General features: G+C 36.7%; 6 protein-coding genes and 1 long non-coding RNA gene across 7 annotated transcripts; 6 read left to right on the top strand and 1 right to left on the bottom strand.

The window, feature by feature from the left end:
- The first annotated feature begins 5676 nt into the window (after window positions 1-5676).
- LOC140156296 (cytochrome P450 2U1-like) lies at window positions 5677-15367 on the top strand. Its single transcript, XM_072179275.1, has 3 exons — window positions 5677-6169; window positions 10761-11705; window positions 14757-15367. The coding sequence occupies exons 1-3, from the start codon at window positions 5806-5808 to the stop codon at window positions 14936-14938; spliced, it is 1491 nt and encodes a 496-aa protein (XP_072035376.1). The 5' UTR covers window positions 5677-5805; the 3' UTR covers window positions 14939-15367.
- A 13467-nt stretch (window positions 15368-28834) lies between these two features.
- LOC140156852 (uncharacterized) lies at window positions 28835-32110 on the bottom strand. The gene is made up of 2 exons (XR_011859601.1): window positions 31910-32110; window positions 28835-30867 (listed from the first exon to the last, which is right to left on the bottom strand). It is a non-coding gene; the product is annotated as an uncharacterized lncRNA (long non-coding RNA).
- Window positions 32111-48320: 16210 nt separating this feature from the next.
- LOC140157701 (cytochrome P450 2J4-like) lies at window positions 48321-74251 on the top strand. Its single transcript, XM_072180941.1, has 3 exons — window positions 48321-48684; window positions 49999-50943; window positions 73815-74251. Exons 1-3 carry the CDS (start codon window positions 48321-48323, stop codon window positions 74249-74251), a joined length of 1746 nt encoding a protein of 581 aa, XP_072037042.1.
- A 151-nt stretch (window positions 74252-74402) lies between these two features.
- On the top strand, window positions 74403-76297 carry LOC140157700 (cytochrome P450 2U1-like). The gene is made up of 2 exons (XM_072180940.1): window positions 74403-74754; window positions 76116-76297. The coding sequence occupies exons 1-2, from the start codon at window positions 74403-74405 to the stop codon at window positions 76295-76297; spliced, it is 534 nt and encodes a 177-aa protein (XP_072037041.1).
- Window positions 76298-82204: 5907 nt separating this feature from the next.
- Window positions 82205-110988, top strand: LOC140156851 (cytochrome P450 2J4-like). The gene is made up of 4 exons (XM_072179845.1): window positions 82205-82621; window positions 86912-87856; window positions 106446-107387; window positions 108742-110988. The coding sequence occupies exons 1-4, from the start codon at window positions 82258-82260 to the stop codon at window positions 108921-108923; spliced, it is 2433 nt and encodes an 810-aa protein (XP_072035946.1). The 5' UTR covers window positions 82205-82257; the 3' UTR covers window positions 108924-110988.
- Window positions 110989-116816: 5828 nt separating this feature from the next.
- Window positions 116817-123257, top strand: LOC140156850 (cytochrome P450 2J4-like). The gene is made up of 3 exons (XM_072179844.1): window positions 116817-117250; window positions 120692-121633; window positions 122334-123257. Exons 1-3 carry the CDS (start codon window positions 116842-116844, stop codon window positions 122513-122515), a joined length of 1533 nt encoding a protein of 510 aa, XP_072035945.1. The 5' UTR covers window positions 116817-116841; the 3' UTR covers window positions 122516-123257.
- An 8901-nt stretch (window positions 123258-132158) lies between these two features.
- Window positions 132159-137318, top strand: LOC140156848 (cytochrome P450 2U1-like). Its single transcript, XM_072179843.1, has 3 exons — window positions 132159-132745; window positions 134351-135295; window positions 136239-137318. Exons 2-3 carry the CDS (start codon window positions 134809-134811, stop codon window positions 136418-136420), a joined length of 669 nt encoding a protein of 222 aa, XP_072035944.1. The 5' UTR covers window positions 132159-132745; window positions 134351-134808; the 3' UTR covers window positions 136421-137318.
- The last annotated feature ends 6861 nt before the right edge of the window (window positions 137319-144179 follow it).

Raw genomic sequence — 144179 nt, 5'->3', positions numbered from 1 at the left:
CATTTAACACCATAGAATATATATTTATCTTTAATATACTTATCACAAATGTCCTGAACCAAATCAACGCATATTCCTGGGTACCCTCCTCGACCTATTTTGTTTGGGGTTAGGCCGCGGATTGTTGTAGTTACTAGTTTTTCTACAGCTAGTCTTGTGGCCTGTAATGTACTGCATTTTAGGTGCAAAATATCCTTGGTTGAACTTAATTTGTAAGACCTCATGGCTCTGTTTTGTTATCTACTTTGTCGGAATCTGCGTTAGTTGGGAGGGGGGGGCAAAGGTAGATTGACATCCCCGTCCTAATTATACAGGCTTTAAGAGACATAATACAAACTAATTTGCATTATTCAATAGAGGTGTTCTTTGTGTCATTCAATACACACAAGTATTGTTTACCATCTTCATTTAAATCTAATATGCATAAACTTGCATAATAATTTATGCTGATCGTGTAAAATATGTAAAAGTCAAAATTGGAGCCCTCTCTAGTTTGATCACTTCATAATGTACTTTGATGCATTTTAAGTTTGTTGAAATGTCCAACAAATCAAATAATGTGGCCAGTGTTTCTAAATATGAACATGTACTTCTCTTGTTCAAAATTTATTGACCTGACCAAGATTATCTTGACCTGTCCAGATTATCTTGACCTGTCCAGATTATCTTGACCTGTCCACATTACTTGATATAATCGACAGCTAGTTGACCAGACTTTGAACAAAAGAAATACAATAGATAATGGAACAAAAGAAGAGGGCTAGACGTATATACCAAGCTAATGGCGTGATAGGGACGCACCATTAGATATCAAGGGGGCTAGGTAGTTGTTTTTTTGGTTTTTTTTTAATTTGTCGCGCCATCTGATCAAAAAAAAAAAGAATTGCTACACCTTAGATCCAAAAAAATTGCTCCACCTCGAACTCGGACAGTTAGTGTCACAGTTAGCATGGTTAGTGAAGAATAATTAACCTCATATAGCTTTTAAATTGCAAATTTGTTCGCGCATCGCGCAAATTTACCCCATTTTTCATCAAGAATATTTATTTTAGCTTCGAACTGGTTCATATTTTGTGCGCATTTGTTTATGAAAAATTATTCGATAAGCGAAAACACTTGATTCACTATACTTCACAGATTTTCACCAATTCCACCCCAATGTCAATAGATATCTATGCCACATGGCTGATTGGGAGCCATGCATGGCAGTGGGGATGAATCTGGGTATGTTTTCTTTGGTGAAAAATCTGTGTTTTGAAGAAAATAATCCTAAGACATGGATCTCCTTTGAAAAATGTAAAGTTCCGCGCTATGTGCAAAAAGTAAAACCTCACCAGGTGAACCAGTAGCGTAGCCAGCGGAGGGGTGGGGGTGGTCAAAGGGAAGACTGCCCCCTGACAATGAAAGAGAAAAGTGCCCACCTAACAAAAATTAAAGAGAAAATCGGGAAGACAAAGGAATAGAAAAGGGGCAAGGAGCCTGCTTTCCACCAAAATGTACCCCATCATGGACCATAATGAGTGTAAAATACCAATTTTTTGCGCGCTACTCGCGCATATGGTCCCAGTAAAGCCCTTTTGGAAGCTCAAAGATGTATGTACAGTCTCTCTAATAAACGGTTTATGTATATATCCCACGGATAATACCGGGTCAAATTGATGATCAGATTTTGTTGTCTTTTCCTCCACTGACATATTTATTTCCCCCGACCAAGAAAGCTGGCTATGCCCCTGATGTTAACTCATTTTAACATATAAATAATGTTTTTTGTGGCAAACGTAATAATATGGTCATAATTTCACAAATCGAAAAAACAATTGTCTCACCGAGGAGTAAAAAAAAAATTGTCTCGCCGAGGTATTAATTTATTTTTTTGCTTCATCGAGGGGCTAATTTTTTTTTTGCTTCACCAAGGTGCTAAATAAAAAATTGTCACGACCCTAACTACCCAACCCCCTTGATATCGAGTGGTGCGTCCCTTAGTAGTTTTTTAAGGTTTTCAAAACAGTTATTTAGGTTAAGGGGGTACACCCCTGTCCAATTTTGTGCCTATTTTTGCATTTTTCTCAAAAATTATAGCACATTGGTGACAAGTAAGATATGTATAATATAGGGGCAAGGACTACAACTACTGTACTGAAAATTCAGCAACTCAAAGCAAGTAGTTATTGATTTATTGATCAAATATTGGTTTTCCTCATTTTTGACTGTAACTCCACAAATGTTGTCTGTGCTGAAATAAAAATTTCCAGTGCAGTAGTTGTAGTCCTTGCCCCTATAATATACATATCTTACTTGTCCCGAATGCGCTATAATTTTTGAGAAAAATGCACAAATGGGCACAAAATTGGGCAGGGGTGTAGTACCCCCTTAAGGAATGTTGCCTATTATTAGTCCTTGGTGAATGATATGCCATGGTTGAATAATTATTCTGACAAGTTGGTTTTGCGTGGGAATACGTGATCATTCTATTCATAATACTCATGTTAGGGACGCACCATTTGATATCAAGGGGGGCTTGGTAGTTTTTTGAGAAAAACACTTGCCTCGCCATCTGAGCAAAAAAAGAAATTTGCTCCACCTCAGACTAAAAAAACCCAATTTGCTCCACCTCACACCAGAAAAAAAACTCAGCCTCATATTTCAACTTTCAAATTGCAAATTTTCTCGCGCTTCGCGTGAATTTGTTCCAGTTTTCGTCATAATTATTATTTCAGCTTCGAATGGTAAGTATTTTGTTCACATTTGTTTTTATATGAATAGTTATTCCGTGACCCAAAACACTTGATTCAATCTTCTTCACAAATTTTCACCAAAGTCCACCCAATGTCAAAAAGAAATTTATGCCGGATTTATCATTGGGCCCGATGGGCCCGCGCATGTTACTTTTTAGCCGAAAACACCATGTTTTGGACCAAAATATGGTAAAATTCAACTTGGGCTCTTCGCGTGTACTGGTCCTTTACATTCATTTTGGACTACCGTATATTAATTGTCCAAAATATAATTGTTTTCATTAAATCAGAACAAAATGTGCTCATCTCCGCCACTGTCGATCTTATAGTAGGTACCCTATCTGTAAATCAAAACTTGGCTACTTGAGTGCACATAATAATAAATACTGAACTTATAACGCGCACAAATTTCCAAGGGATGCGAGGCGCGAGAAGAAGACAGAAGGAAGGGAAACATCATATTTGGGGGAAGAGATGAGTTTTAAGGAGACTTTTAAAAGTCCCAGTGCTATGGGCCATTCTGATGACTATTGGCAGCTTATTCCAAAGACTGGGGCCAGCCACAGAAAAGGCAGTATCCCCAGCCAGTTTGAAGGTTCTGGGGATAACAAGCGAGTTACCAGCCGATCGGAGATAGTATGAGGACTGGCGGATATGGAGCAATGAAGAGAGGTATTCAGGAGAATCCAGATTGACACATTTGTAAGTGTGGACAAGCGTACGAAATTTAATTCGTTCAGCCACAGGAAGCCAGTGAAGCTGAGCAAGTAATGGGGATGTGGAAGTGAATCTGGGCTTCTGGAAGATGAGGCGGGCAGATTTGTTCTGGATACCCTGCAGACGTTGAATGTTTTTTTGAGGGATGCCATTAAGGAGGGAGGAACAGTAATCTATCCTAGACAATATAAGGGCACGCACAATGTTATTACACGTGTTGAAGTCAATGAAACGTCTTATCCTGCCAAGATTCCGTAGTTGCCAATTAAGGGATCTACAAAGCTGAGTGACATGGTCGGACATCTTCAAGTCACCATCAAATACAACGCCAAGATTTTTTATTGAGGCGGAGGGTTTGATAACATGCTCATCGAGGTGAAGAGTGTAAAACTTCACCAATTCATAATGAGTAGCAGAGGCGGCAATGAAATATTCAGTTTTTGCCATATTGAGCTTGAGCTTGTTACTCTGAAGCCACACCCTCAACTCATTGATGCAATTAATGAGTTTAAAGAGGGCACAAGCAGCATCACCAGGTATAGCAGGATCAAAGACGCCGAACAACTGAACATCATCCGCATAAAAATGGAATTGAACATCATGGTGACGAATGATCTGACCCATAGGAATAGTGTAATAACAGAAAGCCTGTGGCCCGAGAACAGACCCTTGGGGTACACCATGTTTGAGAAGAGCAGTCTCGGAAAACGTGCCCTTAACAAAAACCTGACTAGTTCTGTTGGTCAGGTAGGTCTTGAAAAAATTCAAGGCAGTGTCAGTGAGACCAAATTCTTGACTCAACCGCCGCAATAGAATACCATGATCAACTGTATCAAATGCGGCGGTCAAGTCAAGTAACACAACAAAGACAGCTTTCCGGCCATCAACAGCTCTCATTATTTGATCGTGAACATGTAGGAGGGCTGTCTCAGTGCTATGACCTGTCCGGTAGGCCGATTGGAGTGGCTCGGACAGGTCATGGCTGTTGACATGGTACGATACCTGAGCAGAGACAGCTTTCTCTGAGTTTCCCCAAAAGGGCAAGTTAGAGACGGGACGGTAATTAGATAACTGTTGATTGTCAAGGGATGGTTTCTTTAACACAGGCGTGATAACAGCTTTTCTTAGGTGAGAAGGAAAAATACCAGTGGTTAAGGATGAATTAACGATCTTCACGAGCACAGGTAGGAGCAAAGTAAGATGTTGTTTTAATAGCCAAGTAGGCATAGGATCAGAGACACTAGTTTTGGATGGACATTTCATTATTAATTGATGAAGATCATCATCAGACAGTGCACGGAAAGTAGAGAGAGAAGGAACAGAGACACTTTGATCAGATCTAACAACAAGATCTTGGCAGCTGCTACAACTGTCAAGATCAACCTTACAAGAACATGAACTCTTACTGTCAACATCTTTACGTATTTTGTCAACTTTGTTCACAAAGAAATTTCCAAAACTATTTGCCAACCTAAAAAAAAAAAAAAAAAGAAAAGCGCAGTGATTTATAGTGCGCTACGCACAGGCACAACGCCTAGACGTTGATCCACAAGCCTCAGCACACTTTACAGGTTGTCGCTGACCACTATGGCCCCAAATCATTCCATAAACCATTAAACAACAAATCAGGGACTTGCTGCTTCAAGAGCGCACACCCTAGACAGGATCACTACAATCAGGTAGAGAGCACTGGCTCTTATTAAGTAAAGTATTGACATGCCTTCCTTACGGTGAATTTTCATATCTGCAAGAAGAAAACATGCGTGCTCAATTGTGTAGAACTCCCAAATGAATGATAGATACTAATTAACGTGTCAACAACCTGTCATAAATGCCCTGTCTATCGGGGGCTGATCATTTTAACCTAAAAATAATGCTTTTTGCAGCACGCAAAAGTTAGGTGCTAAAAACGTAAAAATGGTAAAAATATGGTCTTATATTAAACATTATTCGTTACACAAATTCTTCAACTTTTATTAAAGAAAAAAAAAATCACCGAGGAGTAATAAAATTTGCCTCGCCGAGGTGTTGAAAAAAAATTGCTTCACCAAGGTGCTAAAAATATATTTTCCTTCACCGAGGTGCTAACAAAATTGTCCTGACCCCAACTAACCCCCCCTTGATTATAATGGTGCTTCCCTTAAAGTCATACAATGGTGTGAAAGTTCAATTCCATGGTGCGTATTATTATTAACTACATGTATCTATACTGTAGTTCTAGTGATTGCCACAATATATCGATATCCCTTCCAATTACAAATGCTGCATCTGCTACATTTCTGAAAACTAGCAGCTTATATCAAGGATATAATTAATAATTTTCAAACCAAATTGTCCCCGCTTCTTCAACAAAATGGTCGTTGACTACCATGATGATTTGGTGAATGTGAAGTCATTTTTGGTGCTGGTGTTGGTATTTCTGTTGGTTGTCTGGTGGATGCAGCAGCCACGTAATTTGCCACCAGGACCATGGCGTTTCCCAATCATTGGTTTCGGTCCTCAGCTGATGTGGTCCATGGTTTACAAAAAGGAAGAAATGCACCTGCTTGCAACACGACTGGGACAGAAATACGGGAAGATTTGCAGTTTTGACATATTTGGACTTGTGTTTGTGGTGATCAACGATTTTGGAATCATAAAGGAATCAAACAATAATCCACTACATACCAACAAGGGACACAATAATGAGCTTGAACACAAAATGGTTGGCAGTATGTGTAAGTTATCTATTATGTTCATGACGTTGTGGTGTTATGCATAAAAATTCTTAAAATAAAATTAATTACATTATCTTAAAATTAAAACCCATTTTCATGTATTCCATGACGTTATTCATACCTAGTGCCCATGGAAATTAAATATATGACTTCTTAAGGGGGAATAATACCCTGATTTTCATCAGTACCCCTCTTCTTTTTTTTTTTTCTTGCAAATTTATGAAGTACATAAATATGTTCATCACCTCATGTCCTGAACTTATAAAATATATCTACATACACAGTGTTTTTAAACCATTTTAGTAAGTCATTTTAGCCCTATATATTTTTTGTTTACTGTATCCTAGTAACTCAGATGCGTGTTTCATAACAAACCATATTCAACATGTTCAAGTAGGGTACATGAATAGAATACATTAAATCCTTTGTTATACTCTCTATAGAAAATCTAGTGGTGCATGCAAAATATATAACACTGATTAAATTAAATAAACACTTACACAATGGATGCATAGTCATTAAGAAAAGGCTATCAGGTCACCATATGTCAGGTTATAGGTCAATTGGTTCAGGTCAAATTTAAGCATCAATTTTGAATACACATGTGAGAGTCTGTGATATCATAATGAGGCATAATTTTGATATTCTGTCTTTAACTGGATATATATCGAGAAGTGCAAGGTGGATATACTAATATACCTTGGGATGTAAATGGTGAGTACAATTTAGAATGCCTAGTTGAGATGGATTTCACAAATAAATATAAAATAGTTACCAAAATCACAAAAGTTAAGCTTACGGAAAACTACCCAATATGGTGGTATAGGTGACAAGAAATTAATACAATTTTTTTCAACATTGCTGTAGTATGGTTGTGGTAACCTGTTACCTGTGGCTTAATTAAGTTTCAGTGAAATAATGTCGCAAGTTAAAAATACAAACTATAGCTCAACATTGAAAATAGAAGCATTTTAACCAGTTCCTTTTTTGATAGTTGTGGAGCACCAAGTTCATGAAGTCATAAAAGAAATCAGGAACCACTTATTCCCATTTTACATATCAACTTTATTTCCCTAATGTGTTAGCAACACATATCCAAAATTTTAACGAAATCCGTTGATAGTAAGCTTTCCAAAATGAAGTGAATTTAAATCATCAGTGATGTACCACCTTTTGGCTTCTACTTTTAAAAGCATGTAAGCTACGTTGATACCGATGCCACCAATAAAACGAGAAGATTGGCCCCTTCATTTTGCATACCACTTTGTCCAATTTTTTTTTGTAATTTCTTCACAAAATGCAAAAAAATGCCAAAAAAAATCAATGGGTGTAGTACCCCCTTAAGTTTAATGAACGACGGAATCTCGAATTTGTACTTTTCTATGTGGGAAGTCTAAGGCACTGCCGGTTGCTGTTCCGAAAAGTAATATTTTATAATTTAACAAGCATGCACAGAGAAGGATAAAATAGAAGGCACGATATGAATATCGTTCGCGATAACTCATCTGATAATCACCAGGGTATGACTTTGCTGGACCATGGTGTTCAGCCTAAAATAGTGAACGTAACTGTGCAATAATTATGATCCCCGGAGAGGGTAAATTGGTGGTGGTGGGGGGGGGGGGCTTGGCAATCTGAAGGGGGTAAGCCACTTTTTGGAAGGACTAAACATGGTAAAGGGGAGATCAAGCGACTTAAAATAAAAGCTCTATAAAGCCTCATGAAAACAGTACGGCAACGTTCAAATATGCAAAATTTCCTGCTCGCACTATATATATGGTCGAATCCAACCAAAAGTGTCCACGGGCCAAAAATAAAAGTCCGAAATAAAAATGTCTCCACAATTTTTTCCTTTTGCCCATTGATTGATGACATATTGGCCTTATAGGAACCAAAAGTGCCATTACTAATCTTGAAAAATAAATCCAGGACGTGTGATAGTAAATGTGATATCAAAACCCAATGTTACCTACGAATACCACTAGGATGCTTTCACTATCGCAATACTAATCAACCTAAAGCAAATGGAATATTCCCATTAACGCTTTTTTCGTGTAATGTAGACCACAGGGTGTCAGGAAAATGCTAGCTCAACCAGAAAATATTTGTTTTTATTTTTATAACGCGATCAATATGATCTTAGTCAATTTATGCTAGTTTATTTTTGAAAATGAAGTTTAGGTCAGTTTCTGTATTTTATTTATCAAATGCGTATGAATCAATTTACACATTGTATAAGAACGAGTAGGATATATGTTTTCAAGAATATTAGAAATTATACGCATACACCTAACGCTTTATACAATGAAAAGGTGAAGAAACCCGGGTATTCGTAGGTAACATGAGCGATTTAACAATATCTATATTGAGTTTAGAGGTTTAAATTTGGCTATTATGGTAATGAATTAATAAAATGGTAGTTTTAGATCTCTTTCAGATGGTACGTCCAAATGAATAAATGCTATTACCTTAGATCAAAAATTTTTTGATGCTTTTAGCAAGATTTTGACCACTTCATTTTGATATACAAGTAGTTAATCAGCAATTTTACATAATAAATAATTGTTGAATGAATCCGTATATGGGTAATAATAGTGTCCTGGGGTACCGCTTAAAGTTTTGACAATTAATTTCCATTGGTAGGGACACTTCATTACACATGTCATGTATTATGTTGTATTCGTAAGTAACATTTCAGTATTTGTAGGTAAGAATTAGACTTTTGGTGGATATCGCAATCAAAACTTCATCAGCGGTTGAAAGAGGATTGAAGTAAGACATTAATTTGCTTAATTGCACACAAATCGCTTAAAACCGTTATTGCAGACTTGTGAAGTCCATCTTGGAGTCAGTTACGTCTTGTGGCCTTTCGTTTGAGGGCAACTACAATTAGCTTTATACCAGGGTACATCACTGTGTTGTCTAGATCATGAGACAATGAGAACAGTCGTTTTTTCCATGGTATTCGTAGGTAACCTTAGCGAAAACGTCAAAAGTTACCTTCGAATAAACCAATTTGGACACAAATTACTCAGAAACCAGAAGGTCGGTAAACATTTAAAATGAAGCACACGTGACAGTTGACAAATCCAAGTACAGTATTTATCCCCTTCTAATCTCCTTTGAATCTGATTTTTCTTTCAAATGAGCAGACCGTCGTCTATTTCAGTACATAATTTTCAACAATTAATCCGTATTCACTTTTGCATGGTGGGCATGTATGTGAATTCGCAACTTTCATTGACATATGATTTGATAGCAAACATACAGGCCTTCGTTATGTACCAATATGGGCATTGGCATGAATGGCGGTGTTTCACAATACTGTCATGATGTCTAATTGTATTCGTAGGTAACATTCGGTTACCGGAATTTACCTACGAATACTTGCTTTTATTGTTGACATCTCAGAAATATTTAAACGCAGGCTATTGAAACTTGGTAGAAATAAAGAGTGTGTTACCCTGCACCTATTGCTTAACTATTGTTTACTATTCTCTCACTTTGTGGAAATGGCACAGCTTTTAACATGTATTCGGAGGTAATGCATATTTTTTACCAAACCTACCTTTGTGCCATTTAGAATTTCTGGCAGCTAAACACAATAATAAAGATGTCCGAATGCAATGCATTTCAGTATTGGACATATCAAAGCTTGTATCAATTGCGCATTTATTAGTGATTTCCATTTTTAAAGATATATCTAGTGCTATGAAAAATTGTATTCGTAGGTAATGTAAAAAAATACCACTCAAAAATTATCACAAAAATTCATAATTATGTACAAATATGTAAAAATTGAACAGGCAATCTTTGAATACACACCTTTCAGGAAATCAATTTAGATTCAATCCAATGACTTCTTTTCATAACTGATTTAGATGTTTTTAAAATACTTTAAGAAATATTTTGAAAAATGGGTAAAAATAGCATGTTTTGGGGTCTCTGTGTCTAAGTTTTTCACAGAAGGGGTCTTATTATATATGGCGCGAAGCGTATGATCAAGGCGAATAAACACAATACAAAAACGAATGCCAATTGATTAATACTTTTAAGTTATGGCCCTGAACATGCCGTGTACACTTTTCGTTGGATTCGACCATATATCCACACAATTGCAATGGGGGGGGGGGGGCACATATAACTGGACGCTAGCCACAACTGCACGTTGGTAGCGATTGTGAAAACGCCACCAGAGTTTGCTAGCGATTGATAGAATGGGTCGTAAGGGGGTGTGAAAGGGTATTCGTTAATTTGGTTTTAAGGGGTCTCCGTGGTGCAATTGGATAATTTTTCTTCATATAAATTCAACGGGCGTTCAAAGTTTTGTCAAGGGATATTCTAAGTTTTGGTAAAGGAGCACTTCGTCACGTTTTGGTCTTAAAGGGCTATTCGGGTTTTTATTTTTGTCTTGTTTTTCAATTTCCCCAACTTATTTTACTCTTATTTTACCAAACGAGAAAGCCGTTTCTTGGCCCATGGTCCAGTTTTGTAATTCGATCGATTGTTATTTTAAAGATATTGCAAATCTTAAAGCAAGTGATATGAAACCTAAAATGTCACCATTATTATTACTTTTAATTACTTGCAGTTCATTCGTATAAACACATGGCCGAATACAGGAAATTTGCTTTGCATACCTTTCGAGGATTTGGCATCGGGAAGCGAAGCTTTGAGGCTAACATCGCAGCGGAATCCGAAATCCTCTTGCAGGAGTTGGATGCTCTCGCGGGCAAACCTTTTGACCCACATCACTTCCTCGTCAACTGTTCAACAAATGTACTATTTGCTGTCGTGTTTGGAAAGCGTCATGATTATGATGATGAAAACTTCCGCTTTCTTAGTGAATCCAATTCCCGTTTAGTGCACCTAGTTGGCTCGGGAGGGTGGTCTGTCATGCTTCCAAAATACTATCCAAATAATGACACTAAAGAAATGCTACATCTTATGAAAGATGTTCTTGATTTCCTTGACAAACGTATCGAGGAACACCGAGAAAATTTTGATGTCGAAAACCCCAAGGATTTCATAGATGAGTATCTGAAAGCAATGAGTGCTGCACCGAAATCAGATGACCCCTGTTCATATCTCCAAGATGAAAACATGCGAGCTCAATTGTATCTGCTGTTTATGGCCGGAACTGACACCACGTCCACGACTTTGGATTGGTGTTGTTTGTACATGATGGCATATCCAGATATCCAGAAGAAAATTCAGGAGGAATTGGATTCAGTTATTGGCCGCAATCGACTACCACAAGTTTCTGATCAAGAGCAACTGCCATACACCAGAGCAACCCTTCTTGAGATACAACGTCATGTTTCTTTGCTACCACTAAGCGTTTTTCATACGGCCAGTGATGAGACCTCACTTCATGGATACCGTATTCCGAAGGGCGCGACTATTGTTTCAAATCTATATGCTGTGATGAGAGATCCCAATATGTTCCCAGAGCCTGACCAATTTAAACCGGAAAGGTTCATCAATGATGAGGGAAAATATTTTGAGAGAGAAGAAGTTTGTCCTTTTGGAGTCGGTAAGTAAACAGTTCGTATAATTATGCTTAAATGTTCTTCTGTGGGGTCATGAATACGTCGGTGCACCTACTTCAATTTTGTGTAACTCCTGATTTCTTTATAACGCCTCCTATCTCGCGCCCCCCCCCCCATTCACTCAGAACGCTACTGACAGCCCTCTATTGTCGCGCTGGAAGTCATCGATTGTTTAAATTAACACAATTCAGAGATACGCCTTTTTACTTTGAAATTAATTTTCTGGGCCAAATAAAACACAAAGATTTTTTTTCTCAGATAAAACCATGTAGTGCTTTGATATACCTTTTAAATAAAATCCTGGTTAAAATTAGGCATGAATTTTTGTCTTTTAGTGTAAGATTTTCTAGTTTTACAGCCTGAACTTCGACCGTGAGCTTTTTTTGCTGTTATGTGAAAATCACATAATGTGTAAAAAAAGCTTCTTCAAAATATATCATAATAAGTCTGGTTCTAATGTGTTTATTTTTAAGCATCAAGCGGCAAGTTCATGTAAAAGCTGTCAACTAACTTATTTTCGTTAATTCGGGTATGCTGTATTTTGACTGCTAAGCTGTATGTGAACCACGTGATCCTAAAAGAACCCCCCAAATAAATCCCTACATGATTATACGGGGGGTAATTAAACATGCCCGAAATTCATTTTACAAAAATATGTCAAATTATACGTCTGGGTCTACTCTAAGGATCACAAACATGTAACATATTTGCATGTAGGACATAGTTATCAAGTTATGATGCTCAACAGGTCCAAGGTCAATTTGCATGTTGTATAGGGGGTGAAAAATTAAAGCTGTTCCTCAAGTTCAAGGGATTCATGAAATGAATAGTTTTTACTATCTGCGATGTGAAGTTCCGAAGATTACTGTTAATATAAATGCCATTAAATCCTATTGAATCCCACATATCTTTTAACTCTTTGCTGTGTAACTTGGTCGCAGATAGTACAAAACAAGAAAAACTAGTGGCAAATGGTGGTCATAGACCACAAACCTAGCTGGGCGTGTTGGTGTTGTGGAGGTATCTGACCCCTACAAAATGTTCCAAAAATGTTCCCCTGGTCATGAGGTCTGTTGTCACTGTGTTTGAGTCCCGTATTCCTTACAGATGTCCAGAAAATGCAATTTTACGATTTGATCCCAGATGACCTTTGACCTGACCCCTGCAAAATGTTCCAAATATGTTCCCCTGTCATCAACTTTGTTGTCACAGAGTTTGAGCCCTAGATGTCCAGAAAATATGTTTCTGAGATTTGACCTCTGCATGACCTTTGCCATGACCCCTGCAAAATGTTCCTCTGGTCATGAGATTTATTGTCACTGAGTTTGAGCCTCATACCCCTTACAGATATTCAGAAAATGAAATTATAAGATTTGACCCCAGATAACCTTTGACCTGACCCTGCAAAGTGTTCCAAAAATGTTGCCCTGGTTATCAAGTTTGTTGTCACCAAGTTTGAGCCCCGTACCCCTTACAGGTGTCTGGAAAATGCACTTCTAAAATTTGACCTCTGTATGACCTTTGACCTGACCCCTGCAAAATGTTCCCCTGGTCATGAGATCTGTTTTCACCGAGTTTGAGCGCCATACCCATTACATATGTCCAGATATTGCAATTGTAAGATTTCACCCCCTTAATGACCTTTGACCCCAATTCCGTATACACGTTATAGGCGTGTGGTATAGCCGATGCATATATGCAAATGACATCATTGTACTATATAATATGTGACAGAAGAAGCATTTTGAAGATATTTGGTTAAATACCAGAAATGCCCTTTAATGACCTTTGACCCCAATTCTGTTTAGACACTATGGGCATTGGATATAGCCGATACATATATGCAAGTTACGTAATTTTAGGGTGGAACATGTAGGAGGAGAAGCATTTTAAAGTTTGTTGCCAGAAGAAGAAAGAAAGAAGAATCGGATAGCAAAACAGTACCTAGCTCGGGGGGTTGAAAACCCCCCAGCTAGGTAACAAGACCTTTTGTGCCCCATAACCTCTATAGGACATGCAAGCACAAACTTTACATTTTTGGGATCCGTGGGCCAGACGTATAATTTGACATTTTTAAAAGTCTTATTGGAATAAAATGAATTTGTCATTCGGGGGTCTCTTTGATTCGAGTTCAGCATACCCAAATTAAAACATAATTGATAAATAAGCTGGTTGCCAACTTTTACGCAGAACCAGTCTATATAATCCTCTTGCAATAACCAGAATTCTTAGTTCTGGTTGTTTATAACATTAAATCTAAAAATCAGGTGGACCTTAAAATATATTTTAATTATACAGTCTTGTCCAAAAGCACTGGAAACTGTTGGCTATTATTTTGACACCGTCTGTATTCCGGCAATATGTCTGCACTCGCTCAAACAATGACACACAAGCAGTGTTAAGGGGTGGTGCAATAATTATGTGTATCCCCGGGGTGGTGAATTGTAGGGGGGGGGGGCAAGATTTTTTGGCAGACCAAGAACGGGGGGGGCAAGCATTTTTAGCAGGTCGAAAGGGGGTCAAGCAATTTTTGGCAGGTACGTCGAAAGGGGGGCAAGTGATTTTTGGCACAGATATTTTGAGCACCGTTTCTATATAACACCCTAAAAAGGTGTAGGAAAACATTAGGAACACGTTCAAATATGCAAAATTTCCTACTGCGCTCGCATTATATGATAAGACAATTTAAGGTCTTAAATTCGGGTTCCCCAAAATCTTAGTGTGTAAAGGGGGGGGGGTGGCAAAGATTTGTTGGCACGTCAAAAGGGGGGGCAAAGATTTTTGGCACGTCAAAAGGGGAGGGGCAAAGGTTTTTTTGGCCACGTCGAAAGGGGGGGGGGGCAAGCTATTTTTGGCAGACCACTTTGAGAATTCACCACCCTGGGGGTACACATAATTATTGCACAACCCCTAAGGCTCGATCACCCACTTTTACACAGTATTTTTGAGTTTGCAAATGTGGGTGACCGAGCTCTTAAAATCAAACATATAAAATATGTACTAGTATTTAAAATACGTATATCGTTTTCTTACAGGGCGTCGTATCTGTCTTGGTCAGACCTTGGCTAAAATGCAGCTGTTTGTCTTTTTCTCTCATCTTCTCCACCGCTATTCACTAGTCAAACCAGAAGATACGCCACCAATAACCTTCAAAGGAACGTACGGAACAACATTTGTACCAAAACCATATACTATCAAATTTGATATCAGAATGTAAAATGCAATCTGATATCAAGAAAAAAAGTTTCCTTGGTTACTACGTGAACAGAAGTAAACTTCATGAACCTTGGGGTCATTTCTGGTATGAAGCAAAATAATTATATGCAAAATACCTCCTCTCTCACAAATACATGTAACACATAGCTTAGTTGTGCCACTCTGCCACTTGTGCATTGTAATCATAGCCCAGTGAATTCATGAAATCACTCACCACTAATTGCAACTGAATATATTTCACATATGCGCCCATCTCCCAACAGCACACACAGAAACATAGCCGATAAAGCAGGTGGTGAAATATCAAAGTTAGTCACATCTTGTTAATAATTATACCAATGCATTCCTCTCGTTCAAGGCTTCAAAATGACATATCTTGAGTAATAGGGGAAACGGTCAAATGTCAATATTTAGATTCCACAAGGCCCAAAAAATTGGGAATTTCCATAACCTGACCACTTTTTCTGACTACCTTTTCTGACCACCTTTTCTGACCATCTTTTTTGACAATCTTATTTGACATTATTTTGATGTTTGCTTCATTGTTATTATCTTTACACTTTGCACAATAATGTTGTACCATTCTGGACATAAAATTGAAATTATCACGTGAAATTTGTTTTGTTTTTCCATACTTCCATGGTTTTTCACAGGGCAGTTAACTTCTCAGTTTAGAGAGGAGACAGTTATCATTTCAGGTGCTGGGTCAATAGAGTAAACACAATTACCACTTCACAAGGTCACATTCATGATATTTGTCAAACATGCCGGGATATAAAGGGTGCAGCATGAATGTGAATATGGGTTTAAGGGTATACGAGGTATTGTTGGTCGAAGCAGATTTTCATTTATCTGAATCAATATATTATTGAAAAATAACACTTTGGTGTTTTGCAGAAGTTCATTATACAAATCATATACTTTGGAAAACTTGCTTAATTTATTGTTTATGAGTTATGTACGTTTTACAAAAGTGTTATTGTTTCAGCCCTCTCTACAACATAACTCAAGAACCACAGGACCTACAAAAGTATATCTGTGATATTTGAATTATTCTACACGCTCGCTATGAATAAGCCTAATCGCCATAACTTTCAGGTTTTTTGGGACACTTTGACCTCTGACATATCTGGAAAATTGCTGTAGGCCTATTCATTAATTTATTATTGTAATAATGTTATCATTATAAATAATAAAATAATTAATTTATACAATAATCAAATGTTTGGGTTTGTTTTTATTCTAGTAACACGTTTTAAATTATATTTTGTACGCTCAAAACCCCAATTTTTCTGAATTTTCCCGATAGGTCAAAGGACAAAGTGTCCCAAAACTGCAAAATGTGTCCCACAAGCATTGCAAACTTCCAATGCCGATTGGGCTTATTGAGCAATGCAATTTTTGCTAAAGCTCACTACCATTTGCAAGGTGCTGTGAACTACTTTGTTTTCTGCTGCTTCGACCAACAATGCATCGTATAACCTTAATTGTCCATCAGACAAAGTCTGAACAGGGAAGTGCTGAGGGTAACACTAGGGAGCACTCGTTCGAATGAAGTCAGGAAAATTGGATGTGTGCAAAATTTTATTTTATTTGTTTTAAACCGGGGTTTTAAATAATTTCATTTACCACCATGAAAGTGTTGTAGTTTTTAAGTTTCAAGTTTTTATTTGGAAATTGCTTTTACATCAGTGGCACTCGATCTGATGGTGCATCCAAGACATTAAATATCAAACAAAACTGTATTAAACAAAACAAAATCAAAGGATACTCGACAATCAAAAGGTACAAATAAATAATCTAAAATGAGAAAGAAATAACAACCATGTATCCTTAAAAATGTTGTTTATCTATTAACAAGTCCCAGAGAAAAGCTTGCTAATTATCACCCAGCATGACTGTCTATGATTATGGTGTAAAACACTAGGATCCAAAACATTCTCATCTATTAGTGCACAGTTCTTTAACTCCAATACATTTGTACATTCATTGAATGACCTTTGAAAATTGGGGTACAAAACCTCATACTCTGCAACTTGAGGTCAAATTTTGCACTATGATTGTTTAGTTAATGTTATTGGACTATGGCATTGGGATAGTATGAATCAAATATCACAGGGCTCACTGTAAAAGCTGGTCAGAAAAGGTAGTCAGAAAAGGTAGTCAGAAAAGGTGGTCAGGTTATGGAAACACCCCAAAAAATTATCTGATTTTGATAAAAAATGGTTTCAGCGGGGTTTCAGATTGCTCCGCTTGCAAAAACGTTAAAAAATAATAATTTGTCATATCGCAGGTGGTTTGCTACCTTGGTAATGTGGCAAAAAGACAAAATCTACTACTGAGCCCGGTTGGCCTTGACCTATTTATTGATGTTACCTATGTAACAAAACATCCAAACAATGCAACTCTTTGATTCCATTTTTACAGAGGAACAATTTGAGACCAGTTGGATTAAAATTGGATCATTTTTTTCCATTGTAGACACATGACAAACTATACTTTTTCTGAATCCTTATGTTGAGAGCAAAATATTGGTATGGTTTTTAACATCCTCAAAATTTCACTCTTGCATAAGCGGCCATTTTGGATATATACAAATTAGGCACAATTAGTGGTGGTGGTTAACCCGTTTATTTTTCTTAATTTTATTGGGCTAATATTTGGTGTTTATTTCTCATATTCACATGGGTCAAAGACATACAGGACAGGGGTCGTATGGGGTCAAAATTGTGACTTTCAGCTGAAAATGTATCCGGCCATATATGCATCGACATTCACCCAAAGCATACTAGTATATATGGGGTGTTCGCAGATTTGAGGTTAAAGTTCATTTCGAGTCAGAGATCAAATACCTTCGAAATACCTCTTTTCTCACAAATAACATAACACGATGATACCCCTTGCACACGTGTGATGACAGTAGCTAGTGTCTATGGTGATCATTTCATTGTCATATGGGTCAAAAGATCGCACAACCAGCTGTGTTCGTGATCTTGGGTGACATAATGTCTAGTTTCAAATGTAAGCCTACAATAACAAACTAGTGGCAAATGGTGGTCATAGACCACAAACCTAGCTGGGGCATGTTAGTGTTTAAAAGGCATCTGACCCCTGCAAAATGTCCCCCTGGTCATGAGGTTTGTTCTTACCGAGTTTGAGCCACATACGAGTTACAGATGTCCAGATAATACAATTCTAAGATTTGACCTCAGATGACCTTTGACCTAACCAATGCATGATGTTCCTTAATGTTCTCCTGGTCTTGAGGTTTGTTGTCACCAAGTTCGAGCCCCGTACCTCTTACAGATGTCCAGAAAAAGAAATTCTAAGATTTGACCTAAGATGACCTTTGACCTGCCCCCTGTAAATGTTTCAAAAATTTCCCCCTGGTCATGAAGTTTGTTGTCACTGAGGTTGAGCCCCATACCCCTTACAGATGTCCTGAAAATGCATTTCTAAGACTTGACCTCTGTGTGACCTATGACCCGACCCTTGCAAAATGATCCCCTGGTCATGAGATTTGTTGTCAATGAGTTTGAGCTCCATACCCCTTACAGATTTCTAGATAATGCAATTACAAGATTTTACCCCCTTAATGACCTTTGACCCCAATTCTGTGAACAAGTTACAGGCACTGGGTATAGCCAATGCATATGTGCAAGTGACATCATGGTGCTATGTAATTTGTGGTAGAATAAGCATTTTGAAGGAATTTAGTTATTTACTGGTAATGCCCCTTAATGATGTTTGACCCCAATTCTGTTTACACCCTATGGATACTGGATATAGCCGATACATATGTGCAAGTTACGTAATTGTATAGGGTGTAACATGTAGGAGGAGAAGCATTTTGAAATTTGTTGCCAGAAAGAAGCAGAATCGGATAGCATTACAGTACCTAGCTGGGGGGTGTAAACCCCCCAGCTAGGTAATTAAACTCCGCCCACAGTTTTAATATCCTGCAGAGTACCAACTATAGACTGGAGATAGAAATATTTTTTAAATATTGATTCGTAGTTGCATTTTAACACGGAAGAAATAAACCGCCTTTAACATCCAATTTGGGGTGTAATACTAACACCTTATATTTTTACATTTTTAACTACGAACGTGGTGTACCGTGTGATGGTCTTTCACAGTAATTGGTCCTGAGGTAACACCCAAATGTGTAATATTCTTTCAACCTTTAGGTTGCCATCTGAGGACCCATTTTTGACTTTTATTGTTTTCAGAATGACACCAATTTTTGTTTCGGTTTAGCAAAGTTAACTTCTTGTATAATTGCTGAGATCAATGAATAACGGCGCCAAATAAGGGGTCATATCTCTACTGAGCTTGCAAAACAACCCTCATAAAATCACATTTGTTTTAGGCCAAACTGGATTCTTTAATATTTTGCTTCAGTATATTATTTTTTTGCGCCTTGATCAGGTGTGTATAAATTGCGCCTTTTGTACAATTGCTCTTGCTTTATCAGAATATAACAGGTTGCGTCGTCTTAATTTGTCAACTGTTTGGCTTACTCCTGCTATTAAATAGATTAGGTAATATGTATATTTATCTAATAATTATCATATTTATCCAACCTTCTATTCATGACCTTTAGATTTTAGCTTGAGCACACTAAATTGTGATATATAAATAGGCCTTTGGTTTTGTGCAAGATATACATTTGTGATGCTATTTTATATCCATATGTTAACAGTTAATATTAATTTTATACATGAAAATCTTGTAGGTTAAAGCCTTAATGTACGATCTTTTTAAATTTTTAGATTTTTCTTTTTTTCTTCTAAAATGATAATATGCAATCATTATGAAAGTTCCCAATATATTTGGACGCGAAAAACATTGGGAATTTGCAAAGAAACAACATCATAAACTTCACCTCTATCACTCGAAACATCTCGCACTATTTTGGATTAGGACAGCGAGTGCGGCCTCAGAGTTAGTCTCCTACGCGGCCAGTTTGGTTACGCTCCCTCCACATGCACAGGGAAAATATGCCACCTAGTGCCAGGTTGGCACTTGCCAACTGATGCCAATGTGGCATTTGCCAGGTTTGGCCAAGAAGAATGTGCAAGGGGTACGCACAACCAGGCATTTGCAGTCACGGGCCAAATTGGCATTTGCCATCAATATCCAGAGTGTCAGAAATCATTGGCATCTGCCAATTGTACCAGGTTGGCAAGTGTCAATCTGGCAGGGGTTTGCATTATCATTTTTTGGTGATTTATAGATTTGTATTATTTTTGAACAAAAATGAGATTTTTAGATGGTTTCCAGCGGTGGTTCCCAGTGTTTTAGGCTCCATATTGTTTTGAACATACAAAGCATTGCATGATCTTTGTTTTCAATGGTTTTTGTAATATGAATAAATCAAAACAATGATTTTGTATAAAATGAGCTATTTCTGATGATTGAATTTCTTTTTCATGTGTTTTTATTGTTCTAAAATATTTTGGAACAAAAATGCAATTTTTGGATGGTTTCCTGCGGTGGTTCCCGGGGTTCGGCTCCAGGTCGTTTTGATAATAATTATGCAGCTGCAGGTTTGTACTTTGATGTGTTTTTGTTATTTTTCAAGATTTAAATAATTATAATGGAACAAAAAAATGCATTTTTGGATGGTTTCCCGATGTTTTTGGTTCCGTCTTGTTTTGATAGAATTGTGCATTGGTTGATTTGTGCTTTCATATGTTTTTGTTACTTTGCAAGATTTAAATTATTTTGGAACATTGAATGCATTTTTTGGATGGTTGCCTGTGGTGATTCCCGGTGTTTCGGTTCCGTGTTGTTTTGATAGTAGGCCCTAGGCCTACTGGTGCATTGGTAGTTTGGGCTCTCTCATTTGCAAGAATTAGGCCTAAATTATTTTGGAACAACAATGTAATTGTTAGATGATTTGCTGTCCTGGTTCACGGTGTTTTCGGCTCCATTTATGCATTTTTAGATGTTCAGTCGTGAGCTCCCTCAAACTGCTGTTGCATGCGAAAGAGCTGTAATGACAAATTATCATACCAAACCAGTAAATGTGCACGTCGCAAAAAAAAAGTAGATTTAAGATTATTCAGATGAAAAATTAGTGTGTGTTTCAGTCAAAAGTAAGAAGAAACACCAATATTGAACTTCATTTTTTGTTTGCAATTTAAATAACACAATCTTAAAAATCACAATGAAAGATAAAACGGTTTTGTACACAATACCACGGAAATGGTGTACATATTGGCGTAAATCAACCGGTAGGTTGACAAGTATTGGCGAAGATTTAAATGAGTTTTGAAATTTCAATCTTTTTTTAAATTTTGTTTACTTTTTTATGGCTTGAAGAACTGAATCGCGTATTACGCTGCCCACCACTCGCATGGCGCAGAGCGCCACGCAAAGTTCATTGCGCGTACCGGCGCGTCATTTGATCGCAAGCGCGGATAAGCCAAGTTGATTGATCGGTGACGCAAAATCACCCACGCACGAGAAAAGCATTATTTACGATCTGCATCATTTTCTAGATCGGAAGGCGGGCGCGCCAACGGCTATCTTCTGAAGATAGCATTGCGGGCCTAATAAAGCAACAGAAAACATTTCACACATTTGAAAAACATCTGTTGTTAGGAAAGTTTGTTTTTGATGTGTTTAGTTTGTTTGTTTGTTTTTCCGCTATCTACTCAAGATAGCAGGTTTTTTTTAATAAAATAGGCCTAAAAGGTTGACAATATTTTGTTTATCTAATGATGATACCATATAATTTTGAAACCGTATGAACTAATTTTTAAAAAAATCAAAGAAGTCGGAAATTTCATTTGGTATATTTTTTGTACTACATGTTTGTTGTTTGTATGCTTGTTTATTTGTTATCTACTCAAGGTAGAATTTACGGTGTGATTTGCAAATCATTAGGGGAAAGTGGGGTAATGCCGGACTGTGGGGAATCCCGGACACGTCGATTGCAGCTAAACGGAGAAGGGTGGCACTATTATACTACCTTAGGGTATTAGCTACATAAACATCAAGGTGTACCTCACGTGTACTACTACCAGCGCTTTGGGTCTCGTCTTTCTTTGTGAAAACTACGAAAAAACAGAAATTGTCATTTTTGACTTTTTATCTGAACAGTGATTTATTAGCTGGGTGACAGTTAAAGCGACAAGGGACACAGATTAAGTCATGATGCACTTATGGTCCATTGCAAGCCCGATTCGACCTTTGTGGCATTAAACCCAGTTAACAGGAAATTAATCCAGTAAATCGATTCAATAAAGCAAATAAGCTCATGCATTCGATCACTAACGGCAACCAGCTTCGGTCGATTACCCCAGCTGCAGCGTGTGTAAACTCTAATTTGCATAGAGGCTGTACGTGAAATTATTGATTGGCTCCAAACAAAGGATTTGAACCGGTGCACGTAATCATGGCGCAGTGCAGTCCATTCAATCAAATGTTGTCATCAACCTATTTGATCGCAGTGCATTGTTATGTGTGTGAGACGAACTGTCGCGGTTGATTGCAATCAAACAAACGATGTCTTATGTATTACTTTGTTCCGTGATGAAAATCGTGATGTTTTATTTAATCACTCTCGAAAAATGTATTTCTTTTGTAGGCCTATTACTTTGTTTTGTGATGAAAATCGTGATGTTTTATTTCATCACGCTTTAAAACAAACGATTTCTTATGTATTACTTTGTTTCGTGATGAAAACCGTGATGTTTTATTTCATCATCACGCTCTAAAACAAACGATTTCTTATGCATTATATTTGTTTTGTGATGAAAATCGTGATGTTTTATTTCATCACGCTCTAAACAATAATTATAGTTACATGCATTTCAAGAAAAAAATCTTATTAAAACGGTAGGCCCTATGTTGTTTAGAAAAAATGTAGAAAGTGATGATGATGATGATGTCGATGATGATGATGATGATGATGATGATGATGATGATGATGATGATGATGATGATGATGTCTCCAAAAGTGTCCCGGTTTTTTTTTCTTGCCCTAAATCGTGCGTATCTATTAATAAGGCACTTCAATAATCAATAATCAGTCCCGTGACGGCCTCCACTAACTAGCTACTAACTTGGGTTATGGGCCCTGATTTTCATGTTCACTGTCACTTACTCATCAGCGAAGTACGACCCTTTGTCAATTACCTACAGTACCAAATTTCGGCAAAAAAAAAAAAAACTCATCATGATGATCGAACAGAGAGTACTTTAAATGTAGCTTGTACCGTTTTCGTGTGGCATTCTTCAGAAGTGAGCGGTCCGTTTACCAAAATTTTCGGTCAAATCTCCATTCAATTAACACGGGATTTGGCTAGCTATGCCTTGCCCTCACTCACTGTTTTACCAAAGTACGAATATTTCTGAACATCTAACCTAGCTGTAATTTTAGGTCATGTTAGAGAAATATATTTGCTAGAAGTTTTTGAGAGTACTTTTAATATTGGCCGGTTATTTTTCACACATTGACGTTAACTAGGCAAATGCCTATCCTTTTAACGTGGCACGATTTGTAGAGGTCACAGCTCAATGGTGAGAGCACTGTGTATTGTGTATAGGAAAACGGACAGTAACTGCAGTATGTATGGCTGATAATTATGTTTGATACTTGGTTGTTAGCTGGATGTATGAATTCTGGTATCTTAAAAATGGATTAGTAGAACAAGCACTGAAAAAATAAATCGAGACCGTGAGGGGTAATCCCGGACACACATGCGTCTCTATACAGATGGGGTAATGCCGGACACTTGTTATTTCGAAAATATAGACAGCAACAACAGCCCCCATAGTTGCATGCTTGAGGTAACAGAAGTACCTAATACATTCAGGGGATTATCATCCTACTCCACGTTCCCTCTTAGCAACAATCATGTGTCCGGATTACCCCGTTTCCGGCATTGCATTACCCCATCATTTTTTTTCCATTTTTTTTTTTAATTATAACTTATTAACTATAGATGTTGAGTTATTAAAAACTGGTTACTAGTTAGAACATTACTCCTACTTTGCATTGACATGATTTTCACTGATGAACTTTATTTAATCTTGTACCTGTGTAGCCTTAACGAAAGGTGCCCGGGATTACCCCACTTTCCCCTATAGGCCCTTTGCGACATCACGAATCATGCATATGCTGTCAAAAAAACCGCACTCAAAGCCTACTTACGACCTGCATCATTTTGTAGGCACTCGCAAACGGCTTTACGGGCTTAATAAAACAACGCAGTAAATATTTCACAAATTTAGAAAATGTCTGTTAGGAAAGTTTGTTTCGATGTTTTTTGTTTGTTTATTATTATTTGTCGGCTTGTTAGTTTTTCCGCTATCTACTCAAGTAAAATACAAAGAAATTGAGAAAGGTTGAACATATTTTGTCAGGTCTATCTACTGATGATAGCATTATAAAACCTAATGAAATAATACAAAAAAGAAGTAAATTATAAGACTTAGCATGAGACGAGTCAGAAGGATAATTTGATATGTTTTTGTATATTTCATGTTTGTTTGTCTGTTTTTTGTTTGTTTGTTTTTTATCTACTCAATTAAGATACCATTTACAGTGGGATTTGCAAATCACCCGTTGCGACATGCATAGACATACCAGTGCGATACCACCTAGACCTGTAACTGCCCATCCCTAACCATGGCAGTAGGTGAAGCCATAGACATACCACCTAGACCTGTAACTGCCCATCCCTAACCATGGCAGTAGGTGAAGCCACGTATCCAAGGTGATTTTGGTCGGGTGGTCGGACGCGGAGAAATAAGCGTTCATGTCTGGAACGAAAAACGCGATCGTTTGCGTGATTGCTGCGCCGTTATCGCCCGCGTCAAACGCAACATGTTCTGTAGACGCGAACATGTCTGCTTGTTTGCGTCCGGGTTGCGTCCTTGTCAAAATCGTTGCTAAGCAGTGTTGACTTCACTACGCAAACCAAAGTTATAGGTCTAGGTTCTTGTTTGCAGTACGACGGCAACTTCATCTACTTCCGGTTTATTTTACCGTACGTGACCTTTGAATGACGTCATATTTTTTAAATTTAAAGGGCCCGTATTTTCGTGCCGAAGCGCGCACCAAAACATTGGCTATTTTACCATGAAAGAATTTTATTTATTCAAATTCACATATTTTTTTAAAGAGATAAACATATGATTAGAAGTTCCATTAAACTGAAACAAATCAAATGTTTTCACTTGATGGAGAAAAAAGGTTTAATCTCCGTAAAATTTGAAAATTCTGACTACGCATTCACCGACGCGTTTTACAAAATCCTTCAAAACACCTTTTTTCTGAGCTCGCCGCCGTTGATATTTTCCCATGTGTTAGACGCTTCCTAAATGAAATTTGTATCCCTAACCTTATACAAATTGGTTGTTTTATACGGCAAATTCACACCCCAAGTTTGTTGTTTTTTCTGAGCTGTGCGTAATGCGTACACGCACAATCAGCCATGATCAATAATATTACCTTCAATTATTAAAAACAATTAAATATATTGCCTTTCTTTTATGAATTTGAATTCGTTAACATAAAATGCTTGTAATTATATATTTTTCAAATCAATGACGATAATCGGCGTATTTTCTATTTCGAAATCAAAGTTGGAATTAATAATCTTTATGATTGACGGGAAATTCCCGGCCTAGCTGGTTGGTCATTGAGCTCGCCAGGCCCAGACCAGAGCTGCCCAGGACACGGCCACGGCCAACGCCGGTGTTGTCTTACTGTGCTGGCGGCGGTCGCTGCTGGTCTGGTTCTTTACCTGGCCCGTATAACATGTATAATAAGATTAGGCCTATTTGATATTAAGAATGAGATCCAAAGCTAAGCTCGGACACGATCTGGGCTGATGCCTCTCTGCACAGTCTGTGGCATGTGAATGATCATCACTCGATAAGCTTACTGAAAATTCATGAACTGAAACTGGATGTGATAATTTAAATTTTCTTTTAAAGTGTATTGAGCACTTGGGCAGATCTATTATGATTTATGGGCTGGCAAACTAGGAGTTTGTCAAAAATCTAGCGGGAAATCTAGGCCTAAGCCCTATAAGGCCACACTGAACAATTTATGCATCCAACATGTCCAACTCCACGGACGCACAATGATTGTTTAGTGCGGCCTTGGCCTAGACATGCTAGATTTACAAACTCCCCATTGATGATCGAGAGCGTATATGACTTCTGCGGTGTAGCCGGTGTTAACAAAGTGCACGCTTTGTATGTTCACAGCAATTTACTATACATTGATTCACTTCCAAGTTCGGTAGTGGCGTCAATAATTTTAAGCGATTGCGTGACCGTAAGTGTGCCGACAAACCGCCCTTGTACGTGTGTATGCTGTGCGCGATTAACTGTATGTACACAATTAACTTTTATAGTGCATGATTCAATATTGCGATCAGTAAAATATGCACATGCTCACTGAAAATGACAAGGGGGCCTAAGCGCTAAGCGGACCCCACGACATTAGACGCTGCGCTCAAATTGGATTGTATATTGCGAGCACCGCACCAGTATTAAATTCCATGCATCAGGCCCGTAAATTGACACAATTCATTCATAATAAATTGACACAATGCTTGACAGAAGCAGTCAAGTTAATCGATAAGGCGTTAGACTAGTGCAAGAGGTTGCGGTTTCAAACCCTGGCGGTGGTTAGTATACTTTAGGTTAGCTTGAAATTCCAATGGACAAGGAACTCACTGCTTATTGCCTCATTGTATTAAACCCATACGAAACTTGGGGAGCTGATCCTGGCTGTGAAGGATAATTGTGGAATGTCTAGTGTGTGCTTCTTAGCCTCAACCGGGAGCTGTAAAGCCCTGTGTTAAATGGTTTATGAAATGATATGGGCCGAAGTGGTCAGCGACAACCTATAAAGGTTGAGACTTGTGGATCAACGTCTAAGCGCTGGGCCTGTGCCTATTAATCACTGTGCTTTTGTGTCCAATTAATGTGTCAAGTCGCAAATAAGCGAATCAAGTCAAGTATGCCAGACTCCAATTCTACAACTCACAGCCATAGGCATAGGAACAGGCCAGTAAGGGACAAAAAAAAAAAGAAAACCCTGTTCTGCGGGCCCGACCGACCCAGATTTTAAACAAATTGGAAAATAAATTTGTCCTCTGCCAACCCAAATTTCAGGAACAAATCTTTTTTTGTATTTTCTCAAATTGCAAATTATTTACAGATTTTGGTAAAAAAAGGCCGACCGACCAACCCTACTTCGTCCACCCGTAGAACAGGGTTTCTTTTATTCGTTGCCTATTAACCATGATTTATTTGGGGGGGGGGCTGATTTTGAAAATGTGGACCTTTTTTCAAAATTTTGACTGGAGGGCAGCAGATTTTGAAAAAGTGGCTTTTTTCCCCAAAATTTGGACCTTTTTTGACCTTCCCATTTTTTCGCTCGCAACACGAGCAAATGGGACATTTTGGGCATGGGGGCGGCTGCCCCTCCTGGTTACGGGTCTGCATAGGAAACAGTACTGTATTTACAGTATTACTGTAAGATTATTTGCATCTCAACAGAAAAGAAGTATTATTAGCAGGGGAACAAGCCATTTTTGAGTAAACAACTATACACATACTTTGGGGTAGGCCTATACCGTATTTGTTCCATTAATTGCCCATGCCATAAGCACCCCACCTACAAGCCTGGAAATAAGCAGGTCTGGACCAGGAGCCACACAGTTGGAAAAAGTGGCTCCTGGACCTGTGATTATCCCAGGGTGATTACCTAGTGAACCAGGGTCCTATTTCATAAAACTGCTGCCACTGCTGCACCTTTGTAAAGTGGAACCTCTTCAACACGGAATCTATGGGGCACAGGTTTTGGGGTTTGTATTATCAGGATTTTTGTTATCATCAAGTACTTTTAACGTACATACAAAACCAATGCCAGTGACTACAAAATGTGTTAAGGCTCTCACCAATTCCAGGTACTCTCAGGCCCGTCCGTCCTTGGCCTACCCGAGTCAAAATTCCAGTAACAGGTGAACCCCCTCCAAAAACAAGTTCCAAGTTATAGACCCTAAATTACTTGTTATAGGTTGGAAACTGGAGAAATACTGCTACATTGTACTAAAAAAATGCTAGCAATGCATACTAATTCAATGTGTCCCTGGGTGTTCAATAGAAGCAAAAGTAATTTTAATTACTTTTAAAAAATGTACAGACTTTATCCAGCTTTCATGCATGAGTGGCTTTGCTTGAAAAAAGATGAGAACCAAAGATAGTCAAAAAAGCTGATCAGCTGAAAAATCTCCTGCCTGCAGCTTTTAGCAGCATTTCTCCACTTTCCAACCTTAACAAGTAAGTTTGGGGTCTATAACTTCCTTTTTTCAATTTTTGTTTTTTGTGTTAAGTGTGCCGAAACTAGAGGAGGGTCATGATGAGAAACAGATATTTTGATGAGAAATGGCCAAAATGAAAAGAATTTAAATTTTCAATTTTTTTTTTTTAAGAAAAAACTGCTATTTGTGGTGAGATAAATTTTCTCATCGTAGTGTCTATTATTATTGTCTCATTGAAACTGGGGACACTACAGTTGATAATCCCCAGTAAATTTAGCTCACCACAAACATTATTTGTTTCTCATCCAAAAAAAATATTTTCATTTTCGCTGTTTATCATCAAAATGTCTGTTTTCTCATCCAAAACTTCATAGTGCCTGGCCAGTACTCCACATAACATAGGAACTGACATGCTTCACTTTGATGTGACAGAACAGAATTGACATGGACAAAACTCTCAACCTTGACCTATTCCCTAAGGAACTTCAACATGCTGAACCAAAAATGGGATGGCTTCTTTAACCCTAACTAAGTAGTTTTTACACCATTATGTTATCAAAAACAAAAACACACAAAAAATAACTTCAAATCATAAGCACATTTTGGGAATCATTTTTTATTGCCTAAAGGTTCACATACAAGAACCTGCTTCACAAACTAGCTACATTATCACTTTTGGATGTTATGATAAGGCGACGAAAAAAGAAAACCCTGTTCTATGGGCCTGATCGACCCAAATTTTCCACAGTTTGGGAAACAAATTTTCCTGTACAAAGGAATGCCGACCCAAATTTTGAAAATATCAGGAACAATTTTTGTTTGTATTTCCCCGAATTGCAGAATATTACAGATTTTGGTGATTTATGGGGTCATTTTGCAAAAAAAAGAGACCTGACTGACCGACCCTACTTGAAAGTTCAGCCCGCCCGTATAACAAGGTGTTGTTTTTTGTCGCCTAACCTGAATCCCTTGAACTAATTTTTCTTTTCAAATCACAGTATTCAAAATCTTGTCATTATAAATATGGTAAACAAAGTAGTAGATCTATAGCATTCATTGGGGACATTCATGTGTACCATGCACAAATTTTGATTGTAACCGCCAAATTTTGACAAATTTTTAATATCACTTTAGTTGCAAGCTCCAGTTGAAAATTTATGACTCCCCTTCCAAACTGACAGCCCCTAATTATATTGACATCAGTAATGTTGATTTAACAATGCAACCAAACTGTCTTTGTTGCAAAAACTAATGTAGCCCCTTTATGACGATCTGATTAGAAGTTACATCATTCCACAGACCAGGATCTGTGATCATTCCAATTTTATTCAAAATACTCACACAAAACATTGAAAAGGAAAACAGATAAAGCCAGACAGGATGGTTAAGGAGGTGACCAGGCTCAAACATGATTCATTGGTTTTTTAAAACAATTTTAAGACAAAGGGGTCAAATTACATGTACATTTGTGTTTGTTTTTTACATGCAAGTTCCATGCATGTTTCAGAATCTTTTATTCCGATTAATAATTTTACTTTCTAATGGCTCTATATCCAGGAACACTCCAAAAATTTTTAATTTTTTTTTTAATCCACCCGCCCGCACCTCCTCTTTCAAAGCTGTGAAGGAAAAACAAACAATTATCTTTTTGGCCTTAAAATTAGTGGCGAGTGAAAAATGGGCGAGCTAGAGCGAGAGAAAATGGTGAGTTAGATAAGTTACCCCCTGGCCCTTGCAGAGATTAAAGAGTGCCCCTGGTTAGAATACGGCAAGTCTCACCGGTGAGTTAAGATTTTTACTGCAAGTCGTGCCTGCGAGTTAAGATTTTCATGCCAAGTCCAGCAGACAAGTTACTGCAAGTCCAATCGGCGAATTAAAATTTACGGCAAGTCCCATCAGCAAGTTATTAGTTATGGCAAGTCTTATCAGCGGGTTAAGATTTTTACAGCAAGTCCCATTGGCGAGTTAAGATTACAATCTGATAAAGAGTAAAGTGGATTTTTCTTTCAATCATGAACCTCAACTGGTGAACAGGACTTGAATCACTTGATAGTGTTGTCATAAACTCGCCGGTGGGACTTGATGGTGTTGTCGTAACTCACCGATGGGACTTGATAGCTTTGTCGTCCGCCTTTAGCTTACTTTGTGTAGGGTAATTGACAAAAAAACCTAATCTCTGTGGGGGTGGTAACTCGCCTTTTCTTTAACTCACCTTTCTTAAAACTCGCCCTTTGTTTAACTTGCATAGTTACCACTGTGTCCAGTATTAATTTTTTGACTTAATTGCAGTCCACAAACACATTATCATAATTTTAAATTACGAGTTTCACTGTTGTAAAATATCAAATTAACAGTAGGTGATGGCTAGGCTACCAGCTAGTCCACTAAGCCTATAGATAGGTAGGCCTACATGTAGGCCCTACCAGCCATTTTGACAAGATGTCTTTTTCTGTCAATAATTTTCCCCTCAAAGTTTAATTCGCTTGAACTTAGTTGAATTGCTGACATGATATATGGCACAGGTGATTGCTATGGAGCATCATCATCACTGTATCATCATCTCAATCTGTCTCTTGCTTTATTAGCTTGTTGCTGCAGGTGGTTCCGCCAGTAGAAGTTCAAAATTCATCTGTAAAGAAATAAACCAAAATATCAATTAAAAATGACAGGGAAAAAAAAAAAAAAAATCTTGGGGCCTGACTTAATTAATAGCTTGGGCCCCGACAATAAATTAGGGCCTGCGCTTCAAAATCAGAGCACTAAAAAACTAAAATACTACCTCGGGGCTTCAAGTGAAGTTACTATCATGTGGGCCCCAAGTTACTAAGTCTGTGCCCCAAGTTACCAAGATGGGCCCCGAGTTACCAAGTTAAGGATAGTACGTCGGGCCCCAAGATTATTCGGCGGCTCTGTAATAATCTGGGATTGCAGTTGTGAAAAGGAATGATGGCAATAAATTTGAATTCTTTTACGATTCTCAATTGATTTATCCAGTACTGTATTCATTCCAATAAGCACCCAGGGCGCTTAACGAAGTCATTTTGGGTGGGTGCTTATTTTTACCTGGTTTACCTAATTTTTTGTGAGGGGCGATTATTAGAGATGAATTTACGTATGTTATAAAAGGGTCCCGAGACGTTCTTGTAGCTTTTCTGATGTAGAAAATGTATTGCAAGTTTACACCGGATGTGTAATCCTCCAGCTATTTCACTATCAACATCTATCTGTCACTTCAACATTAATGGTACCCTTTAGCAAATTGAATATACCCTGGGTGCAGGGTTCGATTTAGAAAATAAAATTTACATGCACAACTCTGATATTTTCCTCAAAATGGGCTGAATAACACAAAATTTTGCATGCACAGGCAAAATTCTACATGCACAGAGCCAAAGTTACATGCATTTGTGCATGTAAAACCCCTCTAAATCGAACACTGCCTGGGTGGGCGCTTATTGGAATATGGTACATTAGTTAAAATTCACATAGTACATGTAGTTGATTTGCAGAGCTACAATCCAGCTGTAAGTAGGTAGCTGCAAAAACTATGACTAATTCTGGACCATTGTTTGAGGTATCAATCATTCTGGACAATTTTATTGAGGTATACATTTATTCGCATTTTAAGCCATCCTTGATCACCCAATAAAGCAGTTACTCATTGTACATACCAGCGTTTTGTACTGTTGAGTTCATCAATATACATTCTGATTTGGAAGCCACACAACTAACGTCTCCTGAAAGCAGTTGCTGAGCCTACAACTGTACAATTCACCTTAAGTTGACATCACTGCTATCACCTAGTTGAGGAAATTCAAGAAATAATATCTTAAAATGGAGAAACATTTTACAAGAACAAACATGTTTTTCTCGTAAAGCTTTATGAGGCCTAAAATCTATATAAAATTTATAATTTCAATTATATCAAGAGTTTAGGCGTAGCAAATAAAATTCTCCATTTCAATGTTCCGTAAAAGTTACGGAACATTAAAATCAAGGATTTTATCATGATTTTAGGCTTCATAAAGCTTTGCATAAAAGCTACGGAACATTAAAATCAATTTAAAATTCTCAATTTCAATTTTGACGAGATTTTAGGCCTGGTAAAGCTTTACAAGGCCTAAAATCATGATAAAATACTTGATTTCAATGTTCTGTAAAAGCTACGGCACATTGAAATCAAGGGTTTTATCGGGATTTTAGGCATCGTAAAGCTTTGCATAAAAGCTACGGAACATTAAAATCAAGTAAAATTCTCAATTTCAATTTTATTGAATTTTAGGCCTAGTAAAGCTTTACGAGGCCTAAAATCTTGATAAAATTCTCAATTTAAATGTTCCGTAAAAGCTACGACACATTGAAATGAAGGATTTTATTGAGATTTTAGGCCTCGTAAAGATTTGCATACAAGCTACGGAACATTGAAATCAATTCAAATTCTCAATATTAATTTTACTGAGATTTTAGGCCTTGTCAAGCTTTACGATGCCTAAAATCCTGATTAAAATTCTTGATTTCAATGTTCCGTAAAAGCTACGGCACATTAAAATCAATGATTTTTCAAGATTTTAGGCATCATAAAGCTTTGCGTAAAAGCTACGGGTAATTGAAATCAATTATAATTCTCAATTTCAATTTTATCGAGATTTTAGGCCTAGTAAAGCTTTACAAGGCCTAAAATCTCAATAAAATTCTCAATTTCAATGTTCCGTAAAAGATATGGCACATTGAAATGAAGGATTTTATCAAGATTTCAGGCATCGTAAAGCTTTGCATAAAAGCTATGGAACATTAAAATCAATTAAAATTCTCAATTTCAATTTTATGGAGACTTTACGATGCCTAAAATCCTGATTAAAATTCTTGATTTCAATGTTCCGTAAAAGCTACAGCACATTGAAATCAATGATTTTTTCAAGATTTTGGGCATCGTAAAGCTTAGCATAAAAGCTACGGGTAATTGCAATATTTCTCAATTTTATCAAGATTTTAGGCCTAGTAAAGCTTTACAAGGCCTAAAATCTCAATAAATCTCAATTTCAATGATCCGTAAAAGCTACGGCACATTGAAATGAAGGATTTTGTCGAGATTCCAGGCATCGTAAAGCTTTGCATAAAAGCTAACATTAAAATCAATTTAATTCTCAATTTCAATTTTATCAAGATTTTGGGCCTTAAAAGCTTTAGTTTACGAGGCCTAAAATCTTGATAAAATTCTTGATTTCAATGTTCTGTAACCAAAAGCTACGGCACATTGAAATCAAGGGTTTTATCAAGATTTTAGGCATCGTAAAGCTTAAAAGCGTAAATTAAAATTGATTGGGCAGCTGATTGGGACAATATATTACTTTGATCATTGTTTGATGTGTGAGGTATACTATTTTGCAGCAAACCTTTGACGAGCGCGACTGCCGTGATGTTGCAAATTCGGAGCTAACAACGCGTACGGCGCACAGTTCATTCATAAATTTCCACTCGGCAACAGCAGATCGCCTCAGCAGCCAATCAGAGACAAGTGCGTCCAACGCAGTAAATACGCGATGTATGCTTAAAATACGCGCTCGTCAAAGGTTTACTGGAATTGATTATAATACTCATTTTCCAGCTTTTGTGTGAGATTTATTACCTAGGAGTGAGATTATACTACCTGCGTGAGACCGCGAGAAAGTGACCCCATGCGTGAGACTCACGCGGCACGCCAATGCGTGAGAGTTGACAGCCCTGATGACCATTATTAATACTGCAGAGATCATTCCAGAAAGGAAAGCAGTAAATATGTCATGCATGTTTCGTTTTGTTTGTTGTCAATTTATCATGACAAATTGACATGCACTAGAAATGCATGACTGACAAAACTTTATAAAAAAATTTAATTTCAATTAACAAGAATTTGATAACATAAAACACCGACGCTATTTAACACATGGAAATGAACATGTGTTTAATTTGCACAAAATCAGCACTGTTCTACCGATTTTTCTCGATTTTTTTTATAGTACGCCGGGAGTATTTCAGTCGGGGAGTTCAGTTAGACTGCGGAACTCAGTCCTCAATGATAGTCAGTCATTTATCTTTTGGTCGTTATATGACTATCATTTGAGGGACTGAGTTGTTATAATATATCTTCAGAGGTGCAATTTCAGACAATAGCTGGGGATTAGTGGGGCAGAGGTTATCTATTGAATCCTTTCATGACCACTGAAGCATAGTAATAGTCAAGTCTGCCAAGGACACTCGGCACAAATTGAAAGACCATCACAAAAGAATGCATGCATGTCAGGTCATCGACACCAATTTGGTGTTTGTTATGACACAAATTTTGTGTCTGTTATGCACCTCGAAATATGTACCTTAAAGTCTGTATCTGGAGTTCAGTGTACGCTGTGCATACACGGCGCAGAATTCGGCAACCTTTACGTTGACCGATGTCGACGAAGGTCCGCATGGAGCCTCGATTATAATTCCAATTTATTGCAAATAAGAGAGTCCGCCGCTCACAAATTTCACCTCAACATAAAATTAACATATTATAGTTTTATATTTTATTATTCTCTAACTGTTATTTTGTTTTATACGGCAAATTCACACCTCTTGAATAATGTAAACATGACGAGAACATTACTTACCGTGACCCAAGCAGTGAACACATCAAAATGACTTCCGGCGATGATGGCATTTCAGATTTGTAAATTTGGTATCAAAAGTTAAACAAAGTCAACATCCATGTAATTTTGTACGTATTATCCGTCGAATGATGATTTTTATTTTCTGTAATGAACTGTCAAAAGTTGTTTAAAAATCAGCGGGAAAAATATCATTCCTCATACCCACGGGGGCAAATGTCGTCCACCAAAGTCCTTAGCGGTAAAATTTGACCTTTTAACGGTCGTATGCGAAAGTTGCCGTCGTACTGTTTGTCTGGGGGTGAAGCCACGTATCCAAGGTGATTTTGGTCGGGTGGTCGGACGCGGAGAAATAAGCGTTCACGTCTGGAACGAAAAACGCGATCGTTTGCGTGATTGCTGCGCCGTTATCGCCCGCGTCAAACGCAACATGTTCTGTAGACGCGAACATGTCTGCTTGTTTGCGTCCGGGTTGCGTCCTTGTCAAAATCGTTGCTAAGCAGTGTTGACTTCACTACGCAAACCAAAGTTATAGGTCTAGGTTCTTGTTTGTCTGGGGCGACATGCATCTGTGAACACGCGCGAGCCCACTTACGGCCTGCATCATTTACGATCTGCATCAATTCTCGGAAGGCGCTCGCGCAAACGGCTATCTTCTGAAGATAACATTGCGGGCCTAATAAAGCAACAGAAAATATTTCACACATCTAGAAAACATCTGTTAGGAAAGGTTGTTTTGTTTTTGTTTGTTTGTTTATTCCGCTATCTACCAAAGATTTTTTTGATAAATTATAAAGAAAGTAAATTAGAAAGGTCGACAATATTTTGTTATCTACTAATGATACCATTTAGAACCGTATGAACAAATTTCTTGTTTGTTTGTTATCTACTCAAGGTAAAATTTACGGTGTGATTTGCAAATCATTATAGGCCCTTTGCGACACCAAGCATCATCTGCTGTCAAAAAAACACGCTCAAAGCCTATTTACGGCCAGAAAATATTTCACACATTTTGAAAAACATCTGTTGTTAGGACAGTTTGTTTCTGATGTGTTTTGTTTTGTTTGTTTTTCCGCTATCTACTCAAGATAGTAGGTTTTTTTTAAATAAAATAGGCCTAAGAAAGTAAGAAAGGTTGACAATATTTTGCTATCTACTGATGATACCATTTGAAACCGTATGAACTAATTTTTAAAAAAATCATAGAAGAAAATATTTCACAAATTTAGAAAGCGTATATAGCCCCAGACAAGCAACGTGTATAAGTAGGCGTAAAACTAATTTTGGTGGGTTTAATTAAAATGATCTTCGGTTTATATATCAGGTAAAAATGTACCAGTGTATATTTGAAGAATTATTACTATCCAGCAAAATCATGAAACGTTTCATAATATTTTAAAAAGGCCTACAAACGGTGCCTTAAATTAAATATTGTTGTATACGTTTTTCTAACAATTTCACAAATCATATCGGCCTACTGTCAATACGGCGTATTTTTATTCATAAACAAAACATTGATTATAATAAAAGTATTTTGTCAAAATCGGTAACGAATTAATTTAGGTTTTCTATTAAATATGTAAAACAAATGTTAAAAAAATGTTTTTTAATAATTTGTGTTTGCTGGGTTCGTGCAAGATCTCGACAGAAAAAAATACGTTGAATTTTATCAAGTCGCATTATTTATTATAAGGGCGTGTATAGGCTAATCTTAAAATACAGGATGATTTAAAATGAACTGTACCCGACTTCAAAAATTAAAATTAAATACTTACCGACATTTAAATAATTTGTGTTTGTAGGCTGTAACAGGATAGTATGTTTTCTATTATTGGTGAAAAATCATGTCTTTATGATGGTTTGGAAGAAAAATACATTCTTAGAAAACACACCAAAAACGATGTTGCACACGGATGAGTATATTTTAATCAAATATTCGGTTCTACAACGGTTTGATCACTCAACTGCCCTCAAACGCTTTAAATAAATTGCGCATGTTTATTTAAAAATGAAAATAAGATGAATTGATAAATGAATAAAATTAAAATTAAATACTTACCGACATTTAAATAATTTTATGTAGCAAGCTGTAATAGGGTAGTAGGTTATATTTCCTATTATTGGTGAAAAATTCTGTTCTCAATTACGAGTGATATTGCACCAGCACCATTTCTATTTGCATTTAAATTTCCCTCTATAGTAATTTCAAGTCAACGAGTCCTTTTTTCTACATGTATTATTTACATGTAATCTTTGGAAATCTGACATTGTCATAACCGTCATAATATATTCAATTTTACAAATACAAGTTTAAAAATTGTAACATGTATACGACATCGTTTTGTGTCAATTTTTATTTATTTCGTTTGTACATAAATTAACACGGAATAAAGCTACATTAACTTTGAAATCTGATTTTCTCAAAATCAACTGATTTTACAAAAATTATGTACGACAAACGAAAAAATGATTATGTCGAATAACACCAATGATGAAACTGCTGTTGAAATATTAACCATCAAACGGTAGGTCTACTCATCTTACTCATGGTTGTAAAAGAAATATGTAGGCCTCCCCCCCTCAACACAAAGGTTGACAACCACGAGAGTAACCAAATCTTTCAAAGGTCCCCTTTGCAATGATTTTTCATCAAATTTACCCCCCTTTTTCATGCAAATTCGAGGTCAAAATTTGGCCAAAAACAACCCCTATTTGGTGGTTTTCAATGACCAGAAATTTCAAACATCCCTTTTCAATGATTATTTATAAACACCCCTGGCCTTATCAATGACACTAAATATTGACATAAAATTTCTGGATTTTCTCAAGTACCCCTTTTATCCAAATTTCGCGGACAGTGCAAATTAAATACCCCTATTTTGCTCATTTCACTGTCAAATTTCACAGACAGTAGGCCTACAAATTAAATACCCCCTACACCCTATTTTGCCAATTTCACGATCCTTGGTTAGACTGGATCCTTCAGTCTTTCAACAACTACGCATGATCATCAGGTTGTGCTGCTCGAATAAGGCAACGTGAAGGATTGTGGGTAAATAAAAGGCGCCGTCATTAGAGGCCAGAAGGATTCAGGCTAGTCCTTGCTGCTGGTAAAAAATAACCCCTTTTCCGCGCAATTTGGTAACTTTCATGGTTGTCAACTTTTGTGTTGACTTGGGTGCCGGGTAGGCCTAAGGCCTATGTATAATCAAATAAACACAATCTACAGCTGCTAGTATAAGTTCTGAAGAAAGTTATATATTTTTTGGTGACATTTACCCGAACATTTATTTTAACGTACATCATGTATATTCCTGAAAACAGTCACCAGCATGTACTTTTCAAATAATTTAGCTATTCTATTTTGATAATTTCATAATAGTTGAAATTGTAACAAACTGACATAAGAACACCCCAATTATGTTTTACCTTTTCATTCCTATCGTGTTTTTAAACCTCTAGATCATTGAGCTGCTGAAATATGCTTATCATACGAGTACGAGTTTAGCGAAAATAGTGAATCATAAAGTATTATTAACGTGGCTGTGTACTCTACTCCCCATTCCAGAAAAATACAGAACTAATTTTTTGAATAAAAAAATATTATCCTAGTAATAAAAGTCAAATTTTAATATCTAGCCACTTTTTGAAAATAAGGGCCAAAAACATGCGTTTTTAGGGTGTTTTCCGTATGTTGTGATAATCAAGCCCAAGGACTTGAACTAAGAATAATAACATTTTATGCCTTCCAATTTTTGGAAAAGACATGTTTCATTTTTATAACCAACCATTTATTAAAGTAACACAAAAAAAGTGAAAATTAGATCAAAATTTCGGCATTATAGGGGGCCTACATAGCCGCTTTCGCCAAACGTTTGACAAACATTTAGCGATCACAAACGTTTGCCAAACGTTTACGGGCGTTTACGAAAATGTTTGACAAACGTTTGGCGAAAACGGCTGTGATATATACTCAAAATTTTAAATGCTTAGATTTGTTCCAAGTCTGTGATTTTCGTGACTCGATTGTCAGAAAACATGCCGAAAATGCATGTTTTTGGCTCTTTTTCAAGATATTAGTAAAATAGTGAACTTTTTCTTTTATCTCCTGTTAGGACCAACTAAAGGATTAGGATTTAACTTTTGCCAAAACAGGATAATTAGGGATTCAATCATGTTTCACCGTTGTTCATCACCGTTTAACAACGATGCGGCCGCGTCGTCTGCGTGGTTTACTTCGCGAGGGCAGCTTTACCTTTCAACAACGAAAAGAAGCTAAATATCGTATAATTCACGATTATTTTACGAGGAATGTCAGTTAATCATTGCCACTCAGCCTTACAAAAACTTCGATGATTTCTCTTTTGATATCAGCAATAAAACTACAGTATATTAGTACTCGAGAATCCTTGATTCAACTTGTAAGCTGCACCGTTAGAACACTGTTTAAAATTTTGCTGTTTAAAAGAATGTTGTTCAGAAAAGTAAACAGAGTTGAAAAAAAAAAAAAAATTGGAGCTTGATTGTTTTAAACAACAACAAATGAAAAGGCAAAATAATCAATTTAAACAGAGTTGTTTAAAAATGCTAATTTACCGCCAAATCGGCATTTTAAACATCGAGTTGTTTAATATTATTTGCATAATCCAAGATGGCCGTTTTGACAAGCATGCATGTGTGGAGAGAAGCGAAGGAATTTTATTGAACTTTATACAGCAAGTGTACAAGTTTTAGGCCTGTATCGCTCTCTATTTATGTAAATGTTTGCTGTGCACAAACTGGAAGCAATTTTGTGATCCACATGTGGTTAAAAAAATTGATACTATGCCTGTAAGCTTACTGTGTTGTAAGATACAGTATGCTTGTACAGGTAAGCTTATAGTTAACATCAGCAATATTATGCTCAGTTTTTTTACTACACAGATCACAAAATCACATTCAGTTTTAGCAGCAGCATGTATACATAGAATAGCGAACGATTTCAATGTAAAACGTGTACACATACAAGTAAAATGTTTGATAAAACGTAAACAACATTCAGTGAATAAAAACATATTTTTAAACAACCTTCTTTAAACAACCGTTTACAATTTAAACACTGTTGTTTAATCTAAACTTACACAACTAAGTTGTTTAATTATACCACTAAACAACAGTTGTTTAAATCTTGGTCAACATTTTAAACAACAAACTGTTTAATAATTAAACAATTTTGAGTTGTTTAATTTTTAAACAACTATTGAGCGATTCACCTGGTAACTTGTGGTTGTTTAAAATTTTAAACAACTTGTTTAATTTTATTTTAACAGTGTGGCATACGCACAAAGGTTCCAGGCATCCCAGACAAAAAAGTGTGGATTCAGTTAAGGAGAATACACGAAGAACTGTTGATTCTTGAATAATAATCCACGAGGCGTTAGCCGAGTGGTTTTTTTTAAAGAATCAACAGTTTTGAGTGTATTCTCTGACTTAAACCATTGCTTTATACTAACAACTTAATATTTTCTATAACTGTGGATTCGTAAGTTACTAGTAATAATAAATGGAAAAAGCAAACATTACATTGCTCCATTGTCCCTATAACCATGCTAACATTATAATATTTAATTATCGGATTGGCCTACTGATCGATATAAGTAAATATTCAAGCGTGCGAAAATACCACCAGATGAAACAAAATGCAGTTTGTACACGAAAGAGAAATAAAAATTAAACAGAAAATAGATCTACGGTGGCTTTTATCATTACTAAACATGTGCAAAACAAACAAATAAATAAACAAATAAATAAACAAATAAATACATAGGCCTAAATGCATTGATACAGAATGTGTATTATGTAGCAAAGTTTCCTAAATAAAAAACATGTAAGCGACTGAAATGAAAAGGAAGAAAAAGAAAAAGAACATAAAAGAAAAAAAACCGACAAAAGATAAATTTTTAATTAAAATAAGTAGAAAAACAGAACATATAGGCAGCGACTGCCTTTTGAGGAGAAACAAGAGCAATTACTCTCCTAATGCTCTCCTTAAATCTGATATTGGAGAGTGTTTTTACTCTCCTTAGTGAACCATTCTGTCCCTACATTCTATTATAAATGCTCCGAACAGCTCTCCTTGATGGCCCAGAAAAGCTATTTAATGCTCTCCTGAAAATTTCAATTGCCAGTCCCTGCATAGCAAATCTTGGTGGAATAATAGATTTATAACACAAATGAAAGTGTAATGGCCAAGTTACACTAAAAATGCCAAATTTGCGTTGTTATTTTACAATACAATTTTGTCATGTTTGTAGGCCTATACAAAAGCTCGGTATAGGCTATTATAATTTTGGAAAACGTAAGATCAGCGCATGTACAAATAAAATTATTCATTGTAGTTTTTAGTGTAAAATGGTTTCATAATTTTTTTGAATGTTGTTCATTTTATTTTATTTGTTCATGATAATGTTCCTTTTCCTATCACTTAATTTAGAAACAGCCGTAATTCTATTTAATAAACTGTAGATTACATGTTTAGTACGAATCCACACTTCTCTGTACGAATCCACACTTAACTGTAGATTCGTGCAGAAAAGTGTTGATTCGTAGAAAATATTCTACAGTTTATTGAATAGACTGACGTCACAGCAATGGTTTAATCACGGTTTAACAACGGTTGGCTCCTGTACAAAGGTATCGGAAGAGCAACGATTATCTGCATGCGCGACGCATCTTATGGAAGCACCACGGAAGCACTGATTTAAAAAAAAACATGCGGTCAAAGGGCTCCGTTTTAGCTAATAAAATAGTGATTTTTTTTCAAGTTCTTTCCCCCGATTTCAACATCAAGATATGAAACGATTTCACCCAAACTTCTCAAGGGGCTGTGGATTTACTCGATGCTCACGTAATGTAAGGAAGAAAGACGAGAAATGCCGCATTCTCCTGTGATCTTCGATCAAAGTGCAAAATGTGACCACTTTAAACTTCAACTGCCTTTATTTCAATGTTAATTTTCTTGGTAAAATGACGATTTGGGTACACGATAACTCAATGAATACAGCATTTATTAAGCAATTGTGCTCATCATAAAAAGCATGATCGACTTAAGAAACGGGTTTCTCATTTTCTTTTATTTTAGTCTATTTCCGATTTTAGGCATCATTTTGTGCAAATAGGCGTTTGTGAATTTTAAAAAGTCCATTTTGATGCTTTATATGGTCAATATCTCAAAAAATAAGGCCAATATCAAAAAACTAAAAAAAATTTTTTGGAAAGAGTGTTTTTTTGTTGTTATGATGTACCGAACAAAAAATGCCAAAAATTCATTTTTGTAGGTAAAAATCAAACAAATAAAAACAGACAAACAAACATGGAAAATACAAAAATATACCAAATTATCTTTCCGACTCGTCTCATGCTAATTTCCTCTTTTTTTGTATTATTTCATTAGGTTTAAAAATACTATTACCAGTAGATAGGCCTAACGAACAACCTTTCTCAATTTCTTTGTATTTTAGGCCTACTTGCGGAAAAACTAACAAGCAAACAAACAAATAAACAAACAAACAAAAAACATCAAAACAAACTTTCCTAATAGACGTTTTCTAAAGGGCCTATAATGATTTGCAAATCACACCGTAAATTCTTCCTTGAGTAGATAACAAACAAACAAGAAATTTGTTCATACGGTTCCAAATGGTATCATCAGTAGATAACAAAATATTGTCAACCTTTTTTAGTAGATAGCGGAAAAACAAACAAACAAACTAAACACATCAAAAACAAACTTTCCTAACAACAGATGTTTTTCAAATGTGTGAAATGTTTTCTGTTGCTTTATTAGGCCCGCAATGCTATATTCAGAAGATAGCCGTTTGCGTGCGCGCCTTCCGAGCTAGAAAATGATGCAGATCGTAAATAATGCATTTCTCGTGCGTGGGTGATTTTGCGTCACCGATCAATCAACTTGGCTTATCCGCGCTTGCGGTCAAATTACGCGCCGGTACGCGCAATGAACTTTGCGTGGCGCTCTGAGCTATGCGAGTGGTGGGCAGCGTAATACGCGTGGTGGGCAGCGTAATACGCGATTCAGTTCTTCAAGCCATAAAAAAGTAAACAAAATTTAAAAAAGACTGAAAATTTCAAAACTCATTTAATCTTCGCCAATACTTGTCAACCTGCCGGTTGATTTACGCCAATATGTATGTCCGTCGTATTGTGTACAAACCCGTTTTATCTTTCATTGTGATTTTTAAGATTGTGTTATCTAAATTGCAAACAAAAAATGAAGTTTAATAATGGTGTTTCTTCTTACTTTTGACTGAAACACATACTAATTTTTCATCTGAATAATCTTAAATCTACTTTTTTTGCGACGTGCACATTTACTGGTTTGGTATGATAATTTGAAAGTGTCATTAAAGCTCTTTCACACACAACATCATTTGAGGGAGCTCACATGACGACTGAACACAAATCTATAAATTCATAAATGAAGCCGAAAACACCGTGAACCAGGACAGGAAATCATCTAACAATTAAATTGTTGTTCCAAAATAATTTAGGCCTAATCTTGCAAATGAGAGAGCCCAAACTACCAATGCACCAGTAGGCCTACTATCAAAACAACACGGAGCCGAAACACCGGGAACCACCACAGGAAACCAACCAAAATGCATTCAATGTTCCAAAATTAACAAAAACATACCGTATGAAAGCACAAATCAACCAATGCACAAATACTATCAAAACAACAAGGAACCGAAAACATCAGGAACCACCATAGGAAACCACAAACCAAAAATACATTTTTTTTTGTTCCATTATAATTTAAATCATGAAAAATAACAAAAACACATCTAAGTACAAACCTGCAAATTCAAAACGACCTGGAGCCGAACCCCGGGAACCACCGCAGGAAACCATCCAAAAATTGCATTTTTTTTCCATAATAAATTAGAACAATAAAAACACATGGAAAAGAAATTCAATCATCAGAAATAGCTCTTTTTTATACAAATCATTGTTTTGATTTATTCAAATTACAAAAACCAATGAAAACAAAGATCAGACAATGTTTTGTATGTTCAAAACAATATGGAGCCTAAAACACTGGGAACCACCGCTGGAAACCATCTAAAAATCTCATTTTTGTTCAAAAATAATACAAATCTATAAATCACCAAAAAATGATAATGCCAACCCCTGCCAGATTGACACTTGCCAACCTGGTACAATTGGCAGATGCCAATGATTTCTGACACTCTGGATATTGATGGCAAATGCCAATTTGGCCCGTGACTGCAAATGCCTGGTTGTGCGTACCCCTTGCACATTCTTCTTGGCCGAACCTGGCAAATGCCACATTGGCATCAGTTGGCAAGTGCCAACCTGGCACTAGGTGGCATATTTTCCCTGTGTGTGGAGGGAGCGTAACCAAGCTAGTTTTGTACGAGACTACGGTTTGCGATCGTGGCCGACATAAAGTCATAAATCTAAAAAATTATGACTTTATGTCGGACCAACAAAAAATCGTCCCGTTTTACTACAAATAGGACGAATTTGACAGTTTGCTCATAGATTTAAGTTAGAACATGTGTAATAGACCAGGCTGTAGATGAGCTAGGTGTCACTTGGAGCGTAAACTTATCCCATATGGTTTTTCTAGATCAGAATTTCATGAGGAATAAGAATATCTTGGGTAACAAGCCCCTATCCTGAACAGGCTCCCACAAAGGGGGTTCTTTCCGGGGGTCCATTTTTAAGGATAAAATATCATAAGTTACGTTTAAACACAATAGTGTAGAGCAAACTCTTATAAATCTCATAGTGTACACCCAATTAGTAAATTAAGCCCAACATATTTGATGTGGTAACAATCTGGAGGTGGAAGAGTAGTAGGGCGTCTCTAAAAGACCCCTATTTCCGGGGGTCCCATTTTAAAGGAAAACATGCCCTAAGTTACGCTTAAACACAAAATAGTATAAAGTACACTCTTTTTTAATGCCAAGATTGAACCCACTTATTTAAATAAGCCTTTTATATTTGATGTGGTAACAATATGGGGGGTGGGGTGTAGAAGGGGGGGTCTCTAAATGGCCCCCTATTTAAAAACAACACCAGTTAAATTTGCCTAAAGTTTATTATTTGTTTGGTATGACCAGATTTTTATGAAGATTAAGTATATCTTGACCAAGAAAGTCAAACTCCTTCATACAAACATCCAGCCACCAACTCCCCACCCCACCCCACCCCCAAACAGGGGGTGCCATTCAGGCGTTATGAGCATTTTGAGAATATAATGTGTAATAATGTATGATACTGTAATTTCAAATAATTATGATGCAACACATCTTACAACCTAAAATCAAAATTAATGTTGATATGTTATTCCAAAACTCGATGGCAACAATACTGTGTGTGTGTGTGTGTGTGGGGGGGGGGCGTTGGCTGGAAGAGGAAGTCTCTGAAGACCCCATATTTAATAGACAGGATGGGGTCTTTAGTCTTTAGGGAATCTTATATTATACGGTTCCAAGCATTTGGGTCCGTAATTTGTAGGAAAATACTTCATACCATTATGTTACCCTTTGGTTCAAATAGGGCACAAATATTTGTTTGTACTATAAAGTTTGCTTTAAAGTTCTACCTATTATGCTTACTATAATACTTAATCCTCTGTATCGCTTTCATCGCTGTTGCCTACAAAGTCTTCACAATCATGATCTATAAACAGTTCTAGTATATCATCAGGCATAACCTTCTCGAGCCATCTCAGTTCTAGTGATTCTGTCCATCCATTGTCAGCAATGTTTCCAGCCTCATAACTACAAAGGACTGCTGAGCGCCATTCTCCAATCTTGGGGTGTCTTCTGCTGAAACCCTGGAGGCAGACCTTGAAGAATATGTTGCCTTGCTGTATGGCATAAAGTGTAAAAGCGTCAACGAGGCCCGGTATATACTCTTTGATCTGAAATTTACCAAACAGAACAAGATCACTGATGTGTCATTGCTACCACCATGCCAGCATACACTGAGACTTCATATTTTGAGATCAAACTTTATCGCTAGAGAATGGCGCTCAGCAGTCCTTTGTAGTTATGAGGCTGGAAACATTGCTGACAATGGATGGACAGAATCACTAGAACTGAGATGGCTCGAGAAGGTTATGCCTGATGATATGCAAGAACTGTTTATAGATCATGATTGTGAAGACTTTGTAGGCAACAGCGATGAAAGCGATACAGAGGATTAAGTTAGCATAATTGGTAGAACTTTAAAGCAAACTTTATAGTACAAACAAGTATTTGTGCCCTATTTGAACCAAAGGGTAACATAATGGTATGAAGTATTTTCCTACAAATTACGGACCCAAATGCTTGGAACCGTATAATATAAGATTCCCCTAAAGACTAAAGACCCCATCCCGTCTATTAAATTTGGGGTCTTCAGAGACTTCTCTTCCAGCCCCCGCCCCCACACGCATACAGTATTGTTGCCATCGAGTTTTGGAATAACATATCAACATTAATTTTGGATTTAGGTTGTAAGATGTGTTGCATCATAATTATTTGAAATTACAGTATCATACATTATTACACATTATATTCTCAAAATGCTCATAACGCCTGAATGGCACCCCCCTGTTTGGGGGTGGGGTGGGGAGTTGGTGGCTGGATGTTTGTATGAAGGAGTTTGACTTTCTTGGTCAAGATATACTTAATCTTCATAAAAATCTGGTCATACCAAACAAAGAATAAACTTTAGGCAAATTTCACTGGTGTTGTTTTTAAATAGGGGCCATTTAGAGACCCCCTTCTACACCCCACCCCCCATATTGTTACCACATCAAATATAAAAGGCTTATTTAAATAAGTGGGTTCAATCTTGGCATTAAAAAGAGTGTACTTTATAATATTTTGTGTTTAAGCGTAACTTAGGGCATGTTTTCCTTTAAAATGGACCCCCCCGGAAATAGGGGTCCTTTAGAGACCCCCTACTACTCTTTCACCCTCCAGATTGTTACCACATCAAATATGTTGGGCTTAATTTACTAATTGGGTGTACACTATGAGATTTATAAGAGTTTGCTCTACACTATTGTGTTTAAACGTAACTTATGATATTTTATCCTTAAAAAATGGACCCCCCGGAAAGAACCCCCCTTTTGTGGGAGCCTGTTCAGGATAGGGGCTTGTTACCCAAGATATTCTTATTCCTCATGAAATTCTGATCTAGAAAAACCATATGGGATAAGTTTACGCTCCAAGTGACACCTAGCTCATCTACAGCCTGGTCTATAAGTATTACAAATATGCCAAAAAATCGGTTTTGAAAAAAATAAAGGTAAATTCTAAAAAAAGATCGTACATTATGACTTTAAATACCACTAATCCCGTAGAAATGAGAAACATGCATTTGTATGTAATTGTTTTAATATTGTTTCGTTATTTGACATTTCATACGTCGTACTCCAATGAATGATGTACATACCGAACAAATTGTAAAGATTCGCCAAATGGTGTATATAGGTTTCCTTGACATAACTGGAATTGTAGGCACAAACTAAAAGTGCCCTCCCGTGAACACCACCGGCAAATAATGGCACTGACCCTTAATTCTTGTTTAGATTGTCAGAGGAGGGGCCTCTCTATTTTTTCAGTGAAATGCAAATCTTTACGGTATAGTTTTAAGACGCTTCTTTACGATTGACGCGAAAATGTAAATATTTTGAAAACCTGTAGCGTTTCCTAAATTTGTATTTTACCTTGTAAGTTAATCTTTTCATTTATTGGAAGGTTCAATAGTCACCGTGTGTGAATCAATAAATTGAATCACATCTATTTTATGTTTACAGGTCATTATACTGCGATTTCCATTTTATATTTTGTCCTCGAGGCAATACAATGTATTTTAGATGAGAGCACGTAATACGCAATAAAGACACCAGATCTGAAACTGACTTTTTGTTTTGCATTACGAATATTCACGAGGTATTCGTCCTTTTTGTGTATTTGCAGACAAGTGTCGTCCTTTTTGCCCGTCTGCTAGTCAGTCTGTGTCAGGAAGAATTCAGATGCAAAATGCGATAAACGGTATTTTCTAACTTTTCAAGATAAAGCCACCAATATGTGCCCCATAATGCAGGCTTTATAATGACACCATATTTGAAAAATTCCATGGTTAATTAGTGAAAATATGATCAAATAAAGCACATATTTTCTAATTATTTTCTTTAAGTTTGACCAATTATATTTGCCTATATCTCAAATTGATATAAAATTGATATATCGGTTTTGTATCATTAAAATCTGAACTTTGAACATTAACGTTTCACTCTACTGATTTTTATCAATAATATATTTAGCCACAATCCGCATTTTTAACACAATCTCTTTAACATTTAGATTTGAAAACTACCAGCTTCTATTACAGACATATTAGTTTCAAACAAAATTGTAGACACTTCTTTAACAAAATGGTCTTTAACTATCATGATGATTTGGTGAATGTGAAGTCAGTTTTGGTGCTCGTGTTGGTAATTCTGTTGGTTGTCTGTTGGATTCAGCAACCTCGCAATTTGCCACCAGGACCATGGCGTTTCCCAATTATTGGTTTTGTTCCTCAGCTGATGTGGTCTATGTTTTACAAAAGAGAAGAATTGCATATGCTTGCAACACGACTTGGACAGAAATACGGGAAGATTTTCAGTTTTGACTTATTTGGACTAGTATTTGTGGTGATCAACGATTTTGATATGATAAAGGAAGCAAGCAATAATCCACTAAATAGCAACAAGGGATTCAACAATGAGTTTGAATACAAGGTATTTGGCAGTACAGGTAAGTAAAATATGTTTTGAACATGACGTTATTGGTGTTTTGCACAAAGATTCTTAAAGTAATTGTATTGTTTCAAAATTAACACCCATATATTCCATGGCAGGCATTAATTGTACCTAGTGCTCAAGGAAATTAAATACACGACTGTCGGTTGCGGTTCCACAAAATTTCGAAAGTAAGCCGTTTGGAAATTGTACCCGTAAGCCGTTTGGGAATTGAATACCTGAGTGGAAGAAGGGCCCAACTCCATTAAAACTGTTTTTGAGATATTAAGAAAAAACTTAATATTTGGAAAAATTTGATAGTCAGAATGTATTCATCTTCAGGGGACCTTTAGTACATGAATATATAATATTACATACATTCGAAATTATATATGATGTTTCCATGGCAACGGTACAGGTTTTTATACGAGCTGGAGTTGGGCCCTTCTTCCACTAATATACTGCAAGTACCAGTTATAAATAGCTACAGATTTGAGGTAATCACCATTAATTATACAAGTAGAACTAATAATATGTTAGCAAGAAAGTTTACTGTATAGTGAAAAGCAGATTTCATGGATGAACAAAATTCCTCTTTAACCCAATATTTGAAGGGCCCAACTCCATGGAGTTGGGCCCTTCTTCCATGAAAACCATGATTAAGTGTACGTGGAAGACTATTTAGAGAGTGGATTTTGGCTCATCTTTCACTCACAAGGAAGAACAGTCTGCTGGCAATAAAATGCTGGGTCTAACTCATTGTTGTAAAAAAATGGAGTTGGGCCCTTCTTCCACTCAGGTATTCAATTATTTAACTGCTCCAAAAGCGCATATCATACTAGGGTCTCGCTAAAAATGTAGCGTTTTTTTTGTGACGTAACTTCACTTACTTATTGAAAAGCATTTAACGATATCTGATCAATAAGTCGCCAGTATGCCGAAGGTTAAATCTCAAGCAGTATAGCGATTGTGAAGACGCAGCCAGAGGTTGATTACTAGCGATGTTTTTTTGTTAAATCTAACGTTGCGACTGCTAGAATAGGTCGTAAGAGGTGTGAAAGGGACATATGTTATTGGTTTTAAGGGGTCTAAGTGGTGCATTTGTAATTTTTCTCTTTTATATAAATTCAAGGGGCATTGTAAGTTTTTCTCAGGGCCATTCTAATTTTGATTTTGTCTTGTTTTCCAATTTCCAATATTATTTACTCCATTCTTATACTGCACGCGGAAGCCGGTTCATTCGAGAACCGCCCTTGTTATTTTAAACATATTGAAAAGGGGATATAAAAACTAAAATCTCACCATTATTATAACTTTTAATTACTTGCAGTTCATTCGTATAAACACATGACTGAATACAGGAAATTTGCTTTGCAAACATTTCGAGGATTTGGCATCGGGAAGCGCAGCTTTGAGGCTAACATCGCAGCGGAATCCGAGATCCTCTTCGAGGAGTTGGATGCTATTGCGGGCAAACCTTTTCATCCACATCAGTTCTTCGTCAACTGTACAACAAATGTACTATTTGCTGTCGTGTTTGGAAAGCGTCATGATTATGATGATGAAAACTTCCGCTACCTTAGTAAATCCAATGCCCGTGTAGTGCACCTTCTTGGCGCAGGCTTGTGGTCTATCATGCTTCCAAAATACTACCCAACTAATGATACTAAAGAATTGCTACATGTTATCAAAGATCTTCTTGAGTTCGTTGACAAACGTATCGAGGAACACCGGGAAATTTTCGATGTCGAGAAAACCAAGGACTTCATAGACGAGTATCTGAAAGCAATGGAAGAGGCGCCGAAACCAGATGACCCCTTTTCATATCTCCGAGAGGATAACATGCGTGCTTTATTGTATCTGATGTTTTTTGCCGGAGCTGACACCACGTCCACGACTTTGGATTGGTGTTGTTTGTACATGATGGCATATCCAGATATCCAGAAGAAAATACAGGAGGAAATGGATGCAGTTGTTGGCTGCAATCGACTACCACAAGTTTCTGATCAAGAGCAACTGCCATACACCAGAGCAGCCATTCTTGAGATACAACGTCATGTTACCTTGGTACCACTGAGTGCTTTTCATACGGCCACTGATGAGACCTCACTTCATGGATACCGTATTCCGAAGGGCGCTACTATAGTTTCAAATATATATGGTGTGATGAGAGATCCCAATATATTCCCGGAGCCTGACCAATTTAATCCTGAAAGGTTCATCGATGATCATGGAAAATATTTTGAGAGAGAGGAAGTTTGTCCTTTTGGAGTCGGTAAGTAAATAGTTCGTATATCCCAGCAAAAACAAAAAAAGTTGTTAAAACGTTTTATACAAGTTAAAGTTTGGGCTTTGGTTTAGATAAAAACGTTTTAATAACATGAAATGTCGGGTTATATAAGGGTCATGGAAACGTTTTAAAACGTTTTGCATGAAAACACACTACAACAATATTATAAATATATTTTTAAAATGTTATTTTGAAATATTTTTGCAAACATTTTTTGCCAAATATTTTGTCAACACTTTAATAACAATATGGTTGCAGTAGGTTGTAAACAAATGTTTTTGAATGTTATGAGAACATTTTATACCCTTTATATGTCCTTTATATAACCCGACATTTAAACGTTTTCTAGTGTTTGTTGAGATGCTTAAAATTCACATAAATTCCTTATTCGGAAGGGGGTCATGAATATGTCGGAGACCGAAATTAATTTTTTGTTATAACCCCCCTATCGTGGGCTGATTTTTTATGACCTACTATCAGCGCGCGAACATTTTAATTGAAACTCCTAAAGATTGTGAAAAAAGCTAGTTACAGCCCTTAATAATTTTACAATCCCCTATTTTTGGTGTAAAAATATTATGACCCCAAAATGTTGGTATATTCATGACATCCCCAATCCAAAAATAGATAAGCAGGTAACCATAGTGTCGTATATATACAGGTATATGTGCACTAAAAATGCTCAAAGAAGTTAGCAGATGTTTTGGGCTAATCTCAAACCAAAATATTTTGACTCCACCCTACTCGGAGGTGGGTAGACAACCAAACTTCGTGGGTATGCATAGTATGGGTTAATGAAGCCTACTAATATTTAGTTTTACTCTTACAAAAGTGTTTTGAATTCAAATTTTTTTCAGCGATTTTGGTATGTCGATGGGTGGGTTTATTGCGCATTTGGCCAAAAGTATTCTTAAAAGCACCACATTTTGGGAAATTTTAGGCGCTTTTTGGGTGCTTTCTGTGAAAAATTGATACATTGATGGGTTGCAAAAGCATCAAAAAGTAGGTATATAGAAAGGCAGCATTCAAAACTCTGCATCGCACATCTCCGTACAAATTTGTTCGAAGAACCCCACCCCGGGTTGCAGGGCTTTTCCAAACTTTTTTCCCGTGACCCAAATTTCATAAGAAAAATTATGGCGCGAGCACAGCATAATACAAAATGCTGTTACATTCCGAAACTTATCAGCGGCGTACCGGGAGAAAGGGAGAAAAATGTCAAATTCGTCCCACTGATAGGCTGCCAGAATGACTTTACCGGCACAAATTCACGCGAGCGCACGAAAGATTGCAATTTTAAATGGGTAAAAATGAGGTTGCAGGACCAATAAGTTGGTAACCTGTACTTGAATGCACGCTGCGTGTTTTATGTATTTTTTTCAACAAGTCCCGTTACCTCTTTTGGAAGAATAACCAAAATTCTCAGTTTTGATCTTTTATAACATTAAATCTAAACGTCAGGTGGGTCTTAAAATATATTTTAATGAGACAGTCTTGCAAAATCACTAGAAACTGTTGGCTATTATTTTAACACAGTCGGAACAAAGACACACAAGCAGAGTGAAAGGTAAACATACAAAATATGATATCTAAAATACCTAGGCCTATATCATTTTCTTACAGGGCGTCGCATCTGTCTTGGTCAGACCTTGGCAAAAATGGAGTTGTTTGTCTTCTTCACTCATCTTCTTCACCGCTATTCACTTGCCAAACCGGAAGATGCGTCACCAATAACCTTCGAAGGAACATACGGAGTGACGTTTAAACCAAAACCATATACTATCAAATTTGATCTTAGAAGGTAATTTGATCTGATATCAAGAAATTTGATTGTTCCTTTGTTATGTGCCCCCCCCCCCAAGAAAATATTGTTGTCATCAGACATTAGTTTCACTTGTTTTAATATTAATATCTCCATTGATCTGTACTTGGAATATTCTGGAAACCCAATGCAAGAATACGTTGCTTAATGGAGACTTCTAGATTAGTCCTGAAGGCCACAGTAAGTGGTGGCGCTATTACAGTAATCATGGTACACTAACACATTACACAGGTAAATAATTGTGATTGGTTTGCGTTGAGGTAATGTGCTATTTTTAGAACTGATGTATACAGAGTTATGAGTCTAATTAGCTTGTGGTGATTTTATGCACTATTTTTAGAAATGATGTGTCATATATGGGATGATTAAATGTTGTAATACCGTATTCACTCGATAGTTAGCACATGTGCTTCCTATCGAGGGCTTTTGAAAACGTGCAAAAACGAAAAAAAATGAACAGCGCCATCCACAAAAGTGACAAAAGTGTAAAGGGTTTTGAGCAAATCATCGATACACATAGCTATATACGAACAATTAAACCTACAAATTTGTGTGTTAACTACATTAGCTCAGTTGGTAAAGCGACAGAATTTGAATCATCTTAAGAAGAGCGAACTGAGCAGGAGTTCGAGGCTCGTTATAAACTTTTCCGTTGATTAATTTTTATTTTGGGGTTTGAGCTTTTCTTGATAAATTTAATATTTTTTTGCTTTGTTTTTCATTTTGTTTCTTTATTGTTTCTTATTTGCTTTATTTTGTTTTGTTTTTTCTTTCCTTTTTTTTTCTTCTTTCTATTCATACTGGGGTCATGGGCTGTTTATTCAACAATGTAGTTGGGTATATGCCCTCAATGTTAAAATGAGGTGGTCATGGTCCTCTTTGCCATTACACGCCACAGAAATTCCATATTTTCAAAGGCTCTGATGATGGTTCCCTTCTATCAAATGACTATCATTGAAGACTGAGTTCCGCAGTCTATTTCAAAATACTGACTTCGTTTTACATCAAGAAGGACACAATAACTGCGACTTAAACGTGATATGGACATGCTTTTTAACCGCAAAGAAATCTTTTGCATTTTATAATTTTAACCTTATCCATTATACTTTTATGATTTTGTGCAATAAGAAAAATAAAAAACAAAGAGCGTGTTTATAGTGAGCCAGATTATGCGGTATTTAGCTGGACTGCCACGCAGTCTATATTTGTTTATGTTTTACTAACCATTGCAAATCTAGACTGCGCGGTAGTTTAGCTAAATAACGGAAAGATTGTGGGTCATGGTCCTCTTTGCCATTACACGCTACAGAAATTCCATATTTTTCAAAGGCTCTGATGATGGTTCCCTTCTATCAAATGACTATCATTGAAGACTGAGTTCCGCAGTCTATTTCAAAATACTGACTTCGTTTTACATCAAGAAGGACACAATAACTGCGACTTAAACGTGATATGGACATGCTTTTTAACCGCAAAGAAATCTTTTGCATTTTATAATTTTAACCTTATCCATTATACTTTTATGATTTTGTGCAATAAGAAAAATAAAAAACAAAGAGCGTGTTTATAGTGAGCCAGATTATGCGGTATTTAGCTGGACTGCCACGCAGTCTATATTTGTTTATGTTTTACTAACCATTGCAAATCTAGACTGCGCGGTAGTTTAGCTAAATAACGGAAAGATTGTCTCACTATAAACACGCTCATTGTGTGTAAAATCCCGCTCCGATTCAATTGTGCCTGTTACATTGTGCGCTTTATTGAATCAGGGACCTTGTATAGAGGCCCTGCATGAAATTATCGATTGGCTCCAGACAAAGGATTTGAACCGGTGTCCTTCACCGTAGTTATAGCGGAGTGCAGTCCATTCAATCAAATGTTGTCATCAACCTATTTGATCGTAGTGCAGGGTTATGTGTGTGAGACGAACTGTCACGGTACCGATTGCAATCATGCTTTTATTGAATGCATTTGAGTAGTCCGCCATATTTACGGGATGATACGTCACATGCAAGGCCTCTATGGAGGGACTGTAAACGGCTTCCACCCATTGTACCATGCGAGTTGCAGGTTTACAAATTATCCTCAGTTGAGCAAGCATGAATAATACGTTGATCAATAGACCCTACGAATCCAAGCACAGTTACAACACAGCGCGTGGCTTGTCTTGTACATTGCGAAATGAGCCTACATGTTTACCTATAATGACAGACTCTAGAAATGCCAACATAAATCAAATAAAGAACATCATCTTAAGAATTATTTCAGTATCGAAATCAGTAGGAATACCAAGCGTACGGTGTACACATTCCAGAAAAAATATAATTTAGTTTGTTCTAGCATTCTGTATCTCCACAAAATTATCACATTTTGTCTTCAAAATCCTATGTAAATGATTTTCCATGCTACACAGAAATTGTGTTCGACAAAGGATAGACATTTTACACAATTTTACATAACTTAAAAAAGATATTGGAATTTATTTTTTATTTTTATATTTAGTAGGGCAACATGAGTAAATAATAAAATTCAAACATAGCGCACTCGGCGCAACTCGCATACAATCGAAGGTCGAAAAGATAATCTGATAACAATAGCTTGACAATAATCTGTTTCAGTCCCTGATTAAATGGCCAAAAATACGCCAACAATGACATAACAGCAAGCCAAAGACGAATTCTGATCACCAAGTGGGTTGGAGAAGTATATGGAAGGACATTACATACAATGAAGGGAACCAGACATAGACCTACTGTACATATTTCGATGAGCATAACAAACACCAATTGGTGTCGTATGACCTTTGACATGCATGCATTCTTTTGTCGAGAGTGACATGGTCCTTCAATTCGTGCCGAGTGTCCTTGTCAGACTTGACTATGCATCAGTGGTCATGAAAGGATTCAATTAACCTCTGCCCCAGTAATCCCAAGCAATTGTCTGAAATTGCTCCTCGGAGATGATGATAATCATATCATGATAGTCATATAACGACCAAAAGATAAATGACTGACTATCATTGAGGACTAAGTTCCGCAGTCTAGGTGAAGCTGAGTCCTATCAAAATCAAACAGGAAACAATTTCGTTCCTAATTTTAACACCGGGATTTTTTCAAATGCATATCCAAGAACTATTTTTTATTCAACATTTTTTATTCAACATTACTGAAAAAAAAAGTTTTTTATTTGACCGAGAATTTTCAAAGCAAAAACGCGTATTTCTGAATTGTGCTGAGTTCAACATGTATCGACCGACTTTTAGCACGACTATGCGTAACAATTCGCAAGGGAAATGTTACGTGTAATCCGATTATCACTGTCAGCTGGATCACGCTTTTGAGTTCTGCACCACGATCGATATGATCGCAACACAAAGTCTATGGCATTCAACGCCATTTATTGTTCTATTGTGTCCCAGCAGCTATGTCTGCCATTGAGGTGTAGCATGCATGTGTGTAGAAATGCATGAAATTGGATGTAGGGGTGAAATTTTAAAGTTGATCCAATTATTCGCCAGCGAAGTGTTACGTGTAATCCGATTATCACTTTGTCTATTAGAACGAAATGAGCGTATTTATTTGCCTTCAAAAGGTGCGTGATCCAGTTACCAAGGAGTTATGTAACCACTCCACTTTTAATCCAACTGATCTCTAATTGTTCCTTTGGTAAAAATAAATAAATAAATAAAAAGCCCACAAAAAAACCTTCAAGAATTGTCAAATGTAGGCCTATATTCGTAGTTAAAAAAATACCTGTAAAACAAACATGGCAGAGAAAAAAAATCTAAATAGTGAAATACTGAACAGATTTGAACTTCATCTAGTCTCGAAGTCCGGCGTTTTCCAAACTGAGCTAATGGGGTTCAGACATACATTTGCAGGTTGAATTGTTCGTATATAGGTATGTTTTGAATAAATAACCCATGACCCCAGTATGAATAGAACAAAAAAGAAAGAAAGGAGAAAAAGAAAAGAAAAACAAAACAAAATAAAGCAAATAAAAAACAATAACGAAACAAAACGAAAAACAAAGATTAAATTTATGAAGAAAAGCTCAAACCCCAAAATAAAAATAAAGCAACGGAAAAGTTTATAACGAGCCTCGAACTCCTGCTCAGTTCGCTCTTCTTAAGATGATTCAAAGTCTGTCGCTTTACCAACTGAGCTAATGTAGTTAACACACAAATTCGTAGGTTTAATTGTTCGTATATAGCTATGTGTATCGATGATTTGCTCAAAACCCTTTACACTTTTTGTCACTTTTGTGGATGGCGCTGTTCATTTTTTTTTTTCGTTTTTGCACGTTTTCAAAAGCCCTCGATAGGAAGCACATGTGCTAACTATCGAGTGAATACGGATAGATAAGATTATTCTAGAATAGTAAGAAATGACATATAGAGGGGAGATTGAAGTTATAAGGGGTTCTTGTTTGTTGGAGAGTATGGATGGCGGACACTTTCTAAACATGCCTAAGATAATACGCCTAACCTTGCAATCTTAGACGTCTAAGAGATGCAATCTTAGACGTCTAAGAATTTCGCGGTAGATTAAATCAACGGATCACACAGCCAGAAATCCCAAACAGCCAATCATCTTAAGCGTATTCAATTATTGACCAATGAAATCCTAGACACGTAAGATTTTAAATGCCTAAGATTTCTTATACGTCTAATATTGATAATTGTAGTGATGGACGGTAACTACTGGCAGTTTGGTCTCCAGATACCATGCGCAGTGATCGATCATAAAGTACGGCGGGATAATTAGTTCAGTTCAGTTAAAAGTTGCGAAGTAAAGTCCTTGTACTTTTTCCAATTCAAGGACACCCACAACAGGCTAGATATTCAGGCCCATGTGTAGTTGAGTCAAAAGTGGGTGAAATAGATCATGTAGATCATATCACTAAGACTCCTGGTAGACGCAAAAGTAGACAGTTGTGTCAAATTAATATGCTCAAAGAGTATATTGAAAGAAATGTCACTGATGGTTCAAAACCAGTTTGTTCAGTTACACATGCTGAAGTAGACATGAGTGAAGATGTCAACTCTGTCAAATATGTCATAATTGGAACCAGAAACCAATCATTAAGCTCCAATTTAAGACCTCATTTGGTGAAATTGTTCAAGAAATAAAGACACGACGATCCAAAAACCCAAGGAAGATTCCAATTTAAAAGTTGCAGTTTGCTCCATTGCATGCCATATTGATTTGTACACAACGCGTTCGCTAACATAAGAACTGGCGCCGTGCTTCCATTGATTAGCACGTTAAAACTATCGTCGTGCTTTCATTGATTAGAACACAAAAGTGCAACTTTTGATTTCGTTTCTTCATTAGGTTTTAGATCACCGTTTCTTTAATTCTCAACCAATTTCAACCAATAAGGTCTTAAACCAGAGCTAATGAGTACGGGTATTGGCGGTTTGATTTCATTTTGACATATTTGTTTTAATTTAGGATAAACAGGGGTAAAGTAAACACAACTGGTACCTTATTTTTTTTTGGCTTACTGTATACATGGTTTCTGTAATAGCACCACCACTTATTCTGAATATGATTTTTTATTCACCATGTATGATTGTTAACTAGCATTTTCCATTGAATTTCTAGAATATTCCATGTACAAACAATTAAAGATAAATATCAGAGTTAGTGAAAATTAATATCCATGACAAAATAACTTTTAATGAATATTATATAATATTGCGGGGCACATAACACAGCCAAAATAAATAAACTAAAATAATAAATTAATGTTCTGCACAGTACCAACTAGACCTGGAGATTGATTAAAAATATTATATTGATTCGCAGTTGCATTTGATAACTGAAGACATAAAGCACTTTTTACATCCAATTTTGGGTGTAATGCTACCCTTTATGATATTCCGAATTTTTCACTACAAACGGGATGTACCGTTGAATGGTCGTTCACAGTGATGGGTCCTCAGGTAACACCCAATGGTGTCAAAATAAAAATATCACCCAAAGGTGTCACATTCTTTCACCCTTACTGTCAATTTGACACCTTTGGGTGGCCATCTGAGGACCCATTTTTTGTTCAAACTTAAAGCCAAGTTGAGCTCTTTTATAATGGATGAAATCAATGACTAACGGCGAATAAGGGATTATATCTTTACTGAATTTGCGAACAACTCTTAAAATCACATTTGTAAAATAGCCCTAACCAGATTTTTATGAATTTTTTGCTTCTGTATATTTTGTTGCGTCTTGATCAAGATTTTATAAATTGCGCCTTTTGTAATTGCGAAATTTATATATGTATAATGGTTTGCAGGAAATCATGGTCCCGCTATATCAGAATAAAACAGGTTTCGTCGTCTAGTTTGGCTTACTACTGCTATGAAATAGATTAGGTCATCTGTATATTTATCTAATATCATATTTATCCAACCTTACATTCATGACCTTTCGGTCTAGATTCTAGCATAAGCAAACTCGATTATGATACAGTATTATGAATAGGCCTCCGTCTTTGGTTTGGGTTTTGCGCAAGATTGTATAAATTTGTGATGCCATTTTATTTCTATGTGTTAACAGCTAATTTCATACAAGTACGAGCGTATCACCATTCTTCAGCCTTGTAGGTTAGATACTACTAATCCCGTAGAAATGAGAAACATAAATTTGTATGTAAATGTTTTAATATTGTTTCGTTATTTGATATTTCATACTCCAATGAATAATGCACATACGGTAAACACAGTAAAGATTCGCCAAATGGTGCAGGGGAGACCGGCCGTCCTCGGGGAAAGTCCGCCCACCCCATGTTTCTGTTTTCGTGACTGCTGGAAAAGTACAATGATGATGTAATTAGGTGTCAAGGAAGTTTACTTTTTAGAATTAGTACTATTTTAATAATCTCAAGACCTTGCAGAGACGGTTTTCGTTCTTATATTTATCGGAAGGTGAACGTTTTGCCCAACATATTATGCAATTAAAAGATCTACATTTTGTGTTTAGTATGCATAACACGAGGTAAAGTACAAAAATACCGTTGGGGCAAGTCCGCCCTGTATGTGAAGGTGCAAGTTCGCCCTGTGTTTTCCCCAGGAGGAGTCCCGGGGCGGATTCGCCCCATCGGCGTATTATGCAAAATATTGATAATACCTTTAAACAGGGTAAAACTACATACAAGCATATTTTGTAAAGTAAAGTGGTATCAGTATTACTCATACCACCGTTTATGCCATAAAACCAAATTTGCCGAAGTTGCAAATAAAGGTTTGCTAATTTTGAACCCCTACATTTTTCGGCTTACATTATACCCTCCAATAAATTTAGTATACTCTTTGGAAGAGAATGAGTACCCAATATATCCTTTACTAAACGTTTACATTAAATTTATGCAATATTATAACCTTTTCTTTTTAACAGGGCGGACTTGCCCAGCACGGGGCAAGTCCGCCCTGGCATCGTGATTTTTATTTTCCCTTCTCCTGCCCGGCTCCTGCCATTACTGAAAGCTCAATGTTCTTACAAATGTGGTAGTATTTAGCTACAGCATACAGCTTTAAAGTGTAAAAACTATAGCCATCTAACATGAGAATTGCCCTCTCTAGGCGAGATTGAAAAAATAGGGCGAACACGACCCGGTCTCCCCTATACAGGTTTCCTTGACATATCTGAAATTTTAGGACAAACTACTTAGTGTCCTCCCGTAAAAACCACCGGCAAATAAGGGCACGGACTCATAATTCTTGTTTATATTGTCATGGGAGGGACCTCTCCATTTTAAAGTGAAATTTACACTACGGGAAAGGAGCCCATATGCACCATTAGCGTTATCTTTACGGTAGTTTTAAGAAGCTACGCTTCAATTGACGTGAAGTTAAAAGATGTGGAAGAACTTTCTGAATGATCTCTCCATATCATATATATTTTGAAAACCTGTAGTGTAATTCTGAATTTGTATTGCACCTTCAGGGTAAATCAAAAATGCAATAATAGAAAGAAGCAACACTTACGTTAGAAACAAGTTTAACGTTTCAGTTATTGAAAGTTTCTATAAATCCTATTGAAGTGAATCGCATCTACTGTTTATTTTTACGAGTCATTATACTGCGATAACCAATTTAAATTTTGTCCACGAGGCATCATATATTTTGAATGAGAGCACATAGTGTGCAATATTAATAAAGACACCAGATCTGAACCTGACATAAGTATTCTTTCAATTATTGTGTGGGGATGTAGGGGTGCGTTGGTGGGTTGTCTGTGTGTGTGTGTGTGGGGGGGGGGGGTGGTGTTAGTGTATGGGTGTTCAAACAAAGCTTCTAATATTATTCTTTCCGTATAGTCCTTCCCATTTCACACATCTCTAACTCCAGTTTCTCTATGCCTTATATATAAATCTTACTGGATATATTGAAATTAATGCACGCATTTCCTTTCGACATTTAAAAAGCCCACCTACCAATCTGCTAGTTATTCATTCAGTTATTTGAACTTATATAGAATGGTGAGTATTAGAAGCTTTGAATCGTTGTAAAATAGTTCATAAAAATTAAGCGGTAAATGCTATATAAATAAATAGTTCCTTCATTGTTTCACCCAAAGTCACTAATAAATATAATGGTTTATAAAGTAAAAAATGGCTTCATAGCACTATTGCACTTTATTTTACTCACAATTTATATTACATGCTCCGTTGTGTCTAAAATATACAGATTGAAAAAAAAAATAAAGTGACCAAACGCACCATTTCGTCCACAAGCATACGAACAAGTGGAATATTATTTTGCATTATATTCACATACCATTGATGCACTCACTATAGTCCTCCTCTTTCAACCTGTTTTTAAAATGATGCTTCAAATCAATTCAGTCCAATTTCAGTCAGAATTTGCATAGAGTGGTATATGTATAAACACATCAAAAAGGAAGTCTCCACTTTAAGGAGGATTTCGTGATCCTTGACAAAAGCTTATTCCCGAATTTTCAGTTGATTCTGATTTTGCGTTAGCGAGTTATGCAAGATTATGTGTATTATATTGCTCCATAGGCCATTGTTGTAATTTCGTTCTGGTATACCAGAACGAAATTCAAATTTGACGATATTTTTGCTAAACGAACTAATCTGTAAGAAATTTTTGGTACATTAATATTATGTAGCCAGAGATTTCCAGTGGTATAAAAATTTCAATTTTTTGTAAAAAAGTGGGGGGATGAGGCTGTGATCACGAAATGCCCTTTTAAGAGCAATTAATGCCGATCACTTTGAACATGTTCATCAGGACTGTAATGAAGCATAATAGTAGATTTTTCTTATTTCTAGTCCAAGAAACAGTACTCACTGTGGACGCTTTGGAGTCTAACAGACGCCTTTTCTACACTTTTGTTGTTGTGACGATCATCTGTTTACTACTGATGCTGGTGGTTGTTTAGCAACGTGGTTGCCAGTTCTTTTTCAGAGAAGATCTTCAAACATGTAACTGAGAATGTTTCTGGTAGACTCTGGTATACCTCCTTTAACTTGATCAATATGCATGAGATGATCCAGTTGACAGTTTATAAGCTTTTTTTCAGAAGGTTCAGGTTTTTTTGATCCTGCTTGTTAAAAGGAAGAACGTCGGGTGGAAGCGGAAATTATGACCCCTTCCCTGTCCTACTTACGCCTACACAAGACTCAAGACAAATTATTCATTGCCGGAACTAAGGCGTGGAGCGCGCAAACACTCGAGTCTAAAGAAAGTGCGCGGAGCACATTAAAACTTTGATTTAAGAAAGGCGCGCAAAGGGCGCAAAAAGTTTGCATTTATAACTAAAGATTGTGCACACATTTTGACCGTAAGTTAAAAGAATGCGCAGCACACGAAAATTTTGAGACATCAGCTCTTAATAATTCTATAACCCGGCCCCCCTATTTTTGGTGTAAAAAATTATAACCCCCCTATTTTTGGTCTAAAAATTCTATGACCCCCGTATATTCATGACCCCCTTCCGAAGAAAATGACAGCCCGTTAATCATGAAAATCTGAACTTTGAGCATTAATATTTATACTCTACTTATCATTATCCGTAATATATTGAGCCACAATCCGCATTTTGAACACAATACATTTTTCTGAAAACTAGCCATTCAAGAGAAATTTCGTTAATAGTATAGGGCGTTATGGGTTTGGGATTTTATGTTCCTACATTAGTGGAACCAATTTTTTGGCATCCTTTAACCAGAAATTCTAAAAATTTGATTAGTTACATTTTTTCTAAGCCCCCTGAGGTTCCCCCGAGGGGTCGAAGGTCACAATGGGGAAAAACTTAAAAATAGTCCCATCATGTTGTAATGTATCTCAAATTGATCCTCTCATCACACGGAATAAAAGAAAATCAATTGTCATATTTTTCTAGGGTGCTTAGTTCAGGAGTTATGGTCGAATGGGTCAAATGTCAAAAATTTCATACACAGAGGTCAAAATTAAGAAATGGTCCGATTTCATCGAATCTGGTCTCAAATTACTCCCCTTAACATAAAAAATCTCAAACATATACTTAATTTGCAATTTAAGTGCATTTTTGTATTGTCACGTCCCCTTCAGAGTTCATGCATCTGTAAGTCCAATAGAAATATGTACAAGCATTACATTTGACCCATATTTTCATCCGATTCTGAGGTTATAAATTTCTCAAATAAATTATTTTCCTATGTGGTTCGCCGAGAGGAGTAATTTAAGAAAAACTTTGATTGACTCGGTGCATTTTGAAAATTTGGCTTCTGTGCATGACATAATGACTTTGACCTTATTTACTCTTTAACTCCCTTAACTAATCACCCAAAGGGCAATATGACAATTGACTTTTCTATTTCTAGCAATGAGAAGAACAATATTAATTTGAGGTATATTACAGCATGATAGAACATAATTATGAAGAGCTTTGTTTCAATACCCCTTGTCCACGGGATGATTGGGTAGCATGAGCATTCTGCCAAAAATGGCTTTTGTTGAAAAACACCTTATATCAGTGATTATTTTGATGATTTTTTGATGTGTTCTCAAAATTGGGCAAGTGGATGTAAGGGGTTTTGAAACAAAGCTCTTCATATATTAACTTTTGGCCCCATTATAACCTTCGACCCCTAGTAGGAAGTATAGGGGGCATAGAAAATAATGGAACCAATTCTGGTTTTATCTTTTGAGGTGTAAGGATGCCAAAAACATTGGTTCCACTAATGTAGGAAAACTAGATGCTAACTCAAAAATCACCCAATAGCGCCCTGTACTATACGTATGTAACACGCGCCAAGCATGTGATATAGCCTACATGTCACACCAAGCTAATCTGGTGTGATAGTTTTATTTGTGGTTCTGAAAGGTTTTATTGTTATTTGGGTAAAGGAATGTTGCCTATTATTAACCATTTAAAAGATATGCCATGGTTGAAGAATTATTCTTTCAAATTGGTTTTGAGTGGGAATACATGATCATTCTATTCAATTTAGTCATGTTAAGGCAAGACCGAACTTATAAATGTGATTTTCCAAAGCTTTCAACCAATTCTCTTGAAACTTAGCATGAATGAATATCTTAGTGATGTATAAGATATTTAACGGACAAAATTGCAAAATATGGCAACTGCGGCCATCTTGGATTTTGAACGGTATACATTGCGCACTTTTTTTCAAAAACGGTTAAAGGTATGAACACCAAACGTGCTTTAGTATATTCATATTATATGTATCATAAATTTGTCAGAGGGATTTGTCCATACATTTATTCATTCATGCGGAACGGTATGCGAAATGTTACAAAATCCACATTTTTGGGTAAAAATATGAAATTTGGGTCGTTTCCATGGTTACCGAAATTTAATTCAAGATATATATGTCAATGACATATCTGCCAAATTGTAGAGTGATCGGAGTTGGCGCCTTACTGAGAAAAGCTGAGTGCAACCTCTCAATCTTCGTAAAATCGCAACTGGCAGAAAACATCATTAAGTCTAGAAACACTAAATATGCAAAACGATTGATAATATGCACATTTTCTATTCTAAAAACATGCTATTAACTGTGATAATAATCTTAACAATTAAAATCAACATTTGCATTACAAATTAATCCCAAATTAATGTCTAATTGGCATTAATTTGTGCCCCTTGAAAACAATAAAATACAAAAGGAACGTAATGTACGTATTACTAAATCGGTAGAAATGTGCGGTAATTATGGATTTTTTTCAATTTAAAACACTTAGCATCAGTCATTAACCACAAATTTTAACAATTAGACAACATTTAGATTGAAAATAGTTGTACAATTTATTATAATTAACATTTTTCTTGGAATCTTGCTAAAATCGCCCTTTAAATGACATTGCACGTATCGCCATAGGTAATGTTTTTATCGTCGGCTTTGATTTGCTGTTGCTTGAAAACCAAATGGCTGATTGAGCTCAAACAAAAAGCAAATTATAGCTTTTTTCTAAAGTATTTTAATCTGCAAATAACTAAAAATTTTAATATTTGCACTATTTGGCTATTTCACATGTTCAGTCTCGCCTTAAAGTCATACAATGGTGTGAAAGTTCAATTCCAAGGTGCGTATTATTTTACTTTTTATACTGTGATTCTACTGATTGCCAAAATATATCGATATACCTTCCAATTACAAATACTGCAACTGCTATATTTCTGACAACTACCAGCATCTATCAACGACATAATAATATTCAAAGATAATTGTCGACGCTTTTTTAACAAAATGGTCTTTAACTACCATGATGATTTGGCGAATGTGAAGTCAGTTTTGTTACTGGTGTTGGCATTTCTGTTGGTTATCTGGGGGATTCAGCAACCTCACAATTTGCCTCCAGGACCATGGCGTTTCCCAATCATTGGTTTCCTTCCTCAGCTGATGTGGTCTTTGGGCTACAAAAAAGAAGCAATGCACCTGATTGCAACACGACTAGGACAGAAGTACGGGAAGATTTTCAGTTTTGATTTAAGCAAACAATAATCCACTTAATAACAACAAGGGACACAACAATGAGTTTGAATACAAAGTACATGTATTTGGCAGTACATGTAAGTAATCCGTTATGATTTTGATTTAAACTTTTGATCCAAACACAAAGAAATAATTCAGATGGTACTCCATCTTTCATCAGCGAGTGAGTGACTGTATCAGGTCGCGATTTTCTTGACCTTTGACCTGAAAACAGACTCATAGACTCCTGGAAGTTTGAACCGGCCCCCGTCTTTGTTGAGAGATGGTTGGTTGGCTTTGATGTGAACTGCTTCTTTGACACCACGTTGGAACCACCTACTGTCTCTGTCGAGTATGCGGACTTTATCCAAGTCAACAAAATGTCCCGGAGACTCGATGTGAATGTGGTTTGATACCTCTGATGCTGTACTACTGGGTCTCCTATGTTCATTAAAACGTGTTTTGAGAGAGCGTTCAGTTTGCCAATGTAGGCTTCTTTGCACTGTCCGGTACCGGTAACAGTTTTGCCCTGGCACGGGATGTAATATACCGGGCCTGTAATGTCCTTCTTGTCTGTCTTGTCCTTGGGAGACACAAGGATTTGTATTAGCGTGCGAGTGGGTTTGAAGAAAACACTAACGTCATAGTTGCTAAATGTCCTTCTAATCGCTTCAGAGGTTCCTTTGATGTAAGGGAGCACTACGTGGCCTTTATTTGGGCGTTTATCGCCCACATCGCTCGTTTTGGGAGTCTTTGGTTGAGTGGCTCTATCAAGTGCCCATTTAGGATACCCACATTTGGCTAAAGCGTTGTTCACATGCGACTCTTCGTAATCGCGGTCCTGGTGGTTAGTGACCACGGTATCGGCCCTATGGTACAAAGTTCGGATGACTCCAAGTTTGTGATCAATCGGTTGATTAGAGGCGAAATTAAGATATTGATCCGTATGTGTGCTTTTGCGGTATATTGTGACTTTGGTGGATCTGAAGAGCTTTGTTTCAATACCCCTTGTCCACGGGATGATTGGGTAGCATGAGCATTCTGCCAAAAATGGCTTTTGTTGAAAAACACCTTATATCAGTGATTATTTTGATGATTTTTTGATGTGTTCTCAAAATTGGGCAAGTGGATGTAAGGGGTTTTGAAACAAAGCTCTTCATATATTAACTTTTGGCCCCATTATGACCTTCGACCCCTAGTAGGAAGTATAGGGGGCATAGAAAATAATGGAACCAATTCTGGTTTTATCTTTTGAGGTGTAAGGATGCCAAAAACATTGGTTCCACTAATGTAGGAAAACTAGATGCTAACTCAAAAATCACCCAATAGCGCCCTGTACTATACGTATGTAACACGCGCCAAGCATGTGATATAGCCTACATGTCACACCAAGCTAATCTGGTGTGATAGTTTTATTTGTGGTTCTGAAAGGTTTTATTGTTATTTGGGTAAAGGAATGTTGCCTATTATTAACCATTTAAAAGATATGCCATGGTTGAAGAATTATTCTTTCAAATTGGTTTTGAGTGGGAATACATGATCATTCTATTCAATTTAGTCATGTTAAGGCAAGACCGAACTTATAAATGTGATTTTCCAAAGCTTTCAACCAATTCTCTTGAAACTTAGCATGAATGAATATCTTAGTGATGTATAAGATATTTAACGGACAAAATTGCAAAATATGGCAACTGCGGCCATCTTGGATTTTGAACGGTATACATTGCGCGCACTTTTTTTCAAAAACGGTTAAAGGTATGAACACCAAACGTGCTTTAGTATATTCATATTATATGTATCATAAATTTGTCAGAGGGATTTGTCCATACATTTATTCATTCATGCGGAACGGTATGCGAAATGTTACAAAATCCACATTTTTGGGAAAAAATATGAAATTTGGGTCGTTTCCATGGTTACCGAAATTTAATTCAAGATATATATGTCAATGACATATCTGCCAAATTGTAGAGTGATCGGAGTTGGCGCCTTACTGAGAAAAGCTGAGTGCAACCTCTCAATCTTCGTAAAATCGCAACTGGCAGAAAACATCATTAAGTCTAGAAACACTAAATATGCAAAACGATTGATAATATGCACATTTTCTATTCTAAAAACATGCTATTAACTGTGATAATAATCTTAACAATTAAAATCAACATTTGCATTACAAATTAATCCCAAATTAATGTCTAATTGGCATTAATTTGTGCCCCTTGAAAAACAATAAAATACAAAAGGAACGTAATGTACGTATTACTAAATCGGTAGAAATGTGCGGTAATTATGGATTTTTTACAATTTAAAACACTTAGCATCAGTCATTAACCACAAATTTTAACAATTAGACAACATTTAGATTGAAAATAGTTGTACAATTTATTATAATTAACATTTTTCTTGGAATCTTGCTAAAAATCGCCCTTTAAATGACATTGCACGTATCGCCATAGGTAATGTTTTTATCGTCGGCTTTGATTTGCTGTTGCTTGAAAACCAAATGGCTGATTGAGCTCAAACAAAAAGCAAATTATAGCTTTTTTCTAAAGTATTTTAATCTGCAAATAACTAAAAATAATAATATTTGCACTATTTGGCTATTTCACATGTTCAGTCTCGCCTTAAAGTCATACAATGGTGTGAAAGTTCAATTCCAAGGTGCGTATTATTTTACTTTTTATACTGTGATTCTACTGATTGCCAAAATATATCGATATACCTTCCAATTACAAATACTGCAACTGCTATATTTCTGACAACTACCAGCATCTATCAACGACATAATAATATTCAAAGATAATTGTCGACGCTTTTTTAACAAAATGGTCTTTAACTACCATGATGATTTGGCGAATGTGAAGTCAGTTTTGTTACTGGTGTTGGCATTTCTGTTGGTTATCTGGGGGATTCAGCAACCTCACAATTTGCCTCCAGGACCATGGCGTTTCCCAATCATTGGTTTCCTTCCTCAGCTGATGTGGTCTTTGGGCTACAAAAAGAAGCAATGCACCTGATTGCAACACGACTAGGACAGAAGTACGGGAAGATTTTCAGTTTTGATTTAAGCAAACAATAATCCACTTAATAACAACAAGGGACACAACAATGAGTTTGAATACAAAGTACATGTATTTGGCAGTACATGTAAGTAATCCGTTATGATTTTGATTTAAACTTTTGATCCAAACACAAAGAAATAATTCAGATGGTACTCCATCTTTCATCAGCGAGTGAGTGACTGTATCAGGTCGCGATTTTCTTGACCTTTGACCTGAAAACAGACTCATAGACTCCTGGAAGTTTGAACCGGCCCCGTCTTTGTTGAGAGATGGTTGGTTGGCTTTGATGTGAACTGCTTCTTTGACACCACGTTGGAACCACCTACTGTCTCTGTCGAGTATGCGGACTTTATCCAAGTCAACAAAATGTCCCGGAGACTCGATGTGAATGTGGTTTGATACCTCTGATGCTGTACTACTGGGTCTCCTATGTTCATTAAAACGTGTTTTGAGAGAGCGTTCAGTTTGCCAATGTAGGCTTCTTTGCACTGTCCGGTACCGGTAACAGTTTTGCCCTGGCACGGGATGTAATATACCGGGCCTGTAATGTCCTTCTTGTCTGTCTTGTCCTTGGGAGACACAAGGATTTGTATTAGCGTGCGAGTGGGTTTGAAGAAAACACTAACGTCATAGTTGCTAAATGTCCTTCTAATCGCTTCAGAGGTTCCTTTGATGTAAGGGAGCACTACGTGGCCTTTATTTGGGCGTTTATCGCCCACATCGCTCGTTTTGGGAGTCTTTGGTTGAGTGGCTCTATCAAGTGCCCATTTAGGATACCCACATTTGGCTAAAGCGTTGTTCACATGCGACTCTTCGTAATCGCGGTCCTGGTGGTTAGTGACCACGGTATCGGCCCTATGGTACAAAGTTCGGATGACTCCAAGTTTGTGATCAATCGGTTGATTAGAGGCGAAATTAAGATATTGATCCGTATGTGTGCTTTTGCGGTATATTGTGACTTTGGTGGATCTGTCCGGTTGGATAACGGTGAGAGTATCTAGAAAGGCAAGTGAGTTGTTTTCCTCTCCTTCGGTGGTGAATTGAATGTCCTTGTCCAGTGAATTGAGATGGTCAGTAAATTCTTGAAAGTGACACTTCTTAAGTTTGCAATGGGTGTCATCTACATAGCGAAACTACCACAGGGGGTGGGGCGCTGTCTCAATAGCTCTCTGCTCAAGATCTTCCATATAAATGTCGCACAGTATCGGAGAAAGCGGAATGCCCATGGCCTTATCCGTTATGTTTATGACGAAATGATATTTTACATACAAATTCTTTATTTTAATTGTATTGTCTTAAAATTAATACCCATTTGCATGTATTCCATGGCATTATTTGTATTATTATTATAGTGCCCAATGAAATTAAATACATGACTTTTTTAGTGTAATCTCGATTGAATCCCGATTTTGCAGTTTTCTATATGGGAAGTCTAAGGTACTGTTGGTTGCGGTTCCACAAAATTAAAGTTAAAAACCATACACTGAGAAGGAGCATTCCAGATATACAGCCTGTCTCAAAAAGAATTTGGGCAAGTGAAAAGCGCTCTCTTTGGCAATTAGAAAATGCCGTTGTGCCATGATGCTTACATCAACGTCAAGGGCGCAGTCTTAGCTCTCAAATACCGTTCTTTGTTCTGTTCAATTTGCTTCTCGAGATATGTTTAGTTAACAACGACAGGGCAAAATCACATTTGTGGCAATTTTATTAGGGAAGAGGGCTGTACATGTAAATCAATGATAGCTGATGCATTAAACGCAACAACCCCAGTGCGCGTGCATTATTAGAGACTTTGCGGAATGAAGTTACTTTAACTGGAACGGCAACTTCAGAAATATCGATTGGATTTCTTGCTCAAATTTATTCCAACGCGAAAGGTATGGTTGGTTACTGCAACAACAGCGTCTTGTCGCTTAAACTCGGGACATTGTGTATCAATGTGCGTTCAAAAGAAGGGCATGTGTAAGAGCTTGTAACCGACTACATCCAAATGTCTCTCTTTTGTTTAGTCAAGTGGTTATTAGTCCCACTTCAAGACAAAAGACTCTACCTTAAGAGCTTCGTTTGAGTAAACATGAATGAACTCGCGATACCACTCAACATGGATTATGTCGGGACCCAGCGTTAATCTCCTTATCATATTATTTTGAAACTGGCTAGGCCCTATACGTTTCAATTAATATTCTTACGATAGGTATATGCCTATATATATAATATTATTTAATAAAGGCTCGTCAGCTTTGTCAATTTCATATTCCAATTTACTTCGCAAAGCCTAATGAAATACATATTCTTTATTTCTTTCCCCTCCTTCTGAATCTCTCTCCCCCTTCCCCTCCTGGTTCCCCTTCCCTACATTCTCCTTATTTTCCCCTCCTTTTCCCCTCTATCTGTACTCGCTCTCTCAAACTTGACCCTCCTATAATTACCCACTCGCACTCCTGTTTCCCCCTCTCCAGTGATTTTGTCAGGGTTTTTCTGTTAGGAGGGCGTGGGCCGATTCTCAAAGGGAAACGTGTTTACAAAAATGGGCTTAAATGGCAGAAAAAGGCCTAAAAGCGTAAAATATCAGCATCCAAAAGGGGAGGGTCAAGAAGGAAGACAAGATGCCCCCTTGGTTACCAGCAAAGCACCTCCCTGCCAACTTCCAATGCCCCCCCTCTCCTCCTCCCTACCCCCTCTCTTACCAGGCACAACCTATGACATGTTATATATAAAAATGTTATGCACCTGCTTTACTCTTCCAGAAGTATCGTATACTGCTGGCTCAAGTAAAACCAGACCATTTTACGGGAACTTAATCCCCTTGGCGTTGAGGTCAAGCTAAAAACTTGGTTCCGCAAACTGATTTGGTGTACGCCATGAGCACATACAAAAGTATATAAACAGTGTGACGTTTGGAACAAAAATTATTTTGATCTAATTCAATCAATAATTTTCAGCAACATGTAGCATGTTTTTACCCAACCAAATTAGATTTCCAATAATTGGTCTATTAACTGGATAATACATAAGTGGTAATTATGTAGTCTATGAGGAAATAGGCAAACTATTGTTCTAAATTATGACGTATTTCATCATAATTTACGGCACACTATAGATTCTCGCGTTAACTTTAACTTCAAGCGGCTTTAATGGCAGAGTGGTGTAGAATACATAATCCTCTATAATCCTCTAGACGTTAAAGTTTGTGGTTTCTAACTTCCTTTCGCAAGGTCTCTATTTTGTCTAATTTCTCTCCCAACAAGTAATACGCGTTCTTTTACCTATTAGTGTGCAATATTTGTATGTCTTTTAACATGTCTTGAATAACAAATAGAACAGTATTTACCATGAAAAAATTATTGACATGCACATGCATTTAATTTTACAGCAGAATGTGAAATATTCATTTATCTTTTAATCTGTTATAAATGAAAAAGAGGATCATTATACCTGTATCATGATAAAACAGTAAAAAAAAGTAAAAACAATTTTGTATTGTGTAATTGATGCGTTCTTTTGATTTCACGAAGGAACTCTTGATAAACTTGATGCTATCATTGATTTACTTGTACTGTACAGCTCTTCCCTAGTAAAAGTGGCACAGTTGTGATTTTACCCTCCCGTTGTTAAAGGGCAGGTCTATTGCAAAAACAACATCATATCATTGGCAAGCTAATATATTATAAGGACAATGAAAATGACTCCTTTTTTGAGAAAATAAGACGTTTAAAATTGATATTCCGCAAAAACCAATTTAAGCGGTGAGTTCCTTTGAACGAGACAGATTTGGCCTAAAAAAAGGGGTTGGGTTACTCGTGAGCATTATTACCATGAGGACAGAGGTTTTGAAGTTTTGCGATCCAGAAGATTCTCTGTGGAGGATAGCGTTTTGGGACTTCTTGTGAATGTGTTCAATTGGCATAAGACGGATGTCGTTTACGGAATGTTGACCGGAGTGGAAGTGGGTGACGTAGGGAAGACGTTTGCCGCCTTTGGAGTTGTTGTATTTAATTTCTGAGCGTGTGTTGTTGAACCTGGTGTATACAGACGTGGTTGTCTTGGAGACAAACTGCTTCTTGCATCTATTGCACGTTATTAAATAAATGAGCCAGGCGCATTTGCATGTGAGATTGGATGTGATTGGAAAAGTTTCCATGGTTTTTGTGCTTTCAAATATCGTGCCGACATTGACAAAGGTGCAGACAATGCATTTTTCGCTTTTGGTTCATTCACAAACCAAACCCAACAACACCAGCGAAGATCCACCTGGTTGCTTCAAATGCAAAACTGGACTTTACATGCAGCCCTATGGAGAGAGTGCCCGTTGAGGGCGCTATAGCTCCCATTTTAGTAACAAAAATGTGATTAAAAAAATAACCTGTACTAATTTTCAGAGTAAGTGGTATGAACATGTAGAAATATAATCAAGTAGTTGCCCTACCTGCTCTTCTCCGAAAAAATAAAAAGTCCTATATCTCAATGATAATGAAACCTAGGTGTATGGCAAATCTGAGTGCTGCATATGATTGACCTTAGTGAGACAAAACAAAAAGTCAATCAATGGTGGCCTCTTTGTACAATGTTTACTTTGGGGTCAAAAGGTCAAAATGTGTAAAATTTCAAATAACGAGGTATGGCAAATCTGAGTGCTGCATATGATAGACCTTAGTGAGATAAAACAAAAAGTCAATGTTGACCTCTTTGTACAATGTTTACTTTGGGGTCAAAAGGTCAAAATATGGACAATTCAATGGGACGCTCATTTGGTGGTCTGCGCCCTAAATAACCAAAATAGGGATGAGATATAGCTATTCGCTGCGTACCCAGATTCTATTGACTCTAGTTTCATTTAGTTTTTTTCTTGTTTTTGAATTTCCAATTATTTTACTCCATTCTTATATGAGACGCAAAAGCCGGTTCGTGGCCCATGGTATAGCTTTGTTATTCGAGAACCGCCCTTGTTATTTTAAACATATTGAAAATCATAAAGCATGGGATATGAAAACTAAAATGTCACCATTATTATTGTTTTTAATTACTTGCAGTTCATTCGTACAAACACATGGCCGAATATAGAACATTTGCTTTGCATACATTTCGAGAATTTGGCATCGGGAAGCGCAGCTTTGAGGCTAACATTGCAAAGGAATCCGAGATCCTCCTCCAGGAGTTGGATGCTATTGCGGGCAAACCTTTTCACCCACATCAGTTCTTCGTCAACTGTACAACAAATGTATTTGCTGTCGTGTTTGGAAAGCGTCATGATTATGATGATGAAAACTTCCGCTTTCTTAGTGAATCCAATGCCCGTTTAGTGCACCTAGTTGGCTCGGGAGGGTGGTCTGTCATGCTTCCAAAATACTATCCAAATAATGAGAGTAAAGAATTGCTACATGTTATCAAAGATCTGCTTGAGTTCGTTGATAAACGTATCGAAGAACACCGGGAAATTATCGATGTCGAGAAACCAAGGACTTCATAGACGAGTATCTGAAAGTAATGGAAGAGGCGCCGAAACCATGTGACCCCTTTTCATATCTCCAAGAGGATAACATGCGTGCTCAATTGTATACGCTGTTTTAGCCGGAGCTGACACCACGTCCACGACTTTGGATTGGTGTTGTTTGTACATGATGGCATATCCAGATATTCAGAAGAAAATACAGGAGGAAATGGATTCAGTTGTTGGCCCCAATCGACTACCACAAGTTTCTGATCAAGAGCAACTGCCATACACCAGAGCAGCCATTCTTGAGATACAACGTCATGTTACTTTGACACCACTGAGTGCTTTTCATACGGCCACTGATGAGACCTCACTTCATGGATACCGTATTCCGAAGGGCGCTACTCTAGTTTCAAATATATATGGTGTGATGAGAAATCCCAATATGTTCCCAGAGCCTGACCAGTTTAAACCTGAAAGGTTCATCGATGTTCAGGGAAAATATTTTGAGAGAGAGGAAGTTTGTCCTTTTGGAGTCGGTAAGTAAACAGTTCGTTTATGTTTAAATTCACATATTAAAGTGGGCTGTAATTTTCTTCACAAGGTGTGTGTGTGTGTGGGGGGGTGTGTGGGGGTGTGTGTGTGTGTGTGTGTGTGTGGGGGGGGGGGGGTGATGATGAATATACCGGAGACTGAAGTCAATTTTTTTACCGCCTATCACGGGCTGATTTTTTATGATACCTATCAGCGGCGAAAATTTTGATTGCAATAATAAATATTGTGTAAATATTTGGATGCAAAGTTGGTATAAGTTTGGTATCAAATTGTTATAACCCCAGTATATTTATGACGTCCCCATTCCGAAAATAAATGACAACTCCCAATAAAGGTAACCCTACTGTTGTATATATATGTGCTAACCTGGACCCCCTAATAGCTTTCCTCCCGGTGCACTAAAATGCTCAAAGAAGCTAGCAGATGTTTGGGCTAATCTCAAACCAAAATAATTTGACTGACCACCTTACTCGGAGGTGGGTAGACAATCAAACTTCGTGGGGTATGCCTATTATGGGTAAATGAAGCCCACGAATATTTAGTTTTACCCGTACAAAAGTGTTTTGAATTCAAACTAGATATAATTATTAGTCATTTCTTTTCATTAAAAATCACATATTGCAGGGCGGGGGGGGGGGGTGTCTTCATTGTTGAAGGGTGGGGGGGGACCTTTTCAGCGATTTTGGGCGATGGGTGGATTGTCAATAGGGACCAATTGCGCATTTGGGCAAAAGTACTCTTAAAAGCACCAAATTGGGTGCTTTTTGGGTGCTCTTTGTGAAATATTGGTACATTGATGGGTTTCAAAAGCAGCAAAAAGTAGGTATAGAGAAAGGCAGCATCCGAAACTCTGCATCTTCGTCCGAAGAACCCCACCGCCGGGTTGCAGGGCTTTCCAAACATTTTCCCCGTGACCAAAATTTCATAAGAAAAATATGGCGCGACCCAGAGCATAATACAAAATGCTGTTACTTTCCGAAACTTATTGGCGGCGTACCGGGCAACATTTCCAATTCGTCCCGCTGATAGGCTGCCTTAATGACTTCACCGGCACAAATGCGCGCGAGCGCACAACAATGTGCAATTTTAATGGGTAAAAATGGGGTTGAATGGCCAACAAGATGAAGCCCTGCGATCCATTTGAAATACCACCAAAAGTTTTGACCTTTATAACATTAAATCTAAAAATCAGGTGGATCTTAAAATATATTTTAATGAGACAGTCTTGTCCAAAATCACTGGGAACTGTATTAGGTATTATTAAAGGTATTATTCTGACACAGTCGGAACAGAATAGAACAGAACAGAATATAATATTTAAAATACGTATGTCGATTTCTTACAGGGCGCCGTGCCTGCATAGGTCAGACCTTGGCAAAAACGGAGTTGTTTGTCTTTTTCACTCATCTTCTTCACCGCTATTCACTAGTCAAACCAGACGATGTGCCACCAATAACCTTCAAAGGAACATACGGACTGACGTTTTCACCAAAACCATATACTATCAAATTTGAACTTAGAATGTAATTTGTAATGTAATCTGATATCAAGAAATTTGATAGTTCTTTTGGTTACCACACGAATCATGGGATATCATTTCTAGTATGAGGCAAAATTTATGCAAAATATCTCCTCTTTCTTTCACATATACATGTACATGTAACACATAGCTCAGTTGTGCCACTCTGCCACTTTATCACTGGCACAGAATTACAAAAAAAAATATAATATTGCACATAAGTTACATCAAAAATTACACAATATTATGAAAGGAACAATATTTGTTTTAAAAAGTCCAGTGAATGGCTGGAGCGAACAGGTGCCAGGCACCTCTAAGACCGCCCACCAAAACCAAAAAAGAAGGGAAGGGAAATATAAATTAGAGGGGGAAAATGCAGGTTAAGTTACTTGGACAATTACAAAAAGAGGTCCAAGTGCAAACAGAAATTGCATCAACCAGGTGCGAGCAAATTTGGACTGGTAAAACTCCAAAATTTGTTGCTTAAATGAAGCAACAGAATTTGTAGATCTGATACTAGTAATACTAGGGAGCTGGTTCCAAATGGCCACCATACGCTGAAAAAAGCCCATCTTGTGGCACTCAGTTTTAAAAAGCTGATTTACCAGCAACAAAGGATCAGAGTAAAATCTGGTGATGGGACGGTCTTTGTTTATACCATTAAAACTACATAATCATCTAGATTGATGTCATATAATCCCGGATTGCACTTGAAAAATATATTGAGATCCACATATTCTCTTCTGAAAGTTAATGGAAGCTTGGTTAACCTTTCTTTGTACTCAGCCTCGGGATAATCTAAAATGAATTTAGTTACCCTTCTCTGGACCCCCTCAACTTTCTGGATGTTGCGCTTTGAGGTACCACTCCAAAGGGACTGCAATATTCCAAATCACTACGAACCAAGGCTGAGTACATAATTCTGGATACATTACGAGGGGCATTGAAGCCAATGGTGCGTTTAATCATACCAATTTTTTTGTTACACTTTTTAACAACCCTGTTAATGTGATCATCCCAAGTGAAAGATGAGGAAATATCAAGACCAAGATCTTTGATGGAACTAACACGGTCTAGAACGGCACCATTCATTTTATAATCATGATGAATTACATTCCTACGTCTGGTGATTGATATGATCTGGCATTTAGAGGGATGAAAATGGAGATCCCAAGTTTTGCTCCAATTAAATAATGCCGTTAATATCACTTTGGAGTCATCTGCAAACAAAGCTAAATAAGAATTCTGGGCAACACTGGGCATGTCATTATGTATAAAAGAAAAAGCATAGGCCCCAATATTGAACCTTGGGGCACCCCTGAAACAACGGGAAGCCAGTCGGAATTAACCCCATCAATAACAACCCTCTCCTTCCGCCATGTTAGATAAGCGCGAAACCAAAAGATTGCAATGTGAAGCAATAAATTATGACAAACACTGTCAAAAGCTTTTTGAGAAATGAAGATAAATCATGTCAACTTGCCCAGCGTTGTCCAGAGTAGTGCTGACGTCATGAAAAACAGATAATAACTGTGTCACAGTGGAGTGACCCTTGATAAAACCGTGTTGCAGGTGGTGTAATTGGTCTTTAATTGAGGGAATATAGATCTCTCCATCACTTTTCCACATATACACAATAATGACACAGGTCTATATTTTCAGCACGTTGCCTGTCAGATTTTTTAAAAACAGGAACAAAATTGGCTTTTAACCAGGCCTCAGGCATAATACCAGAACTCAAAGATAAGTTAAAAATGTGGCATGCACAAAGGAAAAACAATTTCATGAGCGCATTCTTTCAAGACCCTGGCAGATATCCCATCTGCCCATCCCATGAATATTACCCCTGTGAAGGATGTTGAAACCCATGTATTTTTGGCAACTGAGTGTTGGAAGTTGGTTGAGTAAAAACAGAATAAAAATAGTTGTTAAAAAGAGAAGCTATAATAGAAAACATAAGAATTAAAAAAACACGTTGCATTCACAGCATTAAAACACAGCACTATTATATAAAACATAAGAATTTAAAAACCAAATCCATGCTGTATTTCCCAACAAAGCACACAAACACAGCACTATAATATAAAACATCAGAATTAAAAAAATCATGATTTATTTCCAAACAATGCAAACACAGCACTATAATAGAAAACATAAGAACTAAAAATTCCAAGATTGCATTTCAAAACACGGCACCAAACACAGCACTATAATAGAAAACATAAAAATTTAAAAAAATCCATGCCTTATTTCTAAACACAGCACTCAAACACAGCACTACAGCCTGTCTCAAAGAAAATTGTTGCCTCTTTGGCAATTAGAAAATACCGTTGCGACATGATGCTTACATCAACGTCAAGGGCACAGTCTTAACTCTCAAATACCGTTTGTTCTGTTCAATTTGCTTTGTTTAATCTCGAGATATGTTTAGCTAACAACGAAAGGGTAAAATCACAATTCACACTTTTTACGAGGGGATATGGCTGTACATGTAAATCAATGCACTAATGCATCTAATGCACTCCCCCCTTTGGGGCTCGTGCATTAGACGCAATAACATCAGCGCGCGTCCATTATTTTGTCTAATTTGATTAATTTGTCAAATTTCATGAACTTGTCTAAGTTCATTACCCTATAAGCGTGCAATATTTGTTTGTCTTTTAACATGTCTTGAGTGACAAAGAGAACACTATTTACCATGATAGAATCATTGACATGCACATGTATTTAATTTTACAGCAGAATGTGAAATATTTTTGTTTTGTCTTTTAACATGTCTTGAGTGACAAAGAGAACAGTATTTACCATGATAGAATCATTGACATGCACATGTATTTAATTTTACAGCAGAATGTGAAATATTTATTTATCTTTTAATTTCTCGTAAGTGGAAAAAGAGAATCATTATACCTGTATCATGATAAAACAGTCAAAACAGTCAAAACAATGTTGTATTGTTGTGTAATTGATGCATTATTTAGATTTCACGAAGGAACTCTTGATAAACTTGATGCTATCATTGATTTACACATACAGCATACTTCCCTAGTAAAAGTGGCACAATTGTGATTTTACCCTTTCGTTGTTAAGTAAGCAAATCTCGAGATTAAAACAAGCAAATTGAACAGAACAAACGACATTTGAGAACTAAGACTACGCCCTTGACGTTGATGTAAGCATTATGTCACAACGGTATTTTCTAATTGCAAAAGAGGGCGCTTTTCACTTGCACAATTTTGTGTATAATACAAAACATAAGAATTAAAAATTTCAAGATGTATTTCAAAACACAACACTATAATATAAAACACAAGAATTAAACACAGAACCAAAACACAGCAATATAATAGAATACATAACCCAATATTTGCTGTGTTTAATAGTGCTGTGTTCGTAAACACACATGGATATAAATTGCGTCTTTTGTGCAATTGCTCCCGCTTTTACAGAATAAAACAGGTTTCGTCGTCTTAGTTTGTCAACTGTTTGGCTACTCCTGCTATTAAACAGATTAAGTAATCTGTATATTTACCTAAACAGTAATATATCATATTTATCCAACCTTACATTTATGACCTTTTGGTCTAGATTTTAGCTTGAGCAAACTTAATTGTGATAGATAAAATAATAGGCCTGTGGTTTTGTGCAAGAATAAATAAATTTGTGATTTGCCATTTTATATCTATGTGTTAGCAGACAATATTAATTTTCATACATGTACAAGCGTATCACTATCTCTTCGACCTTGTAGGTCAGATACCACTAATAGAAATGAGAAATATACATATGTATAAATTGTTTTAATATTGTTTGTTATTTGATACGGCGTACTCCAATGAATAATGTACATACCGTAAACATAGTAAAGATTCACCAACTGGTGTATATAGGTTTCCTTGACATAAGTGAAATTTTAGGCACAAACTAAAATTGCCCTCCCGTAAAAACCACCGGCCTTTATTTCTTGTTAAGATTTTCAGAAGATAAATCATGTCAACTTGCCCAGCGTTGTCCAGAGTAGTGCTGACGTCATGAAAAACAGATAATAACTGTGGAGCTCTCTATTTTGAAGTGAAGTCTACCATTACCATATGGCAAAGGAGCCCATGTGCGCCATTAGCCTAAACTTTTAAATTTGGATGTGTTTAGGAAACAGGCCTATAAAAAAAGTTTTGATCCGAAAATGTCCAAGTGTCCAGCCCCCACCATGTGAATTTATTCTTATTTAATCTGCATGGGTTGACCTTTCAATGCACTAGCATTTTCTTCGAAGGGGGGGGGTTAGGGTTAGGGTTAGGGTTGGGGGGGGGGGTCATAAATATCTCGGTGACCAGAGTAAATTTTTTCATGACCCCCCTATCACGGGCTAAATTCGAAAAACTTGTATGACCCCAACCACCCCCCACCACAATCCCACCACCCCACCCCCTCCCCCCTTCCGCCTACAAAGACTCAAGATTATTCATTCATTGCAGGAACTAAGACGTACGCAAACACTTGAGTGTGAAATTTTGCATTTATAACTAAAAATTGTGCACACATTTTGATCGTAAGTTAAAAGAATGTGCAGCACGAGAAAATTTTGAGTCACCAGCCCTTAATAATTCGATAACCCCCTATTCTTGGTGTAAAAGAAATTATACCCCTATTTTTGGTCTAAATATTCTATGACCCCCTTCCGAAGAAAATGACAGCCACCTTAATCATCAAAATCTGAACTATTGTTTATACTCTATACTTATCCTTATCCGTAATCGTAATATCCGTGATATATTGAGCCACTATCCGTATTTGAACACAATACATTTTTCTGAAAAGTAGTCGTTCTAGAGAAAGTAACACGCGCTAAGCACGTGATATACATGTCATACCAAGCTAATTATGGTGTGAGCTGGTGTGATAGTTTGATTTGTAGTTTTGCGTTGGAGTAAGTGATCATTCTATTCATGTTAGGGAGTGTTCATAAATACTTTGGTGGGCTGGGCTGGGCACTGGAAGAGAACCTAAAACTTTTTGAACTCCCCCTTCATACGCATGAAAAAGTTTTTTACCCCCCCCCCCCCTCCGTAACCCTCAATAAGGTCTCATGGGTTTTCGACATATACATTAATAGACGGGTGCAAAATTCATACTAGTAATTATCCTAAAATGCATGTTAGGATCACTGAGAAAGTAAGTTCTAGGCAGTACACAATACAGCTATGTCAGGGGACGCACCATTAGGGGTCGTGACAATTTTTTTTAGCACCTCATGTGAAGCAAAACAATTTTTAGTACCTCGACGAAGCAATTTTTTTAACACCTCGGCGAGAATTTGTTTTTTACTCCTTGGTGAGACAATTTGATTTAATCGTAAAATTCCATATTTTCAACAATTTGTTTTTGAATTGGTGAAACGAATTTTGTCTGTATGTTTACCATTTTAAAGTTTTGTAGCCTAAATTTCGCGTGGCATCAGGAACATTATTTTTTATGTTAAAATGAGTTCAGGGGGCAAAATAAAAATTCGGGAGAAAAGACAAAAAGTTCATCAATTTGACCCGGTATTTATCGGTGGGATAAATACATACATGTATTCCGGGTTTTTTAGAGAGACTGTACATGACTTTGTAAACACTAACGTCTTCGAGCTTCCAAAAGGGGCTTTAATTATTGGGACATTTGATATTTTACAGTGATTTTTGTCCATGATCGGTATGAATTTTGGTGCATTTTTTTTGCTCCGATGGCGCGCATTTAAAAAAACAACAACTACCCAGCCCCCTTGATATATAATGGTGCGTCCCTAAGCATCGTAACGTGAGTTCAAAATACAAAGTAACAACACAACGGTGTCAAAACACAATGATATGATCACAACAAATCAGCACTAACTGCTGCGAAAGTATCAGTCTGTATATCTGATACATTTCTGAACACTAGCAGCTTCTATCAAGAACATGATAATTGTCGACGCTTCTTTAACAAAATGGTCTTTAACTACCATGATGATTTGGTGAATGTGAAGTCAGTTTTGGTGCTGGTGTTGGTATTTCTGTTGGTTGTCTGGTGGATGCAGCAGCCACGTAATTTGCCACCAGGACCATGGCGTTTCCCAATCATTGGTTTCCTTCCTCAGCTGATGTGGTCCATGGTTTACAAAAAAGAAGAAATGCACCTGCTTGCGACACGACTGGGACAGAAATACGGGAAGATTTGCAGTTTTGACTTATTTGGACTAGTGTTTGTGGTGATAAATGATTTTGATATCATAAAGGAAGCAAGCAATAATCCACTAAATAGCAACAAGGGATTCAACAATGAGTTTGAATACAAAATGTTTGGTAGTACACGTAAGTAATCTATTATGTTCATGACGTAATGGTGTTATATAAAAATTCTTAAGATAAAATTAATTATATTGTCTTAAAATTAAAACCCATTTTCATGTATTCCATGACGATATTCAATTATTCATACCTAGTGCCCAAATTAAACATACGACTTCTTAAGTTTAATGAACGACGGAATCTCGATTTTGTACTTTTCTATGTGGGAAGTCTAAGGCACTGCCGGTTGCCGTTCCGCACAATTTGAAAAGTAGTATTTTACAATTTAACAAGCATGCACAGAAAAGGATAAAATAGAAAGTACGATATGAATATTGTTCGCGATAACTCATCTGATATCACGGTATGACTTTTTGCTGGACCAAGGTGTCCAGCCTAATATAGACCACTTAACATCATTGTTTATCAACAAAAGCAAGGGACTCGTCTATCGATATGCTCGAACGAACCGCTACGCTGTTCAATGGCTTTCTTGTACTATGAAATGTCGTGGGTGATTTAAAATACACGTGTCCTGAGCAAACTACGATGCGTACGCACACTGCAGGGCAAAGAATAATGGAAATTGCCATAATTCGCGCGCATACTGCCGGGCAATGACGTCACATGTCAACGTAACTGTGCAATAATTATGATCCCCGGAGAGGGTAAATTGATGGGGGGGGGAGGCTTGGCAATTTGAAGGGGTAGGCCACTTTTTGGAAGGACGAAAGGGGAGATCAAGCGAATCTTTAAAATAAAAGCTCTATAATGGCTCATGAAAACAGTACGGCAACGTTCAAATATGCAAAATATCCTGCTCGAACTATATATATCCACACAAAAGACTTGCATCTTGAAAATGTAGCATGTGCAAAGGGGGGCACATATTTTGACAGACACGCTAGCCACGACTGGACGCTGGTAGCAATTGTGAAAAAGCCACCAAAATTTGCTAGCGATTGCTAGAATAATTATGTCGTTAGGGGGTGTGAAAGGGACATTCGTTAAAGCCATATTATAACATTTGCTGAGGAGAACGCCCTCAAAAAAATTTTAAATTCTGTTTTTACACGATTGTAATGTACTTTAGTCAATAAAGATACTCTGCAAAAATCAAGACTTTAGGTGCTGTAGTTTTGTCAAAATCCGAGATTTTGAATAAAACGATGGAACCGGCATTTTATTATTACGATGGAAATATTAGTCGAACAGTACGTACACGGCGTGCGGGATACACATGCACACACACCCCGAAGATCGTACCGCATAGTGTCGACGTCCTATACCATGTATACGATAAATATAAATTTAATACTCCGTTGGTGAGCGACGGGCGAGTGGTATTTCACCGAACGCAATAAAATGAATTCTATCTGATTGGCTAGCAATCGATCGCTTAGGTCGCTTAGTAGTCAACTACAAACTCAAAACTGAGCAACGTATTCAATTCGATTGAAATCGATATTCTATTATTGCCGTAGATAAAGAGAGTGATAGTGTGTCAATAATGTACATTGTAGTGCAGCTGGATTTTACCTGCATTCCTTTATATTATTATTTTCTCAAAGAGTTGAATATGATCACAATTTTTACCCAGGATTTCAAATGTTTTACCCGCAAATTGCAGTTAAACATATCCACAGCAAAATACCGGTCCTCACTAATTAGTGTATTTAATTTCCAGTTAGTGTATTTAAGATAAAACCTGACAACAAATAAAATTTTCTTGCAATAGAAATATCATATGGGATACTGATATGGTAGGCCGCAACCGCCACAACGTGGAGCTGCTACGCGTAACTGACTTTTTGCTCCGTGGAGCCAAATTGACCAATCATAATCATGTTAGAGTTTTTCATGACTCGGATGTAAAACTGACCAATTAAGTACGACTTACTCATTACGTGAAGCGAATTTATTCATTAAGAATTTGCCAGACGAGCGTCACGTAGTTGCAAGATATCCTCGGTCACGAAAGTTATGATTCAAAAAGTAGTTTATGAAAAGTACGAACTGACTTATTATTAAGATGGACATGCACTCATAAGAAACTCATACAGTATTGTACATAACTATATAGCTAGGCAGAGTGGTGGTAAACTATGCACACAGTTCTGCGATCTGCAGTGTATCGCCGGGAGCTAATTTGTATAACTTGCGCGGTGTCCCTGCGGAATTCGACCTTCAGCAAACTGCAAACCAGTTCGGATTTACTTTATATACTAGTAGTAGGCCATACATACTGTAGTTACTGTCCGTTTTCCTATACACAATACTCAGTGCGCTCACCATTGACGCGTGACCTCTACAAATAGTGTATGTTAGAAGTATAGGCCATTGCCTAGTTGACGTCACTGTGTAAAAAATAACCGGCCAATATTTAAAGTATTCCCTGAAATTCTAGAAAATATAGTTTTGTAACATGTCCTAAATTTTTAGCTAATTTAGGTGTTTGGAAATATTGGTACTTTAGTGTTTTAGGAAGGATATGTAAACGACAGATAACACCAAAAAATATGAAGAAATTATTTCTAAACCGTGTTAAGTCATTAAGCTTCTCATTTTCAAGAACGCTGGTTAACAATAAGCAGACTATTGTCTCATTTCGTAAACAAAAGCCCACAGTATTGTTACCTTGCGTTCGCTTTATAATCGTTCACCCAACTGAAACTATAATACCAGCTCATTCCTCATTGCACAGGTAAAACAGACACAAGTGCAGTGTGTATTTAACCAGAGAAGATCTGATGTAACATAGTTGAGCTGTTTTCATTGAGTGTTATCTTGGTTTAATAGCTTTTAATGGGGTATAAGTCCTTCAAAGGTCGTGGTGAATTCTACTGTAGACATGACTGCATCATGATTATTTTAAAGTCAACAACATTCAACAATATGATCACCGTGATAGTATGACAGTATCAGTACCGTGGGTGTCAGTGATCCTGGCCTGACACAGTAGACAAACAAACAAACAAACACGCCACACACATGACACATGCATGCAAGGTAACATTGACTATACACTAATCAAACAATGGTATTGATCCTGTACAACTGGTCGTGGTTTATTTACAATCGATTCATTTAAAATCCCCATAGTAAACATTAATTTTGGCAAGAGTTTTCTCTCTGGAACGTGAATGCATCCACTGGCTCCGCGTAATGAAAAGATCTAACATGATTGGTCAATTTAGCTCCGCGAAGCGAAAAGTAAGCTACGCGTAGCAGCTCCACGTTGTGGCGGTTACGGCCAGCCATATACTGATCATGCGAAAATCGTAAAAACATAGAATAGAAACAGTGTGGCAGGCTCTCAAAATCTCAAATTGTATGCTTAGCCTAAGTCGCTCGGCCTATCTCGAATAAAATCACCATGCGTAGCTATTGAAAAACGTGAGGATTCATCGTACTATCACGGCAATTTTTAACACGAAGATATAGGGACGATGACGGTGTGTACCGTATTACAACCGCGGGAGTAACATGCATGGGCACTAGTAGTAAATTCCAATTTTCTATGCTGTACCTCACTTGTTCGGCTCAAAATTAAAAGGGGACATATCTGACAGTAAAATAAATACTAATCTATTTTTACAGAAGTGTTATAATATGGCTTTAATTTGCTTTTAAGGGGTCTCCGTGGTGCAATTGGATATTTTTTCTTCATATAAATTCAACGGCCGTTCTAAGTTTTGTCAGGGGACATTCTAAATTTTGGTAAAGTAGCACTTCGTCACGTTTTGGTCTTAAAGGGCCATTCGGGTTTTTGTTTTTGTCTTGTTTTTCAATTTCCCCAAATTATTTTACTCTATGCTTATACGAAACGAGAAAACCGTTTCTTGCCCCATGGTCCAGTTTTGTAATTCGATCGATTGTTATTTTAGGGCTGTGCAATAATTATGAACCCCGGGGTAAAATTTCCGAGCGGCCCGCCAAAAATCGCTTGCCCCCCCACCTCTCGGCCCGCCAAAAAACTTAAGTATCCCAATTTGCAAACATAATGGTCTAGATATATGTTGCGAGCGCAGCGAGCAGAAAAAGTTGCATATTGAAGCGTTTCCGTACTGTTTTCCTAAGCCTTTTTGAGCGTTTAATTAAAAAGGCGCCCCATGAATATGTGCCAAATATCGCTTGCCCCCTCTCGACTTGCCAAAATTGCTTACCTCCCCTTTAGGCTTGTCAAAATTCCTTGCCTTCCCCCACAATTTTACCCTCCCCGGGTTCACATTTATTACACAGCCCTTAAAATCATAATGCAGGCGATATGAAAACTAAAATGCCACCATTATTATTATTTTTAATTACTTGCAGTTCATTCGTATAAACACATGGTCGAATACAGGAAATTTGCTTTGCAAACATTTCGAGGATTTGGCATCGGGAAGCGCAGCTTTGAGGCTAACATCGCAGCGGAATCCGAGATCCTCTTGCAGGAGTTGGATGCTCTCGCGGGCAAACCTTTTAACCCACACCAGTTCTTCATCAACTGTACAACAAATGTACTTTTTGCTGTTGTGTTTGGAAAGCGTCATGATTATGATGATGAAAACTTTCGATATCTTACTGATTCTAATTCCCGTGTAATGCACCTTCTTGGCGAGGGCGGGTGGTCTATCATGCTTCCAAAATACTATCCAAATAATGACTCTAAAGAAACGCTACATCTTATGAAAGATGTTCTTGAGTTCGTTGACAAACGTATCGAGGAACACCGGGAAATTTTCGATGTCGAAAACTCCAAGGATTTCATAGACGAATATCTGAAAGCAATGGAAGCTGCGCCGAAACCAGATGACCCCTTTTCATATCTCCAAGAGGATAACATGCGTGCTCTATTGTATACGCTGTTTTTTGCCGGAACTGACACCATGTCCGTGACTTTAGATTGGTGTTGTTTGTACATGATGGCGTATCCTGATATCCAGAAGAAAATTCAAGAGGAACTGGATTCCGTTGTTGGCCGCAATCGACTACCACAAGTTTCTGATCAAGAGCAACTGTCATATACCAGAGCAACCCTTCTTGAGATACAACGTCATGTTTCTTTGCTACCACTAAGCTCTTTTCATACGGCCAGTGATGAGACCTCACTTCATGGATACCGTATTCCGAAGGGTGCGACTATTGTTTCAAATTTATATGGTGTGATGAGAAATCCCAATATGTTCCCAGAGCCTGACCAGTTTAAACCTGAAAGGTTCATCGATGATCAGGGAAAATATTTTGAGAGAGAGGAAGTTTGTCCTTTTGGAGTCGGTAAGTATATAAACAGTTTGTATGCTTAAATTTTCTTTCATTAAAAAGCTGGTGAAAATCAGGGCCGGGGGATCTTCTTGATTGAAGGTGTACGGGGATGTTTTAGGGTACCTTTTCAGCGATTTTAGGAATATCGATGGGTGGGTTTTCAGTGGAGACCAATTGGGCGTATTTGGGCAAAATTACCATTAAAAGCACTCAATTTGGGCAAATTTGGGTGCTTTTTGGGCGCTTTCTGTATATAATTGGTATACTCATGGTTTGCAAGAAGTAGGTATAGAGAAAGTCAACATCCGTCATAAGAAAAAATAAGACGCCACCCACAACATAATACAAATGCTATTATTTTATCAGCGGCGTACCGGACAAAATGTCCAAAGGGGGCAAAATTTCCAATTCGTCCCGCTGACTGGCTGCCACAATGACTTTACCGGGACAAATGCACGCAAAGCGCGCGAAAAATGTCCAATTTTAAAATGGGTAAAAACGTGGTTGCATGACCAATAAGATGATACCCTGCACTTAAATGCAATTATTTCCGGCAAGCTCCGCGACCTCTTTTGGAAGAGGCTGCTACCCCAAAAGGGTCGCGACCCACTGTTTGGGAACAACCGCTTACAGAATACGAGGTCATTCAAACATTTCTACCTCCATCATCATATGTGACCGTTCACGGCGAATGAGCCGTAAATTCCTCCCCGGTCAATTTTGTTTTATTTCGTGTTTAAAAATAAACATCATAAACTTAAAATGGTATATCATTTGACTTCAAACGATATCCAGAAGCGGGGTTATGGTTTGTTTAACTTTTATTTGTACACTCATAGAAATTGTTCGTTGGCATTACTCAGTAAGTTGATGTAAGTCGTTGCGTCAACTTTCCGAGTAATGCCAACGCGTACAAATTTGAGTAACGCTGACTCGATATCATTATGTTCGTCGCACTCATTTACACTTACTTTATTGAGGTTACAACTCAGAAAATGAAACTAGGTTAGCATAGGTGTGCTATAGTATACAAAATTTTGCACTGATTACAAAAATAAATATTTGAATACTGCTAATTGTGCAGAAAATGATCCAATTACGTTAAGTAACAAAGTACCAAATTGGAATAACTCAAAACAATAAGTACCTTAATATGAACGAGTTACATCAACTTACATGTTGAGTTACAATAACTCAACTAATTGGTTCTTTGAACCTTGTTTATTTTTCTAAGTTCCCTGAACTTGAATTCAGAAGTTGGCATTACTTAAAAAGTTGACGCAACGACTTACATCAACTTTTTAAGTAATGCCAACAAAGTTGATTAGTTGACGGAACTTTTGAGCTTTTTCAGCATGTTTTAAGTTCGGATAACTAAAATGAATTTTGTTTTGGCAACTTTTACACTATTTTTGAGTTGTCCAAACTTACTCCTTTTGAATTGCGCCAACAAGGCGAACAAGTCATTTCTATGAGTGTAGCTAAGATTTAAGAGTATAATCACGGGTAATTTCAACTGCCTGGTACTTAAAGGGCAGGTCTATTGCAAAAACAAGTTTATCTCTATTCGAAGAGAATAATTATTACATTACAAGTTGATACTCGTTGCAAATTTTGTATACGTATTTCTCCTGAAAAAAGAGAAATTGTGTGAGTAAAGTTCAGGCTCGTACGTGTTCTTCCCCCGTTTGAAGCGAAATTAATTTTCAAGGCAGCGGACTATAACGTAAGTAAATGAAGCGGACACTATAACATGCTCTCATTTACTTGTGTGACAAGTTTGACATTAGCAACAATGAGTTGTACTATTATTTACCATAACAGTGCTGCATAACAATATGCAGACTATTGTTCTCATTTGGGAAACAAAGCCTCACACAGTATTGTTACTATGCGTTTGCTTTGTAATATTTCATCCAACTGAAACTATAATAACTATAGCATTGCAATATCGCACAAGGAAATCAGATACATGAGTTTGTGGACTTAACACGGTTTATATGCTAGTCTCAGATTGATCACGCTGAAATTCTAAGCTCAAATAATTTTTATTTTATTTTTTAGTCCAAATATTTCTCATGATATTGATATACATGTAATATCACAATTTACTAATATATAAAAAAAAGAAGCGGCTTATTTTATCGATATGTTTAAAACCATTAAATTGGTAATACTTAATTCAGAGTTTTTTTCTGTGAACAACAACAGTATACGTTCTGTGCATTGAGAATGTTTATAGTCCCTTCTCGCAAAGCAGGCACAGTCATTTCACGACGTCAACTTTTTTCTAGGTCAAATCTGTCTCGTTCGAAGAAACTCATCGCTTAAGTTGGGTTTTGCGGAATATCAATTTTAAACGTCTTATTTTCTCAAAAAAGGAGTCATTTTCATTGTCCTCATAATATTCGCTTGCCAATGATATGATGTTGTTTTTGCAATAGACATGTCCTTTAAGATGTGACGATGGAGGTAGAACTTTTTGAATGACCCTCGTTTGTAAAAAAAAAAAAGCTTCTTCCGAATATATCATATGATCCTTTTGCAATAACCAGAATTCTTAGTTTCGACCTTTTATAACATTAAATCAAAAAATCAGGTGGATCTTAAAATACAATTTAATACAGTCTTGTCCAAAATCACCATGATCACTGGAAACTGTTAGAGGTAAACATACAAATTATAATATTTAAAATACGTATATCATTTCCTTACAGGGCGCCGCATATGCATTGGTCAGACCTTGGCAAAAATGGCGTTGTTTGTCTTTTTCACCCATCTTCTTCACCGCTATTCACTAGTCAAACCAGAAGATGCACAACCAATAACCTTCAAAGGAACATACGGCATAACGTTTGCACCAAAACCATATACTATCAAATTTGATCTTAGAATTTAATTTGTAATGTAATCTGATTAGCGTTAGCTCAAAGACAATAGTTGCGCCGCAGGCTTACAAAGAAATAATGTTGTTCCAAGAACAATAGCAAACAAGCTTAAACTATTAAAATTAGCACCCGATAGAGGGCTCAAGAGCTTATTTAGTTTGTTATTTCGAGTTTTATATTTATTCTTATTTAGAGAAGTTCTTTTGTTCATGTATTTCTTATAAAGCCTGTTTTTCTTGTTGATCATTTTAATTAAGTCTTTTGTTATCCACGGCAGTTTAGATTTGGTTTTTGATTTATTATTTTTCTTTTTAAGTGGTGTATATTTTATCCAGCATACTAGTGAAAATTTCAATGACATTATTGACATTATCATGTTTTATAAACGCTTTCCAGTTGAAATTACTCATGTAAGTTTTTAAATTGTTAATATTAGTATTCGAAAAGTCTCTAATCTTCTTTTGAAAATGACTTTTCTTTATGTCAATATTTGTTTTTGTTATTGTAAAATTAGGAAGGTGACCACTTGTATCTAGCATTAAAATTCCACCAATATTGTTAGAATCATTAGTAAATATATTATCTATCAAAGTTTCACTCTTATCTGTGATACGTGTTGGCCTAAGTATAAGTGGATAAAGTGAGTAAGAATACATCATGTTAATGAAATCATCAATACTTTTTTCATTATCTTTAAGAATGTTTACATTAAAATCTCCCATTAAGGGATCTAAAATGAGCGTTTATTGCGTTTCGACAGTATTTTTGTGGGACATGAGACCACCTCAGACCTATCGAATTGCATTCTGAATACGAAGCATGTCTTTCTGATATAAATACAATAAACACAATATAATACAAATTTTATGACAAATTATAAAAATTTGATATTTTTCAAATTTTTGATATATAACAGTCCTCGAAGTAAATCATATAAATCTAATGATATATTCTTAAAGTGTATGTAGCACGGAGGAAAAGCCGACGGTCAATAGAGGTAAATCCGTGTTCTATAAGCTGCATATCCCATCAACGACTGCTATACCTTGTTTAGGACTTTCAAAAGAAGTACCTGCATGTGCAACCATGACTGTTTCAAAATAACCCGCCAAAGTCATGCAGGTAACTCCGAGGTCGTGTATTGAATTGTTTGAATGAGGAATACTACGGGAACTAGCGCCTTTGTTAGAAGTCACACATGAGTGAAGTGGATAACCTCTATTGAAAATTTTGACCTTTCATATTGAAGATATGGATTTTTTTCCCAAAAAGACCTAATTTTTGTTGGTGTTTTGGGGAAAAAAATCCATATCTTCAATACGAAAGGTCAAAATTTTCAATTGATCGTCGGCTTTTCATCCCGCCTACATACACTTCAAGTATAAATCATCAGATTTATACAGTTTACTTCAAGTACTGTTAAATATCAAAAATATCAATTTTCAATGATTTGCCATAAAATGTGTATTAAATTGCGAATTTCAAAAATCTAAATTATTTGATATCAGAATGACATTCTTCGTATTCAGAATGCAATTCGATATGTCTGATGTGCTCTAATGTCCCAAAATAAATACTGTCCAAACGTTCATACCCTAGACTATGCCATAGTCGAACTTTGAGAAATTTAGAAATAGGCCTATGTTATCAATCTCGATAATATAATGTAATAAATAGTCTATAAGCAAATCTAGTTGCCCTAGATGTAGGCATTCTAAGTGATCATTTGTGTCCTGCCTTACTTTTGTTTTTTAATATTTTTTGAAAGAGGGCTCCTTCATGCCTACCAGTGATTTTCTAGCAGTCTGTTTTATTTTCATGATTTTGGAGAATTGCTCACGTTACTCACGAAAAATATCAAGCTAACAGAGGGCGTACGGTGACTGAATAGATCAGGAAAATCTATCAATTGTGCACACAATCGGAGTTTTAAATGCAAAGGTAATTCTGAATATGCACAATGGCAAGTGGACTACGGAGAAGTCTATTCATACCCCAGCCCTTAAGTAAACCAGTTTATTTTCTAAAGCAATTTTATTTAATATAACTTCAAGTTGATTGTTAAATTCATTTATACTGTGATGGTGATGCCTACAAACATGTATATACAACTCCTACTATAATGTTTTTGTCATTAGACATTTGTATTTCAATAAAGCAAGATTCATAAATTTCATTTTGAGAACTAAGATCGTTTCTTAATTTATAGTCAATATTATTTGAGATATAAAGGCCTACACCTCCAACATGAGAATCAATTCTATTGATTGTTTCTAAGCTATAATCAGATAAGTTATAATAGTCAAGGGACATATCTGCTTTAAGGGTAGAGACAACAGAAATTTTTACCAAAGGAACATATTCTTGTTTATACCATGATATTGTTGTATCTCAATACTATCACAAGTTCAGCTGTGTAACTTACCTAAAAAGTGGTTCTTTTAATTAAAAATGCAATAAATAAAATCACTCTGCGCTTTTAGTACTGTCCAGACTATAGTAATATTTTTAAATCACTCTGCGCTTTTAGTACTGACCAGACTATATTTTTTTTCCGATAGAAAACGCTTTACAATATTATGCAATACTAGCAGCTATTAATCATGCTTCAGTGGGCAAGTACCTCGAGCTTTAAATGGTATTGAAATTTGTCTTGTCCGGGGGACTTCCATAATAGCTCAGTGGCGTTATTTTCTAGGATGGCGAAGGTGACTGATGCGTAGTAGGCCTATGTAGGGCTGTAAAAAGCCTGTTCAGTAATTTCATCCGGAGAATGTAGAAATCCATGAATCAGCAAAATTTAGATTTTAGCACCTTGCCCAGCACCTTTGTTAGTTTCGATGTGCAAACATTAAGCCCTGTATTAAAGACAAAATAAGTTATTTTACATGAATCTGTAATTTCTCTACATAGTATGTAGAGAAATCAGATATTATTATTATATTCGGTATTTTATTTTTAACATATCGTGGCCAAACGGCCAAATTACATGTAAAATTACTTATTTGAACATACATATAAATATTAAAAATATTAAACACTTTAAGAAATTTTAAAATACATCAAAAATTGCATCTATAGGAAAAAAAAGTATTAGATCAGAAAAGCATCATATTGCACGCAAATATTAATTTGACCAAAATACTATTGCACTATGAAAAACATCAAAATATACTAAAATCCAAAATATGTCAAACATATTATAACAGTACTGTTATACCAGACTATAAAAAGCAATCATGGCATTGGCAATGAAGAACAATCCCAAGAGGAGATAACTGATTTAAAAGATTAACAAAATATAGGACAGGGCTCAGCATTTGAACGGGGCTTTAACTTTATCAATACTGCTGCTTTCCTCGGTTCTTGCCAAAACGTTTTAATATATCTAATGACAATTTTAATGATTTATCCTTCACTTTTAGGCATTTTATATACAATTTAAATTTGTTTTACCATTTTATACTTTCGCTGGGATCACTGAATTAAGACCCCCTTTCGCTATCACCCAGATCACATGGTTTGTCATCCACCACCCCCCCCACACACACACACACACTTGTTTCCCATTGGATCTATCGTCATCCTGATTCAGACGCTTTTATTGTTTCATTTACAACTTTTATTATATTTATCACTGATTATGTTGCCGAATAGTCTTTTGAAATTATTAGGCGTCATTAGTAGATCTCATATAATTGAAGTGCTCCCCCGAATAGCAAGATAATGACAGGCTTATGCTTAGTTTTGACATGTAAGAATACAAAATGATTTCCTGAGTTCTTAATGGGGAGTTATAAGCTCCATTGCAAAGTAAGTGAAAGCAGAGCGGGGTGTGTGGATGTGAGGGGCATGTGTTGTGTTTATGGCCAGGGGTTTATGGGGGAAGGGTGGGTTAGGCAATTAACAGCTGCCTGGTATCATTCAACATTTCTGATACTGTTACGGCTTGAAATTTGAAGGCAGCGGGACTTAAGATGCTCTCAGGAACAACTTTTACCACCTGATGGACAATCTCAAATGCTCTACTTTGCACCAACATGACAGTATAGATTAGGCCCATGAAAGTCAATTCCGAGTTTATCGTCCTTTTTTCCAGGTTGGTGAGGTGACTTTTTCATTTTTTCATTTTTCACTATTTCATCAGATTTCATTATTGACCTATAAAATGCGTGTTGATTTAAAGCCAAACTCATACATGTGATTTATAAACATGTTTTTATATGGGTAAGGAAAGTTAGAAAAGAGCCTGGTTTTGCTTCCAAGTTATGAATATATGTTTTACAAACAAAAATATATGTTTCCAATTGCTAAAACTGGTGAAAACACTGATACTTTGGAAATAATGAATTATTTTGGCATTTTTGAAAATTTGACACGGGTATTTTTGGTTTCCAAAAAGTGACGCGGGCGGGGGACGATAAACTCGGAATCGACTTTCACGCGCCTTATAGGAAATATATTCCATAAGTTAATGGTTTTATAGTTTATTATTTCGGTTTACCAAAAGTCAAGAAATAATATCAGTAATAACTGTAAAAAATGGTTTATGTCCATTTGAAGCCAAAATAATGGGATGAATTAAAAAAAATAAAACGCACTATTATATTATATCTTGGAGCTGTGCATAGTGATAAACTAAACCAAAAAACATATATAGAACTCACGATAATAAACTCTCTTTATTTCCCAATCATTTATCTAATGTAAATAACAGAGAGACGCTTATTATACGACAGACTGAGCACAGCTGTTGCACAATTGATCAAGATCCATAAACTTCTGAACACATTACAGTAGAATCAAGGACGTTGGTTCGAATCAATTGTTTCAAATCAATAGGACAGAATATGAATTCCAATACGCTTACGGCATTCTGTCAAAATCGGAAAGGACAGCATGACACGTTGTAACTAGATGTTAAAGTATGGCTGGTGGAGTAGTCAGTTTTGCAATATTTTCGTCATTTTACAAAATACAAATATGCTCATAAGTTTGCCAATAGCAAAGATCAAGGATCTGGAATAAGTCATAGTCGAACCGGAATATATTTGCCAACTATGTTCTACGTTTGAGGTAAGTTCATAATGTTCTTCATAGCAAGAACAGAATAATCACTGGCAAAAATGCAACTTTTTACTAAAACGCCATATTCCGCGATAGTCCATATTTACATGACTTTGGCGAACACTTTTGATTCTCGTTTAAATTCTACCGATAGCACAGTCGATCTAATGTTATCTGCGGTTAGAGGACAGTTTAGAGAACTCTTTTTGCTGGTTGTTTGGTTTAAAAAAACCATAATTTTTAAAATATCGGGATTCAAGCAGGCGACCCGCATGGTGTGCAAAAGACGTTGCAAATTGTCAATGAAAGAGCTTATAAATTAAAATCACGGACATTAAGCTCCACAATAGGCATCTACATTCCAAGCGGAAACGCTTTTCAGAAATATACCCGTCTTTTTCAGCAATCGCTAAAACCTAAATATGCAATTCCAGGCGATTTGTAAAAATAGCGTCAGCATATTTTACTATGAATTTGGGACACCGAAACATATGCTTGCATTGGTGCCAGACCTATTATAATGATACGATAATTAGGCCCCCATAATGGCTTTCATTTTAACCGTTATTTATTAAACTGAGATTTTTACTTTTTGAGAAATTAATGAATTTATCGAAAAACTTTTCGGAGAACGCTACTTTAATGAACCCATCCCTTAAACCAAGTCTCTTGAATTGCAATTACTGAGAACTTTATTTTATCAAGGTTTTTAGACATGCTGCGTATATTTAAGTTTAGAACAGAAAAACTGTTTTCTGAAAAGTTAAATGTGTGATTAAGGGAACTGGAATGAGCGTTTTGAGCGTGGGACATGAGAGCACATCAGACCTATCGAATTGCATTCTGAATACGAAGAATGTCTTTCTGATATCAAATAATTTTCATTTTATGAAATTCACGATATAATACAAATTTTATGACAAATTATTAAAATTTTGATATTTTTCACATTTTGGAGATATAACAGTCCTCGAAGTAAATTATATAAATTTAATGATATAGTCTTAAAGTGTATGTAGCTGGGAGGAAAAGCCGACGATCAATTGAACATTTTGACCTTTCATATTGAAGATATGATTTTTTCCCCAAAAGACCTAATTTTTTTGGTGTTTAGGAAAAAATCCATATCTTCAATACGAAAGGTCAAAATTTTCAATTGATCGTCGGCTTTTCATCCCACCTACATACACTTTAGGTAGATTTATAAAGTTTACTTCGAGTACTGTTAAATACCAAAAATATCAATTTTAATGATTTGCCATAAAATGTGTATTACATTGCGAATTTCAAAAATCTAAATTATTTGATATCAGAAGGCCATTCTTCGTATTCAGAATGCAATTCGATATGTCTGATGTGCTCTAATGTCCCACAATAAATACTGTCCAAACGTTCATACCCCTTCCTTAAATTTTTCATTAGTTTAATATTCACAAGTATTGTCATTAGTAAAATATTGATTATCTTCATTTAGTCTGGATGGATTGAAATATAAATTACTGGGCCTACTTTTAGTACTACTTGTGTTATTTTTATCTGGGGTCTTGTCAAGTTTATTTGAGCAATTAGTGCTGTGATTTATATTGTCCTTATCAATATCATTACTTACATTTTCATTCAAAACAGTTATTTTTAGCAAGAAGTTTTTCACGTAAAGTTGAACTGTTTTCATTAATACCAGAATTAACTACACTTACATTTACGATATCATTATTTTTTTACCTTACAGCACTTGATTGTACATTCTTATGCTAGAACCGATAGTTTTAAATACACTGTCTTCAATCGTTTTCCAGTTTATTTTGATCAACTTCCTCCATCTCTCAAAGACCAATAATCTTGTTTAGTATATTTAATTTCCTGGACAATCTCAAAAACATTTCAAAACAATTAGCTGGAATTCAAAATAGTTTTTAGTTGGGCTTAGGCTTATTTTTTATCTAAAGGTTGTGCTTACATTGTATTATCACGCCTCATCTTATGTTGGAGAATGTAGGTAGATTCATCCTTTGCCCTGTTCCCCTGTGCTGATTGTCTGTGTTCTTGTGGGAATCAATTAGGTTTAGCCACTTTAAAAGTGACTTTGTCACTATCTGGCTATCCCTGCCAGGGGTTCTCTTGTCCTTTGTTTAAATTGTTCCTGGTTAAGGCATGCCATCTCTCTATTTTCTCCAACATGGGTCAATTCAATTTCAATTTCTTGCTTTATGACCTTCCATGGCTTACATTTTTATATCTTTGCATGTGTAATTTATATATTTATGTGTAATTTTGATATTGTGCAATATTTTATATGTATGTGTCTTTTTGCTGGCAAATAAAATGATATGATATGATATTCATTATAGACGAATCCAATTTCACGCATTCCTACACCTTAATGGCTGCCAAAGTTGGGTCCCCGTCGGCTCCATCTCACCTAAAATGTGAAATGATTCGGCCTTGGAGGGTATTTTAAACTGCATTCTATCACCTGTGCTACACGTAGACAAAAGAATAATGACAGTGTACAACACAAAAGAATCTAACATCGAATTTTAAGCGGCTTTAATCCACCCAATTGGGCAGTCACTACACCAGTGTGGTGCATGCGGGGACCCGTCATGGCCGACCAAATCCTGACCACGACTTGGCTCGTTGGATTCGTCTATAGTTATGTGTTGTGACTTTGATAATTTCTTCATCATCACAGTTTTTACCATTGTTTACATCTTTCACCAAATTTTCATTTTCCATAACAGAAGTACAGGCTAAAACATCATTACTACATGTACTACAATCAATACTTATACAGCGTTCTTAAAAATAGCATTACCATGATTAGTGTCATCACTCTCATTATTTACATTATCAATATCTTCATCATTGTCATCATAAGTATCACTAACACTGTTAGCATCATAAAGTTTGTTCTTTGTATCAAAATACACCACATTTCCTCATACTGCAAGAGTTTCTAGAATGCTGTTAAAATAAGAAAATTGTTAATGCTAATTTATTGCACATTCTAGGGAAGCGTGGTTACCTTTTTTGAAATAACCGAGTGAGAGGGTTTTCCAGAAAATATTTTTCCTGTCAAAACTGAAGCATCCTCTGTATAAAAGAAAATATGAATATTAACTGCACATCACATATAACGATTCATGATACCCAATTGTGGCACATTTGATGTCGTTTATGAAGCAGAGAATTTTATTTCAATTTTATATACGCCAAAATATTTTTTTAATTGAGCAAGAATAAGGATAGAAAAAACGTTGAAAATTCTATGTAAAAATTACATTAGACCCCGCCAAATATTACTGTTTCGTTTTTATGGTAATCTAATCTTTTATTTCCTGAAAAAACATTTGGGGTCTAATGTGGATTTGTTATATAATTGATAAAAACATCGAACGTGTATACAAAAAAAAAGGTTCCTCTATAATAAACTCAACCCAGAAAGTATCGAAACGATTATAGATGGTCAGATATATCAGGAACTGAAATATATAGCAAAAACTTATTTAATGTACATAAAGCGCAGCTTTCTCCTGCGCATTTTGATACCTCTTCTATTGCTCTACGATATCATTTGGTCGAGTTATGGGCGCTTGAGTGGCTTTAAGTCGGATTTTGAAAGTTGCACTTAGCTCCTATGATGTGCTGTTCGTCCACGCCTGGAGGACTACATACTCCGGATCTTTGAACTGGCAGTCCTTAACCATACTTTGAAATATCCAATGAATTCTCCATGTTGGAGTCTCTAGACATACTAGATGACTCATTTGCATTTATGGCTAACATGGATGATGTTATAACATCCAGTCCCAAACCAACTAGTAACCAAGGTAATAGGGATGAGAATGTTATACCCTCAAAAAGAGACCCCAAAACATCAAAGTTATGCTAGTTAACTGCCGTGGTCTCAAGAGTGACAGGAAGCAACATGATCTTTTAGACTTGATAGAAACCCATAAACCTGACATCATCTGTGGTCAAGAATCACATCTTGATAACTCCTTTGCAACGACAGAGGTATTCCCATCCGAGTATAATGTTTCTCGTAAGGACAGGAACATTCATGGCGGTGGTGTATTTGTAGCTGTAACAAAGAGGTATGTATCCACCACTGAATATTCCCTAGACACTCAATCTGAAATAGTGTGGTGCAAGATTGAAATTGCAGGTACCAAACCTCTACACATAGGATCGTTTTATAGACCCACTGATAACAAAGCTGAACCTATCCAACAATTAAATATTTCCTTAAGCAAGATAACACAGAATGGTACGTTACCTAATGTCATCCTGGGTGGTGATTTTAATTGTCCAGATGTCGAATGGGTAACCAACACCATTAAGACAAATCCTCAGTATGGCTACAAAGTCAACAGAGCTTTATTGGATACCGTTGAAGAACATGGTTTAATCCAACAAGTAAAGGAACCAACCCGCTTGAATAACATCCTAGACCTCTTATTAACCACCAACCCAGATCTGGTGGAGCAGGTCGATGTTTGCCCTGGAATGAGCGATCATAGGATAGTAATTGCTGTGATCAATGTTAAAGCTAAGCGTATTACAAAACCTCCACGTAAAGTGTTTGTTTACACGAAAATGAACAAGGAAGGTTTTAAGAATGATGCGCTTGCTTTCCAAAAAGGTTTCTTACGAGCAATGAGCGTTCTACCAGTGAAAACTGGTCGCACTTCACCAATGAAATCGGTGGGATGGTAGAGAAGCATGTCCCTCAAAAAAATATCAGGGAGCGTTGGGATGTACCCTGGCTATCGCCCGAAATAAAAAGGCTCATCCGTAAAAAACAACGGGTTTATAATGCATTTAAGAAATACAAGTCTGATGTTCTATGGGAACATTTCAGAAAAATTAGAAAAACTGTTCATAAAGAAATGACCAAATCCCAAAATGATTATCTGAGGGGTCTGGTAGATGAATCGCCCAACACAGGGAGTACAACTGTTGGGAAAAGATTCTGGTCCCACGTCAAAACAATCCGGCGTGAGAGTTGTGGAGTTGCAACAATTAATGTGGATGGAGTTGAAATATCCAGCAGCAAAAGTAAGGCAGAAGCCCTCAGTTACCAGTATTCGAGTGTCTTTACAATCGAAGACACCACGGAAATACCCAAAATGGAAGGTGATCCTTTCCCCACTATCAATAATTTGACAATAGATACAGAAGGAGTGAGAAAACTCCTTGAGGACATAAATCCAAAGAAAGCCTCCGGACCTGATGGAGTATCTTCATATATACTGAAAGAGTTCAATCAGGAACTGGCTCCCATTATCAAGTTTATATTTTCCCAATCACTTGAAACAGGTGACATCCCCTGTGACTGGCTTACTGCCAATATTACGGCAATTTTAAAAGGGGCCGAAAAACAATCCGGCCAATTACAGGCCAGTGTCCCTCACGTCAGTCACATGCAAAATCATGGAGCACATTCTCTTTCGTCATATAATGTCTCATTTAGAAAAATACAATATTCTTTCTGACTTTCAACATGGATTTAGATCAAACCATAGCTGTGAATCTCAATTGATAATTACCATAGAAGACCTTGCACGAAATCTTGATAAAAGCTTGCAAACAGATCTACAAATTCTCGATTCTCAAAAGGCCTTCGACACCGTCCCGCATCAACGACTGCTTAAGAAGCTAGACCATTATATAGACCATGGTATAAGGGGTTCAATCTGGAAATGGATACAAAATTGGTTAATGAATAGAACGCAGAAAGTTGTCGTTGATGGCGAATCAGCCCAACCGGCCCAAGTTCTATCTGGTGTCCCGCAGGGTACGGTGTTAGGCCCTTTGATGTTTTTGGTTTACATAAACGACATTGCCTCCCACATAGACAGTTCAACCCGTATTCGTCTTTTTGCAGATGATTGCCTCCTTTATAGGGTTATCAGAACACCTAATGATAACGACATCCTGCAAACTGACCTTACATCACTGTACAAATGGTCAAACAAATGGCAAATGAGTTTCAATATCTCCAAATGTAAAACACTTAGAGTCACCACAAAGCGTCATCCAATTGTATGTACTTATAGTATGGGAAATGAAATTCTTGAAGGTGTGACGCATCATGCATACTTGGGCGTCGAAATATCTCATAATTTAAAATGGTCACTGCATATAAATAATATTGTCGCCAAGGCGAACAGATCCCTATGGTTTATACGTAGAAATTTACACCGTTGTCCCAAGTCCATCAAACAACAAATGTACATAGCTCTTGTTCGTCCTCATTTAGAATTTGCCTGCGCTGTATGGGATCCATATACAACATCTGATATCCAAAAAATAGAAATGGTGCAGCGCAGAGCGGCTAGGTTTGTGGTTAATAACTATAAAAGAACCGAAGGTACCGTAACTAGCCTTGCAACTATGTATAAAATCCAATCAGAAGATATAGCAATTCCAATTCCTGATTATATTCACAGGCAAACCGTCACAAGCACCAGACAATATCATCCTCTGAAGTTCCGGTCCATGAAAGTATCATCAAATGTGTACAAATACAGTTTCTTTCCAAATACCATATCAGAATGGAATAACCTACCATCATCTGCTCTAGAGTCTTGTAGTATTCAACACTTCAAAACTGCACTATGTAATAATGTAATGTAACTTAATGTTTAATCTGTATTCTCTAAAAGTGTTTGTGTTTTCGTCGTAGGCCATTTTTCTTCTCAATTAGATGTCGCTTTTGCGATTTTATTGAGTATTTGTTTAGATACTTTGTACATCTACGATGGTAGAGCCTCCTTTTGCAAAATTTTTTTGTGGATTTACCTCTGTTAAAGCGATCACCATCAATCTTTTTGCAGATTGAGTTGCTAAAAATGATTATCTGTTGTGAATCTGGCGACTGTTGTTGGGCTTGATTCGAGTTGTTCTTGAGTGGTTGTTTGCTTGTAGAATTTGGCGGGGGATTTGACTTTGGTGATTTAGTCACCTTTTGATTTTGGTGAGATGTTGTCTTTGGGGGTGTCATCAGAGAAATACTAGTTGCTGATGGAACTGTTTCACTCTCAGTCAGCTGATCAGATAGTATGTTGAAGCGATTTGAAGTAATACATGTAGTTTGAGGGGCAAGTGTTGGGCACGTATTTCTCTTCTGTTGAACTGGAGCGGGGATAAAGTCATTTGCACATTTGCTGGCCTGTTTTTGAGTTTGAAACTGGCCTTGTTCAAGTTTGGATTGTAGGCTCATATTTTGCGCTTACTCCATTTCTTTCACACATGTCATTAAAAGCTTTTGCTAGTTGCGTGTGCATATCTTTAAATTCCTTGAGTTCACATTTGATCTCTCTGTTGTTCTTTCCTAAATCATCATTTGCTTTCTTGAGGTTTTGTAGTTGTTTGAGTAAACTATCAAAGGAATGAAATGTTTCACCAACTTGAGTTTCAGTAACAGTTGTTTGATGAGATGTTTGTGTGCTGGTACTAGTAGTGGTAGACATGTTTGTGATAGTTTCTGCATCCATACCGTATTTGTCCTAGGCAGTGATGTTCTATACACTGAACTTGTGTGATCATCCAAGGAGAAATCTTCCTTTGTTAGAGAAGGGAAAACAGGAGGAGGCACATTATCATGCAAATGAGGTACATTGTCACAGTTCATGATCATGCTTAGGGAGAGATCATCTATTCTCCATGTAGGGAATTGTGGTATCAATGGTGGATGGATTGGTGTTGATATGGGAACACATGTATGACTGTCATCTTGAAGACTAACATGGAATTTATCCATCATATCATCCAACCAGTCTGAGGCTCCTATACCTTGAATATTGATGTAAAATCGATAATATGTTACGTATAATATCTGGCAGAAATATATTATCTATTTTACGTCATCAAACATTCGTTAGAACTTAAACATTACTGGAAATAGAATGGCAATAGATTAAATAACTTAGATATATTACATCAAATATTTTACGGCCTAAATTTCGCAGTGCAATATTCACGATCAAGTCAATTTGAAAGCGTGGGTTCGATTTCCCAATTAGCCAATTTCCCAATTCAACACCCCGGAGTACAGATAATTATTGTATCACCCCTAAGATGAACCTGCTGATACGACAGTGGCTGGTACTACAGTGGTAGTAAAAAACATTTATCAAAATGCTGTTAAAAGAACCTGTTTTCAGATTGTCCATATTATTTTCTAAGCGCATGACAAAATCATTAAAATATACGTTTCAAACAATGTAAATGTACTTCAATCATATATTTCTAAGACCACTTTTCTTTAAACATTTTTTTAATCAAAAAAATTCTCGCAATAAAATTCAAATTCTAATATTTTTGCAATTGAGAGAAAATTGAGGGAAAATTGGCCAAAAACATGCAATGTAGTAACAAAAATCTAAGACTTAGCACAATTCTATGCATTTAAAATATTGAGTATAGGCTAATATTTTTTTGATGATTGGTTATTAAAAAAGATTAGAATGCATAACAAATATTTGGGCTTGATTGTCACATCATTCGACAACCGCCCTAAAAACGCGTATTTTAGGCCATATTTCCAAACATTTACCAAATATTAAAATGTGACTTTCAATGCTAGTTAGAACTAACTAGGATTTAGCTATGTTTCAATTGGCAAAACAGGATAATATTTTTTAATCCAAAACATTAATGTTGTATGAGTGGTGCACCTTTAATTATGCGTGGGTTTGCAGGCATGATTTGTTTTGAGTAAATAGCCTGCGCGTCATGCTTTGAACTTTGTGCCCTTATTATATTGGCAGCGTATATGGAAAACTCATTTCCGACTGAAATTTTCCCAGTGTCTTTATTCAACATGGCGCTAGACATGAATGATATAGTGAATGTGAAGTCAGTTTTGGTGCTCGGGTTGTCATTTCTGTTGGTCATCTGGTGGATGCAAAGACCACGCAATATGCCACCAGGACCATGGCGTTTACCAATAATAGGTTTCGTTCCACAACTGATTTGGTCTATGTTTTACAAACAAGAAGAAATGCATCTGCTTGCAACACGACTAGGTCAGAAATACGGGAAGATTTACAGTTTTGACTTATTTGGACTAGTGTTTGTGGTAATCAACGATTTTTCTATCATGAAGGAAGGAAACAACAACCCTCTACTTTGCAACAAAGGACACAATAATGAATTGCAAAAACGAATGTTTGGCAGTTCTCGTAAGTAGGCGTAAGATTAAAGCTGGCTCTCTATTAAAAGTCCATCGCTGAGTGACCAGCGATTGTAATTTTGACCAATGAGGTAGAGCGCTCTTCCCAACGCAACAAAACACGCCCTCCCTCATTGGCTAAATACCAATCGCTATCCCTCAGCGATGTAGTATAAATTCAGCTTTCGATAGGTAAAATAATACAAAGTAATTATGTTAAATACAGGGTGTCCCAAAAGTTATTTACCATTTTGAACCTACCCCCATATATCTCACAAGCATCACAGCAAGGAAAACTGAAATACTTATCTGAAAAGGACACACTTGTTACAAAGAAAAAATTCTGATACCAAATTTGACTTGATTTTCTTTTTCATTGAAACCATTAACACTATTTCCAAACCACACAAATTCAGAATAGAAACCTTAACAACTAATTAACGGGCATATATATTGCTCGTACAACATCATATCATTGGAAAGCTAATATTATGAGGACAATGAAAATGACTCCTTTTTAGAGAAAATAAGTCGTTTAAAGTTGATATTCCGCAAAACCAATTGTAAGCGGTGAGTTCCTTCGAATGAGACAGATTTAACCTAGAAAAACTGTGATGTCATGAAATGAAGTGTGCCAGCTTTGAGAGAATGGACTGTCAACACTCAATGCACAGAACGTATACTGTTTTTGTTATCAGAAACTAACTCTGAATCAAGTATTACCAATTTAATGGTTTTTACACATATGGATAAAATCAGGCCGCTTCTATATTTAGTAGTAAATTGTGATATTACAATTCATATGTATTACAATTCATATAAATTATGTATCAACATGATGAGAAATATTTTGACGAAAAAAATAAAAATATTTTAGATCAATGTTACCGTAAGAGTTTAGAATTGAGCGTGACACATCAATATTGTATTTATTATGCAAATAAACAATTGCAATGGTCCGGGAGCTAACATTTTGTTGTCCATTCCCAATTTTTCGTGATGTGGCGCATTTATACATGAATGAACATCATAAGAGCTCTAGGGCTCATGTGTTATGTACTACTCGTGAACATATAGAGTCCTCTTCATTTACTGTACGTCATCAGCCCGCTGCCTTGGAATCAAATTCACTTCGAACGGGGGAGGACCCGTACGAGCCAGCATTTTACCAACACAGTTTCAGGAGAAATACGAATAAAAAAATTGCAACGACTGCCAACTTGTAATGTACTAATTATTCTCTTCGAATGCAGTTAAACTTGTTTTTGCAATAGATATGCCCTTTAAAGAGATGTGTGTAACCGGGTGCCAAAGTTTGTTATTTGGGTGTAATATCACAAACATTTATCGTTTGGTGACCAACAATATTAAAGCACGGGCTATTATTGTAAAAGAGAGGAGGTTATTTTTGAGAAAAAACGTTTTGGAGAAATTAATTGTACTTATTTTATAATTATGCTTGCAGTTCATTCTTATAAACACATGGCTGAATTCAGGAAGTTTACTGTCGCAGCTTTTCGAGGATTTGGTATCGGGAAGAATACCTTTCACGCTAACATTGAAGCAGAATCTATGGCGCTGTTAGAAGAGTTAGACGCCCTCAAAGGCAATCCGTGTAAACCACGTCAATTCTTAATCAACAGTGTGTCTAATGTATTATTTGCTGTCGTATTTGGAAAGCGTCATGATTATGATGATGAAAACTTTCTCAATCTTACTTATCTGAATAACCGTATTGTGCATCTTCTGGGGGCAGGCATGTGGTCAGTATGTCTTCCAAAATACTATCCAACCAAAGACTCTGAAGAAATATTGAATCTTGTTCAAAAAATCTATGATTTTGTTGACATACTTATCGACGAACACACACAAGATTTCGACGCTGAAAATCCGAAGGATTTTATAGACGTTTATTTGAAAACAATGAAAGAGACGCCGAAAACTGATGACCCATTTTCATATCTCCAAAAAGATAACATGCGAGCTGGTCTGTACAGCTTGTTCTTAGCTGGAACTGATACATCAACAACGGCATTAGATTGGTGTTGTTTATACATGATGAAATATCCAGATATCCAAGAGAAGATCCAGGAAGAAATAGATTCAGTTGTTGGTCGTAATCGACTTCCACGAATTTCCGATCAAGCTCAACTACCATACACCAGGGCTACTCTCTTGGAGATGCAACGACATGCAGTATTGGCACCACTAAGTGATTTCCACACGGCCAGTGCCGAGACCACACTCTATGGGTACCGTATTCCGAAGGGTGCAACCATCGTCTCAAACACATACGCCGTGATGAAAGATCCAAAAGTGTTCCCGGAGCCTGACCGATTCAAACCTAAAAGATTCATTAATGAAAATGGATATTTTGAGAAGGAGGAAGTGTGTCCTTTTGGAGTTGGTAAGTAATAAAAGAACAAAAGAGACTAAATTTCAGTTTCTCTGTGCTCTGTGGTTGAAACTTCCTTGTTCTGCAACAGTGTATAATACAAAAAAAAAAGATCAGATGATAAACATTTACTTTTGAGATATGCCTTCAGTTGTTGATAAATTATAAACATCTCAAAAAAGTAACTAACCCCCCTGAAATAATGACCATTATTCAATTACAAATCTGTTAAATGTGTTGGAAGCAGAATTTATTTCTGCACATTTTGACACCTCATTTGTTGCAATTGGCTAAATATTGACGTCACAGCACACATTTAAATCAATGTAACCCAAGATTTGATTTTGTATTCAGTATAATGGAAGGAAATCTGTGTAATGATATCTGAGCGTTTTCGTATTGTATATAAGTTCAACTTTCAAATCTGGACCTCGCTACATTAAATTGACTGGTGTTTTAATGTTTTCTGGGTTATCGTATAAATTTAGGTGTCAAAATGCGCAGAAATAAATTCTGCTTCCAACGCATTTTACAGATTTGTAGTACAATCACCCGTTTTAAATGGTTTTAAATGGAATAATGGTCATTTTTAAGGGGGTTAGTTACTTTTTTTGAGATGTTTATTTGATTAATCAATTATATTTTTTTAACGTATTGATAAGAATTTACATATGAACAATTAGGGATCGACGTCAATGTCAACTTGAATTTCCAACACACTGATATGTTAAGGTGCCCTCATTTCGTAGTTTCATATGCATTAACTTGATATTATCATCATTCTGTTCGGAAACTGAATCTAATGGAACTTGTTCGGCCACCGTCGCTAATATTTGATATTTTCATGTATGTGCTCGACTGGCATATGAAATTATGACGTTATGATACATTTTAGTACTTTTTCAAAACTTCTTTCAAATATCTTAAGGTTAGCAACTATTTTAACTGTTGCGATTTGGTAGTTCACAGCATCTTGCGAATGGTAGTGAACTTTGGCAAAAATTGCATTGATCTTTTCATTGCTAGTGTGTAGAAGAATTAAAGTAGTACAGATATACTTTTGTAGGTCCTATGGTTCTTAAGTTAAGTTAAGTAAATAGTGCTGAAATAACAAGACTTTTGTAAAACGTACATAACTCATTAACAACAATAAATCAAGCAAGTTTTCAAAATATATGATTTGTAGAATGAATTTTTGCAAAACATCAAAGTGCTATTTTCAATAACATAATTGATTTAGATAATGAAAATGGACTTTTTTGGCTGCTTCGACAATACCTCGTCTACCTTTAACTCGCTAATTAACCTGACTGAGAAAATTCTTGCCATACTTTATAAATATTATTATTATTATTTGTTTGTTTAGGCCGACGTATCTGCATTGGTGAGACCTTGGCAAAAATGGAGATTTTCATCTTTTTCGTCCATCTACTTCACCGATATTCACTTGTCAAACCAGATGATGCACCACCTGTCACCTTGGAAGGAAACTACGGAGCAACATTTGCACCAAAACCATTTACCACAAAATTTGTTCTCAGAGAGTAATTAAGATATTAATTTACATTAATCTGTTGACCAACAAACACAACAAATTTAGCTGATTACAAATAAGTGTAACTTTTTGAAAAACTTTTTGAAAAAAAAAAATTAACTAACCCAATTCAAACCAAAATCAGGTTTGAAAAAACAAACAAAACCTAATTCATTAAAAAATATCGTAATTTTGACTTTATCTCCTGTTGCGTGTAAATACCACGTAATTTGCCACCAGAAACATGGAGTGTCCCAATCATGGATTTCTTGCTGCAATGGATGTGGTCCATGTTTTGCAAACAAGACGCAATGCTGGTGTCACGACAGGACGTTAATATGAGGAGATTTGTAGTGTTTTGTTGGACTAAGGTTTTCATGTGGTAATCAATGATTTGCACATACGGTATGGCTAAATACAGGAAGTTTACTCTCGCAACTTTTCGAGAACTTGGCATCGGGAAGTATAGCTTTCATACTAACATTAAAGCAGAATGTAAGGCGTTGTTAGAAAAGTGAGACGCCGTCAAAATTAAAGCAACCTGTGTAACTGAACAACAACATAAAATCATAGACCCTCTTCATCTTTATTTATTCCTCTGCGGGCCACAATAATTATCTTTATTTTGGCTCATTTTAGCATTAATTGTTTTTTGCGTCGCAATTTGCCCTATGGATATTGTGTGTGCCCGGTACGTCACTTAGAACTAGATTGAGTACTTAGATCGTAACGACTTACCATCTTTAATTCAGTCCATAAACGGCAGAATGGCATTCAAAAAGGCTGTCAAAAACATATGGCTGTTAGTGCTCTGAAACAGGAATCTGCTGAATTTATACGTATGTAGGCATATGTCTTTTTTCTGTTTTCCTCCACGTCCCTAGCCATCTTTTGTTTTGTTTTGGAAATAAGCCTGCATACGTTGCTTGGGTTTCATGAGCTATAGATGCATAGCCATAGATCCCGGGGGATGGGGGATAACTCCCCCAAAAAAATTGCTAGAGGGAGGTCCATATTCAACCTCCCTCCTCAATGTTGACACATGTGTGTGGGTTTGTGACCAAATTAATCTCATATTTGGCTATTTTAGACCCAAAAGTGCCAATTTTTCACGCTTTGCGTTTGTGCACCATATTTTATCAATTTAGTTTCAATATGGCAAAACCTTTCGCGCATCTGTACCATAAACCCCAAAAGGGGGCCGGATTCACTTTACTTCAAGAATTTACCAACCCATCCCCCCCATGTCAACATGAAATCTACGCCACTGATCCTTGCCTTGTAATCTTTAGTGTTGTGGCGTGTATGCATATCCAATCTGGGATGGCATTTAGTGGTTTGTTCACATTTATTGTATGTTACATTTTGATGCTTTGTACTTGTTTAATCATTATTTTGTATCTTTGTATATGTTGCAAAGCTAAATAAAAACTAAACTAAACTAATGTAAGCCAGCGCCTGTACTCCGATTCCGTACAAACCAAAGTTACACATGATGGACAGGTTCGGGCAGGACGGGATGCTTTTAGGAGCAATTAACCTGTCCTGCAGACTACAGTTTGATCAGATCGTAATCGGCGGGCCTTATAACATCGCGGATTAATATCAATATTTTTTTTGGAAAATTGTCTTGTGACATCTCGCCAGAAGTATTACAGATTATTAATTGAAGTCCTGTACTTTGTCTACTTTCTTTAACACACAAAATATAGACCAGGCAGATCAATTATATCACTCTTAACGTACCGTAAACGTTCGCCTAATGGCGCTATGGAGTTCATGGAAATGAGAGAGCGCCATCCCTGTAAAAGCCGACTATTATCACTGATCATTAAGGGTACGTGTAGTTAAAGGGTGAAACCTATCGACACATACAATTATGAACAAGATCGAACAAACTTGTTCATGATAATGCGGTAGTCATTCACCTGATACGTTGTGGCCCAGTGAGCAGAGCATTAGACTATACATTAGTGCGAGGATAAAGTGAACTTGTGGAGAAGATTGATGGTTCGAATCTCATGCAGTAATTTCTGACAGATTATGATGTCTGTCAATGTTTTTTTTTTCTGATTTAAGGAAATTTTATTCTCTATTTTCTTGATTTTATCTTTAACATTGTTTATATAATTTTATTATTTTATCTTGTATGTGTCTTTTTTCATGATTCTTTGTTTTTATCGTTTCATTTTAGAGTAACTCAATCCATTCAATCAAATGTTGTAATGAACCTATTTGATTGTATAGGCATTTGTTATGTGTGTGAGACGAACTGTCGCGTGCGACAAGTCTTTCAATTCGCGCGAGTGTCCTTGCCTTTGCATCAGTGGTCATAAGAGTTATATCATTTTATTCGAAAGGGGGGGGGGGTCCCAAATATACGGGGTCATAAAGTCTTGGAAAGAATAATAGGAGGGGGTCATAAAATGTTTTATGACCAAAATGTAGGGAGTCACACGGTGACCACAGAAAGTGTGTTATTTTATTCAAAAAGTCTGATTTCAATACAATTTGATTTGGGTTTGAGATCATAAAATTTTTGTTGCCGAAATAAGGGGTGCGCAATTTTATTGACGCAGACTTTTTGTAAATTTGGGACCCCCCTTCCGAAAAAAAATGATAGCCCTCTAAGAGGATTCAAAAGATAACCTCTGCCCCAATAATTCCTAGCTATATTTGTTTGAAACTGTTCCACGGAGGATGTATCATAATAGGCTCAGTCTTCAAATGATATAAATAAAATTTGAATGAGTGAAAGAACAAAATCATACAACGACCAACTGAATAGAGGCTGTGCATATGACGTATCATCCCGTAAATATGGCGGACTACTCAAATGCATTCAACAAAAGCATGATTGCATCTACCGCGACAGTTCGTCTCACACACATAACAAAATGCACTACGATCAAATAGGTTGATGACAACATTTGATTGAATGGACTGCACTGCGCCATGATTACGGGGAAAAACCGGTTCAAATCCTTTGTTTGGAGCTAATCGATAAACGCAAGGCCTCTATAGCTATCATTGAATACTGGCTAGGATTCCACAACACAATGAGAACATGTTATAAGGCGCTTTGGAAGGCACACAATACCCCAATGGCTTTCCATATTATGTGCACTCAACAACTATTCAGTATCGAAGACCGGTATCGAAGTTACGTAATGTTACTATGTCAACGGGATCACGCGCTTAAGCAATGAACCACGATCGAAACATTCAGTACACAAAAAAGGCATACCAAAATAGCGTGATCGTAATGATCGCCATACAAACAGTGCTTGGTTCCGATACCATCACGGAGTTACGTAACTACTTCGTGGTCTGATAGTTATATGATCAATGGTCTGATCTACTTGGGTTCGATCCTTTTGAGAAAAGAAAAAATAGCTGATCATTTATAATGCATAAATGAATAAAGTAATGTAGTTACACAGTTTGAAACATTGAGGTCGTTCTATTTTTCTAAGGTCATTTAACTGTTAAATGTAGTGGAATATATCACGCATTGATAGGTAGCAGGTGGAGCAAATTTTGTCAGCGGTTTTTGTTGCCGTTTGTTCGCAGTGCATATTTATCTTAAAAAAATTAGAAAATTAAAATTAAATTCAAAAAAATTCACAATATTCGTTCGTAAAATGGGGACAAAATCCAAAAACATTTCTTGACCCTTCTTCACATAAAAGTGGGGGCAGAAATCAAGATTCGAACAAGTACCATTCACCATTCAAGGTGCATCCTCTACCGACTGAGCTAACGGGTCAGAAAATAGAAGGGTGTAATTTTGAACTGAAGAATATTTAAAAAATATGAAGAAATTACAATGTTATAAAAAGATTTACCAAAATGAGTTAGGTATAACGTATGAATCGATTTACAAATCAAGTCCAATGGCACTTTGAGAAAGAATACCTGAAGAAACCCCAAAACATTTGCTGCTCTAGCAGCTAACCTAGTGACCTAAAGTATTGGGTCATGTCACGATATTTTTTTCTGAGGCATTATGTCCAGGTTGCTCAATTTAACATACACGTATCCTTAATGCTGTTGAGATTTTACAAGGATGGCGCTCTCACATTTCTAAGAATCCAAAAGCGCCATTAGGCGAACGTTTACGGTAGGTCTACCTTTCGGCGTAGTGATAAAAGCCTATAAATAATTCCCGTCGATTACGAGCTGATCAAAGTATAGCTGCTTTTTAGCTGATTTTTACACACTGAGGAGCACTCAACTTTAGAAGGGATGGGTATGTGCATACCGGCGTCGGAAAATACAGGCATAAGTGCTAGCATTGAATTCACCCCAGAACTACTGAGCCATATTTTGTAACACGGACTACGAAGGCGCACATGCAAATTTGGGACATTCTGACTATGTACAAAAGTGGTGTCATAATGTGTTAAGGACGATGAGACAGGGAAGTCAGGGAATGGGATGTAAATCCTGCTTACTACTCTGACCATCTTATGATAAATTGTGTTCTTGATGTAACAAGAGTTATGATTTCCAAAACATTTAGCCCACCAAATTTTTGCTACTGATCTTGCAGAGAAAGTGTGCTGCTGCCGATGGTATTGTTAGACAAAAATCCAATTTTTATAAAAATAAATTTGCAGACTGTACATGTAGCTCTAAGGACATTTAGAAAACAGTCAATGAACTGCTTAGGGGCTGTGCAATAATTATGAGCCCCCAGGGGTAAAATTTCCGAACGGCCCGCCTAAAATCGCTTGCCCCCCCCCTCGGCCTGCCAAAATCGCTTTCCCCCTCTCGGTCCGCCAAAAATTGCTTGCCCCTCCCTTCGGCTCGCCAAAAATGTCTTGCCTCCCCCCAATTTTACCCTCCCCAGGGATCATGATTATTGCACAGCCCCTTAATGTTGCTGATATTAACTTGCTAATAATGTTTGTGAATATTTTGTTGGCAAGCTAAATAAGATAAGGTGTGAACTTGATATGTATGATCATTGTAGCAGTAACTTTGCCACATCTCATGAGAATCAATCTGTTGTATCATGTAATGAAAATCAATCTGTTGTTTCATGTAACCTATTTGAATTCCAACTTATTACTGAAGACGATCTGTGTAAAATCATAGCCAAGTGTCCCACCAAAAGTTGTCCTCTTGATCCCATACCCCCATGGTTGGTCAAACAACATCTTGAGACCGGTACTCATATTCTGACTACCATTGTCAACGCTTCCCTCTCTTCAAGTGTTTTTCCTGCAGAGCTTAGTAAAGCAGTAGTAACACCAGTTAAGCAACTATCTCCCCGTTTCAAACTTGCCGTTTGTGGGCAAACTTATTGAAAAGGTGGTTTCTACTCAGGTATCCAATTACATCAACGCCAATGAGTTGTCGGATCCGTACCAGTCACCTACAAGGTTTCACACAGCACTGAGACTGCGCTTACCTGTCTCCAGAATGACATGCTTAGGGCGATCGACAACCAGCGGGCCGTTCTACTCATGATATTAGATCTTTCAGCAGCTTTTGATACCGTGGATGACGATATCCTTCTGGAACGGCTCGCTGGTGATTTCGGTATCAAGGCTAAGGTGCAAAACTGGTTCAAGACATATCTGGAGAGTAGGACTGGTAGAGTTTATATAGATGGATTTTTTTCTGACGATGAAATCTTCATTTATGGGGTCCCCCAGAGCTCAGTCATCGGTCCACAGGCTTATACGTACTACACCTGGAGAGTTGTTCAAATCATTTAGAGCCATCATCTTCTTTACCATATTTACGCTGACGTTGTTCAGATAATTATATACAATCTTTGATCCGAATTGTCACGGCGATGCTGCTTGTACATTATTTAAGTTGAGCCAGTACGCTAATGATCTGAGGCATGGATGCTCAGAAATAGATTGAAACTCAATCAATATCAATATCTCACCCTTCATCTTGGTAATCAGGAAAGTCCGTCTTCCCCTTGCATTCGTAACCTGGGTGTTATTTTTGATTACTCCATGACAATGGCTGATCACATTATCAATTTATCTCGTACCATAAACTGGCTGCTGCGAAATATCAATCGTATCCGTAAATACTTAGATACCGACACTTGCCATAACATTGTCCGCACTCTCATTTGATCCAAACTGGATTACTGTAACTCACTCTTCAGTGGTATTGATAAAAAAACCACCTAAACCGTCTTCAGGTCCTCTAAAATAAATCTGCCCGCCTTATCTTCAGGCAACAGAGTCGCAGTCATGCCTCTCCTCTTCTCCACTCTCTCCACTGGTTGCCTGTTGCCCAAAGGATAAAATTCAATAGTCTTCTCCAGACATTCAAAGCATTTCACACTCATTCACCTGATTACATATCTTCTTCTTTTCAACCTCGGACCCACAAAACATCTTATGCGCTTCAATAAGACGCTGCTGTCACATCAGCAATATGTCCTTCTGCTATCAAATAATTTGGATTTTTTTTTCGAAATTCGCGATATAATACAACTATATACTTTTTTTATTTTTTATATTTAACGAAGTAAGCTTTATCAATCTAATGATATTTACTTAAAGTGTAAGTCGGCCATTAATGGAAAATTTTGACCTTTCTTATTGAAGGTATAGATTTTGTTTTCCAAAAGACGTAATTTTTTTGGTGTTTTTAAGAAAAATCTATATCTTCAATACGAAAGGTCAAAATTTTCATAAGGTATGATAGACGGCTTTTCATCCCAGCTACATATATTTTTTTTAAAGTACATATCATTAAATTTATACAACGTTGGAGACAGGAGTACTTCCGGTAAAACAATAACATCTGGCTGGGATTCCCGCTCTAAGTGGATGGATCACTAACAATATCAATCGCTTTCAGAAAGCCAGAAGGTTTCTGGCGAAACTGTCAGCCTTTGGTCTTGACAAAGAATTTGAATTAGCTAGATGAATAATTGTGTTAAATAATGTATATTGGTCACTTCCGGTATAAAACAAAATACCTTCATAATGTTACTTCTCCCACACGTACAACGGTGACGAAACTTGCACACATGCATTGCTATTACCCAGTGTCTATGAATCATACACAGATTTGAGGTCAAAGATCATTAAGAGGTCACTTCTGGTATAAAACCAAATACCTTTCATCAGCCAAGAAAAACATAGCATATTGATGGCATATTCACACATGAATTGATGCTACCTATACCCAGTGTAAACAAGGTGTTTTTTTATTTGGGGTCAACTGTCATAAAGGGGACGAAAACCCTTCAAAATGTCACTTCTGCTACAAATAATATGGCAGAGTGATGCCAAATGCACTCATACATTGCCATTTGCCAATGTCTATAGTATATTCATAGATTTGGGGTCAAAGGTCATTAAGGGGTCACAACACGGCTGTGTTCGTGGTCTTATACCACAGCTATGTCTAGTTTTAAATTGAAGACCTGAGAGCAAGTCCACTTGGCCCCTCAACATGTATACACTAAAGTTACGTATATAGTTTCTTAAGGAGTTTAAAATGTTTAATACATGTTCCAGGGTGAAAACATCATGAAAGGTTGTGAAAGATTTGTTTTGGCCCCCGAACATGTATAAAACATTACCAAACTATACGAAACTATACGCAACTTTTAGTGTATACATGTTGAGGGGCCAAGTGGACTTACGGTCTTCTTGCGCTCAGGTCTTCAATTGTAATTCAATCGTTTTTCCCAGACCACCTTTCTTTAAACATTGTCAACAGCATGTTTAATTGTCTAGTATATATAGTATGAGTGGTGCACTTTTTATGTGTGCATCGTTAATTCACCACATCACGACCAAACTCACATTGGGCGCCCCATTCCTTTTTTAAAGGAATTTTTATTATGTGTGCATCGTTTATGTGTGGGTTTGCATGCATGGGTAAATAGACTGCGCTGTGCTTTGAACTTTGTGCCTTATTAATATATTGGCAGCGTGTATGGAAAACTCATTTCCGACTGAAATTTCTATAGTGTCTTTATTCAAAATGGCGCTAGACTTTAATGATATAGTGAATGTGAAGTCAGTTTTGGTGCTCGGGTTATCATTTCTTTTGGTCGCCTGGTGGAAGCAAAGACCACGCAATTTGCCACCAGGACCATGGCGTTTACCAATAATAGGTTTCGTTCCACAACTGATGTGGTCTATGTTTTACAAACAAGAAGAAATGCATCTGCTTGCAACACGACTAGGTCAGAAATACGGGAAGATTTACAGTTTCGACTTATTTGGACTAGTATTTGTGGTAATCAACGATTTTTCTATCATGAAGGAAGGAAACAACAACCCTCTACTTAGCGACAAAGGACACAATAATGAATTGGAAAAACGAATGTTGGGCAGTTCTCGTAAGTAGGCGTACGATTAAGGCTGAATCTCCATTAAAGGTCCATCGCTGAGTGACCAGCGATTGTATAATTTTGACCAATGAGGTAGCGCGATCTTCCCAACGCAACAAAACACGCCCTCCCTCATTGGCTAAATACCAATCGCTATCCCTCAGCGATGTAGTATAAATTCAGCTTTCGATAGGTAAAATAATACAAAGTAATTATATTAAATACAGGGTGTCCCAAGTTACTTACCATTTGTGAACCAGCATAGCTCTCATAGCTCTTTTTCATTGAAACCATTAACACTATTTCCAAATTCAGAATAGAAACTCCTAAAACCAAATTAAGGAGATAACTAAGTAAAGATCCTACCCATGCTTACAAAAGGAAACTTGTTGAGATCTTAAAGAGACTAAAATCGGAGGATGAGATTAATGAGAGCCAATATGAATGTTTTATCCAACAGCAGAGAACACTCCCAGAATGTATTGTACCACCAAGATACACAAGCCTGGCAATCCCATAAGACCCATAGTTGATTATACCGGCTCCATTGCTTATCAGTAGGGATGCCCACTGTCAATACAGTTTCCACTAGAACGATTTTTCATTTACTGTGTGCGTGCACTCACACACGTATTGTCTATGGAGAAACTGATCGATACAAGAAATCCCAGGCCTGTTAAATGGCGTACATACTTGTTTTGATCCAAATGTAGGCCTATATCAGGGTGTTTCAAGAAATTCCTGATTCCTGTGGAAAACATTAACCAAACTTTTTCCTGTTTGGTCAGTAAATAGAGAGGACCTTCCTACATGAAGAGATCAACTTTTTTAATGAAAAATTTAATGAGATGAGAACTACAACAGGTTGAAGTGACACCATTCCGTGCATCAGGTGTTCAAACGCAATTATCTCCGAATTTGGAGTGAATCAGACAAGCAAACTTACATACTCATAAAATTTAACTATTTTTGAAGACAAAATGTGTAGGATGTTAAGAAATTTAAGAATGTTTAAGCCTACCGCGGCCCATCTCAAATCATGCACTTCCCCGTGCACTTCTCACTACCATGTCTATTTCATATGCTATCCATCATGGCTTCAATGCACACACAGTGTATTGCTCAATGTAGTAAAGATAACCTTTGAGTTGGAGCAAATTTCTCAAAATTGGTAGTGATTAATGTTACCAAACTTATGCCATGATGAAATATAATAATTTTTGAAGATAAAATGTGCTGACCTTGAAAGATTGAACAATGTTTAAGACTACCGCTTTTCATTTGAAATAATGCACTTATTGTTCATCTCCTCTATGGAGACATTTTCCATGGCGGCCATCTATGATCATGCTTGAGGTTTCACCAAACAAACCATGGGTTTTGAGGTCTTTTTTTTTGTATGTCAACAAAATCGATTAAATTTTCAGGATGATCTTATTTTCATGTTGTTATAAGCAAATATAATGTTCCGGATAAGCTAGTTAATAAATACATTAAGAAAAAGTACCTTAAAGTTGCACTTTCTGTTAGTATTCCTTTTGGACTTTAACTTTTTAACATGTTCTAGCAGCCCTATATAAAACCGTGACACTCGAAAGGCCATATCTCTGGGATGAAACGTCCGATTAAGATTATTTAAACGCCAAAATATTTCTTTCATCAGTTCCCAGCCAATAAGTTAGGTCTGAATCAATTTAAAAGTACTTCAATTTTTAGTGGACATGCCTATTATCAGATCTCCAAGGCTCTCGCAGAAATACTCGCCCCGTTAGTCGGCAAGTCCGAACACCATGTGGTTAATTCCAAGGCATTGGCAGAGGAGATGACGGCAGTAATGATAGATGATGGTGATATTTTGAACTCCCACGATGTCGTATCCCTCTTTACAAACACCCCAATCGACAAATCACTCGACATTATCAAAGCCAGACTTGAAAGTGACAAATCTCTTAAAGATAGGACAAAATTGAGCGCTGACGACATCATCCAGCTTCTTCGGTTCGTCCTCACCACGACATAGTCCAGTTTTAAGGGACAAATTTACAGGCAGATATTTGGGGACGCGATGGGCAGCCCAGTCAGTGCAATCGTCGCCAATTTGTTTATGGAGTAAGTAGAGAAGGAAGCGGTAGCTACAGCACCTTGACTGCAAACCGAAGATGTGGAGAAGATACGTCGATGATGTTCTAGAGATAATACAGAGAGACAGCACTCAAAAAATCACAGACCACTTGAATTCAGTTAACGAAGAAGAAGATCAGGGCAAGATCCCGTTCCTGGGCACGCTAATCGTGCTCAAAGAAGACGGCTCCGTAAAACTGCTGGTATACCATAAAAAACACACACGGACCAGTACTTGAATTTTCAGTCACAGCGCCCCTTGCACCAAAAACTTGATGGATAGAATGGAGAACATAGTTACAGAGGAAGACGATAAGAAAGACCGGGAAGAAAGAGGAGGAGAATAAGATCAGGACAGCGCTAAGAGAATGTGGCTACCCCAAATGGTCGTTGGATAGAGTGAAGCAGCAAATGAATGACAAACAACCGAAAGTTAGACAGAAAAGGAAGGATGACACACCATCTATTAAAGGCATGATAGTCATACCCTATGTCGAAGGCTTGGCGGAGAAACTACAAAGAATCTTCAGGAAACATAATATTTCCACAGCCATGAGACCCACCAACACTCTGAAAAGTCTGCTGGTCCACCCGAAGGACAAGAAGGACATTGAGCAGACTAGTGATGTGGTATATAATATTCCTTGCAGAGGATGCGACAAGTCTTATGTAGGGAGACTGGACGACAGTTTGGTACAAGGCTAAAAGAGCATAAAAAGGACTCTGAAACTATTGCAGAAAGAAAGTTCACGAGAGCAAACAGAAAAGAATCCACCTCAGAACAGCACAAATCAGCCATTACAGACCACATGCACAAGAAAACCATATCATAGAATGGGAAGGGACAACTACACTCCACAAGAACTCAAATGCCTTCAGCAGGAGAATTAGGGAAGCAATCTACATTCGTAAAAAGGAGGCCAAAGCAATCAACCGCGACGACGGTCTCGTATCTCTCGATCACGTGTAGGATCCACTGCTCAAAACAAAAACATCTTCACTTCCGGCAAATGTCAACAAGCCGTTTCGCGGGAAAAGCAGTGAACCAATTCACTTGTGATCAAGCCATCAGCCCTGATGGCGAAAGCTAAAGTCGTGAGTACTCACTTAATGGATTTGTCAAGCTAAAAAGATTGAATCAAATTAAGGAGATGTTTAACCAGGTGCCAAAGTTTGTTATTTGAGTGTAATATCACAAACATTGTAAGGTCTATTTATCGTTTGGTGACCAGCATTATTAAAACACAGGCTACTATTGTAAGAAAAAGATTCTTGTAAAGAACGATTTGAAGAAATTAATTGTATCTTATTTTATCATTATTCTTGCAGTTCATTCTTATAAACACATGGTTGAATTCAGGAAGTTTACTCTCGCAGCCTTTCGAGGATTTGGCATGGGGAAGCACAGCTTTCACGCTAACATTGAAGCAGAATCTATGGCGCTGTTGGAAGAGTTAGACGCCCTCAAAGGCAGTCCGTGTAACCCACATCACTTCTTGATCATAAGTGTGTCCAATATATTATTTAATGTCGTATTTGGAAAGCGTCATGATTATAATGATGACAATTTTCGCAATCTTACTAATATGAATAATCGCATTATGCATCTTCTGGGGTCAGGCATGTGGTCAGTATTTCTTCCAAAATACTACCCAACCAAAGACGCTGACGAAATGTTGAATCTTGTTCAAAAAATCTATGATTTTGTTGACACACTTATTGAAGAACACACACAAGATTTCGACGCCGAAAATCCAAAGGATTTTATAGACGTTTATTTGAAAACGATGAAAGAGACGCCGAAAACTGATGACCCATTTTCATATCTCAAAAAGGATAACATGCGAGCTGGGTTGTACAACGTGTTCTTAGGTGGAACTACTACATCAACAACGACCTTAGATTGGTGTTGTTTATACATGATGGCGCATCCAGATATCCAGGAGAAGATTCAGAGAGAAATAGATTCAGTTGTTGGCCGTAATCGACTTCCACGAATTTCAGATCAAGCTCAGCTACCATACACCAGGGCTACTCTCCTGGAGATACAACGACATGCAGTATTGGCACCACTAAGTGATTTCCACACGGCCAGTGCCGATACCACACTCTATGGGTACCGTATTCCGAAAGGTGCTACCATCGTCTCAAACATATTCGCCGTGATGAAAGATCCAAAAGTGTTCCCGGAGCCTGACCGATTCAAACCTGAAAGATTTATTAATGAACATGGATATTTTGAAAAGGAGGAAGTGTGTCCTTTTGGAGTTGGTAAGTAATAAAAGAACAAAAGATTATTGAATTTCGGTTTCTCTGTAAGTTCTGTAATGGTGCATTACAAAAAAATAAAATATAACGACATGATCAAATGATAAACATTTATATTTTGAGATTATGCTGTCAATTTTTGATAATCTTCTTATTCAATATTTTCTAATGTATTGATAAGATTTCACATATCGAAAAGACAACATATTCCATCACACTGAAATTTGTCAGGGTTCCTCACTTTGTAGTTTTATTAACTTGATGTTATCATTATATGGAATTATTATTAGGCCAAGTAACAAAAATAACATGTACATGTATATCGTCCGGACTTTTTCGAAAATCGATGAGAGGTCCTTATTTTTTGTTATTGTGTTATTTTTTTAACATTCATTTCTATGTAAAATTACAAAAGATTTGCAAAGTGTTTGTCAACACATCATCAAATCGGGGAGGCCCACTAATATTTTGTTATTTCCCCAAAGCTCTACCCCTAGCTTGTAGAAAGTGGTTGCAATGTGTTTATGAATGATAACCAAGAACTTCTTAATAATTATGTCTTTTCATCACAACAATTTTTGAAATATTATTATTATTATTATTATTATTATTATTATTATTATTATTATTATTATTATTATTATTATTATTATTATTATTATTATTATTATTATTATTATTATTATTATTATTATTTGTTCAGGCCGACGTATCTGCATTGGTGAGACCTTGGCAAAAATGGAGATTTTCATCTTTTTCGCCCATCTACTTCACCGATATTCACTTGTCAAACCAGATGATGCATCACCTGTTACCTTGGAAGGAAACTACGGAGCAACATTTGCACCAAAATCATTTACCACAAAATTTGTTCCCAGAGAGTAATTAAGACATTAATTAAACATTTATCTGTTGTCCAAAAAACACAACAAATTGTTGGGTTTGATAACAAAAATTATTTTATATCTTTGCTGTACTGTATCGCCTGTTGGGTGCAAATTTGCCACCAGGACCTTGGAGTTTCTCAATCATGGATTTCGTGCCACAATAAATGTGATCCATGAATATGGGAATATTTACAGATTTTTGTTGGACTAGTGTTTATGGTGATCAATGATTTGTTTTTCATGAAGGCAGGGAACATTAACCCTCTACTTAGCAATAAAGGACAATATTAACCATGATTAACCCTCTACTGAGCAATAAAGGACAACATTAACCTTCTTGTCTGGCATCAGCTCAGGGGCCTCCTTATAGAACATACGATAGAAGAGGGTGGCTGCTCCAACTACCCTACGGTGGCTCAATACGTTGGAATAGGAATAAGATGACGGATTTCTATCTTTATATATAGAATGTACATAAGTAATTTATTTATTTTATAATTTACGTACATTTGGCAATGTTTTACACATTTTAGAGTGTAACAAAAATTGCACCACTTTGGAAAATAAAATTCTACATCCACCCAGGTGTTGACCCGCCTGGGTGTACCTATCACCAGATGGTAGTGGATTTTTTTCTACCATGATGTGTACACCCTTAGAAACTTTGGCTGCTCTACTATAGATCAAAATACATTTTGCATACGTATAATGGCAAGTATATTGCACAATAGAACAGAAATACCTGGATTTTCGTCGATAAACCAGTGAAAAAACAGTTTTTCAATCGAAAAACCAGGTTTATCGGTGAAAAACCAGGTTTATCGGCGGAGAAACATGTTTTGTCGCCGATAAATTTGGTTTTTCACTGATGAACCTGGTTTTTCAATAAAAAAACAAGTTTTTCAAATTCGATTGCCATATAAACCTTGTTTATAAACCTGGTCGATAAACCTGGTTTTTTCAAAAACTATGACAATCGAATTGAAAAACTAAGTTTATCGGCGAAAAACCAAGTTTCACGGTCGATAAACCTGATTATCTATGAACATCGAATTCGAAAAACCTGGTTTTCTCGATTGAAAAAACTACGACAATCGAATTTGTTGGTGCTCGTCGAAAAACCGGGATTTCCCAACCATAGTAATGGCGACACACTTCATGACGTGGTTCATGTGGCATGTTGCCCATGGGGATCGACGCTAAGTCAGGTATCGCGTAAGCAAACTAAAAATAGCGCAAATAGCGCGGGCGTAGACAAAAGAAACTTCACGCGTATTACACGTATTATAATAATGAGCGATGTTGCCGGGTCTACCTGCGTTAGCTGAATTCAAGTAAAAACGGCTCATAAAACACGTTGGGTTGCTGGTATTCTATATTACAAGTTGCCAAACTGACTAGGGTCGAAATCCTGGGGGAAAATGACCAAATGTGCAACTTCCTTTTGCCCGGGTTTAGACCACAATATTATTGTCCTCATTTTGGCTATTTCAAGGAAGATGACAGTGGTGTAAATTATTGAGAGCAAGAGTTGAGGAAAATTTTGTTGTAGATATCTAGAAGAGCAGGAACCGTGGAATGCTGCTTGTAAAAGCTATAGGGAGCACGGTGGCCGAGCGGAACGGGCTAGGACTCATAATCGGAAGGTTGCGGGTTCGAGCCCCCGGCGACGCCATCGTGTTGTGCCCTTGAGTAAGGCACTTTATCTCGATTACTCCTCTCCACCCAGGTGTGAAATGGGGAGCTGTTATGAATACTGTCCATTGAGCGCCGCCCAAAGGTATGAGCATGCCTTGGGCATTGTATGGCAGCTGACATATTCTAATGACGGCGGAATAAATGTAAAGCGCTTTGGTACATGTTCACATGTGAAAGGCGCTGTATAAATACCAACATTTATTTAACATTTATTGATTGTTTAATATGGAGAATATGAAAGTGATAGAGAAAATTATCTGCCAAATTGTAAACCTGAATTTATAATAAAGGAATATAATTATCTGTCCTTGTTTCACGGTCATTGAATTTAGGAACAATATACACGAAATAACTACTGAGATATTACCCTGACGTTCATTTATAGACGTGACCTTAGCCTGTTCAATTTTGTATAAATAGGGACAAAAGTTTGAAAGATTTTTTACCGTCGGTGTCACCGATCGTTTCCTTTTTAACGCATTAAATTTTTGTCCGTCCGTTTGTCATGGTCATTGGTTTAAGGAATAACAAGAAAAGACCAGTGAGATATTACCCTAATATTCATTATACACATGACCTTAGCCTGTTCAATTTTGTACAAATGAATATGTGAATGGATTTTTGTCGATTTGGTAGAAATTTTCAACATGCTCCGATATATTATATAACACCATAACTCGAAAAATTAAGAATTTTAAACCACGGAAAATGTGCAAAATCGTCATATGTACATTGAAGGTACTGTGATATGTAGGAGAATGGAGAATAAACTTGGTGCAAATCATCCTTGATATAAAAAAATCATGAGAAGGTCAACATGAGGTTACCCGATGTCAAAGGTCAAATGAGGTCAATTTTAAAATGGGCCCGATTGGGCTTAAACTTGGTGCAAAGCATCCTTGATATGAGGGGAACATGAAAAGGTCAACCTCAGGGCACCAGAGGTCAGAGGTCAAATGTTAAAATAGGCTTAAACTTGGTGCAAAGAATCATTGATGTGAGGTGAGCATGAAAAAGTCAACATGAGTTTACCCGAGGTCAAAGGTCAAATGTTGAAATGGACCAGAATGGGCTTGAACTTGGTGCAAATCATCCTTGATAAAAGGGGAGAATGAAAAAGTCAACCTGAGGTTAACCAAGGTTAAAGGTCAAATGTGACCCGGCAGCACAAACGAGCCGTAAATTCCCTAAATTGTATTCCGAGTTACGGTGTAAAATGTGCATCAAGCTTGTATTCATAATGTATCCAATAATTGTCCTACAAGTTTCTCATTTCAGTCCAGTCCGCACATCAATCTTTAATCCTATTATTGAAGAGGATAATAAGCTTATACTTATAGTAAATATGCTATGGCTAAATCCTGTTCAAGTGGTGGGTTAACCAACAATTAACAATGAGAGGACATTCCTGAGCCTCGTTGACTTGGGGATGATTTGAAGTGACCGCCAATTATCACAATTTAATATTTAATACCAGCAATGTAGAAAAAGAAATATTGCAGCACCAAAATAATGTACCCTTTTACTGAAGGAGCAAAGTTGAACAAGCCATAACTCCGCTTCTGAATATCGTTTGAAGTCAAATGATATAGGCCTATCATTGTAAAGCTTATGATATACCAATTTCAACAAACATATTTGAAATTTGGGCAAAAATCAGGGTTTTTTTTTACCATTTTTGGTGCACATTTCTGAAAGTTGGTCAAAATTCAAAAAATAAAAAAGCGGCTCCTAGATATTTTTTAATCTAGTTTTTAGAAATTAATAAAAAAAATTGGCCCCAGAATTTCAATGAAATGATTCGGGATACCCAATTGAAGACCTGAGCGCAAGAAGACCGTAAGTCCACTTGGCCCCTCAACATGTATACACTCAAGTAGGCTAAGGTTTTAAATTTTGGGTCCTTAAAATCTTGCATGTGTACTAGGGGACAAATATTTGGCACCTCAAACACGGGGGGGGTGCAATAATTATGAGCCCTGGGGGAGGGTAAAATTGTCGGGCAAGAAATTTTTGGCGAGCCAAAACGGGGAGTAAGCAATTTTGGCAAGCGAGAGGGGGGGGCAGGCGATTTTAGCACACATTCAATTAATCAAACGCTCTATAAAAGTCTTAGGAAAACAGTATGGAAGCGCAATATGCAAATTTTCCAGCTTCGCTGCGCTCGTAACATATATCTAGACCATTTAAGGTTTGCAAATTGGGATCCCAAAAATTTGGCATGTTCAATTTTTGGCATGCCGAAAGGGCAGCTAACAAGTTTTGGCGTGCAAATTGAAAATTTTACCGGGGGCTCAATGCACAGCAGCTCCATATCTATGGAGTAGCGTCAGTAGTATATATTTAAAATATTTAAAATATGGGGGGATCAAAAAATTTTGGGTCCTAAAATGGGTCCTTAATAGGGGGAAGAAAAATTGAGGTAAAATTCCGGGGTAAAATGTACGAGAAGGCATGTACATTCCAAAATTGAATTTTAAATATTCAATTTTGTAATCTCAAGCTACAAATCAACAAAATGTGCGCACTTTACAATTTGGATGTAACACTATGACTCCAATGAGTAATAACTCCAAAAAAACGGTATTTTTTAGCTAATGAATTAATGACCATAGGGGTAGATCCCGGGGGATATGGGAGGGGGGGGGGGATAAATCAACCTAATATTTTAATCATGGTCCATACAATGTTGACGTCTGTATATGGGTTTCTAACCAAAATTACCCCATATTTGGTCATGTTAAACTAAAAAGTGCCAATTTTTGATTGCAATCTATGATTGCAGACATAGGCTTACACGATGAGTGCAACCTGCTTGTAGTGCAGAGCGATATAGTCAAAATTGTATTCATCTCAAGTATAATTGCTATGGTAGTTAAGCCAATTTATTACGTCACTTCGACAATTGCAACCTGCTTGTAGTGCAGAGCGATATAGTCAAAATTGTATTTGAATTTATTACGTCACTTCGACAATATCAGTCAGAATATCAGTCAGAGCAATCGGACTAGGCGTAGCTGGGACTTTTGCCGGGGAGGGCAGGTGCGTGCCCAAGCGTTGTAACCAAAATTAACCCCATATTTGGTCATTTTAAACTAAAAAGTGCCAATTTCTTGGCGCTTCGCGCAAATTAATTCCAGTTTTGTACTATATTACACCAGTTTATACCATAAACTTATTTTGTCGGCAAAAGGTGCTGGATTCACTGGAATTTTTCTCCAACCCCAATGTCAAATAGAAATCTATGCCACTGTTAATGATGTATATTTTTTTTTTGATTTTAGGGGGGATCAAAACAAATTTGACGTCAGAGGTTCCAACTTTTCCAACCCCACCAAAGTATTTATGAACACTCCCTAATGCTTTGCATCAAAGTGTTCTTGTAGACTTTTGTGTTTTTTGTATTTTTTCAGCAACGAATCGTTAAACCCCCAGCAAACACAAAACGTTTTCGACATCATTCGCAAAAGGTTGTCAGAAAACGTTTAAATGTCGGGTTATATAAAGGGTACATTAATGGTATAAAACGTTTGTTGGTAATTTACTGCACAGCAAACACAAATGTTTTACAGAAAACATTTAAATGTCGGGTTATTTAAAGGGTATAAAAACGTTTTAATAACATTCCAAAAATATTTTTGAAAACTTGGTACAAATCATTCTAAACATAATGTTATTTTGGGGTTGAAAAAATATTTTGCAAAAAATGTTTGCCCAAAATATTTACAATAACGTTTTTAAAATGTTTTCACGACCTTTATATAACCCGAAATTTAAATGTTATTAAAACGTTTTGTAAAAAACATCTTCAGAACATTTCTGTGTTTGCTGGGTGCAAATATTTTAACATAATGTTATTTAAGTGTTGACAAAATATTTGGCCAAAAATGTTTGCAAAAATATAGGTTTTCTCAGTTAATTTAGCACATTTTTCGTTATATTTAATATGCCGTTAAGTTTGAATTCGTCCATAAAATTTTGAAGTGTCTATTTGTAAACTTAAATTTCGTCTTTGGTCAAATATATTCATATTTTGATCAAACATATTCATACAATGTTCATTTAATTTCGTCCAAATGTATTTAAATTTCGTCCAATGTATGGGTTGTCAACTTAACGTGTAAATATATTTCGTCTTTGATCAAATCTTTTCATATTCGGGTCATTTAATTTCGTCTTTAACATAAAGCATGTATATAGAAGTAGGCCTGCATATTTTCTTTTTCTTTCTGTCTTTCATTCTTTCTGTTTATCTTTCCATTTTTACATGTTTCATATTTCTTTATTTTCTTTATTTTGTTTTCTTTCTTTCGTTATTTCTTTATTTTCTTTTTTTCTCTTTTTTTAATTTTTGTTTTTTTCTCATTTTACATCATTATATATATATATTTCAAACGTGGTTGTATGGTCCTCTTTGTCTCGCTCCCATATTATAGGTTTTCCTGGCCAATTTCGCAACTTGTGCGTTCGATTTAATAAAAGTGTCATTCGTTTTCGCGCAAGATTGAATGATTGCAACGAATCCCGATTTCTTTTTGGCATTATGAGCAATCGATTTAATTTTAGTTCAATCAAATTAATGCATGATCAGAACAATTCATTATTGTGAATTCAATTTCGTTCTCGAATGTTTCAATTTCACCATTAGACGTCTAATTTAAAGAAATAGGCAATCAATTTCACCAAAGATGCACGAGGGACTGCGAAATGTTCTAAATCCTATTTTCAATTTCATGCATTGACAATCTAATTAGCGAAAAGGAATTCAATTTGAAATTATACGCATTTTCATGTATACTGATATAGGCCTATAGGCCCTACGTCCACGTTGAAGCAGAAAAAAAGCGTGTAGCCCTATGTAACACAGAATAAACACACAAATGTTTTAATGGGTAATGCTTGTAATGAGAATTATACAGCGTTCATTAAACATATTAATGCTTGCAAATACGAATACCAATGTAACATGTTAATATTGTTTTAAACACACGAACGCATTAAAATAGGCCTATGTTTAAACGTCGCTTAACACGTTCGGGTGTTAGCAATATTAACACTTTAACATGTCTGTTAATCCAGTGGCGTAGCGTCATAGTGGCACGGGGGTGGGGGGCACGTGCCTCCCAATCGATCTGAAATTTAAAAAAAAATCAGAAAGGAAAATGGCCGGAAAACGGCTTGTGCCCCCAGTCAGACCAGGTGCCCACCAATCAGACCCGGTGCCCCCAATCTTGGTCGGTGCCCCCAAATGAAAATGGGTGTAACTATAAACAGGTTGTGATGTGAATGATATGTTTATAAGTTGACTGTGAAATATGCTTAGCTATTTAATTTCTTGTTTTGACTGTGGTCATTCAGTTTTATTCTTGTACGATACATTATACAATTAAAAATACAAAAAATAAAAAAAAAGACTTATCGTAAGAAGAAGTAGCATTAACTTAAGGGCTGGGGTATGAACGTTTGGACAGTATTAGTTTTTGGACATTAGAGCACATCAGACATATCGAATTACATTCTGAATACGAAGAATGTCATTCTGATATCAAATAATTTTGATTTTCTGAAATTCGCAATTTAATACACATTTTATGGCAAATCATTAAAAATTGATATTTTTGATATTTAACAGTACTTGAAGTAAACTTTATAAATCTGAGGATTGATACTTAAAGTGTATGTAGGTGGGATGAAAAGCCGACGATCAATTGAAAATTTTGACCTTTCGTATTGAAGATATGGATTTTTTTCCCAAAACACCAAAAAAATTAGGTCTTTTTGGGAAAAAATCCATATCTTCAATATGAAAGGTCAAAATTTTCAATTGACCGTCGGCTTTCCTCCTGCTACATACACTTTAAGAATATATCATTAGATTTATATAATTTACTTCGAGGACTGTTATATATCAAAAATGTGAAAAATATCAATTTTTTATAATTTGTCATAAAATTTATTATATTGTGATTTTCAAAAATGAAAATTATTTGATATCAGAAAGACATGCTTCGTATTCAGAATGCAATTCGATAGGTCTGAGGTGCTCTCATGTCCCACAAAAATACTGTCGAAACGCAATAAACGCTCATTTTAGATCCCTTAAAGGAAGAGTTTCATCATATTTTTATAATTATGATTAACTACAGAGCTTGATTGAACTATGGGACATACATCACTTTATGGTTTCTGAACTAAACTGGGAAAAATGCTTTTAAATATTATAATTAGTTATAATTCATTTTCTTTTTACTTAGGCCTATGCTACGGCAATTTTAAACATTACTTGAAATATGTTTTCCCTTCACATTTAATATAGCAAAGTGCTTGTTTGAACAATGTTGACGATACATGTAGGCCTATCTAATGCTCACATCTAATGTACAATATAAACACGATAAATAGCATTTTTATATTTGAACTATTGTAAAATATTTAAGAACTTCTGGATTTGATTCTGCACTTTGCGAATTTGATTGAACATTTTTCCATTTTGATTCCGCATATATGAATTTGTATTACCAAATAGGCTCTGAATTCAAGGCCACGTGAATTTGGCTGTACAATTTGCGAAATTGGCTGCACAATGTGCGAAATTGGGTGCACTATTTAGAATTTTGAATGCGTATTAAATGAAATAGATTGCACATTTGCTAAATTGAAATTGAGAATGCAAGCGCTCATTCAATTTCGCGCGAAAAGGAATGATACTTATACTAAACTGAACGACCAAAGTTTGAAATTGGACGGGAAAACCTATTGTGATAACTGTTATTTGGTCAGAATAAATTTAGACACGTCTGTTTGGATTTATATCAGCAAGGTATTGAAATAGGAATTGAATTGAATTTGATTTAGGCCATTTTTATATATCAATTCAGTGAAGTGATTCGAAATGTTTATTCATTTCATTTCAATTCATAGAATCGAAAATGCATACATCAAGTATTTTGATTCTACCAATTCACCTGTATTGTCAGCTTATCAGTTACAATGAACTTTCTCCCTGAATTGCTTTTAGCCAAATGCCCGGTAAAATATATCAGTGTTGGTAATAAGAATTGAATTTGAATATGAATTGAATTCAAATGCTCTGAATTGGAATTGAATTCAAATGCTGTGAATTGGAATTGAATTCAAATGCTGTGAATTGGAATTGAATTCAAATGCTGTGAATTGGAATTGAAATTGGTTAGCAGTTATTTTCAATGCATTGAATTCGAATTGAATCAAAATTATTTTATATGATAAGAAAGTGAATCTGAATTGAATTTAAATTCATTTTCTGAATCGAAATAACACTAGTGAGAACTCAATACCAGTGGTTGAAATCTAAGATTTAATTAATGAAGGCCTACAATGCATTATGGAGGACGAATTGCTTTGATCAAAGCATGAAAATTAATGAACAAAGACGAATTATATTTGTGCAAGTACTGTCCATGCAGCAGGTGAGACGATTTCAATGCGCTCTAGGACGAAATCAAATGAACATTGTATGAATGTTTTTGATCAAAATATGAATTTATTTGACCAAAGACGAAATTTAAGTTTACAAATAGGCACTTTCACATTTTAAGGACGAATTCAAACTTAACGGGATATTAAATATAACGAAAAATGTGTTAAATTAACTGAGAAAACCTATAGTTTACAATGACATTACCATGATTACGAAAACATTTTAAAAATATTGTTGTAGTGTGTTTTTATACAAAACGTTTTAAAACGATTTCATGACCTTTATATAACCCGACATTTTAATGTTATCAAAACGTTTTTACCTAAACCAAAACCCAAAGTATAACTTATTTAAAACGTTTTAAAAACGTTTTTGTGTTTGCTGGGACGTTAACACCACCGGGAGATCATGAGTGCTGCTTTAAATACCAGGTCAGGATGAATGAATTTGAGTGCAAGTAATCCCTCTATAGATTTCTCTCACTTGCTGTTTTAATACTGCGCATGACTGTACATGTACACTTTCACAGGAGGTCTTTGGCCTCAGGATCTGTGCTTTGGCAAACGTATATCGCGTATAATCCGTATTGAACTTGCGTGTTGAAGCTAAACTTTGGCCGGGCATTTCGGTCATGCATATTGTATTAGCACAAGTAGCGCTTATATACTTTACGAAACTTGATCAGGAACTCTATCACATAAGTGTTCAAGATGACACTTAGTAGTTTAATCGATTTGTTGAATGTTAAGTCAATCGTATTGTTTGTGTTGGTATTTATTTTGGTTGCGTGGTGGATGCAAAGACCACGCAATTTGCCACCAGGACCACGGGGTTTCCCAATACTGGGTTTCTTTCCTCAATTGATGTGGTATATGTACAAAGGAGAAGAGCTGCATATGATATTCACACGACTTGGACACAACTATGGAAAGATTATCAGCTTTGATTTATTCGGACTGGTTCTTGTGGTTATCAACGATTTCCCTATAATGCAAGAAGGCTTGAATAACCCTGCGTTGAACAACAAGGGATACAACAACTACTTGCAATCCGAATTGTTGGGTAGTCACGGTAAGCTAAAATGTGCATAAGATCAAATATAGGCTACCAACTAAAACTAATATTAAATGCTTATTGAACTTTTAAGCTGTGCAATAATTTGTGAGCTCCCGGGGAGAGGGTTTGTGGGGAGGGGAGACATATTGGGCAATCCAAGACGGGGAAGGCGATTTGTGGACACATATTGTAACCAACTCCCCCCCCCCGCCTTCAATATCACGATCTAAAAAGGCATAGAAAAACAGTACAAAAACGTTCACATAATGTAAAATAGTCCTGAATTTAGACCCAATACAATTTAAACTTGATCTTTTATTTACCATGTTTCCCACTATAAGGCCAAGTAAAATAAATAACATGTATATCGTCCCCGCCCTCACCAATTTGTGGAGATTTTCAAATATGTTTGTTATTTTTCCTATTGCTTCCTTACTTTGTTTCTTAAATTGTTGTAATGAAAAGTAATGTTAAGAAGTTCTTGGTTATCATTTATAAACACATTGCAAACATTCGCTTCAAGCTACATGTAGGGGTAGGGCTTTGGGGTAATAACAAAAATATTAGGGGCCTCCCCGTTTTTATGATATGTTGACAAAGCTCGTATTTTTTCTCATTAACATATTGAAATTAAGCGTTCCAAATCGGTATATTAACGAAGAACTCGTCACAAAACTGCCGAATTAGTCTCAAATGTGGTATACCACTAATTCAGCAGATTTTTTTTTGATGATATCTTCGGAAATACACCGATTTGGAACTCCTAATTTCAGTATGTTAATGAGAAAAATAAGATATTTCATTTGATATCAAATCATTACATGATCATGATGACTATCATTAATAAAATTAACCATTCCATGAAAAATTAGTCGCATTTACAATGAACATTTACATGATCTTTTTGCATGAATGCTTGAAAGGGACAACAGTTTACGTTATACATAAGTTTTAAAGAATTTTATTTTCCAAATATATCAGGTCACCTTCCTTTAAGACCAAAAAGCTAGTCAGTAAGTGACATAGACTTATAAAGGCTGAAACCATTTCATGATTCAGCAGAAATGTGATTTAGAGATTGGACATAGGCCTTCTTTCTTTATCTATGGACAAAGGGTATTTAGGGTGTAATGTAGATGTCTGTATAAGTGTAAGATGTAACAAAACTAATTTTGAAATTCTGTCTGATCTCCATATTATTATGTTGGCCGTGTTACACAATTACACAATTTGCTGATTGGGCAAATACTTGCTACATAGAAATAATTTTGGAAGTGTGGGAACTATGTTAAGGTTATATAGGGGGTCAAATTTAGAAATTACTTCGATTTGACTGAATCTTGGTGGGTAGAAGTAACCACGCACGAGGACAAGAAAAACATGCTGAAATTATCTTTTTGCCCCGGGATCAGTCACTGGAGAATTTATTTGACAAACGTGAGCTAACGTGAACAATAACTACAACAAAAATGCCGTTTTAAGTCGTTCAGTACCTGTTACGTAACCTTGCCTATGCCCAATTATTTTATAGGACGTCTCCACATTAAATGGCATAATTATGTTCAGTTGTCTAAATAACTGTTAATTAATATTGTTTTTTGCTTTCTGTCTCTTTAATAGCGCATTCTTAAAAACACAACGCCGAACTAATCAAGTTTCTTCTCACTGCTTTCCGAGGTTTGGGAATCGGGACAGGTAGCTTTGAAGCCGATATTGTTGAAGAATCTAATGCTCTGGGGGATGAGTTAGACGCCCAAGAAGGAAAGGCGTGTGATCCACGTCTTTATTTCGCGAACACATCTGCCAACGTTCTGTTGAAGATCTTGTTTCGGAAGCGTCATGAGTACGATGATGACAAATTTCGTCATCTACTCGATCTTAATCACAGAAGTTTGGAACTTGCTGGATCTGGTGGCTGGTCTCTGCTTCTTCCTTACTATTTTCCAAGCAAAGACAGCAAGGAATTGTTAAAGATTCAAGAAGAGGTAAAAGTCTTTCTCGACCAACTTATTGATGAACATCGCGAAAACTTCGACGCCGACAACCCACTTGATATCATTGATCTATATTTGAAGGAAATGGATGAAAAGCCAACACCAGATGACCCTTGTTCATATCTGCAAAAACACAATATGAGAGTTGTATTGAATATGATGTTTTTAGCAGGAAGTGACACGACGGCTACTACAATGGAATGGTGTTGCTTATACATGATGGCACATCCAGATATCCAGAAGAAGATTCAGGATGAAATGAATTCAGTTGTTGGTCGTAATCGGCTTCCACAGCTTTCCGATAAAAACAACCTGCCATACACCAGAGCTGCTTTGCTGGAGATTCAACGCCATGTTACAATGTTACCACTCAGTGATTTTCACACGGCTGGTAATGAGATATCACTCGCTGGATATTGTATTCCGAAAGGTGCGACGATTGTTCCAAACCTTTACGCCGTGATGAGAGACCCAATTTCATTTCCAGAACCAGACCAGTTCAGACCTGAAAGGTTCATTGATGAAAATGGAGAGTACTTTGAATCGGGCAGGGTTGTTCCTTTTGGAGTAGGTAAGCTTATTAAATTAAATAAACATAATAGTATAAGTACACTTTTCGTGCAAAGCCTTTGGTATCAGAAAACGGGAATTCACCAGGGCAAACAGGAAAGCCACCTTCATAAAACGTATTGATTACTGGAGATTGAGAGTGGTACTTCAATTAACACCAACATAGGCTAGTCAAAGTATGAAATCATCCACCACTGATTGCAACAGAATCCATTTAATCACCATTCATTTCAGAAAACATACTTAACTTGACCTTTTTGCCTACAACTCGAGAACTGTATGTCGGATACACGTCAAACTACACTTTTTCTGATGATTCTTATGATGAGAGCGATACTATTGGTATGTTTTTAAACAGATTTCACTAACTTTGAAATTCCACCCCTGCATAAGCGGCCATTTTGCATTTATGCAAATTAAGCACAGTGCCACTACTTGGATGTGTTATTAGGTATGCTTTCTAAAATGACTGGTGATTAAATGGGTTCTGTTGCAACTAGTGGTGCGTTAACCGCTTATTTTTCTTAATTTGACTAGCCTAACAGGAAGTTAATGTCAGCTAGCAACAACTCAAGCAGACAGTGGCGTAGCGCGGGTCATTACATTTGGGGTACTGACCATGATTGGGGGCACCGGGTCTGATGGGAGTGCAAGTCGCTTTTTGGCAATTTTCCAAAAATTTCAGATCGATTGGATGGGTACGTGCCCCCATGGCCCTATGACGCTACGCCACTGCAAGCAGATCTGTACATCATCTGGCTGATGAAAAGAGCAGACCTTAGCTCTTGATCTTGATCACATATATATATTAGTGTCTCAATTGGACTTGTATAGAAGAAATGTTTAATTAACACAAATATTAATTATCATAAATAATTACATATTATGTTTAATGGATTGTTACTTACTTTGTACTTTTTGTATTTTTTCGCTTCTTTTAACAGGTCGTCGAATGTGTCCAGGGGAAAACATTGCCAAAATGGAGCTATTTGTCCTTTTTACCCATCTCCTTCACCGATTTTCACTTGTCAAACCAGACGACGTAGCACGTGTAACATTTGAAGGAATATACGGAGCTCAATTTGCACCAAAGCCATTCACGACTATATTTCTCCCAAGAAATTGAGTTACCGAGCAACTATGGCAACAGGCTGCAAAATGACTTTTGCTGCATTTTAATTAAGATGCTGATCATGCCAGAACAAATTATGTACTATTACAAGAGACAAAAAAAATAATACTGAAAAATCTGTTCTACGAGCGGACGGATCTTTCTAGTAGTGTCGGTCGGTTGTGCGATGTTTTTAATGAAAAATGTAATGGGCCACTGTTTTGTCATCGACCTTTGACCTTTATGGTCTCAGTCTAGTGCCATCACTCTAGGCTATAGACACGCGTTTGATCACCGCACCTTGATTTATTGATCACTACGATTTAGTAAACCTTTGATGTCGATTAAAATCAACTGGCCAAAAACAATCAACTTGATCCAGTAATCTTTGGCGGGGTTCTATGTAATTTGTAAATATATTTTCATCATCTTTTGTCTTCATTTTCACTAAATTCAAAAAACATTTTGGCGTATATAAAATCAAATACTCTGCCTTCTAAACCTTATCAACTGTACCAGGCGGCGGATGACATGATCGAGCCGGCAACTCGTGAAACCGCCCGGCCGTATGGCATTTTCCATATACTCGGTTAGTTTTGTGGGGTTCATTATCGAACCCCAACGGTTTTAGCTTGTATTTACATTATTTATCAACATAGGCCTATTTGTTTGTGATATTTCAAGCGTTTTAAAATTTCAAAATAATCCCATTCAATTACACGGTTGACGATGAAAATTTACTGAATTTAGGGACTGCACGTCATACACCACCTGAACTGTACCACGATTGGGTATTACGAATCGTTATATATGATGTGCGGTTAATATTCATAATTATATTCTTTTATACATAGGATGCTTCAGTTTTCAAACATAAAAATATTTCATTATAAACCTTTCCACTCGGCTATTTCAATAAAAATTCCTTTAAAAGGAATAGGGTGGGCAAATGAAAAATTGTCAAGAGAAATGAAAGAATGAGTAAGTCAAGTTCACAATAAATAAAAATTCCTTTAAAAGGAATAGGGCGAGCAAATGAATTGTCAAGATAAAGGTGTAGTTCCATATTGATAAGTCCAAGTAAAATAAGAAACATGTTTCACGTCCAGGTTTTTGAAAAAAAGGAGTAGGAGGGCCTTTTATTTTGTATTGCAGAATCGATGTAAATACCCATATTTAGAGCTATTTTAGCGTGCACAATAATGCCTGCAAAAAGGCATCCTCTTTTTATTTGTTGTTCTGAGGGTAGGCCCTCTAATGATCTCGAAACCTTCCAAATTGTTTCTTGTATATTGAGAAGGCTATAGAAAGCATCTCAACTCCCTAGACATAATTTTTAAAAGTTATAACTGAATTGCAAAATATAAAAATATAATTGAAAAAACAACCAAAAAGGAAGGAGGGGACGTGAAACATGTTTATTTTTGTATTTGGCCTAATGCAGTATTACTTCGATTATCACTTGTCATCATTAGCAGAGGAGTGAAATTTTGATTGAAAGAATTAAACTAAGGGACGCACCATTTGATACTGAGAGGGGGGGGTAGGAAGTTGGGGTCAGGGAAAGTTTTGTTATTTTTTATAGTTGGTGGGGAAAGTTGTTTTTTTGCTCATGAAGTGGGTGAAGTTGTTTTTTTTTGTTGAAAAACTTCCTACCCCACCCTGAGAATCTAATGGTGCATCCCTAAGAAGGTTTGTGTTTGAAGTTATATAAATAACGAAATAAGAGCAATCGAATTAGGACAACAAAATAAAAAATAAAAACCCACACCATAGGACTGTACGGTAAAACATGTACCAATAGGCTACTTTTTAGTCACCCACCTTTGTAGGACTACACAACAAAATAGCCCTCCACCATAGGACTTTGCGGTAAAATATTTAGAGGAGTATGCCAATTAAGGCCAAGTAAAAAAAAATGTATATGTCCGGACTTTTTCAAAAATTGGTGAGGGAGGTCCTTATTATTTGTTATCGTGTTATTGTTTTACCATTCATTTCTGTGTAAAATTGCAATGGCAAATGTTTGTCAACACATCATAAAATCGGGGAGGCCCTAATATTTTTGTTATTTCCCCAAAGCCCTACCCCTAGCTTGAAGAAAGTGTTTGCAATGTGTTTATAAATGATAACCAAGAACTTCTAAACATGTCATTTCATCACAACAATTTTATAAACAAAGTAAGGAAGCAAATAGGAAAAATAACTAAAATATTTGAAAATCTCCAAAAATCGGAGAGGGCGGGACGATATACACGTTATTTATTTTACTTGGCCTAAACAATGAATCACCACTCATGACTCGAGGTCAAAACCATTATGTAAATAAGATAATGTTTGCATGCGATGTCAAACAAGGAAATGTTGACATAAATTAATTGACTGTTTGGTTTTCACGATGCTATTAATTTAGCCCAAAGATTAGGAAAACTAGCAAAACTGGTGAACTGGTACTGTTCAAATAAAAACATCTGCAAATCTTGCTGCAATTTCCAAATAGTATTTCTATTACTTAAATAATTATTTTTGTTATTTCTTTTAATACAAACACATTACTGCCTATGACGACTTTATCGTATTACTTACATATCAAAATCAAGTAATATTTACAAAACTCGCCGTAAACTATCACCTCTGTGGGTGTTTGGGATATAACCGGCACGAATATTTTCTCAACACTGCGGCATGTGAAAAATTAGGTCAATAGTCAGAGAATACAGGGTGGGTGCGGCACGCCGCACCCACCCAAAAAGGTAATCGGGCTTCTATAGCGTATGTAATGAATTAGCATTAAAATTCGTCTTATTTTAACAGCATTCTAGAAACACTTAAATTGTCGTACACTGCTGTGGTTTTAACGGATCAGAAATGGGAGGTCCTATTGCCACCTCTATGGTATACCGAAATGTAACTCTCATGACCTTCCGAGGACTTTTTCGGTATTGTCAATTTGTTGGGAGCTTGGTATGATACAACATTGGATAACACATCGACAAACAGTGAACATTAATTGTTCATTTTTGAGGTCCTCGAAAATGGATGTGTGTGTGGGAGGGTGTATTATTTTGTTGTTGTTGATATTGGAACGTGTGTGGAGGATAATTTGTTTTGTTAAATTATGTTTTGTTTTGTTTGTTGACGACATATTATATTGGACCGCCATTAGGTATAGCCCAAATTAAATATATTGGAGTTGTACAAACCTGTAGCGGATTTTAGTGCGAAATTTGGAATTTGCAAAAGTTAGAACTTTAAATAATATCTACGTTGGTATTAGACGACGGCTTGCCATCTTTATACGCGGGTAAGATCATGTGTAACAAATATAGTCCTAAGTCCTATAAGTCCTATAAGTCCTTTGTAATGATGTCCTTTGTACCTTATAATTTTGAATACTAACAAAAATAGATCAAAATACCTTTTGCGTGCGTAAGATTCTGTTTCGTCACACATATGCGACCCGTTACAACGAAAGGAACCTTATGTCGTCTGCTACATGTGTCTCTTTCCCCCATTGTTGGAATAAATAATTCAAACAATCATGACAATCTGAAGTGGCGGTCATTTCAAATCATCCCCAAGTCATCGAGGTCAAAGAATGTCCTCTCATTGTTAGTGGGTTGCTAATACATACCTACACAAATACAATACAATGCTTTTACCACTTCAAACAGGGATTAGCCATAGTAACAAAAGACTGGAACTGTATGACAAACATTTCTATAGACTATAGATACAAGCTTATTATTCTCTTCAACAATAGGATTAATGATTGGTATGCTGTCGTTTTATCTTTTCAGTTTCTGTTTCTGTATCCATATCCATATCCGTTTTTGTAAGTCATTGTTATTCTGAAGTGGTAGCGTCCCAGGTGTGACCAATCTTTTATTCTAGCCTTTTGTTAGTTACTAATAGTTTGAAGCTCGTGAATTTCAGTTTTCGTTTTTGTAAGTTATATTGATTTTTGACCTTGAGATGAGAGGTTGGGTGCTAATCTAGACAAAAGAAGAGTCTAAATTTTACGGTCCTAAATTCGTGGTAAATTGTACGGCCTCAATTGACTTGTGTTTGGTGTATATGCACTTACGCCTAGGCGTAAGTAGCTCGTAAAAATAGTCTTGCATTGAAATATATACTAACCATGTTGCCAAGTTATAAGCAAAAGTCTTTCATATTTACGATGAAACGAGCGTCTGAAATAGCCAAATATCTCCCAATGAGGCGCGTACAAGTGGCGATTTAGTAATCATGTTTTATATTGAAATGCAATACAAAAGAATTGCATTGGAGCAAAGATAATTTATTCTATTCATTCGCAAGCTAATCTGATAATTGGTTGGGCCTATATGCAAGACTCGGGTTTAGTTTAAATGTTTATTTTTGCAGAGGGAGGGGAGGGAGGGAGGGGATACTTGAGATTGAACAAGTGAGAGTGGGGGTGAGGAAGAAAGAGAGGAGAGGGAGAGACGGAAAGACTAGAAAAAGAAGAACTCGAAAGGAGAGAGAAGGGACCGGGGAGAGAGCGGGGAGACTGATCATTCGGAGGGGGAGAGGAGGAAGCAAAATAGGGAGATAGACATTGATACGATGGAAGGGCGACACTGCGGTCCTGCACAGGTGCATTGGAGTGCGACATTGGAGTGTGACAAGATAAAAAGACACTTAGAATGTGCTTGGAAATAGAAAATGAGACATTTGTAACGAGTCGCATATATAATAGCAGTATATAAAGCCTATGGGTCTTTTTATCTTTTCAGTTTCCGTAAGTCTATTGTTCAGATACGAAAACGCAAAGGATTCAGTAAGTTTACTGTAATCTGACTTCATTGTTAACTTTGAAGTACCAATCAGCTTATTTCAATAGAGGCAGATGCCTATGTCAATACACCGGTGTTTTTAATGGTCTAGCGCCCTCTCGTCTTTGACATTACATTAGATCTACATTAATTTGACAAAATGCATGCCAATCCGAATGACAAAGTCCACTTTTTTCTGTAAACAAACGTTGAAACTTTGACTTATTGCTTGCTTTCCTCCCTCGGATCCTGGGAACCTTGGAGCTAGCAGCCGTTTCACCATGGAAGTCCATATGCCTCTGTTTGTGACCATACTCCTTGCATTGTAGATTGATGTAATCCCAAGTTCTTGGCAGCTGCTTTTTATGTTGTCAAGCCAGCGCTTTGGGGGTCTACCTCTAGGCCTGTGTCCAGGTATTCTACCTTCAAGGGCATATTTAGGGTATCTGTCCTTTGGCATCCGTACGATGTGTCCAAAGTAGAACAGTTGTTTGGCTTTGATTTTGTCTAGTATTGTGACCTGGCTGCTTGTTGCCTCTCTTATTGATGTGTTCCGTAGCCTATCTCTTCTGGAGACTCCCATTATCCACCTTAAACAAGACATCTCAAACACCAACAATCTCTTCTCGTCTCTTTTCTTAAGCGTCCAAGCTTCTGCCCCATATGTTGCTATTGACAAGATTAGCACCTGGTAGAGTTCCATTTTTGTGTTGATACTAATTTCTTTTGACTTCCATATTGTGGTTAACTTCCGCATGCTTCCCATTGCCAGTCCAATCCTCCGTTTGATGTCTTCCGTACTGGTTGAATTCTCTGTGATAACTCCTCCCAGGTAGGTGAAGGTTTGGACTTGCTTCAGTTGGTCACTTTCTATGAAGATGGTTATTGGGTGGCTGACTTTGTTGATGATCTGAACTTCAGTTTTCCCCTTATTTAGAGTGAGGCCAAATTTCTTGCTTTGAGTGTGGACTAGAGTTACAAGTGATTGAAGATCTTCCTCTGAATCTGCCATTAAAACAATGTCATCGGCAAACCGCAGATTGTTGAGGGTTTTGCCTTGGATTTTGCCTCAAAATCCAAGGCAAAACCCTCAACAAAACGTTGAAAACAAGCCCTTAAATCACAAAAGGTCCGCTTATGAGCCTGTCGCACCCCAATGCACTTGAATAGGGCCACAGTGTCGCCCTTCCCTCGCACACCGTCATCATCCCTATATCTTCGTGTTAAAAATTGCCGTGATAGTACGATGAATCCTCACGTTTTTCAACAACTACGCATGGTGATTTTGTTCGAGATAGGCCGTGCGACTCAGGCTATTCATACAATTTGAGATTTTGAGAGCCTGCCACACTGTTTCTATTCTATGTTTTACGATTTTCGCATGATCAATATATGGCTGGCCGTAACCGCCACAACGTGGAGCTGCTACGCGTAGCTTACTTTTCGCTTCGCGGAGCTAAATTGACCAATCATGTTAGATCTTTTCATTACGCGGAGCCAGTGGATGCAACCTCGTCAGAGAGAAAAACTCTTGCCAAAATTAATGTTTACTATGGGGATTTTAAATGAATCGATTGTAAATAAACCACGACCAGTTGTACAGGATCAATACCATTGTTTGATTAGTGTATAGTCAATGTTACCTTGCATGCATGTGTCATGTGTGTGGCGTGTTTGTTTGTTTGTTTGTCTACTGTGTCAGGCCAGGATCACTGACACCCACGGTACTGATACTCTCATACTATCACGGTGATCATATTGTTGAATGTTGTTGACTTTAAAATAATCATGATGCAGTCATGTCTACAGTAGAACTCACCACGACCTTTGAAGGACTTAAACCCTATTAAAAGCTATTAAACCAAGATAACACTCAATGAAAACAGCTCAACTATGTTACATCAGATCTTCTCTGGTTAAATACACACTGCACTTGTGTCTGTTTTACCTATGCAATGAGCAATGAGCTGGTATTATAGTTTCAGTTGGGTGAACGATTATAAAGCGAACGCAAGGTAACAATACTGTGGGCTTTTGTTTACGAAATGAGACAATAGTCTGCTTATTGTTAACCAGCGTTCTTGAAAATGAGAAGCTTAATGACTTAACACGGTTTAGAAATAATTTCTTCATATTTTTTGGTGTTATCTGTCGTTTACATATCCTTCCTAAAACACTAAAGTACCAATATTTCCAAACACCTAAATTAGCTAAAAATTTAGGACATGTTACAAAACTATATTTTCTAGAATACTTTAAATATTGCCCGGTTATTTTTTACACAGTGACGCCAACTAGGCAATGGCCTATACTTCTAACATACACTATTTGTAGAGGTCACGCGTCAATGGTGAGCGCACTGAGTATTGTGTATAGGAAAACGGACAGTAACTACAGTATGTATGGCCTACTACTAGTATATAAAGTAAATCCGAACTGGTTTGCAGTTTGCTGAAGGTCGAATTCCGCAGGGACACCGCGCAAGTTATAAAAATTAGCTCCCGGCGATACACTGCAGATCGCAGAACTGTGTGCATAGTTTACCACCACTCTGCCTAGCTATATAGTTATGTACAATACTGTATGACTTTCTTATGAGTGCATGTCCAACTTAATAATAAGGCAGTTCGTACTTTTCATAAACTACTTTTTGAATCATAACTTTCGTGACCGAGGATATCTTGCAACTACGTGACGCTCGTCTGGCAAATTCTTAATGAATAAATTCGCTTCACGTAATGAGTATAAGTCGTACTTAATTAGTCAGTTTTACCTCCGAGTAATGAAAAACTCTAACATGATCATGATTGGTCAATTTGGCTCCACGGAGCAAAAAGTCAGCTACGCGTAGCAGCTCCACGTTGTGGCGGTTGCGGCCTACCATATCTGTATCACATATGATATTTCTATTGCAAGAAAATTTTATTTGTTGTTAGGTTTTATCTTAAATACACTAACTGGAAATTAAATACACTAAT

Source organism: Amphiura filiformis, chromosome 7 (assembly GCF_039555335.1).
Source record: "Amphiura filiformis chromosome 7, Afil_fr2py, whole genome shotgun sequence".
In the NCBI taxonomy this organism is placed as follows: Eukaryota; Metazoa; Echinodermata; class Ophiuroidea; order Amphilepidida; family Amphiuridae; genus Amphiura; species Amphiura filiformis.
Note: the sequence above shows the minus strand (reverse complement) of the source record. Positions and strands in the feature narration are given on the sequence as shown.

Bases quoted from the DNA above. Each gene is read 5' to 3' on its own strand.
- LOC140156296 (XM_072179275.1), top strand. From the start codon at position 5,806: ATGGTCGTTGACTACCATGATGATTTGGTGAATGTGAAGTCATTTTTG. The intron at 6,170-10,760 runs GTAAGTTATCTA...AATTACTTGCAG, and splicing joins CAAAATGGTTGGCAGTATGT to TTCATTCGTATAAACACATG. The intron at 11,706-14,756 runs GTAAGTAAACAG...GTTTTCTTACAG, and splicing joins AGTTTGTCCTTTTGGAGTCG to GGCGTCGTATCTGTCTTGGT.
- LOC140157701 (XM_072180941.1), top strand. From the start codon at position 48,321: ATGGTCTTTAACTATCATGATGATTTGGTGAATGTGAAGTCAGTTTTG. The intron at 48,685-49,998 runs GTAAGTAAAATA...AATTACTTGCAG, and splicing joins CAAGGTATTTGGCAGTACAG to TTCATTCGTATAAACACATG. The intron at 50,944-73,814 runs GTAAGTAAATAG...AATTACTTGCAG, and splicing joins AGTTTGTCCTTTTGGAGTCG to TTCATTCGTACAAACACATG.
- LOC140157700 (XM_072180940.1), top strand. From the start codon at position 74,403: ATGGCATATCCAGATATTCAGAAGAAAATACAGGAGGAAATGGATTCA. The intron at 74,755-76,115 runs GTAAGTAAACAG...GATTTCTTACAG, and splicing joins AGTTTGTCCTTTTGGAGTCG to GGCGCCGTGCCTGCATAGGT.
- LOC140156851 (XM_072179845.1), top strand. From the start codon at position 82,258: ATGGTCTTTAACTACCATGATGATTTGGTGAATGTGAAGTCAGTTTTG. The intron at 87,857-106,445 runs GTAAGTATATAA...TTATGCTTGCAG, and splicing joins AGTTTGTCCTTTTGGAGTCG to TTCATTCTTATAAACACATG. The intron at 107,388-108,741 runs GTAAGTAATAAA...TTGTTTGTTTAG, and splicing joins AGTGTGTCCTTTTGGAGTTG to GCCGACGTATCTGCATTGGT.
- LOC140156850 (XM_072179844.1), top strand. From the start codon at position 116,842: ATGGAAAACTCATTTCCGACTGAAATTTCTATAGTGTCTTTATTCAAA. The intron at 117,251-120,691 runs GTAAGTAGGCGT...TTATTCTTGCAG, and splicing joins ACGAATGTTGGGCAGTTCTC to TTCATTCTTATAAACACATG. The intron at 121,634-122,333 runs GTAAGTAATAAA...TTATTTGTTCAG, and splicing joins AGTGTGTCCTTTTGGAGTTG to GCCGACGTATCTGCATTGGT.
- LOC140156848 (XM_072179843.1), top strand. From the start codon at position 134,809: ATGGATGAAAAGCCAACACCAGATGACCCTTGTTCATATCTGCAAAAA. The intron at 135,296-136,238 runs GTAAGCTTATTA...TTCTTTTAACAG, and splicing joins GGTTGTTCCTTTTGGAGTAG to GTCGTCGAATGTGTCCAGGG.